The 144,179-nt window shown below is 38.4% G+C and overlaps 11 protein-coding genes and 1 long non-coding RNA gene across 12 annotated transcripts; 8 read left to right on the top strand and 4 right to left on the bottom strand.

Moving 5' to 3' along the window:
- Positions 1–46,521: 46,521 nt before the first annotated feature.
- Positions 46,522–51,877, top strand: LOC104432348 (protein DETOXIFICATION 53). The gene is given in 3 exon segments (XM_010044818.3): positions 46,522–47,056; positions 50,405–50,998; positions 51,000–51,877. Coding segments are annotated over 3 exon segments (1,659 nt in total). The 5' UTR covers positions 46,522–46,810; the 3' UTR covers positions 51,819–51,877.
- A 14,354-nt stretch (positions 51,878–66,231) lies between these two features.
- On the top strand, positions 66,232–74,056 carry LOC104432358 (MACPF domain-containing protein CAD1). The gene is made up of 7 exons (XM_010044841.3): positions 66,232–66,942; positions 68,036–68,274; positions 68,343–68,538; positions 68,636–68,713; positions 71,902–72,085; positions 72,185–72,348; positions 73,122–74,056. The coding sequence occupies exons 1-7, from the start codon at positions 66,685–66,687 to the stop codon at positions 73,758–73,760; spliced, it is 1,758 nt and encodes a 585-aa protein (XP_010043143.2). The 5' UTR covers positions 66,232–66,684; the 3' UTR covers positions 73,761–74,056.
- A 798-nt stretch (positions 74,057–74,854) lies between these two features.
- LOC104432369 (expansin-A4) lies at positions 74,855–76,126 on the bottom strand. Its single transcript, XM_010044846.3, has 3 exons — positions 75,905–76,126; positions 75,470–75,782; positions 74,855–75,371 (listed from the first exon to the last, which is right to left on the bottom strand). The coding sequence occupies exons 1-3, from the start codon at positions 76,056–76,058 to the stop codon at positions 75,068–75,070; spliced, it is 771 nt and encodes a 256-aa protein (XP_010043148.2). The 5' UTR covers positions 76,059–76,126; the 3' UTR covers positions 74,855–75,067.
- Positions 76,127–79,304: 3,178 nt separating this feature from the next.
- On the bottom strand, positions 79,305–81,603 carry LOC104432379 (pentatricopeptide repeat-containing protein At5g66520). The gene has a single exon (XM_010044856.3). It carries the CDS (start codon positions 81,375–81,377, stop codon positions 80,061–80,063), a length of 1,317 nt encoding a protein of 438 aa, XP_010043158.2. The 5' UTR covers positions 81,378–81,603; the 3' UTR covers positions 79,305–80,060.
- A 9,192-nt stretch (positions 81,604–90,795) lies between these two features.
- On the top strand, positions 90,796–91,669 carry LOC104432383 (non-specific lipid-transfer protein 1-like). Its single transcript, XM_010044869.3, has 2 exons — positions 90,796–91,305; positions 91,477–91,669. The coding sequence occupies exons 1-2, from the start codon at positions 90,965–90,967 to the stop codon at positions 91,484–91,486; spliced, it is 351 nt and encodes a 116-aa protein (XP_010043171.2). The 5' UTR covers positions 90,796–90,964; the 3' UTR covers positions 91,487–91,669.
- Positions 91,670–94,969: 3,300 nt separating this feature from the next.
- Positions 94,970–95,869, top strand: LOC104432386 (non-specific lipid-transfer protein 1). The gene is made up of 2 exons (XM_010044876.3): positions 94,970–95,486; positions 95,658–95,869. The coding sequence occupies exons 1-2, from the start codon at positions 95,145–95,147 to the stop codon at positions 95,697–95,699; spliced, it is 384 nt and encodes a 127-aa protein (XP_010043178.2). The 5' UTR covers positions 94,970–95,144; the 3' UTR covers positions 95,700–95,869.
- A 3,368-nt stretch (positions 95,870–99,237) lies between these two features.
- On the top strand, positions 99,238–100,056 carry LOC120288876 (non-specific lipid-transfer protein 1-like). Its single transcript, XM_039303081.1, has 2 exons — positions 99,238–99,695; positions 99,867–100,056. The coding sequence occupies exons 1-2, from the start codon at positions 99,355–99,357 to the stop codon at positions 99,874–99,876; spliced, it is 351 nt and encodes a 116-aa protein (XP_039159015.1). The 5' UTR covers positions 99,238–99,354; the 3' UTR covers positions 99,877–100,056.
- Positions 100,057–103,162: 3,106 nt separating this feature from the next.
- Positions 103,163–109,967, top strand: LOC104432393 (vacuolar-sorting receptor 1). The gene is made up of 12 exons (XM_010044884.3): positions 103,163–103,762; positions 104,408–105,100; positions 106,158–106,246; positions 106,450–106,519; positions 106,595–106,678; positions 107,559–107,635; positions 107,747–107,828; positions 107,988–108,070; positions 108,170–108,236; positions 108,732–108,860; positions 109,166–109,272; positions 109,380–109,967. Exons 1-12 carry the CDS (start codon positions 103,450–103,452, stop codon positions 109,482–109,484), a joined length of 1,899 nt encoding a protein of 632 aa, XP_010043186.2. The 5' UTR covers positions 103,163–103,449; the 3' UTR covers positions 109,485–109,967.
- Positions 109,968–112,365: 2,398 nt separating this feature from the next.
- Positions 112,366–117,153, top strand: LOC104432400 (leucine-rich repeat receptor-like protein kinase PXC2). The gene is given in 3 exon segments (XM_010044891.3): positions 112,366–114,027; positions 114,030–114,813; positions 115,313–117,153. Coding segments are annotated over 3 exon segments (2,886 nt in total). The 5' UTR covers positions 112,366–113,372; the 3' UTR covers positions 116,760–117,153.
- Positions 117,154–122,903: 5,750 nt separating this feature from the next.
- Positions 122,904–128,205, bottom strand: LOC104432411. The gene is made up of 3 exons (XM_039317170.1): positions 127,683–128,205; positions 124,436–124,560; positions 122,904–123,749 (listed from the first exon to the last, which is right to left on the bottom strand). Exons 1-3 carry the CDS (start codon positions 128,203–128,205, stop codon positions 123,306–123,308), a joined length of 1,092 nt encoding a protein of 363 aa, XP_039173104.1. The 3' UTR covers positions 122,904–123,305.
- A 9,141-nt stretch (positions 128,206–137,346) lies between these two features.
- LOC108958842 (receptor-like protein EIX2) lies at positions 137,347–138,657 on the top strand. Its single transcript, XM_018871648.2, has one exon. It carries the CDS (start codon positions 137,347–137,349, stop codon positions 138,655–138,657), a length of 1,311 nt encoding a protein of 436 aa, XP_018727193.2.
- Positions 138,658–139,399: 742 nt separating this feature from the next.
- Positions 139,400–140,495, bottom strand: LOC104432434. Its single transcript, XR_723273.3, has 2 exons — positions 140,019–140,495; positions 139,400–139,907 (listed from the first exon to the last, which is right to left on the bottom strand). It is a non-coding gene; the product is annotated as an uncharacterized LOC104432434 (long non-coding RNA).
- Between the last annotated feature and the right edge of the window lie 3,684 nt (positions 140,496–144,179).

Here is a 144,179-nt window from a genome sequence, read left to right as displayed (position 1 = left end):
AATTTGATGTTTGATTATAAGACAATGTTTGGCACACTGCTTTTCTCAGGAGTTTAATTTGTTAAGATTTGAATCCAATTTTATATGTTAGTGATCACAAAAGAATGACCAATCGTGAAGCGGCAAACTCTTTAAAAGTAACGATAGAGAGAGCAAGTCTATACCATCTTGATCATCAATGTAGGAGTTCTTTTTCGAGTTCTTTTGCTCCCAAAAAGGCCTGATTAGATTGATGTGAGAATTGAATTGGACAAATACAAACACATGAATTTGTTAATACTGAGTTACTTAATATAAATAAAGTTAATATATGCAAAAGATCTTATGTAATTAATCACATTTAAGTCATTTAAATATTCGTCTCATCAAAGAATAACTAATTGCATCATCAAAAGATACCACGAACTATATCTCATGTAATTATATGGTTTATGCTATGTAACTTAAAAATTTAAAGTAAATTTGTGGAAGTCCTTTCAACTTATTTTTGAGCTACAAAGTTAATTTTAAAAAAAAAAAATGCAAATTTGGAAATGGAGAAAAGCGAAACTAAGTAATAAATATAGACTCACATTAGAGGGCAAAAACGGAAACCAAACTCAATTTTTCATATCAATGTTTAAAGAGGAAATCTTTCTAACTAGATATTAGAATATAACAAATATATAGTCTCAATAACCAGGACAACTCTGGAATTTTAAAAAGTAAAGGTTTAAATAAAATCTAACAAGCTAATTTATGTTATTATAAAAAGAACTTTTAAATTTGGTGTCCAACCCCAAATTTACTAAATTACAACTGAGGATTATTTGATTCTTACAACAACAACAAAATAGAAGATGGTAATTTTATTAATTTGACTGGTTAGTTTTTCTGTTAATTGTTAGATACTTTCATTAAACCACTCTTGCATTATCTTGATCTTTAATTATGAAGAAATCAAACAAAATCACATCAAACTTTGAAAACTATTTCTAAAATCCTAAAGATAATGATATAGCATGATGTATAAATCGTTCTAATTATCTTGTCGCGGGGCAAAGAGAGCGAAGAAGAAGAAGGAGGTGCATAATAAGGTGATACCGAAAAAAACCAAGATTGCTTAGTTCTTGTATTGGATGCTCAAACTTTCTTGATGCAATCTAATCCTCTAATTACATATTTTTCTTTTCCTTTTTCTTCAATTAAAATGGTTCTTTTATTTATTTATTTAAAGATACTTTTAGTCCTCTATTGTTTTGGTCAAAGGAGATGCAGGAAGGCCGCAAATTAATTCAAGATAATTTGACACGATAGTCTGTATTTTCTAATCTGATAATAGATCGCAACATTAACAATTTGAATAACTTAGATGGCGAAAAGCAGATGAATTAAAGTATTTATATTCTCTATCTGGTTTTGAAAAATTCCACTAGAATTCCAAACTCGGAATCTCTTTTAAACCCTTGAAATTAAAGTAAGCTTCTTCATCCCAAATCTAATCGGACAAAGAAACCTAATCCTACTCTAATTTCACAATGTTTATCCCTCTATAAATAGTCCCTTCGCTAAGCCTCCAGCAATTTGTACATCAACGGTCTCAGTATCTCTCCCACCGGCGAGTGATCAAATTCACCAAGGAGTCACCATTCTTCATCGGAGAGTTCTAATGGCCGTCCTTGGAAGAAAGCTGCGTCGGCTCGTTCAGAAGTTGGAAATCGGCAAGAAGCTAGCGAGGAGAGGATGTTTCGCAGCGTACGTTGGTGAAGAGGGAGAGCGTCGCGAGATCCCGGTAAAGTATTTGCGTTCTATAATGTTGCAAGCGTTGTTTAATCAGTGCCGAGACCAATCGGACAAGCGCACGGGGCTCTACTTGTGTTGCTCGCCTGAATTGCTCAATTGCGTTCTTGAACTGGCCAAGGCCGAGGTAGAAGAGACCAATTATAATCTTGCAATCAAGAATGACATGATCGTACATGCCGATATGAGCCCGATTTGGTCGTATAGCTATTTCATTGTAGCGTTATAGGACTTGATCTTAGTTTTTTTTTCCGTTGGATTAGGTTGTAATCAACATACGAAGAACTTGTTTTGAAATTTGAATGAATGAATGAAGTTTCTCTGTGTTGTCATTGATGGGTTTATTTCTCCGTATTGTCATTGATGGGTTTATTTTTGTGATGAATTGCTTGTATATCAGTCTGGATGTTCATCCTAGGTCGAATCCATTTAAAAGCACTTATTAAAGAGATTTCTAATGTGGCTCATGTTATTTGATTTCTTTTTTCTAAGGATCGCATTCCAATAAATATCTCCGACCTAAAGGTTTCATCTTGACACGAATGGTTTTTGAACCAAAAAAGATACTGTCATGTTCAAATAGAGTCTCTACATATGTGATAAGCTGCTATTGTTAGTCCAACTATTTCGAGCATACATAAAATCCCTCAATTTTTGCCTAAATCGTTGTCGCTATTCAAGCGGTAACCATTGCCCAATTTAATCTAATAGAAGTATTCTTTGCATCACAATTAGTGTCAACGTTCAAACTTATGACTTGTATTTCGGTAAGCATGTTAGAATATTCGAGTCAGGTAGAAAGATTACATGCATATGAGTCTCAAATGAAGAGCGATAAGTTTGATGCTCCATCTCACATGCGAAACAATAGGTGAATTAGACAAAATGGGAAATAAGAAGGATGAAAATCATATCTTAGACAAAAGGTCAAATGGATCGACATGAAGAATTGATGTTTGACTAGAATGTATAGTTTGACACATTGTTTCCTTAGGGGTTTAATTTGTTAAGACTCAGATCACGATAATATATGTGATAGCGAATCATTAAAGAATGACCACTCGGTCATAACTACAAACTTTCTGAAAATAACAAGAGAGAGAGAGAGAGAGATACCATCTTCGAGATGAATGTAGGAGTCAACTTCCCTTTCAAGTTCTTTTGTATTCACTCGAATTCATTCTCTTTTATTTTAGAGAAGGGAAAATTAGATTGATACACACTAATTCATTAATACGTGTTATATACGGTACTTTATGAAAATGAAGTTAATTTATGTGCGAAATATCAAACGTATCTAATAACATATAAACTATTTAAACATTCATCTCACTAAGGAAAACTAATTGCATTGTTAAAGGTAATGCGAATTACGGTCTCATGTAATTATGTAGTTTATGCTATATAAACTCAAAAAGTTAAAGCAAATTTGTGGAAGCCTATTTAACATTTTTCGACGAAAAAATAAAAAGGCGAAATTTGTTCTACTAAGTTAATTAGAAAAACAGATATGCGAAAGTGATGAAGTGGAAATGAAGAAAAGCTAAGCTATATAACAAAAATAAAGATCTATATTAAAGCGCGAAAAAGGAAACCAAACTCAATTTTTCATATCAATGTTTAAAGAGGCAATCTTTCTAACTAGATATTAGTATATAACATATACATAGTCTCAATACCCAGTAAGACTCTGGAATTTTCAAAAATAAAGATCTAAATAAAATCTAAGAACCTAATTTATGCTATTACAAAAAGGACTTTTAAATCTGGTCTCCAACCCCAAATTTACTAATATACACCCTAGGTTTTATATGATTCTTACAGCAACAAAAAAGCGAAGCTTTCAACTGGGTAGTTTTTCTGTTAATTGTTAGATACTTTTGTAAAACCGGTTTTAAAATCCCACTAGAGTTCCGAACTTAAGATCTCCTCTAAATCCTTAAAATTAAACTAGGCTTCGTCATCCCAAATATAATCAGAAAAGGAAACCGAATCCTACTCTAATTCCACAAGGTTTATTCTCTCTCTTCCTGATCCCTTTATAAACAATTTGTACATTTGATTCCGATCTCAACATCTCTGCAACTGGTTAGAGATTGAATTCACAAAGGAGTCACCGTTCTCCATTGGGCAGTTCTGATGGCTGTCATAGGAAGAAAGTTGCGTTGCCTCGCCGGGAAGTTACAAACCGGCAAGGCCGAAGTAGAAGAGACTGACCGTAAGAATGATGGGATCATACACGCGGATATGCACCCGATTCAGTCATTTAGTAGTTTCATTGTATAGGACTTGATGTTTGTTTCTTTGTTGGATTAGGTTCGAATTTACACATGAAGAACTTGTTTTATAATACGATGCTTCACTAAGGAATGAATGAAGTATTTATTTTTTCTCTACAGGTATTGTTATTGATGGGTGTATTCTTGTGATGAATTGCTAGTAATCCTTATTCATTCTAGCTCAAAATCCATCTAAAAGCACTTGTAAAAAGAGATTCCTAACATGGCTCATGTTCTTCGATTTTTTTCCTAGAGGACCGAATGCCGAAAGTGTTACCAAAAAGGATTTCATCTTGACACGAGTGATTCATGAACAAACAAACCTCGATTTTTATATAAATCATTATTGTTGCGAAAAGGCGAGCGATCGAATAATAATATAGACATAAGAAGAAAATATATTAGACACCGGATTTATGTGGTTCCGTCATAAAAACCTACGTCCATGAGGAGAGCAGCAACGAATTTCACTATAGATCAAGCAATACAAGAAAATTACACACTCGAGTCACTCAAACATTTTCTTAGTGTTTCCCAAGCCCCAAGCCCCAATTACACCCACGAGTCACTCAAAGTGTTTCCCAAGTCCCAATTACACCCAATAATGCATGAAGTGTTTAGCCCCAAAATTCCTCAAGAAATAATCTCTTAATCTCACAAAGGAATTACACGCAAATCTTACCAAAAGATTTAATTGGCTTGAACATTAAAGGAATTACACGCAAATCTTACCACAAAATTTAATTGGCTTGAACACTAAATCTTCTTAGATGTAATTTATGGACAAGAACGACAAAGAAAATCCCTCCCAAGCACTCGACGACAAGGTGGCGCTTCAAGACTAATTCTTCATGATCAACTGTTTTCCATCCACGGCCACAAGTCTATATATATAAGTGAGATCCTTATTCTTTTGCCAACTTCTCATAGGATTATGTTTCCTAACTTGCCTATTTTAACCAAAATATATCAAAATCCAAATCTAGGTGAAAGTTGGATTTTCCTATTTTAGCGGTCAAATTCTCCAATGTAGATTTGAATTTTGGGAAGTTGATCTTCAGATCTTCTTTACTCAATTTCGAACGTTCGCAACATATCCAATTCGAAATATTCAGAATTTCACATTGAACTCAAACTCAAGATATATTTTAACAATTATAACTATAGTATTTGGTGCAAGATTTAATTGTGAAAATCTTTTTGGAGCAATAATCATTTTCACCTTTAATACAATAGAAAATATTATTGGTATTATAAATTGTGTCGACATTTGAACTTATTACCCGTGCTTCGATAGCACGGTAAAAAATTCAACTCGAAAAGTTTCGACTATCGAATGGAGAGAGATTACATCAACATGAGACTCGAACAAACCATGAAGATTAGGAATGAGAGATTGGTCTTATGCCCCATCCTGCATGTAAAAACAACACGTCTATTTGATGAACTGGAAATAAGATAGATAAAAATAATTGATGTTTGACTGTAATACAATGCTGGGCACATTATTTTTCTCAAAAGTTTACTTTGTTAAGATTCGGATGCTGTTATATATGCAGCATATCACTAAAGAACCAATCGTGGAATCTACGAACTTTCTAAAAGTGAAAAAAAAAAAACTCCTCCCCACCCCCCTTGCCGGGGTTCTTTTGAGGATCGGTGTAGGAGTCAGGTTCCCTTTCGGGTTCTTTTGCTTCCACGTGTATTCTTTTTTATTTGCTTTTTTCCTTCAACAGGCAATATTAGATAGGATTATTAAAATATATAAATAATAAACTCCACCTTCATTTAATAATTTAAGTTTTTAGAATAGTTGGCCGTGATTTAACCAAATCTTATATGATATCATAGTTAAGAAGTCATGAGTTCGAATCTTCCCAGCCTTAATTTATCTCTCCAATCAAATATTTCAACACCTTAAGTTAAGGCCAAAGTCCAGCCTATGCCCGAGAGGGAATGTTAGGTAATTTAAAAAATAAGCAATACATTCTTAAGTTTTTAGAATGGTTGGTTATGGTTTCACCAAATTTCACAAGAATCAATCACATCGGAGTCATTTAAACATTCTCTCTCACTAATGAAGACTAATTGCATCGTTTATGAATTATGAGGCTCGTGTAGTTATATGTTTTTGCTAAATTACTCGAAAAATTTTAAGCAAATATGTGGAAGTCTATAACTCATTTTCGCTAAAAGAAGCGAAAGAAACAAAACTCAAATTTTCATATTAATTTTTTTTTTTTAAAAGAGATAAGCTTTCTTGGTAACGGAATGTAACAAACCAAGTGTCTCAAAAACCTGGACAACTCTGAAGTAGTCCTAAATAAAGACTTAAGTTAAATCCAATAGGAAAATCTATAATATTACAAAGAGAAAATTGCTGTCCAAAACATATTTATTAAAACATTCCTGAGGTTTATATGATTCTTACATCTAAAAAGTACGAAAATATTAATTTTATGCATTGGGTAGCTTTTTGGTTAATGTGTAGTTATTTTCATTGAACCACTCTTGCATTATTGTACCTCTTGTAACCATCAACTTCCCCAAAATAACTACTCATTTTCTTTTCGTGCCTAACTCACCCAACTATAGTCACGTGCGTTGCAACTGCCTTGCCTCTAATTATAACTAAATCAAACAATATCACCTAAAACGATAAGAAAAAATGTTTCTAGGAATTAGGATAATGTAGCAATCTTGCTGATTATCTTGCCCACGTCATAAAGAGATGACAAAAAGATGGAAATATAAGATTCTACCGAGAAAAGATAAGATTGCTAAGTTTTTGCATATGATTTTCAAACTTTTTTAGTACAATTTCAATCCATTGACCTTTTCTCAATTTCGCAATCTAAATCAATCGCTCTGTCAATATGAGAGATCAAGTTATCAACCCCTATCACCGTCACAGAATGACTCTCTCTCTCTCTCTATCTCTTTCTCTCTCTCTTTCATGGGGACCTCCACCTAAGCCTGTGGCGGGTCTGGGTGGATAAGGATTCCACCACTTGCAAGAATTTGCACTTTACAAGTTTGAAATCGAAATAGTTAAGGACATGGATTCTCTATCTGCAGGAATTTTTCATTCTTTTTTTTTTGGATGGTGGAGAAAGGATTCTTCGCCCTTTCCCTAGGGGTTCTCTTCTCTCCATCAAAATCTTCACCTTGAAAAAGCTCTATTCGATTGTTAGTAACAAAGACATATCGCTCGAAATTAGCATAATAATCAAAGATCAACAATTATTTTTATTCTCCATTTTTCCCTCTTTTTTTCCTTCTTTTTCTACTATTACAATTGCTCTTCTTTACTTCAAGATACTTTATTCCTTTTATTTTGTCAAAGGAGAGGCCAAACGGCCGTACATCAATTCAAGATAATTGTACAAAAAAAAAAACTCAAGATATTGTACGTGATTTTCTCTATTTTTTAATTTGATAATAGATAGCAACATCAACAAATTGAAAAATCTTAATGTCAGATAGACTTAGATTTCGAAAATTAGTTTTTTGGACATCTCTATCCGGATTTAAAATCCCACTAGAGTTCCAAACCTAAAATCTATTTTAAACGCTTCAAAATTAAATCAAGCTTGTTCTTTCCTATTAGAATAAAAAAATAAACCGACTCCTACTCTAATTCCACGATAATTATACTCTCTTCCGATCCCTCCATAAATAATCCATTCAATAAGCTCCAACAATCGTACAGTAATTCCGGTCTCAAGATCACAAATTCACTCAGGAGCCCCCATCCTCCGTGAAAGTTTTGATGGCCGTTCTTGGAAGAAAAACGCGTCGGCTCGTTGAGAAGTTAGGAACGTCAAGAAGCTGGCGAGAAAAGGATGCTTTTGTAGTGTTTGTCGGCGAAGAAAGAGAACGTTGTGAGATCCCAGTGAAGTACTCTTTGTATTTATTTATTAGTCTTATTCTATGTTTACTCTACACTCACCCTCAGACTTTTACCATGCCTCTTGCAGGGCGTGGGAGTCGAAACCCAATCTTGAAATTTACTCGTCCCCACCCCATCCCCCTGAGAATGTAGGGATTTGAACCCCTCACCCCCCTTCCATATTGGAAGGGTGGCCACTGAGGCGAATCCCAATGATTCCCAGGTGAAGTACATGAATTCCAGAATATTGTAAGTGTTGTTTGATCAATTCCAAGACCGATCGGATGAGTGCAAGAGGCTCTACTTGTGTTGCTCGCCTTGGTTGCTCTATTGGGTTCTCGAACTGGCTAAGGCCGAAGTAGAAGAGACATACCCCAATCTTGCTATCAAGGGGGACGGGATCATACACGCCTACAAGCGCCCAATGCAGTCATTCCATTATTACATTGTTGTGGTAAAGGACTTGCTCTTATTTTCACCGTCGGATTAGGAATGTACATGTGAAAACCTCTTGTAATTAAATGTTTTGCCAGGGAATGAATGGAAGAAGTACGCATCTTTTTCTCTGCGGGCATTGTTATTGATGCCATGGGTATGTTTTTATGATGAATTGCTAATAAAAACTAGTCTAAGCCAGCACTTTCACAATTTTTTGCAATGTCCTAGGTTAAATCCATCTAAAAGCACTTACACAAAGAGATTCCTAATGCCTCGTGTCATTGGATAATATTCTTAAGGATCGAATGACCAAAGCATTACCAAATAGGTTTCATCTTGACATGTTTGATCTCAAAACAAAAATGCACTCCTTTTTTTTTTTTTTGAAAAATTGTCGAAAAAATCTTAAATTTATTAGAATTTTATTAATTAATTCCATCTAATAAATTTTAATTGAAATCGACAACATGGACATCGGTAGTGCCATGTATGATAGATGGTACTTTGTGGGCAATTTTTATACTTTTATTTTTAAAATGAAATTTTTAATAATTTTTATTCTTTTTCTTTTTCTTTCTTTCTTTTCCTTTTTTTTTTTCTACCAATTTCAGTAATGGTTGGCAGTCCTTTCATCATCCGGTGAGAACCGTGACCCTGTCTCATGGCCCTTACGCATTGGCCAGAAAGGGTTTGTTAAAAAAAAAAAAAGAGAGAGTAAAAATATAAAAATTGTTCACATTAGTGTTGATTGTGCCATATAGGACGATCGACATTTACGTTAACAATTTTCAACCAAAATTGATTGGATTGACTTAATTGGCAAAACATAAATAAGTTACTTAGTTAATAAAATCAAAAAATTTAGAGCTGAATTGAAAAAAATGTAATAGATTTACGATTTTTCGGACAAACTTCCCATTTTGTTCGAAAAGAATATTGGCGTATCTTTGACAAGCAATTATTTTTAGCCCAACTATATCAAGCGTAAACATTATATCCCAATCATCACATAAATAGTTGTTATTTATATAGGACTCGGTACATGATTTTATTATGGAGATTGTTAGATAGCAAGGCTACAGCTCAGCAAAGATTTTCTCCATGATTATTTTCTTGATTAGTCTCTATATATTTTCTATTTCATAATTGAATTTGTTGCTCCTCTTCCTTGTATTTATTCCCATTCGTTCTCTTACAAAGGGATGTACAAAATATTATTAAACACTACATACAGGAGCAATTACGACTGCATTTAGCCGCCACACTTGTTGCCTTAAAATATTAATTTCTTGAGGTTTACATGGTATCGCAGCTATCAATTGCGAAAGCATCATAGCCATGGGTTCCGATCTAAGTTCCTCAACAAAATCGAGTCCTAGGACTGCCGCTGCTGTTGGTATCTCAATGCCGTCCAATTCAACAATCTTGTCTCTCACTAGCCCCATTCTTTTGCCATCTGGAAATCTCATGGGGTCATCCGGTTGTCCAAATCTTGGGGTGAAATTCACCAAGGACAACTACATGGTGTGGAAAGCTTCAATCCTCCCCTTCCTTTGAGTAAATAAACCAATTTCAATGGTTGATGGAATGCTGCCATGTCCTTCACAACAAATTACTCAAACCAATACAGATGGTTCTTCCAATATTGTGCCCAATCTTAAATACAATAACTGGTATACACTAGACCAAATTGCTCTTGGATGGATCTTAAGCACGACAACTGATTCAATTGCGAGTCAATTATGTAATATGAACACCTCTCATGTTGCGTGGAATTTCTTCTCTGCATCTTTCGCTGCCCAAAACAGTGCGCAAGCTACCCAATTGCGGCTGCAACTTCAGATGATGTGGAAAGATAATCAAATCGTGACCGAATTTCTTCAACAGGCTACTTTTATATCTGATCAATTGGCCTCCATTAGTGAGCCCATCTCATCACAAGAGTACCGAACGCATATCTTCAGAGGCTTAGGAGCTGAGTTTCAAAGCTTGGTTGTTGCAATTTCGATTCACACTCAGCATCAACAAATGACCGGGGAGTCTTTTTCATGGCTTTTTCTTGGCTCATGAAGCACTGTTGGAGCTCCGGGAATCCCAAACCACCCAATCAGCTGCCTTCGTCGCGCACAACATCAGCTTGGGCCCAAATTCCCATTCACAGCGTGGCCCTGCTTCCAATTTCAATAGCCCCAACTCAAATATGGGGCAGAGGAATTTTAATCCTCATGGACAGCAGCCCAACTTCAATAACTCGGGATGGCAACAAAAAATCAAAGACGCAACAATGTGAGGTGTCAGATTTGTAATCGCCCAGGACACAAGGCCATTGCTCGTCACGATCGGTTCAACCAACAATTTGGGTTCTTTGGAGGCAACACACATCGGCAACATTCACTTCCACCACAAGTTTAATTGACTCAAATACCATGTAAAACCTCAGGAACTTAATATCTTAAGGCAACAAGTGTGGCCGCTAAAGGCAGCCATAATTGCTCATGTATTTAGTGTTTATTTATATTTTGTATCCTCTAATGGGAATAAATATAGGGAAGAGGAGCAGTGCTAGGGCCCCAATTATGGTAACAAATTCAATTATGGAATAGAAAATATACATAGACTAATCAGGAAGTAAATCTTTGCTGAGCTGTAGTCTTGCTGTCTTCGCTAAAGGCCTCTCCACTCCTCGTTTTTGTCTTCTCAGACCAAGCTTACCGTGATTTCTGCTACATCAGCTTGCGGGGGATGTTAGAAAGCAAGGCTAAGCTTAGCAGAGATTTTCTCCATGATTATTTTCCTGATTAGTTTATGTGTATTTTCTATTCCAAAATTGAATTTGTTATCATAATTAGAGCCCTACTACTGCTTCTCTTCCCTATATTTATTCACATTCGTTCTCTTATAAAGAATTGCACAATATATTATTAAACACTATATACAGGAGCAATTTATGGCTGTCTTTAGCCGCCACACTTGTTGCCTTAAGATATTAATTTCTTAAGGTTTTCCATAGATTTTTTCAAGCAGTAATTATTGCCTTATTTAACATAATAGAAAATCATTGTCGGTATTACACATGGTGTCAAATTCGAACTTATAACTGGTGTTTTGGTAGCATGACAGAATGTTCAACTCGAGAAGCATTGACTATTGGGTGAAGAGAGTTACGTGAATATAAGATTCGAGTTCTTTTGCTCCGCCCAAATTTATGTTTTTTCTTTTCCAAAGAAACGGCAAAATTAGATAGACTACTATGGGAAAAGGTGGTATTTTAGAAAGGGTTTTGATGTGAGAGGGTTGAATTGGACAAATATAGATAAAATAAAAGAAATATATAGACATACTAATAAGCATACATGTTATAATCTATGCATTTGTTCAATTTGTTTATCTCGTCCAAGTTCATGATATGCCTTATGCGTCTCATGCAATTACATGGCGTATGATTTATATAACTTGAAAATGAAACAAATATGTGGAAGTCTGTTTAACTTATGCTTGACAAAGAAATATAAGCACCAAATTTGAAATGAAAAATAAAAAAACAGCAAAGAGATGTCAAAGCGATGCGGTCAAAAAACAGAAAGGAAACTAAATAATAAACACAGTTTCACACACCATACACCAAGCATGCGTTTTTTTTTTTTATCAGCAAACCATCATCATTTTATTTACTATTTCATATGATGAAACAAAACACTCAGAGCATCAGTGCATAATAGATCAAATAAGACCGGGGGATTATAAATCCAGTCGGGGGCTAAAGAGTTATTTCGGCATGCCTTCGCAATCCAGTCCGCAGGGCGGTTTAAGTTTCTGTTGCAGTGGGCCAACGTCAGGCCCGGAAGGTGAAGCAATTTTGCATGCGTTTGTTTCATGAAAAATTACTCATTTGAAAGATATTTTTCTTAAAATGATCGTTTATACTACCTACAAAAATGAATAAATGAAAAATACTTTTATCTTCCACAAAGGTATTTAGACATAAATTGTCAATAATTAAAATATTTTTTCATTAACTAACTATTTCTAGCTATACAAGTGATTATTTAAAAACATAATATTTTGCAAATCATTTATTTCCCACAAAAAAAAAAAATGAAACCTTGTATACATATTAAAAGGCAAAAACAAAAACATAACTCAAATTTTCACATAAATATTTAAAGAGGTAGACTTTCCTATTTGATAATAGGATACAATAAGTCTTGCACTATTTCCACCCTCTTATTAGCTCCTAATACCTATTTTTATATTGAATTGACTATATTATCCTTTATAGATCTCAAAACCCAAGACAACTTTGAAATTAAAAAAACCTAAATAAAAATCTAATGAGAATTTGCAAATATAGTGTCCAACTCCAAACATACTAAAAATACCTTTGGGTTGCATTTGATAGTCAAGATACAATTTAGGATAGGACAAGATTGCGTTAAATGCTTACTTAAGATAAGATAAAGTCGGATATAAAAATGATATAGCTCGAATAAAATTGTCCCATAGGGGAAGTGGGATAAATGTGAAAAGGATTTCTAGTATCTATAGTAGGAAAGTTATATTTCTTGAGTGACAAACTTCTTTAATTTACAAAATTTAAATTACATTTCCATATAAATTATATTTCAATTTTAATATAAGAATTTCATAATAACAAAAAAAATTACTTTTTAAATTTAATCTTATTTTTATGTATGTACTCAATTTGATATAAAAATATAAATTTATTATATATAGAGTATTTTAGGTATATTAGTAGTTTATTATTTAATAAGATTATTTTATAGAATGATAGAAGGGGAAAAAGAAACAAAAAGAAAAAAATTCAAAAAGAGGGGACAAAAAGCAAATAAAAATGAAGTAGGCAAGAGTGTCAAGAAATTTTTTTACTATATCTGTTTATGCAAATTTTAGGTTCACTTACACTAATATGTATTTATATTAAATAATGTATATGATATGATGTGAATATATCCAAACTTATTATTATGTTTCACCAAACAGTGGATTGGATATAGCAAAATCCCTAGATTTTATATCTTATCTTATCAAGTCTTATTCTTACTAGAATTCTAGATGACCAAACATGATCATAAAGTTTATAGCTTTTTTAGAATAAGAAAATAAAAAATGGTAATTTTACACATTTTGACTAGGTCACTTTTCTATTAATGGATAGTTAGTTTCTTGCATTATGAGATCTCTCATCGCCGGGAAAAGTGCCAAAAAAGTCATAAACCTATTGCATTTATATAAATTTAGTCTTAAAATATTTTAATTAAATCAATTTAGTCATAAACCTTTTCACAATGATACTAATTTAGTTCATCAACCCAAATTACATCAATTGCTGACATGAATGCCGGTTATTCTACGTAGTACCTCTAACACTAACATGGACATTTTTATATAATATTTAATTATTTTTTGAATTTTTATTAATTTTTCCTTTCCCTTTTTCTTTTTTTCCTTTTTTCCATCCTTATTTTCCTCCGCTAGCCTCCGTGATACCCGACTTTCAACGGGCGACAGCCAGCAAGTGTTGGGAAGCCCTCGCTGGCCTCACCAATGCTAGAGGCCGATGAGGCCACCCCTCACCAAATCTAGCGTGGGGACCCTATGGCAAAAGTGGCCTTGCTCAAATAGCGAGGGGCCTCATCCAGGCGAGGCCAGCCCTTGCCAACACTTGCTGACCTCTGGCGTTGGCAAGGGGCCTCATCCAAGCGAGAGCTTCCCCGCACTCATCGACGACCTCCGTTGGTCATCATGAAGGCTAGCGGGGGAAATAAGGAAGAAAGAAAATGGGGAAAAAGGAAAAGATAGAGGCAAAAAAGAAAAAAAAAGAGAAAATTAATAAAAATTCGAAAAAATAATTAAACATTATATAAAAATGTCTACATTAGCGTTGTATAGGCCATGTAGGCAACCGGCATCTACGTAAGCAATTTCTGACATAAATTAGTCAGATGGATTCAATTAGTACCAACATGAAAATGTTCAAGACTAAATTAGTCAAATTCAAATATTTATGACTAAATTAGTATCGAGATAATACATTGAAGACTTTTTGGCACTTTCCTCCCCCATTGCCATCCACTTCTTCAAAGTAACAAGCTACTTTTCTTTCCACAAACAATAACAAAACTACCCTCTTTCTCTTTTTACATAACCACGAAACTATAGTTATGAGTATAGCAAGTGTGTTGCCTCTAGTTATAACTACATCAATAAAATCACCTAAAACATTAAGTAAAATTTCTACAATCCTCAAGACAAGGAAATAGGATGATGTAACAATCTTGCTAATCATTTTGTCCATGTTGTAGAGAGGGAGGAGGTGAAAAATAAGATGCTTCTCAAATAATGCTTAATTTTGCATGGGATCCTCAAACTATTATGGTGCAATCTTAATCATCTAATCTTATTTCACTTTATCGCCTCTCAAAACCTCTCGAAATGCAGAGTTCTCTCCTACCGCCATGGTGGTTTCTTCTCACTTTAAACCCTAATCAGTTGGTTTCGACACTTCGCTATCCTACATACACTTCCTATCTTCTTCCCCTGTTCTATTTCTCATCCGATTTTGGAATGACTCTCGACTAATCCCCATAAATTTCTTCTTTGCCATCAACAAAGAACATATTCCCCAAATTTCCTCTGTTCTAGGGCATGCTGTGTGGATGATGTCGTAACTCATGGATTCCACTGAGCAATCCGTCCGCACCAAATCCTCCTCAATTGTGTTGAGCTTCCTCCCCATTCCTTAATTTGCATGGCGAAGCTGGTGATTGCTCCACCTTATACCAACCTTTCAATTGAGCGCCAATTTCCTCGAAGGATGACTTTCCTTCACGCGTAACTTAGTAAGCTTGAGTGCCCTGGCATTGTTATCTCATGAAAACCCACCAACAAGAAGACAATTCAAGACTTGCGGCTCTTTGTAACAGAACGGGGCATCTCTGGTCTGCACAACAAATTGACGATTGGAATGAAGCTCCGCCCTTGGAAAAAGTTGAAGAATGCAAACTAATTTTAGTCGGTAAAATCCTATCGAACCCCTCTATAAACTTTTCGGCTTTTCAAAATACCTTGAAGCGCGCATGGCAAACTGACAAAGTTGATATTTCCCAATGTGAAGCGGGCATATATGTAGCGAACAAAGGGTATTAGAGGGGGGTCCTTGGCTGTTATCTAGTAATTTAGTTATTTTTAAGCCTTGGATAACTAACACGACTTTACATTGCTATGATTACTCTACTTGTGTTTTTTGGATGCAAGTATTTGGCTTACCACTAAAATGGTGTTCATAGGACATGATTGCAAAGGCTGTGTGACATGTGGGTCGTGTCATTGAGGTTAAGCTGGAAAACAAAGATGGGACGACTCTTAGAGCAGGTCGTGCTCGAGTTGAGCTAAATCTAAAGGATCCCTTGAAAATAGGACATCTAATACGAATATCAAAGAAAGCCATATGGCTTGACTTCTGTTATGAGCGTCTACCACATTTCTATTACTCTTATGGTATCATAGGACACTATGCTATGTACTGCCAGGATATTCCTTTTACTGAGGCAAAGATGGAAGGTAAAGAGAAAATGGCTTTTGGCCAATGGTTTCGAGTTGAGGTAAAAGAATACAGTTCATATTGGCTAACTTTTTATGCAAAGCCAGACATAGCTGAGGATGAAGTCATACCAAAGACCCCATCTACCTCCACCCATCTCCAGCTACCAACTCTTCCACCAATCCCGTCCACTAACACCCCAAACAAGTAAAACCTTCAGCCAGTACTTATACAAGGGGAATCATCTGCTGGTGCTTCAGTCATACCACCTACAAAGATGAAAGAGACTCAACAAGGACCACATTCCAGCTATGACATTTATACAGGACATCTCAAATGAACAGATTTGGGTAGTGCGATACAACTGCCTGATCAGCAACTTAACAAAGCACTTCCCCAACCCACTCATTTTCCTGATGTGGTGATCCCTGCTCCTGTACAGAAAAATGAACTTCCCCTACTGCAAGAAGCTGATAACCACCAGAATTTCTGCAAAAGCAAGAATAGCAAAGAAAGTCAGACGATATAATCCTTATGAGTCAAAGATGAACATATTAGAATCTATTGATGAATCGCAGCTAATGGACACACCCATTTTACCGACTACAGAGGACGAGACATGGGCTTTGGTGGCTGGCCCTCAATAGCCACCACAGGACAAACGAAGCTACTATGTTGGAACTGTCAGGGGTTGGGCTCCCCCCTGACAGTTCACGCTCTAAAGGCCTTAGTGGCCAAAGAAAAACCCGATTTACTCTTTTTGATGGAGACCAAGAATCAATAGGAGGTTATCATTAAGCTTAAACAACATTTGAAATTCTGAAATTCCCATGTGCTCGATCTTGTTGGACTTGCTGGCGGACTAGCTATGATGTGGCATGACGACATTGCACTCCACATAGAGCGAGCCTCTCAGCACTTTTTTGACACAACTTGCGCGGATATTCTATTGGGGACTCCTATGCATCCCACTTGTGTCCACGCTCCAGCAACTTATCAGTTTCGCCAATAGCTATGGATGGATCTTCGACAAATAGCTTATTCAAATAATCTACGCTGGGTGTGTACCGGTAATTTTAATGAAGTTATTTTTCATTGGGAAGAGGTGGGAAGACGGGTGGCTGAACCTCATTGAATGCATTCCTTCAGAGAAGTATTACACGATTGTTCTCTAATAGACATGGACGGCAAGGGTTGCGCCTTCACCAGATGAATAATCGTGTTGGTTATGACCTAGTCAAATAACGTTTAGACAGAGTTTTGTGTGCTATGGAGTGGTGGCTCACTTACCCTGAGGCTGAGGTGTATGCACTTCCACCCGTGGGCTCTGATCATAGCCCTCTTTTATTGACTACTGACGCCTTACTAAGCAGACAATATAAAAGATTTATATTTGAGGCCTACTGGCTTTAGAAAAAGGAGTGTAGCAAGGTGGTTGAAAGATCCCGGAGTTCCTCACATGCTATAACTTATAATCTACCACAAAGACTGCAAGAAGTAGTTACAGCCCTAACCAAGTGGAGTTGTTCAAAATTCTCAAAGGCACCAAATCAAATATTGTACCTGCAACAACAACTTCAAACACATATCAATTCTCCCAACAACTACAATGACAAGCAGCTGATTACTAATTTGAAGTTGGACATTCAACGTTTATGGCAACAAGAGGAACAACATTGAGCAATGTGATTCAGGATAAACTGGCTCAACTGGGGAGATAAAAATACCAAATTTTTCCATGTGACAACTCTCCAAAGGCAAATTCGAAATAGAATACAAATGTTGAGAGATGTCAATCTCAGATGGATTAGGGAAGATGGCCTTTTGAAAAACATGACAAGGCATTTCTTTTCAGATCTCTACAAATCTGTTGGAACTCGGAATTATGCTCCTATTCTTGCAAAATGCTCAGCTACTGTTACCATGGAAATGAACACTATGTTAATGGCCCAGCTTACTAGAGAAGAGGTTTGCTAAGCCACTTTCCAAATGGGGGCTACTAAAGCACTAGGACCTGACGGTATGAATGGTTTGTTTTATCAGACGCATTGGAAGATATTTTTACGGCAGTTCAGGATTTATTTAGAACTGGAATTCTACCTGCTCCTCTAAACAAAACCAACATTACTCTGATTCCAAAAGTTGCTCAACCGAAGAGTCTTGATCAATATCACCTAATAAGCATTTGCAACTATATATATAAAATCGTCTCCAAGGTGTTAGCTAATCCTCTTAAGCCCTTATTTGTGACATCTCAATTTTCCAATTCTATTTTCAATAAATTGATACGAGCATTTTGTTGGCACGCATATAGTTCTTTTCCCTGAACTGATCACTCATGGGATAACTAGTCTATTAAGTGAAGCCATTAAGAAATTTTAACGCATCGGACTCGAGAATTTGACTAGGAAACGACATTTCGACCGAGTTAATCTATAAGGGTCATTACGGCACAGTTAAAAATCGATTAGAGATCGGAGATAGGTCGACTCGACATAGGCATGTGATCAAGTGTGGGTGATTCCACCAGATCGCACAATTCTTGTCGATTGGCACTGGACCGGCTTTTCTATCGTTTGGGTACCTTGTGTCCGTGTTTGAAATCTTGAGATTATCTCGACAACCGAAAGTCGCCAATGTGTCAAAGATGTACATTGTGGCTTGAATTGATCAACCACATGTCAAATGTATGAAAATTTCTAAAAGCTACCCGGTAGATTAGGACGCGCTAGTATCGTGCCAAAGCGAAATTAACCGTGAGATTGAGATCAAATTCTGAAATTGGAAGTCATGGTGTGTCACAAGTCTTATTAGGAACATTGGATTAATTTAAGGACTTTAATTGTACTCATTTGGAAGATAATTGATTAGAATTGAAGAAGTTGATGTACAAGATTTTATGCCCCGGCGGAAAATGAAATTGAACTTGTTGAAGATTGTTGTGGGAGGTTTGGAGATAGTGGAGTATGACATCATCAAGTGATGTCATGGTGGGCCATTTTGTTGGATTAAAGAAAGAGAAAAAGAAAAGAAATGGTCCCCCTTCCTTCTCTCTCCTCCCTCTCTCTCTCTCTCTCTCTCTCTCTCTCTCCCTCCCATCGGCACCCCCTCTCCATCTTCTTCTTTGGAGGAGGCCAGCAACAGAAGAGATCCGGTTGCAGCAGCCCTTTGCCCGACCGGTTGCCCATTCGCTCGTCGCCGCCGCCCCGCGCCGCCCGCACGTCGCTCGCCAATCAGCTCGCTTCTCTGCTCCGCCTCAGCCCACGTCTCCAACCTTCGTCCGCTGTCCAGCAACCGTTGTCCTGAGTTGTCGCCATCACAAGGGTCACTGGAGACTCGCCGGAGTCGCCGCTCGCCGTCCAAGCCTCGCACCAAGGCCGTCGCTGCTTGCTGTCGCTTCGCACGTCTCCGCCTCCCTCTCGCCTGCCCTCTCGTTGTAGCTACTGCATTAGCTACTGCATCAGCTCTTGCCGGAGCCGTTCGACCACCTCCGGCCACCGTTCGGGCCTCGCCTAGGTCCGGTTCGACCCCTCAACTTTCCCCGATCCTTCTCCATCTCATCCAAGCACCGGATCTACCCTTCCTCGGCCTCAAACCACAATGGACAGCAGCTGGAAAAATGGGTATGGCAGCCTGATTTTGGCCCGTTTTGGCCAGCTTCCTGACTCCAAATGCTTGGCTCGCTTTGAAAAAGTTGTTCCCCTCGGCGTCCCCGTCGTTTTGGTTCACTCAATTCGTTAATCGGGTGAATTTAACTCACTAAGTCTCACTTAGAGGGTTAATTATGCTTAGGGGGGTTTAGTTTATGTTAAGTATTATTTGGTTGTTAGTGTAGGTTATTTAAGAGTGGATTAGATTAAGGTGATGTTTTAATTTAAAGTGTGTTTAATTAAGGGTAAGTAGGTTTATTTAGAATAAGCCTTGATTTGACATAAATGAATTTACTTTTGATTTATTTAAATATCTCGAAATTATTAAATAATTTATTAATATATTACTATTCGAAATTATTAAAATATTATTATTTAATTATTTTCGGAATAAATTTAATTATTTATTAAATTCCGAAAATTTTGTTAGGACCTTAAATTCTCAGAATTTTGTGCCGCCGCTACTGTATATTCGGATTTTGAAATTGATGGTTGGATATTATAAATTGAGTGTGGATTGTGAAAATACGGATATTATTATTTAATTAATTTTCGGAATAAATTTATTATTTAATAAATTCCAAAAATTATTTCGGGACCCTAAATTCTCATAATTTCGTGCTGATTGCTGCTGTGTATTTAGATTATGAATTTGATGATTAGATATTGCAAATTGAATGATGATTTGTGCAATTGATTATTGAATTGCCGTGTGCTGGTTGAAAGACTCGGTCACAATAGTGGTTACGCCAACTGGACCTTTATTCCTTTAGAAATGCCGAGTGACGTGGCTCGAGTCGCAATAGAGGCTAGGCCAACTGGACCCATGCTCCTTTGGGAATGCCGTCAACGTAGTGACGAAGCCGCGCTCCAAGGGGGGGAGGCGATGCCTGGCATTGATGTTAGTAGATAGCCGAACTGCGAGTAGGCTATGCCATTGTGTGGCAGTGAATAATAATTGGAATGCGTACTAAGTGCGATTGTGATTTATATGAAAGTGATGGCATTCCAATTGTTTGAATTATTATTACTACCTGAGATTGTGTGATACAAATTGTGCTAATCTGCAGGAATGAATTAGAATGAGGTAAGTCTTCTGTGTGATGTGGCTAGGCTACCCGGGGCGTATTTTCTTTCTAATAGGGATTTAGAGGGTTGAACTTGCTGAGACAATATCTCATCCCAGTTGTGGGATTAAAATTTCAGGTCCGCGGTGGACGGAGTGGGCAGATAACTTTGGTTGGCCTTAAGGAATTGTAGAGGTGAAGTCATAAGAATTGAAGAACGTGTTCGACTTGTAGGCCGTAGGATAATTCATTTTTAAGAGCTAGTCTTTTGTAGACTTTTGGCCGTAAACCTCTGTTTCTAATTCTGTTGAATTATGAAAGTGTTATGTTGTGGTTTTGCTTCCTACTTTTCTATCCCGTATTTCATTCTCAGGAGTTTTATAATACGTTTCGCTTGCACAATAATAAATGAATGGAGTCGGCGACATTACCTGGGAATGTCGCTTTTGCATGATCATGGTGGAATGTTGGCTGCTCGAGATTCGGGGCGTGACATTATTACCTGATCTAATATATGTTGAACAAACTGCATTTGTTAGCGATCGGCAAATCTATGACAATATTCTCATTGTCCAAGAAGTACTTCATCAGTTGCGGATTAGGAAACGCAAAAGAAATTTTCAAGCAATTTTAAAGGTGGACATGTAGAAGGCATATGATAGGATGGAATGAGACTTTCTTCAGGATTATCTACTCAAATTGGGTTTCCATGCCACTTGGGTTCAATGGGTAATGCAGTGTGTCACAACAGCGTCTTTCAGTATCAATTTTAATGGTGAACAACTAGAGTACTTCCATCCATCTCGGGGACTATGACAGGGAGACCTACTCTTGTCTTACTTGTTCATTTTGTTAGCAAATGTTTTATCTGTTCTTATCCATGAAACTATTGAAATGGGACATCTCAAAGGTCTAAAGCTAAACAGGTGATGCCCAACTCTTTCCTATCTATTTTTTGCTGATGATACCATATTTTTCATAAATGCTACAGTCTAGGAATATTATAACCTAGCCAATATTCTGAATTAATATTGTTTGGCTATGGGTTAGATGATAAATAGAAACAAATCGGCATTTTCTTTGGTCAGGATTCCCCTGATAGCTTAAGGGCCAACTTGGCTGCTAAATTTAAGGTCCCGGTGTTACACAAAACAAGTAAATATTTAGGGATCCCTTCTGACTGGGGTCGATCAAGACGAGACATGTTCACTTGGATTATGGCGAGAATGAATGCCAAATTAGAATGATGGAAAGCTAATTTTCTATCGAAGGGTGGTAAAGAGGTTCTAATTAAAGCGGTTGTACAGATAATACCCTAATATGCCATGTCCATTTTTAAACTTCCGGTATCAATTTGCAAATCCATTGAAAAGAAGATTGCCCACTTTTGGTGGCAAAATGACAGCAGCAGATCTGGTATTCATTAGAAACTTTGGGAAGTTTTAAAGAGTAGCAAGAATGAGGGTGGACTGGGATTCCGTGATCTTTTAGCTTTCAATAAGGCACTGCTCGGTAAACAAGCCTAGCGCTTAATCCAGAACCCATCATCGCTGTGCAGCACATTACTGAAAGGTATTTATTTTCACCAACGAGATTTCAAATATATGGAGAAAGGAGCGCGTCCATCTTGGGGCTAGCGGAGTTTATTATTAGGAAGGGATTCGATTTAACCAAACTTCAATGGTCCGTCGGAAATGGGCGAAATATTAGAATACATGAAGACAAATGGCTTCCTAAAGGAATCCTAGGTGGTCCTGCAAATCTAACGGAACCTCACCTGGTTGCTGAATTACTAGATACGCTACAACAAAACTGGAATGTTAGCCTATTACACCAACACTATGATGCCCACACAATCCAAGAAATCACAAGCATTTTGGTAAGACCCAACCATACAAAGGACAAACAAATATAGATAGACACTCCTAACGGCCAATACACAGTGCAGAGCTAATATAGAGCAATCAAGACAGCAGAACCAAGCATTCATACAGACAAACCATCATCCTCATATCAAGCACCCACAAACCTATGGAAAAGTATTTGGTGTGTCAAGCTTGCACCAAAAATTCGGACCTTTCTTTGGCCCCTCTGCCATAATGCGTTGGCTACCAAAGAAAACCTCTTTCGCCATCACATAAACACAAATTTGGTATGTACTCTATGCAACAACAATAGTCCCGAAACCATTGAACACCTCTTCCTTTTCTATCCATGGACAAAACTAATATGGTCTCACCCCAACATTGGTATTTATCTAACACCTCAAGCTGTTCCTCACATAGATCAATGGCTAGCATAAAGGGTAGCTCAGAAGAAGCTCTTACCTAATTTCGACACTATAGTTGAGATTCTCTGGCAGATTTGGAAGGCGAGGAACAACTTTTTCTTCCACCGTCATCGTCCTGATCTCATAAATCTTATGAATGCCGTCTCAACACAGGTTCGTACAGCTAGGATTTTCAATCGTTGATCTGCACCAACAAGACAACCCCCAACCCTAACTTCCGATGTGTGGCGACCTCCCAATCCAAGTGTCCTAAAGTGTAATATCAATGGGGCTTTTCATCTTGCAAGCACGGAAGGATCAATGGCTTGTTTATGCCGAGATCATAATGGAAAATTGATCGAAGGATTTACCCGAGGATTTGCTGCATCTTCGGCTTTGCAGGCTTAAACTCAGGCTTTCTCGATCACCCTAAAGCACTTGATCCAGCAAGGGAGGACGCAGGATCCACTTGTGATTGAATTAGATTGCTTGGTGCTAGTTGACGCCGTGCTCGACGATCGATTGATGCCATGGGAGGTGCGACCCCTGCTCGTTGAAGCCACCATCCTTTTACGCTGCTTCTCTTGTCTACGAGTGCAGCATTGCAAGCGTGAAGGCAACTTTGTAGCCAACTAGGCCGCAAAGGCCCACAGGAATGGAACCCTAGCTACCAATTGGGCCGATGCGCCCCCCCTCTTACTTGCTTGATCTTCTTGTTTCAGATGCTATGGTTGCAAGATGTAATGCTTCCATTTTTTGAATGAAAGTTTCCCTTTTACGACAAAAAAAAAAAAAAAACTTATTTCACTTTAACAACCTAAATCATACCATCAATATGAAAGAGAGACCAAGCGCCATTGCCACCATAGATTGACTATCGATCTTTGGGTCAAGGTGAGTGAGGGTTTCACCATCCAGGAAAGTTTGCACTTCACAATTTTAAAATAGAAATTGTCAAGGACGTGGATACTCTGCTCGCATGATATATGTATATTTTCTTTTTTATCGTTTTTTGGTAAGGTGAAGGAAAGAGTCTTCACCCTTTCTTTGCAGGGAGTCCTCTCCATCAAAACCTTCACCACAAAAATACTCTATTCAATTGTCGTTAATAAAGAGACAGTTGTTGGAAATTAGTAAAATTACCAAAATCAAAAATCAACAATTTTTTAGATTTTTTTTTTTTTCCTTTTACTTCAATTGAATTGGTCCTTTTTAACTATAAGATGCTTTTATTCCTCTATTTTTTGGTCAAAGGGGAGGCCAAAAGGCCGTATATGAATTCAAGATAACTCTACGTGATTTTCTCTAATTTTTTAATTTAATAATTGATTGCAACATCAGAAATTTGAAAAATTATTAATGTAAGCGAAAATCAGATGAATAGGAGGACTTATATCCGGTTATATTCTGCGCAGAATTAGTTCTAGACATCTCTATCCAGTTCTAAAGTTCCACTAGAGCTCCAAATTTTAAATCTTTTTTAAACCCTTCAAACTAAATTAAGCTTCTTCGACCCAATTCTAATGAGAATAACAAACCTAATCCTAATCTAATTGAAAAATGATTGCGTAATAGTTTTTAATATACTGTGAAAATAACCACAGTCTATGAAAATGGCAGTCTATTCTAGATCACAAAAAATCAAATTGCAAATAATTATAAATTATTTTGGGATCCACTTCTTCAAGAATTTGTGATCCACAATAAACGGTTATTCTCACAGTATCCCAAAAATTCTTACACTAGCAAAGCCCAATTTAATTCCACAATTTTTTTTTCTCTATCTTCCTTATCTTTCTATAGATAATCCATTCACTAAGCCTCCAACAATTTATATGGTAATTCATATCTCAGCATCCTTCCTTTTATTGAGAGATGAAATCCACTATTGAGTTGGTGTCTTGGTTGGAAAGTTCCAATGGCCCTTCTCGAAAGAAAATTGCGTTGGCTAGTCAAAAGGTTAGGAGATGGCAAGAAGCTGGCAAGAAGAGGATGCTTCATAGCTTATGTTAGTGAAAAAAGAGAGTGTTACAAGATTGCAATGAAGCACTTGAATTCTATAATATTGCAAGCATTGTTTAATTAGTGTCGAGACCAATCAGATAAGGCTCCACTTGTTTTGCTTGCCTAAGTTGCACAATTGGACTCTTGAATTGGCCAAGTATGAAGTAGAAGAGACGTACCAGATTTTGTGACCAAAGTGATGGGATCATACATGTCGAAATGTGCCCGATGCAGTTATATAGTAATTTCATTGTTGTGGCATAGGACTTGATCTTAGTTTCTACGTTGGATTAGGTTCTAGTGAACATGTGGAGACCTTATTTTAAAATTTAAGGTTTGACTAAGGAACAAATGGATGAAGTATATATATTTTTCTCTGCATGTATTGTTATCGATGGGTTTTATTTTTGTGATGAATTGCTATTAAAAACTAGTATAAGCCGGCATTTTCATCCTAGATCAAATCCATTCAAATATTGAAGTTATGAATCCTTATTGCATATATCATGATAAATGTCAATATATTGGAAATTAAAAAACATTTCAAATTATTTAATTAATAAGTGTCATAAATACATTTTAAAATAAATTGAGTCTTATTAACAAGTGTCACTAAAGCACTAATTATTTTAATCGATAACAACTATTAGGACAATAATTACATACTTCAATAAAACAATTAACACATTGTAAATTATGATATTTTCTTAATTGGTTACTTAGAAAGGATTTCAAAGCTTCGCTAACAAAATGATAAGATTCACGTATTAAATCTCGTAAATTGCGAGGATACCACTTATGTTATGTTCAAGAAAGTGGGCCATTCCCTTTTTAAATTGGAGACGTTCAATCTATTAGATTACTGTCTTACGACTCAAAAAAAAAAAAAACAAATAAGGCAGGACCTAATTAGATGGAATACTCATAGGTTAGATGTTTTTCTATGGTTAGAATTATATATGTAAGACGTTAAATATTTTTCCTTTTCTTTCTTACAAAGAAAATGTACCAACGACCCACGATTCCATGGTAAATGATGCTAGAAAATTACCCAAAAGCGTTTCTTCTAGAAACACAACTACTCATAACTATGGAAAAATTGTCCAATTTTTTTTAAACTTATTACATATTCACCAAATCGGTAGTAAACTTTTTAATTATACTAGTTAAGTCATAAGCCTTTTCACGTATGCCAATTGAGTCTATTTGACTAGAGTTAACCGAAAATTGCTGATATAAATGCCGACTATCCTATGCAGCACAATTGACATTAATGTGAACAATTTGTTTTGTCATTTTTTCAATATTTTGTTTTCTCTTTCTTATCTTTTCCTTCTTTACTTTCTTTTTTCTTTTCTTTTTTCATTTTCTCTTCTTTTCTTTTTTCTTTCTCCTTCTACGCGTCATCACTAGGCCCCATCAATGGCCAGTGGAGGTTGTTAGCCTCGAGCAAGGGACACCTAGGCTTGGGCTAGCAAGGGCAACCCTCATTAGGGCCTGATGATGCTTGGTAGAGCGAAAAAGGGAAAAAGAAAAAAAAAGAGAATAAGGAAAAAATATAAAAAATATTATTAAAAATATCTACATCAATGTCAACCATGCCACATGGGGCAACTGGCATTTATATTAGTGATTTATGCTAATAGTGAATGGATGGACTCAATTGGTAAAATTTGGGAAGGTTTAGGGCTCTGTTAACACAATTAAAAGATTTAAAACTGAGTTGATAAAAATATAATAAGTTTAATACTTTTTGGGCAATTTTCCCCTATACTATGTCAAGCATAGAAACAATACCTCATTTTTCACACAAATTGTTATCATCGGATACATGTCGCATTAGATTTAGATGTTGACCATATATACATGTTAGGGGTGTGAAAAAAAAAAAACCAGGAATTGCCTGGACCACCTAGAACCAATAGTTTCAATGGGAGTTGGTCCGATTCTCAATTCCAATTTAGTGGAACCGATGAGTACCAGTCTGGTTCTCAGCTCTAAGTGTAGAACCACTCACCCGCCCACTCGGATTAGACTTGTATATTTATATATTTAAAAAAAAGAAATTTCATCTCAATTACTTAATTATTTTGTAGTTTTTTTGACCAAATATATATGTACATTTATGTATATTTATAGTTATTAAACATTATTAACTGTGTGTAATAAGATTAACCCCCTACTCTCTTTTTTTTCATTTTAATAATCTATAACTTATTTTTTTTCAACCAAAACAAAATAAACAAACAAAGAGAAATGAGAGGATAAATTGAATATGTCCATAAATGTTGTGGTGTTTTGTTGTTATGATATGAAATTAAGAGCTAATGGCTTGTTTTAAGAGCTTACTTAGTTCTTTCCTTGGTCACCCGCATGATTTAATTAAGTGGACGTTGAAAATGGATCAAGCAATTAATGTTTTCATTTCTATGGAGGTTAGGACTTTTAATGTAGAGTCTAAATCTCTGTATATTCCCAATGTTGGGGAACTCTAAGAGGACCATACCATAACCTTCGAAGAAATCATGTTCTAATTAACGAGTATTGTTTATTTGTTCTGCCCTATAGTTTTCAATCCTTAGTAAAAGTCAATGGTTTGCAATTCAACTTGAATATAAGGTCGAACAAGCTTTGGTGCTCTAAAATAGAAACTAGGTTCACTTTGATATTAATTGATGAATGCAATAGAGATTGGGGATTGGTTTCATGGACCCATCTAAGAATCAGATCGGACCAGCGGTCTAATTTCTGAGTGGATCCATGAAACCAATGGCAGTTCCCAATTCTAATTTTTTGGAACCGGTCCTTAATGGGTGGTTCTCGATTCCAACCGCATATCTGGATTATGCTCACCCCTAATATATGTTAAATTAGATTTAGAGGCTCTCATCCCATTTATTTACATATTTCTTCAAGCCCCCGAAAAGAAACGGGGGAAAGAAGTGTCGGATTTCACAAATCGTAAAATCAAGAACCACTTACAAAGGCCCAATTATCTAGGTGGGGCAAGAACCCACTTGTGGAAAAACCAAGGCCTTCTGAATTTTTATTGAAAAATTGCTAGGTTTCTTTAGAACAACTTGCCCAGGCCCAACTATCCAAGTTGGGCAAGTACCCACTTGGAGAAAAACTTAGGCCTTGTATAATTTTATCGGCAAAAGTAACCTTTTCTTTTTCTTTTTGGAAAACACAAGGGCATGGAACGCAGAGATGCAACTATCTTGAGACCTATGGAACATCGTGCGAGTTTAATGAATTTGTTAAATCCAGACTTTTAACCTGTATTGGCAACCTGACTCAAAGTAGTTTGTATACAATTGGCGTGATTCGAATTGTTGACTTTTTGAACCTAAATAGAAAATTCTCCTATGCCTCAACCAACTACCACGAGGGGTTAAAGACTTTGTAAATGTCAATGAAGCTCGCAGGGTCAATCAGTTGTGGCTATAGTCCCTTTGAGTTGCTCAAGTGATGAGTGTGTTCGACCTTTGCGGCTCAAGGCTTGCATTCGGATCATTATATTTGCATATTCTCTTAAAGCTATGTCGAGGAGCGTAGATTTGTCTATAGATTTGTCTATCTCCAGGAATTACTTAATCTGTATGAGGTGAGGGGACTGTCACGTCTGGTGAAGATCATTCGTGCGTTCAAAAAGTATTGGAAACCCCATTGTGTAGAAAAAAATAGGTGAATCATTGCTATTTCGAGGGGAAAAGGTTGATTACGATTAACAAATCAGCAAAAAGGACTTTAATAACATTGCTTTCCCATCTTATTTCCTGATGATCAATGGAATTAGCTAGCTATGCCCTTTTGAGTCGGATTAAATGAACTTGGAGGACCACAGCACCCACCAAATGCACCACATATAGTGCCCACCAAATGGTCCTTATACGGTGCCCACCAAATGGTCCAGCGAAGGGAAGACTCTAGACCCTAGATCGCGGAATAGCTTTTTCAGAAATTATAAATTCTCTTTTCACTTTCGACTTTTTAGTCTTTGATTTCGAATCTAAAACTTCGTTTTTCGGAAAGCTCGGAATGATCCTGTAGTTTGATGGGGGCGAGCAGAGGCCCGCCACTACATTGCACCAAGGCATCTACTATGTCATATTTAAAGACCAAAATCAACGATCCGAAACACAAATCCCACCATTGTCTTAAAAAGATACAAGAAACAAAGTCAACATATAGTACTCTACAAAAAAAAATCTAGAAATACTAGAAGGCACATCTCGGTGTAAACTGAGCAACATATGGTATGTACGACGTAACTTCATTTAGAAGTCTCCAAATTATAAGAAACTTGTGGCATTTGAAATTATTATACATAGAGGGTTCCAACAACGATATACTATTTGATCATGCTGAGCCATGAAAACCCTCTCAAATATTAGAACAAAGTGACTTTTAAATATTCTTCCAGCAGTATGACCAATATATATTCTTCCAGCAGATATGAACAGCCTCCATGCAATTTGGATACATGTGAAAGAACATGTGAAGGAAATCTTGATATTAGTGAAATGGTAATTCGTCACAAATGAAGTATATATATTTATATATATATTTATTTATTTATTTATTTATTTATTTATACATAGACAGGCGGTAAAGCAAATTATTTGTGAATTCTTGGCCAGGATTGACAGAAGTTTTGGACTATAAGTTGATATTACGTGCCATTCATCTAGTACAAGCCAAAAGGAAAAAAAAATCGAATATATGTGTTTGTTGCAATGATACTTTTCACTACCAAAGTGTAGAATATAATACATTGGAAACTAATTATTTGCCCCCCAAAAAAGCTTAGTACGTGCAACAAGACCCCATCTTCCTATCAAATACTTAACTCAGCTGCTTTCTCCTTTCTTTGGAAACCAAAAAATCCTAAGCCTATTACATTTACGCCAATTTAGTTATAAATCTTTTGACAATTTATCAATGCCGTCCATCTAGTTAATTATGGCAAGAAATCACTAACGTAAATGCCGACCATCCTCGATGCTCCGCCAGCATTGACATGAACAATTTTCACGACTTTTTAATATTTTTGAATTATTTATTTATTCTTTATTGTGGCTAGTGATGGCTCGATGACCCTTCTTGGCCACTCCACAAGGGCTTGCAAGCCTTCGTTGGCCACTGTGAGGATTGTGTGGCCTTCACCCGAGGTTGGCCACCTGTGAAAAGGAAAGAAAAAAAAATAGATAAAGGAGAAAAAAAAACAAATTGTCCATGTCAGCACTTACTAAACCACCACATCAACAATTTCCTATCAAAATTGAGCGGATGGACTATATTGACAAATCATTGGAACTGAATTAGCATAAATACAATAGATTTAGGACTTTTGGCTAATGACCAATAAACTCTTTAATTTGTGCCTGGTTCTCAATTTAAAAAATTAAAATTGACATCGACAGATGATGTTGTGAACTAAGAAGCAGCTTGAAAAGCACCGTTTGTCATGGCGTGAGCAGGTGACGGAAGTGCCCCATTCATCAGGAACAAATCAAATTAAAATCTGAAGCATGAGTAGATGATAACCTTACTTAGTGATAAGATTTAATTTATCAATTATTAGCATAAAAGTCGGTGGCTAAAATCATAATTGTGTGGGAGTATTAGTGGGAGGGACAACAGGTCGGGCTCCACTATCAAAGATTCCTGGTATAGTTACAAAAAGTATTTAGCTCATATATCGTACCTTCTTCTACCTAATCTTTTCCATAGGCTTTAGCATTACACTTATTAATTATCATAAGGTGAGCCCATAATTTGGGTGACGTTAATAAGAAAAAGAAAAAGAAAAAGAAGAAGGCAGCACAATCCACAGAAAGTCGAGGCATTTAATATTATCTTCTACTCTCAACAGTTACTTTCACTAAAAGTACAATTATAGAATAGTTCTTTTGGAAAAGAAACCTAATTTGCAAAAGTGATCAGGACCAAAAGCTTTTGATTTGGGGGATTTTGTATGATATCAAGATAAGAAATTTATTTATTTTGTGTGTGGAAAGAACTTGATTATAGTTTGTGGAATTGATTAAAAAATCCCACCTCAAAACGTGTGTTTGGCCTTTGTCAGGAAAAAGCGAGTTGCTACATCTTTTGTCCAATGTCCTAGAAAATCGATGGGTCGGAACCAAGCGAAGATGATGAATGATAGCAACTTGGATAACATATAATAAAAGGACAAATCATGCCATAGGCCGACAAAAGCAAAGAACCACTGCTTTAGCGAATATCAGTTCAGAATAAGGGATCTTCCATCACTTTATCATGTCCCAAATGCATATAACTAGGATCTTAACATCTATCGAGCCCGATGTTTATGAAGTCATTGACACGTACGATCTTTTGACATTTTACGGGCATAGACGTGGAAATCCAATTTTATGGGGTATCATGAAAAGTCCTGCAAATCCCATGAATCAGTTAAACTCAAACTTTCGCCTTATGCAGGTAATCCTAATCTAGAATAGTCTACATACAATCTACTGTGATACGAACGAGTGGCATCTAGTTCCTAAACTGGAAAACACCTAATGCCCCAACCAATTGTCCCAGTTCCGGGGGTTATAGACATGTACCATCATCTTGTACATATTAATGTACGGTATAGAATGAGACACTATCATGAAATGATATAGAACATTCATCCTCGATTATGTTTTTACGAAGATAAACTCCACATGTTAGTAAAAATCCAATGTTATTTTGAGGATAACAAAACATTTTAAGTATAAATTGAGTGTGTAGAATACACTGTCTTTACGTAGATAGATTCATATACTGATGATGTTAGCAAAAACCATGTCTAAGAGTGTGGAAGGACCTTTGCTCTGCAAAAGGTGAACGGGATATCGAATGTGAAATATGTTGATGAGTGGACAGACATTGCAAGTGATGAACAAGTTACTCCACGTAAGAGAGATTAATGCTTGGGAAAATCTCGTGGATTGTGAACAAATTAGAGGATGTATGATTGTCGAAAAGTTTGCATGGAGCAATAGAATGTAAACAGACGAAAGGACATGAAGACGTCAACTAGTTTGGATGGACCTTGTGGACATATAAGGACATGTGATCGTCGAGGAGTTTAAATGGACCAAGTAAATGATGAACAATCTACTCAACATAAGGACAGTCAACGTGTTTGGAGGTACCTAACTGTAGAAGGAAAACAAGTTTTGGATATATCTGACTGCAAAATGCGTTCTTGCTGCAGAAGGGGTATTGGCTCTACTATGAGTCTCTGCATCCCAATTGCGAACCCTCAGCGACCCTTGACACGCCGGTGAGGACCGCAGAAACCTCCTCAAGTCAGCGGCGAGGTTGCAGCCCTCGCCCCAGCGAAGGTCTCACCCAACAAAACTCACTGACCAGATCCGCGTGCACAATCACATTCCCTCATGCATTTCCTTCTCCTTTTGAACCTTGCCTCAACACCTTGTGTTTTGGTTTTTGCACAAGCATTCTGCAGATGATTGGTGGTGATTAGCAACAAGGGGAATAGTAGATTGGTTGAAGATGAGGGCCTGGCCAAGCTGTTATTTACTCACGGGTTTAGATTGCCTAGGGGTTTTACCATTGCAATCAGCAAGAAGAGTCAAGATGCAGAGCTTGATCTTCCTTCTCTCTGCTTCCCCTTCCGATATAGCACAAACCCCATCACTCTCTCTCTATCTCGAACTTGCAAATTTTTTTTTTTTTATCTTTCTTTCCACGTCAGAAACCCAATAGAGCAGCTTGATGACGTGGTGCCGATTTGGATGTTCACGCGACCCGTTTTGTCTAAATATACTATGGAGGGACCAACTTGAACAAGCAAATATATAATTCGAGGATTTCATCGCAGGGGTTGAGAAAAAAAATTAGGGATCCATGGCAACTTTATCTCGAAAAGTTCAAGCTCGAAATCTCAACGGATTAGTTATGTGATCGACGCGTAGAATATATTCTTTCTAACCCCCCCGAAAGCTGCTCATCCTCAGTTCCATACGCTGCATCTTACAAAAAAGGTCACGGACACTTTAACGGCCAACACATTCGGAACTGAATCGCATATGCCTTCGCTTTCATTGGGCGAACGTCGTACGGACAGAGAGTTTTGCTTTGTCCCGTGGCCACGGATTCAAGACAGCACGCACGCGCGCTCTCCCTCTCCCTCCCTCCCTCCCTCCCTCCCTCTCTCTCCCCATGAAGCAGTAGTAGACACAAAGCAAAAGACAAGCAGACATTTAGGGTTTCGGATAATGATGCACAGTTTCAAATGGGAAGTATAATATACAAAAACGCGAAAGCCAAAGCTGCCAACTTCTCCACTTTGCTCGACTCGACGTTGGAGACCCGATACTGTTTTCATATGTCGCAGGGACCAATCGAGAATAAGTATGTTTGGGCGGCCGACATTCTTCAAACATTTTGCCCAAAATGCAATCTAAATCCTGAACGTTGGAAGATGTACGGTAAGTATATGAAAAGAATCGATAGTTTGAGACTTGATTACACTTGGACAAGATTTTTAGGCATTTTGGTGTAATTTTCCCTTTTTATAAGTTGGGTTAATACCTTAAAAAAACCCCGAACTAGTATATGTATGACCAATTTACCCTAGAACTAATTTTTTTTATTATGAAAAACCTCAAACTAGTATATCCATGATAAATTTACCATAATCGACCATAAACAATCTCAAACTGATACGCTTATGACAAATTTACCCCAAGCTAATTTATTTGATTGCCGAAAATCTTAAATTGGTACATCCATGATAAATATACCCCCCGTTAAATTGGTTTAATACCACAAAAATTATAAAAATTGTATAACTGTGACAAACGAAGAGTAAAATCTCAATCAGTACACCAATCAATTGTCATGTATCATTCAACTTAGTAATTTGACAATAAAATTTAACAGAAACTAATAGAGAGTAAATTTGTCACAAGTATACCAGTTTTGGGTAAATTTGTCAAATGTGTACATGTTTGAGGTTTTTGGTGGTCAAAAAGTTAGTTTTTGATAAATTTATCACATGTGTACCAATTTGGAATTTTTCAGAGCATTAACCCGTATAAGTTTGTGCTTCAACTTTTCTTCTTTTGTGAAGAGGGCTTTTAACTCATTTGATTATATGCAATGTGATCCTTCCGTTAATAACTGTAACTAACCCATCTATTCCAACGATTACCATAAATGGAAACTATATTTCTAAAAATTGTACTCGGCAAGTTTCAACTTTCCTTCTTGTTATATGCGCTTGTGATGTCGGTTTTTGCTATGGAGTGAGGCCCTTATCACCTTATATTTCCCAAGCGCACTAGGGGTGAAAACAAAAGGAAAGAGATAATGCTTAACCTTTAGGCTGCGTTTGGCGGTCGGGATAAAATTCGGGATAGGATATGATTTATCCTATCCTACGTTTGGCGCTTGCTTAGGACAGGATAAAGTCGGATATAAGGGGGATATAGACAGGATAAAATTATCCCATGGGGGAGGTGGGATAAAGGTGGATAGGATTTCTAATGTCCATATTAGGAAAGTTATTTTTCTCAAATAACAAATTTATTAAATTAATAAAATTGAAATTATATTTCAATATAAATAATATTTGAATTATAATTTAAAAACTTAAAAATGATTATTTGAATTATAATTTAAGATATTAAAAATAAAAAAAATAAAAATCATTTTTAATTAATCCTATTTTAATGTATATATTCAACTATAATTCTATCTTATAATAAACATTCAATCTATAAATTAAATGTTTATATTATATATATTTATAGGTATTTTTGTATTTTAGGTATGTTAGTACAATTTACTATTTGATAAAATTTTATTAAAGAATGATGAAAAGGGGAAAAAGAAATAATAAAGAAAATAATATAAAAAATAAGAAAAATAAAATAAAAATAAATTAAGGAATAATGTTACGAGAGATTTTCACCATCTCTGTTTATGAACATTTAGGTTCATTTATAATAATATGCTATTTATATAAAAAAAAAATGTATATGATATGATGTCATATCCGACTTTAATATTGTGATTCACCAAACAATTAATAGGATATAAAAAAATCCCAGGATTTCATATCCTATCCTATCCAGTCTTATCCCGATTAGAAATCCGAACGACCAAACGTAGCCTTATGGTTTGCATTTGGTTGTGATATCCAAGATTTTCCGCTCATTAACTAAAAGTTGCATATTCAAATCTTACCATCTACTAACAAATTGTTTTAGGTAAGGGCCACTTGCATAAGTCAAAGAGCTCAATTTAACTGGTTCTTAGGTTTGTAAGGTATTCCTTGAGCCTTTTGTAGCCGGGTCTTCACATCATACCCCTGGTTTATTAAAAAAAAAACGGAATGCTTAGACAAGTATATGTTTTTTTTTCTTATTCAGATTTTGCAAATTTATTACTAAAAATGTGAGTATTTAGGAACTTGTTTGCAGGTGCGCCTCATGGGGGTTGCTTCATGCAGGAATAACTCAGTATTACTCACAAGATCCAAGGTTATCCTGGTGTTATTGAGATGCTAAATTGTAGGAAGCATTAATTTGGTGGTCTTGAAATGGTATTCATTAAAAAAGATTCAATCCATTTCCTACTATTTTCTAATGGGCTTGATGATGACCCATGCTTAACCCTCTAGTGTCATTGTCCTCACAATCTATTACAACCAATTATAGGCTGCCATACTTACGACATGCCACGATACATCAACCATTTATTTGAATAAACTTAGATTTTCACATCGCAAGATTCTGTTTGCTGGAATGGTGACCCGCACGCAATATATACCCCTTAGATTTGAGGATTCTTTTAGGAAGATTTTGCTGATACGAGATCTGAAAGTTTGCATTCGATCTACGCATATTCTCCATCCTCCAATGACTTCGAGCAACCTAAGACGCTTCATCTGTCAACAGGCATTTGAGTATATGCTAGAACTGCTCGCTTCCTCTCTACTATATCATGCTCAACGTATGCTGTGCCCGCAACAATAAGCACCCTCTCGCAGCAAGGGATCACGTCCAAACTCCGGACGGGGTCCACTTCAATATCTTTTTCTTTCATGTAATTTTGTCAAGGTAAAACCAAAAAAATTATTAGATTATGCATTACATTTATAGATGCCTTGGCCAAGTAATACTTTCAGACTTCCAAAATTTTCCCTTTCTTGATAAGTTAATTAGCACTCTACAAGTCCGGAGCGTCTCTCGAGGGATTTGATCTCAGGTCCCATTCCAAACCCGTCCCGGAATTGGAGCTTACTTGCTTGATCTTGATCAAATGCCCCTATATCACCTTTCAAGATTGATAACCATAAAGTGAATTGTTGGGTATCTACAGAACGAACGAGTCTAAATTTTTTTCCATTTCGTTTGAGACGTTGGAGTTAATTACTTTCATTACAGGACCACTCATCTCTCATAAGAACACTGTGAATATGTTTCTGAATCCTCAGGTCGACATTGAGACCTAACAGTATAGTCTGTGTAAGGAAAGGGAGACACCAACATGAACATTCATCATTCCTGCCTACGCAAGCGTGTATGATTGAACTTCAACAGCCAAAGAGCATCGAAAAAGCATAACAATGCTTATAGTATTTTCTCACTGAGATTTATTTATCTATATTCTACTTTCAAAGGATGGCTCCAAGATATGGGAACATGACTGAAAGCATTTGATGACATTCCAAGCATCATCATTTTGGCCAAAACATATAAAAGGCGTGCAATTATGATAATGGCCTCCTAGTCAGATTCCTGCTTGAAAAAACAAAAGGCAATATAAAAAAATTGCTAACAATAATTATAATCGAGGATTAGTGATAGATTATAGGCTTCGGGGCCAATGGCTTGAGGTGCTAGCCTTTGAACTTTTGTCAAAAGAAAAGCAAACAAAATTCTCTGTCAAATATTAAAATCTTCATTACAGATGATAATGTTCGAAAAGAAGTTCCACCCATTTAATCTCAAGCAAGGACGAATCAATGGGGGTTCAAAGTTGACTATAATTTCTATAGATGGTCCGTTCAGTCACGGACAAGTCAAGAAATGGTAGGAATGAAAAGACATTGCCGTACAAAAACACAGCTTGGATATGCAATAGCCAAGCAAGCTAATTAGGCCGATGGAGTATTGTAAGAGCCACTTTTAAGAGAGGCGTGACTGTAATGACTCAATCAAGGGAAGGATTCGGAAGAAAATGGTCCTATGTAGACTTTTTAGGTTAAAAAGTACTTTGAATGCCCGGTGGAATTGGGACTAAAAAGAATGTATTAATTTATGTCTTGAACAGCGAAAGGAGTAAGTTGCACATCGATTTCATTTGTTTATGCTTCCTTTCGGTGCGTTCCTGTTCTGTATACTCGATAGGTAATAAGTTGGTACCACTATCACCTCATGGTGTCCAACTATGAAAGTTATTGCCTCCACCAAGTACACGTGCGACTGTGATTCTCAACTGTTACTTGAGCTGAAACCCTTAGGGTTTGATGTAGTTGGTTGGAACATCAAGGGATTTTCTACCAAAAAATTGAAGGGCGCTTGTTCAAATCTCACTAATTGCATGCGAATTGCTTTAGGTTAAGACAACTATGTACTTAAGCCAAAGATTTGGACTTAACTGGTTCATGGGTTTATAGGGTGTTTCCCAGGCCATAGGTGCTCATGTCCTTGTGCTTGAGCCCTTGAATTTTAAAATCAAAGAAAAAGTATTAGTGATGTCCACCTCATTCGATGCTAGAATATAAAAGGTATTCATGTATCATCTCATAGTTTATCGTCTCATTGTCTAATAATCTTTTATTCGTGAAGCTATCTATGATAAATTCCTATCTCACAAAATTTGTTGAGCCCAGTATGTGAATGACTTAGCCCCTTCCACATGCATCAAACTCCCAAAAGTTGTACTTAAATAATCACATAAGGTGGCAATCATTAAATGTAAACCTTAATTTGAGAATCAAATCACAAAGCCGTACCCAATGAATGTGGGACTTTGGGTGTCACAAACTTCCCTCCCCTTCTCCCCTTAAAACCAATTATGTCATCCAACGTGAGTCTCCCGCTATTCAATGCAAGTTCAAATCCATTCATATCATTTCACCATCTTATAAACTTGTCAAGAGTTGCACTTTGCTTGAGCCCTCTCGCTCTAGTAATCACTCTCCATCCCTCGTTGGATTGTCTTGGGCCAAATCCTTCCTTAAATCATGCATCTACTATAGGAAGTCCTACTCCGATTCTATTTAATTGACCTTACACATTTCACATGAGATGAGTGCATAAAAAGAGAACTGTAAATAACTATACAATATTGTAATTATTTTGAGATGATTTCTTAGTTATGAATCACATTCACATCATGGATCTCACCCAACCATCAGAAGACTTTGGGCGTCACAATATGTCCAAACATTGGCGAAAAATAAGTGATAGAGTATTTTCATTCATTGCGAGTGTTTGAGATAGTTTCTACTTACAAGAATTTGCTTGTAATTTGAGCTGTCAAGATCAAACATTCTGATTATCTGACAAATGGTAAACATTAACAATTAGGGCCGCTAGATTTTTTTTTTTTTTTTTTTTTTTTCACTTTATAGAAAATTAGTAAATTTTTGTGGGAAAAAAATATGAAATAATCAAAACACACCTTCACAGGATAACAGGTCCTACTTCAAATGCTCCTGGAAATAAGTTTGTAATTCAATTTAAAAGTACCATCATTATTGTAAGGAATACCATCATTATTGTAAGGAATCTTAAAGGAAAAAACAGGGTTCATAAAGGAAGCATTTACTTCTGGATGGAATAAATGCTTGTTGAAATCTTATGTACGAAATTTAAAGTCCTAAAGTTAGATAAAATAAAAATAATAAGTACAACTTGCTTATAAAGGGGGACTGGGGGGAATTAATTGTTCAGAAATATCTTCGTCCACTACATTCATCCGTCTGTTCATTAGCAAGGAAGTCTCCCCGATATAAAATCATTTCGATTCACCTTCTGAATTTGTTATTAATTGTGGTAACATATATAAAATTGTTGAACATCTGCAACTGTTGAGTTCAATCATTCTTAACCGAAGATGGGGATAATTTTCTTAAGCAAGTGGTCCTCGGGTTCCACAATCTTCATCATGAGCTTTCCTCTTTGGAACAGAACATCAAGTTGAATATCTATTTCTTTTCGAGTTTCAGTGGGTTCGAATTTCAACTAGAGCAACTTGATACATATGGCCTCATTCCAATGGCTGTTTTAAACAACTTGTTTCGAACGTTAGGGCTTTTAGAGTTTATACCACTAAAAATGTAAAATTGGTATGCTCATTCTTAACCGAAGATGGGGGTAATTTTCTTAAGCAAGTGGTCCTCGGGTTCCACAATCCTCATCATGAGCTTTCCTCTTTGGAACAGAACATCAAGTTGAATATCTATTTCTCTTCGAGTTTCAGTGGGTTCGAATTTCTACTAGAGCAACTTGATACATATGGCCTCATTCCAATGGCTGCTATAAACAACTTGTTTTGAACATTAGGGCATTTAAAGTTTATACTACTAAAAATGTAAAATTGGTATGCTCATGCCACAATTACTCCAAACTAATATTTGTATCACAAAAAATATCAAACTAGTATACGCGTATAAATTTACCAAAATCGTAGGGTGAAATCAAGACAAATTGGAGATTCAACGTATGTTTGGAAAATGAGAGAGCTCTCATTACAAAATTAGTAGATTTTGGCAAATTTCCCAAACTTGTTTTGAAAAATTAGGGCATTTAGAATTTTACAATAAAAATTTCAAACTAGTACATCTATGCCACCTTTCAAGCTAAATTTCATGTCACAAAAAATTTGAAATTGATACATTTGTACCACATTTATTCCAAATTAATTTTTCATCTCACAAAAAATCTTACTATGGTATACCTGTAAAAAATATATTATAATTTAATGACAAAATTGGGGCAAAATTAGATATCTTAACATAACATGAAAGAACTTGTAAGGCAAAACTAGCAGATTTGAGCAAATTTTCCAATCTCAGTTCATTTTCTTCAAATCTAGCTTCCCCAAAACGACATGTTTTAATAGACTCATTAATGTTGAATTTCCACATTAGATCCACATTCACACCAATCATTTAATTTGTTTGTTACATGTATTTCCATGTCAGCAATTTAACAAGATTTTAGACATAAGCTAATGAAGAGTAGAGGAGTATCGGTTCGGAATTTTTTGTGACATAAAAATTAATTTGGGATGAATGTGGCTTGGATGTATCGATTTGAGATTTTTTGTGGTATTAATTCTAAAATTTAAGTGATAATTTAAAATATATATATGAATGCGATTCTAGAAGCATCACCTAGTGGACTTCTTGTTTAAGTGGGAAGCTCTTTTAGACTTATAAAAGCTATATATATCGAAGTTAAATCTGGTAAAGTATTTTGTTCAATTTTTTTACCTTTCACAGATAGACATACTTATTTTAGAATGTAGATTTTTTTAAAACTTTATTTTCTCGATTTATTCCTTGTCTCTTCACAAGGTAAGAGTGTGCTTCGCTGGGTTAGGAAGAGCTTGCTGATGCACTTCCCAACATCAGATGAGACCAAGCTATGAGTACAAGACATGGGACAACCCGATGCTAGAATATTTAAGTTAATTTAAACAGTTTCACAGGTTCGACAATCCAAAAGATATGCTAAATCGACACCCTACTCAACAAATATAATTTAGTAAGGAACAAAATAATTTCAGTGGTCTATAGCTTAGAGTAATCATTTCGCAATGAGGCAAGGTTCAATCATAAATTTTTGAAAGTTCACATGTCTGCCTCGAAGTGACCGACATGTGTCCTATTTAGATAGAACTTTGTCTCTTCATAGGGGAGGAGTTATGCAAATCCCACTAGAATGTACCCTTTTGCCCTATGATGTCCGGGGCATAAAGACACCGCCCTACGAAATTTATTCACGGAATGATGCTATAAAAACTATAATGAGTTGCTCGAATATAGTAGAGCCAGATCATTAATACTAGATTATAAGTGACGTGGCAAGAAAGTAAGTTATATTCAATTGTTATTAAGAGTCACACATTGCATCATTTGATAAAACTATTGTTAAGGTTTACCTATATAAGATTTGTTACGGTGTAGAGTCGCTACCAAAAGTATGATTTGTAGGCAACCAAAACCTAGGGGCAATTCTAACAACCTACATTCAATTTGTAGAAGAGAAGCTGTAGCGACCAAATGACTTAACATGTGTTCAGTCCCTAGAACTGGCATCAGGTGACCAATATTTAGGTCTCTAGCTACCAAATTAGATTGGTTGCTAGAGATGAGTTTCAAACTCCCAATATGAAGCCCTAATCTCTCTCTCTCTCCCCCTCGCCCTCCCCCTCCCTGCCCATCGCCCCTCTTTTGTTGTTGTCAATTCCAACTTCGGTCGCTAAAACTGGCATTGTATGACCAAAATTTAGGTCTCTAGCTACCCAATTAGATTGGTTGCTAGAGATGAGTTTCAAACTCCCAATACGAAGCCCTAATCTATCCCTCCCTCTCCCCCTCCCTCCCTGCCTCTCTCTCTCACACACACACACACTGCCCATCGTCCCTCTTTCGTTGTTGTCAATTCCAGCGTCCATCAGCCCAAGCCTCCATGAGTCGATTTCTTCGTCTCTCTTTTCAAACTTGTTTGTGAGGCAACACATGGCCAGATCAAGGTTGTGCGCCACCCATTGTGGCTGTGGCAACCCTCTACTGGCCCTCTTCTTGGTCATGAGGGGCTGAGCACTGGTGATCCCTATCTTGGCCACTCATTCAATTAAGCATTTTGAGTAAAAATAGGTTTAACTGGACATGTTAATGGGTTAGATTTGGGCTTCTCCCTTCATGATATAATTGGGATGAGATATCGCTATTCTACTGCGCATTTTAAAAAGTTTGCATCAAATGATGACTGACTAGTGAGCCCCAATGTGGATTTGTGTTTCAGTGAATATTAAGGAAGAATCTCATGATCAACATGTTTGTTAGGCAAAGAATTGTCATCGCGACTCAATTTGTTAAAGAGAGACCATGGATTTACATGATCACCATGCCGTCCTGAATTGGTGATTTATGGTTGTTGCCATGCATAGAAATATGTTATGTGAAGTAGTTAATATATCTAAATCAATTATTAATTCCTTTAAACTTTTGAATTAAGATGGGTACAAGCACCATTGTTAAAATTTTATATTATGTCAACTTTCATTGATAAAGCTACATCTTACATTTCATATGTAAGGTCATGTTTATAATACATGACAGAGGATGTTAATAATTGTAAATATATATTGGCAGGAACTATTTATAACTTCTATAATTTAACAATATTATTCTAATGATTTTGAAAAAAAAAACAATTTGTCCCACATGCTATAAAATCACTCCCTAACGTCCCCCTACATCATTCTAACCCACATTTGCTCCAAAACTGTGTCATTCATCTAAAAAGGTGGCAAAAATGAATGATTTGGATAAAAAAAAATTTAAAAAGAAATCGATCATAATGTTTATAAAAATGAATCAATGAAAAATATTTTTTTATCGTTTACAAAAATATTTAGATGTAAATTATTGTTAATAACAAAAAAAAAAAATCATTGACTAACTATTCCAATGACGTAAGAGATTATTTTAAAGAAAATATTTTTTAAATTATTTATTTATCATGAAATAAACGGAGTCTGTGTTATTTCCGTGTCTCGTATTTGCTTCATCGCCGTGTTCTTGGATTATTTAGGCAAGATGTGAGCTGGAGTCTTCGGCAATGAATCCAGGTAGTCAATTTCTGCACGATCTCTTAGAAATTCCAAGACAAAAACCTCGTACCCATCACAAGCAGACAAATTAAGGAGAACCAAAGTCCGAGGAAACAAGCACAATAAAGTTGGGGGGGAAGCACAGCCCCTTTTCCACTCTGGTATGAGATTTCCTCCACGCATGTGTTAGTTGGAAAGTTGTTAAGTTAATCATCTAATGGTATATGTTTGTTTTTTTAAACATAGAGTGCATTTATTTAGAAAAGAATGAGTGAACGAAAAAATATCTTCATTATTTATGAAAAATTTAAATATAAATTGATATTGATAATTAAAATATTTTCATTAACTAATTATTTTAAGCAAATCAAACAGTCATTTAAAAAATAATGTTTTTCAAATCATTTATTTTTTGTGAAATAAATGAAGTATTGTTTTAATAACAAGGCGATAAAAGAAAAATTTGTGTTCTGCGTGGTGTTACATAATTTATTGAAGAGGCGCTCATCAGTCAATATCCAAGGGCCACTCATTAAAAAAAAATAAGATTATCATTATTATTACCTGTCAAAACAAAACAAAACAAAAAGAACTCCGCATGCGGCTAATTGCTAATCATATAAACAATGGTTAGTCATTCAAAATCAAAGGAGCCATCGCAATCAAGACTCTTTTGTGACATTGGCAATCCTTATGACGGAATTTTTCTAACCGACCAAATCACTCCACATCCACATCGAGACTCGAAATTTATACCTCAAAAAACGACCGACAAATCTCCCATGTGATCCACAAAACTAAATTTTAAGCCATCCCATGATCATTGGTCGTGAAAATTTAATCCATCACCTAACATCGCCACGAAATCTGGTAGGTCACGAGAGATTTTGATGGTCGTCTGTCTTGAAGCATCCAACACTCCCTTTTTTTCGCTTCCCCCCTTTGCTCGAATCATTCGGCTCACGCGATCATTACCTAGCGCAACGAAAGTCGGCACTAAACAATTCGTTGGGGACCAGTTACATGTTTTATTAAGTGGGGGCAACCACTTTATTTCTTAGTGGAAAAGCTCCAATCAGAGATCGCATTTGCATCATCTGTTGCGCAATAAATCATAATCCGATTTTCTCTTCTCCCACTCTCGAATTAATTAGGGTTCATAGGCACGTTGAAGAAATTGTGGTTCGCCGCATTGAGACTAAGAGAGCAAATTTTTTGTTTCTCTTTCGGTAAAATCTGAGACTCTTGGGTGGGCTCCGGTAAAGAGCAAACTTTTACAATCCGATTCTGGGAATAAACCGAAAATCAAAATGAAAAGCTTCGACACATGTGGATAGACGGCACGCCTCATCCCGGATATGTCCGGTTAACTTCTAAGACTGCGTTTGGTTCGGCATTTCCAATGAGTTTTCAGGACGGCACGCCTCGTCTCGGATTAACTATTAGCCCGGTACAAGTTTTGATATAAGATCCCAAACCCGACTACCCATCTTGTAGGAATGACTTTTAATGAACAATTGTCTCAAATTAAATACATAATAAACCATCTCAAATTTCAAAGCACGATCGTTTATTTGCAACTCACAGCATTGTGGATCTCCAAATTGAAAAGCCTACATCATCGTGAAAAGATAAAATTGAGAAAACGATCAAGATAAGTTATGGCCGCACTCTAGAATCTAGCAATCCTAAAATGAGAAATCAGGCTTAAGATGGTGATTGTTACTCAAAATATTAGGCTATCACTAATCTTGTTTTGGGATCATGTATATTTACTGAATAACCTAAGGACACTAAAGGAAATAATGGGAATTCTACTTTTTAATACATCACGATTAGATATATGATGTCCTTACAAGAAAATTCTAAAGGAACCCGAAATCCCATACAGGGCTTTCGGTAGTTGATCCAAAATCGTCCTACTACTCGAAACCCTAAATCATTTCCAAGCATTGAGGTTTGGGTGGGTTGGGTACTCAATTATATTCGACCTTAGATGTGAAATAAAGTAACATGGCATTCGTATGATACAAGCAACATGGATGAAACCCTGAAGGGGCTTGTTTATTTATCTAAATGCCTAAATAGGGTATTGTTAATGAATGCCCTTGGGGCACTTATCAATTTATTTGATAAGGTTTCGATTTTCGATGCAGTGTTTTAGCACACATAACATGAGAGAAACAGTCATTTGAAATTATAATTTTTCCTTAAGTAGGGTTTTAACCATTAGCAAAATCCTTCTTAAAATTGCCATTCAAGCTCAAACTATCTAAATTTCCCAAAAACCAGAGACTGTAATTGCCGAACCCAGCAAAAGCACCACAAAGGTGCACGGAAGCTGCTCTTGGAAATACCCAGGGAAAATGTAGTTCTCGCAGCCTATATATTAGAATAGTATGTAATTATTGCAGGAAAAGAAAAAAAGAGCAGCATGTAATTTTGCTCCGTTAGTTTTGTCGAAAATAAGATTTGGATAATATTTTCCTAAATAGAATTGTTTGAAATAATTAGTCAATGAAAATGTTTTTATTACCAACAACAATTTATGTCCAAACATTTTCATTAACAATGAAAATATTTTTCGTTTATTTATTTTCATATGAGATACAATCAATCATTATTAGGAAAATAATTTTCAAATCATTTATTTCTTATGGAGCCTTAAAATGGCTTACATTGTATTAATGGACTACTGAGCTACGTTTAAGAATGGAAGTAAATGTATGATTTATTATGCATATAGGTATATACATTTTCTTTTTTTTGGTAACCAAGGACTCCACTATGGATTCTCCGTGCCCGAACGGCTCTTGAGGGCTGAGCCCCTATATCTTGGAGGAAAATAGCCCAACAATCTACCAACAGGGCCTCCCACTTAAATCATTAACAACTACGGGTTTCGAACTTTAACCTCTGCGATGAGGGAGGGACTCTCAACTAAGGCAGCTACCCATGAATGGGTTAGATATATACATTCATATACATATACATACCTAAAATCCCTGAAGATGTTGACCCGAAAAGAGTAAGAAAGAAGTCATGGCAAAAACAAAATGGGTTCACACCGTATCTTCCCACCCCTTCGTATCGTACCTGTCCCATCAAACAAGTTTTCTATATGCTTGTTCCACCGTCACTTGAAAACGAATCCCAACCAGAGGTCTCTCTTCTTGGTTCATAGTTAAAATTTTGGACCATGAGTGCATCAGAGAGCTTTCCCCATATTTAATAACTTCCATTGCAGTACTAGAAGTGGGGGTTATCTTTCTTTTTGGGTTAAGCAACAGAGTTCTGCTCTCTGTCTTCACTCATTTTTCTGTGACATATCCCCAACCCCACTTTAAGCCTTTCCAATCACACCAGAAATTACAACAGTTTGGACAATTTTGTGTAATAACCATATCGCATCGCATTAGCGCTGTAATATCAGCATCTGATCAAACAACACCAATCTTAGTATATATGGTTTGAATGAAAACATTCGGTCCGCGATAGCTAGCGTGATTGTAACTATATATAAATTAAATGTGACATGAAAGAATTCTAATTTTTTCCCACTTGCCCAAAAGTAACTATTCCATTGATTGTTGTCTATAAATCGAGGCCAACTGATGTGAAGTTCCAAGCAATTTTGTTGCAGTGGTCTCCACTTCCCAATGCAACACAACTCTCTTTTCTCTCTTCTTTTACTTCCTCCTTCGTGATTCTTCCATTTTTCCATTGCCGAGGCTCTCCCTAAGGTCACATCGTATGTGGCACTCTTAAGCTCCCTTTCCATCTCCTTGTTTTTTGCTTTCTGTTTCTTTATGCAGTCTGTGGCTTGAAGAAACAAAAATAACTTCAGTTTCATGGCTGCCGTACGTTCGGGCTTGAAGAGTTAATTCTGCAGGTTTTGTTGAGCGGTCATATAGACCTACATTCAGAATTATTCATATTCCCCTCTGGCTTCCAGTCCATTTTGCTTCTCTTAATTTGAGTGTCCCTCTCTGTCCATTTGCGTGAGCCCTAAAGGGGGAAAAGCATGTGCTCAACTAGCAAATCTGCTGAAACTATAAGCAGAGACCGTTTTGATGGCTTAAAGGAAGAAGTAGCAAAAGAAGAAGAGGAAGAAGAAGAAGAAGAAGAAGAAGAGGAAGACGACAGTGATGATGGTGAGTGTAACAGTGAAGAAGAAACAATGAGAGGATCAAGAGAAGGCAGATTCTTGCACAGGCTTTCGCAGAGATTCCCAGTCATTGCCGCTCTTGAAAAGCTCCCCTTGAACCAGGTGATCAATTAATTGTTTATCACATATTACCATCTCCTTGTTCTTCTTCTTCCTTCTTCTTCTTCTTTTTTTTTTGGAATGATGTGGAAGTTTTTGATGTTCTGCATTGGTTCCTGCATGTACGATGAATAGGTTAATTTGTTTTTTGTTTCTTGAGGTTTCTGCCGTTCATGGGGCATCAAGAATGATCTTTTTTCTTCCAAAAGAGAGAACTCTCTCTCCTGGGATCTTACCATTTTCGTTTGATGTGTGACAAATGACAATGACCTCCTGGGTTAGGACCAAATTCGTGGGAGAAAATGGGGAAACTGAAAAACGAAAAGAACAAAAAAAGAAGAATAAGAAGGAAAAGTTGAAATCTTTTGGCATTTTTGGGGGAGTCAAACGTAAGATCGGTAAGCGTAAGTATCCTCCTAGTGTTTTGATTTGTTTGGTTTCTTGAAGCTATCATTTTCATGTGGGTTTGGAGCCAATTGGAATCCACGTGGATCCCACCTCCCTATGCCCTAGGGGGAACTGCAGTTAAAAGTCTTTTTTTCTACTTCTATATTTTATTCCCTTTTCTCTTATAAATGACATCGTTTTTGCGCCCAAAAGAAAGGGGAAGACGAAGCACTGCTTCTGTTTTCTGTCTCCAATATCTGCAGATTTCAAAGAGATGGAGCTATAGGAGACAGCTCTCTTCTTTTCTTACTCTAAAGACTTCTTCAGTTCTTCCTTAATCTTTCCCCCAAAAGTTCTCCTTTTTTATCCCTTTATTGGTGATGGAACTTTGTCTTCTTTTTCCTTGTAAAAACTAAAGGTTTTGTCAAAATGAAATAGGTTTTTAATTTCAAGCGACATAAGATTCGGTTTACAGAAATCATTCAGATGTGCGCTTTGTGTTCTTTTAAGGCTATTTTTCCAATTAGAATCAATTCTTTTAATTTTTTAATATTTTTAATCAATATGAGTTTAATGTTGAAACATGCTCCGATGAGCAAAGGCATAAGATGCGGGGGCTTTCTTGTTTATGCAAAACCTTTGAAAGTGTTTCGACTTGAAAGTGTGGAATGATGACTCAAACAAAGTTAGCTCTCTTTCAAATTTGACATAAGGACATGTTTCAGCATTTCAACATCCTTGGACAATTCAACGTTTCAACATTAAACTCATATCGATCATTATTTTACTATAATATTAGTATATCACATTGTCAATTCTAAAAGTCTGGAGAGCCAAACTCCACACCTCTTGATCTCCGTTCAGTTTTACATCTCATTCTACACAAAAGTGATTGCAAGTCATCGTATCACAAGAGAAGTTAATTATCGTGATTGATTGTTCAGCATGTTTTATTCACTGATGTTTGTTAGATCTACCCTCAGACTGAAAGAGAATTAAGCAGCGTTGAATTCCCAACGCAACACGCTCAACTGTAGATTCGACATTTGTTATCATGCTTTAGACTCTTTAGATTTATGCTAGTAATGATGGGTCAAACATCATTCCTTTCGTTTTGAGTCCAGTGATTCTGTGGGCGTAGATAGCCTGCCTAAAATCCCAGGGCTTCTGAAGGCATAGATAGCCTGCCTAAAATCAATGTTTGACTAGAAGAAGACCTATGAACGACAAACATGATCCCAGGAAACAAGGTAGAATGTTTTCTAGGATGACTTTACGTCCCCTTTGCGCTTTTCTTCTCAGTCCACTACCCAGTCATCGAGAAGTTACCATCACATGCGTTGAGTGCACGAAAGTTCAATGTATGTGAATCCTAAGATGAGGTGGATCCGACACAATGTTTCAACCAAATCCAATGATGCACACGCGTGTGCTCGCACGCACCCATCAAATCGCATGTGCTTGTGATCTGCAAAACCTTTTGAGAATCCTCGTATGTGTACAGGCAGCAACATAAGTAGGAAAATGGAAGGATCATGTGGTTGTACACTTGCAGTGTCTTGTTCTTTTTTTCTTTCTTCCCACTATCTTGTTCTCCAATGAACTAAAGCTTTTCGCTTTTTCAGAGACCGGGCTTTAAAGGCCTCTTTTTCACTGTGTAGCAGCGTGATCAGGGGTGACCTTTTTCCATAAGCATTTCAGCGGGAACTTTCCAGAAAATGATACACATGCTCTGGGTTTCCCACTGGTCATCTCATTCCAAAAGTTCATTTTCGCTTTTTCAGCAGAAATATTCAACTCGACTTTACTTTTTGGCAATTTGCTGTGGGGCTACCATAAGGCGATGAGTTGTCCCCTGAGGATTAGGACGCACCAGTACAGATACTAATTTCTCTAGGACAGATTTTGTTTAGCGCGCATTGTTAGCACATGACGGCTCAGTGGTGTTGGGATAGCGACTGCCAGTTAGGTTAACGGGTTCCCTGACTCAATCTACAGTGTCGGATTCTGAGTATTTGGGACTGCATTGCAAGAACCCTATAGGATCTCTTGCAGGTTTTAGTTTTCCTCATTGGGAACCTAATCTCGACTCAATAGTTGGTATATGCTAGCTAGTTTCCATGACAACTTCCAAACTTTGATGAAATTTTGCATATACACTTAAAACTCATATGTATTTTAGTTTCACTAACGAGTCTGATATAGTTTAATAATATTCGGCAGATACAATCTACTTGTAGTGTCCTTTGTACCTTGGTGAGATCTCAACTTCTACTCTTTTGCTGGAGAGAGCCAATTTTCATTTTTTGCGTGTGACAAGAACATTAAATTGAGTTCTTGAGGGATCATTATTCATGTCAAAGACTCCACCCCCCATATCAAAGTGATCAACTCCTATGTTTCAGAGAGCCTGTATTGTCGAATATATAGAGATTAACCCCTAGGTTGATCATTTATCAAAGCATAAGGTCATATCCAAACTAAATATGACAGTTCCAGAGATTCTACCAGAATTGCAGAAAGCTTTTCCTTCTTTCTTGTTCGGCTCGTCGGTTTTAAGGACACTAGTTTTACCTTTGAACATGAGAAGGTCAATCTTTCTTGCTCAATAATAAAAGAGAAGATTGAACGTGAAGATCAGTCTACAGTATCCTATCTAGTTATTTGTCTGGGAATAATCTCTTAGCGATGTCCCTGGGCTCGAAGAGTGTAATAAATTGTTATTGAAACTTGTTGGTGCACTTGTATGTCCTCTATTTTTCACATCTCTGTCAGCCCGACTCAGCTCAGTACTGTGGACTTGTCTCGAACTTCATTGTTAGTACTGTTTCTTTGCATAGCCATTCCCGGGTGACATATATTTCTATATTGTGATTGAATTTGTTGAAGTTGTGGTATAATCCAGGACTTCTACTTTTGTCATTGTGCCTAATATTGGCAAATTTCCATGGAAAGTCTTCACAGGCTGGAGAGGAATTACAGTCGCTCATGAAGATCGCGTGCCCAATCGTGATGACCACACTGCTCATCTTCTCAAGGTCGGTGATCTCCATGCTCTTCCTTAGCCACCTCGGCAAGGATGAGCTGGCCGGCGGGTCCCTAGCCCTTGGCTTTAGCAACATTACGGGCAACTCAATCCTGAAGGGCCTTGCGATAGGCATGGACCCAATCTGTGCCCAGGCCTTCGGGGCGAAGCGGTGGTCAGTCATGAGCCAGACGTACCAGAAGACCCTGTGCCTGATGCTCCTTGTGTGTGTCCCGATCTCGGCCCTCTGGCTCAACATGGAGTCAATCTTCTCCTGGCTCGGCCAGGACCTGGAGATCACCCGCATTGCCCAGGTCTACATGGTGTTCTCAATCCCTGAGCTCTTTGCCCAGGCTTGCCTCCATCCATTGAGAATCTTTATGAGGACTCAGGGCGTGACCACACCCCTCACAATAGCCTGTGTCTGGTCGGTGATCCTGCACTTGCCCATCAACTACTTCCTGGTGGTCTACTTGGGCCTCGGTGTGAAGGGTGTGTCGCTCGCCCTCGGTTGGAACACAATTAACCTCAATCCTCGGCCTGCTCATCTACCTGGCCACATCAGACACGATCCTGAAGCCGTGGCACGGGGCCAGCCTCCCCTCAATCCTCCAGGGGTGGCGGCCGCTTCTGGCCCTGGCCTTGCCGAGCTGTGTCTCAGTGTGCCTCGAGTGGTGGTGGTACGAGATCATGCTCTTCCTCTGTGGCCTGGTCAGCAACCCCAAGGCCTCAGTCGCAGCAATGGGAATATTGATTCAAACGACCGGGTTGCTGTACACATTCCCGTTTGCACTCAGCTCGGGCCTGTCCGCACGCATTGGGCAGGCCCTGGGCGCGGGGCACCCATCCCGAGCCCAGCTCATAACTATTATCGGGATTGCCGCAGCGGTCGCCTTCGGGCTCACCGCCCTCGTCTTCATGATCGCCATCCGGTCGGTGTGGGGCCGGATCTACACAGACGATCCACAGATCCTCAAATTGGTCTCCTCTGCACTCCCGATCCTTGGCCTTTGTGAGCTCGGGAACTCCCCTCAAACCGCATCCTGTGGGGTCCTGACGGGGACAGCCCGACCCAACGTCGGGGCCCGCATAAACCTGTTCTCGTTCTACGTGGTCGGACTGCCCGTCGCGGTGCTCACCACGTTCCAATTCAAAGTCGGGTTCCGTGGTCTGTGGTTCGGACTACTGGCATCCCAGATCTCCTGTGTGTGCTTGATGACTTACACATTGATTCAGACGGATTGGAAGCATCAGGTCAAGAGGGCCGACGAGCTGACAATGGTCCCTAACACTGGAGACCCTAACGCTGGAGACCAGAATGACTTAGAGTCCGGCCTGCTCCCTGATCAGTGATTAAATTGCAACAAAAGAAAAATAAAAAAACAGAAAGACAAGATTGTTGACAAGATTTTCGGGAATTTTCTTGGCACATATTAACATTACTTCAGAGTTCTTTAGATTGTTGTCTTTAGAAGTTGGAAGATAGCTTAGATGGTGTTCATCAACCTCATTCATTTACAGATTATGTTTTCTATTGGGAAGGATTGACCTTCTCCCAGAAGTGGCCTGTCGATCAGGTTTTCAGAATATCCACACAAAGCAGACTCAACCTGATGAAGCACGAACCGTGGTTTTCATGTCAGATGTTTCATCAATCTTTGAAAAGATGAGCGACAGAATGTTCACCAAAAGGCGATATCCATAAGCGACAGACGTGGCCTTTGAGGTTATGAGAGATTCTGTGATTCAAGCACGAAATCTGCCATTTCGATGGCAGTGACACGAGTCGCAAGCAGGACCATCGAGCCCTCTACACAACACGATGAGGATGACAAGCATGGAGTAGATCCTTGCCATCCTTGCCTACGGAAGGTGACAGTTCATGGAAATCTGCAGAGTGGATGGGGCAATTTATGAAGGCTATCGACAAGTATTGAGCTTCTCAAAACGAGGGCATTTCAGAAATAGGCGGGGGAGAATGTTCACCATCCAAGCCACCGGGTGCCACGGAGCTTGGCACGGGCTGGCCGAGAGCTGAGCGCATGTAGCGTGCACGCGAGCCAGACCCGAGATGCAGGCGGGATGTGCATGCGCAAACGAGTGCAAGATACTGAGTTAGACATGAATGAGTAAAGAGCAAGTCTTCAAGTATATTTTCTCTTTGAAGTTTGTGGTTGGTTCATGTATTACTATTAGCCAAAATGTGTTCAAGGGAGTGGTATGAATCTTGCTAAATGCAATACATTGCATAAAGAAGCATCTATAAGGTGAATATCTAGTTATTTAAATTTATTATCCTGTCTAAATGGACCCAATTTTTTATTTTTTTTCCCCTAAAGGTTTTCAATGTTTCCATAATATTTTCCATTCATAATGTTCGTACTTATAATTTTTTTATTTTTTTCGCTAATTATATAAGGGAAAAAAAATTCCAGTAAAACTTCATTTTCTCGATTTGATATGCCTTGAATTATTTAAAACTACTATTACAAATGGAACGTTTTCTTTCATCTAATTGGCAGCCAAATCTCAATCTCAATTTGAAGCTTGTGAAGATTTTCCCCGTCAGAATAGGTGGGTAAAAATAGAGAAGAGCCAAAGAACCTACAATAATATTGTTCTCAAAAGCTTCACATTGGGGGAAGAAAACGCCAGACGGTGCAAAACTGATCAATGATTTCAGCTCTACTTCGGATGCGTTGGAGGGAGCGTGCGAAAATGAAGGGACATTTCCTAATTACATTGCATAAATTAGCTTAATCAATACATCATTTACCCTCAAACTCAACGAATACAATGAATTGCTAAAAATAATAAAAGAGATGAGATAAAAATAAAAATACTTTAGTACACAAAAACCCAGTCATATATATGGAAATATATAAGATCTGGCCAGGGTTGAGGTGGTTATTTGTGATTTCCAGGACAGTGTGATCATGAAGGTGAAGAAGCTTTTTGATCAATGAAATTTAGAAGCTAAGGTTGAGGCCTTAATCCAAGGGCTTCATGCTGCGGCATTGAGCTAGGTCTGAAAAGTGGCTGATAATTAGGTTGGTAAATTGTTACAGTTTTTGGCCCTCTGTTGCAAGAAAGAAAGCAAGGGCTGTAAGCAAACAAAGTGATCTTTCTGGTTTGGGAAATTGCAATTTGTAATATGTGTTGTTGGGACAACTTTCCACTGACTGAGGATCTTTGAATTGACGGTGCCCGGGAGCGAACCGGTTCATAAGAGCGAGCCCATTGCTCGTCGATTGAACAAGATGCGCTGCCCTTTAGCCTCTCAACCATCTTCATGCCTCTGTCCAGGACTTGATCCCGGAACTTGTCCACGCATGTGTTCTTTTTCATCAATGTGGCGCTCACCCACGTCCCCACATTGCTCGTGTGCCATGCTAACTTCTAACCTGCAACTCCACTTGAGTACCCGAGCTGCCCCATCGATTCAGCGACCTAGTCCATTGAGTCACCCGTTTTTCAAAGGTGACAATTTAAAGAGAAAAATTTCTAAGAATTGAAATCTTGATTGGGGAGAAAATTACCCCAAAAGAAATCATAAATCTTTTGTAACTGTACTAATTTTTTAATAATATTTTATTTTATTGAATTAATTAGTTATTTATTTTATCTTTTTTCTTCTTTTTATTCATTTCTTCTTTCTCTAACGACTAGCCAAAGACGAGGCTAGCGAGGCTCGACCTTGCCATATATGGCCGGGAGAGGTCAAGCCTCGAGGCCAAGCCAAATTTGGCTAGGCTTGAACCTCTCCCTCACTAATGGCCGGCGGGGGCAAGCCTCACCATTGGCTAGCGAGGTCGCGCCTTGCTAGCCCTCATCTCTATCTGGTCACCGAGCTCCAGTAACTAACTAGAGGAAGAAGAAATGAGAGAAAAATATAAATAATTAAGATAAATAAAAAAATTCAAAAATATATATACATATATTATTAAAAAAAAATTGGCCATGTCAACATTGGCCGGAGAGCTAGTATCCATGTCAATGTCGGCCTATCAAATTTGGCTTGATAGACTGAATTAGCACAGTTGTAAAAGATTTAGAACTTGATTGGTAAAAAAAAATTATAATTGAATTGGCAAAACTGCAAAAAATTTAGGACTTTTTTCATAATTTTTCCCTTGATTAGTTCAAGTACGAGCTAGATTTAAGTCAAGTCTGGTATGGATTGCTAAATTAATATTGTATGGAAATGAGTCAATTCGATTATGCATTTTTATCCAACCCAATGCTTGTTTTTTTTTATTACGGATGTTTGACAGTACCACAATGCTTGTTTGATGTGAAAATTACGGATGTTTGACGTGCTTATAATAATAAGTCATAATAATGTCTAATAATAATAATAATGTAAAAAATAATAAAATAACAATAATAATAATAAAATAATAATAATAATAATAATAATAATAATAATAATAATAATAATAATAATAATAATAATAATAATAATAATAATAATAGTTTAAAAAATAAGATTTTAAAAAACTTTGACCGACCAGTTAGGGGTGAGCACCTAGTTTGGTTGAATCTGGGAACTAAACCAACCGATTATAGGAAGAACCGGTTAGCCTTCTGAGTTGAATCGGTTCTAAACTAGTTTTGAAGTCTCTTTAAGAAAGAAGAATAATTTTGTATCCATTGAGAATCAAATCATGATAGTGAAACAGAAATCAATTGTGACTCAATAATATTTGACATAATGATAGAAAGATAGTCGGAAAGAATTAAAATTAAAATCACCATCAAATGCATGACGTCAAAATCTATCTACTTACCAAAAAATATTGACTAAGGTTGGTTGAAATTTGAAATTCCTTTCATATGAAGCAAAGAGTAAGCTTTTTGCAAAACACGGGGTCAGACTTATTTTGTTTTATCAAAAGTCACTACCATCATTGCAAACTTATTGACCCTTGATAGGTCGAAAATTGTTTTTTTTTTCTCTAGTTTGAAGCTACTTTATTACATGAAGAACTAGTCATTATCAATAGACGAAATGCATTTTTTTTAAAATGTGAAAATATGACTTCTTTCGTCTGATTGAATCATTATGATTTTTCTTTTTTTCTTTTTTACTTTAGTAATCTTCACGCAACAACATTTCACGTTCACTGTGAGGCAATATCCATTGGTAATAAACATAACTTTTAAAGTTGCTTTAAGTGGGAGATGTTGTGATTTAACCATGGAATCCACCATTTCAATAACGAGTTGCAAGGAGAACCATCGAGCATCCGTTGATACACAACATATGACAAGGATGTGGAGCAAATCCTTACCATTAGGTGGTGGGTAAGCCGAGCAGGCTTGAGTAACTTGTCAAGTGGAAGGGAGGTACGGAAGGTGACATTTCTTGAAAGCCTGTGGAGCGGATGTGGTAATACAAGAAGGCTTTCAATAAATATTGGGTTTTCAAAACGAGGGCACTTAAAAAATAGGCAGGGGAGAATGCTACGACCCGAGACAACCAGGTACTACGAGCTTGGCACGGGCTGATCGAGAGCGGTGCTGATGAGATGTGCATGCACAACCATGTGCAATGTGCGGGCTAGAAATGAAAGAGCAAAGAGCGACAAGTTGAAGAACATTCGCTTGATGTCCGTGGTTGGTTCATGTATTAGGATTAGACAAAATGTTTTCAAGGGAGGGGATGAACCTTGTTTGAATGTAATACATTGTATTAGGAGAGGGTGAGTGTCTAGTTCTTGCATTCATGTATTGGGAGAAGTAGGAGACACTATAGATTAAGTGTACTGGAATCATTGGAAATCATCCTTGGAATCCTTAATAAATCCTTCGATTAGCGAAGCACTCATTTCGCACTCTCTTGGGTGATGAATTTGGTTTATCTTGTAGTGAGAGTGAAACCCGAGACAAGAGCCAAACAATCCGGAAAACCTGTTATGAGCATATATGAAACATGTTATGGAATCAGTCCATTTTATGAAAGTTGTCAGAACTTGTGCTTCGTTTTGACAGGGTTGCGGTGCGGGTCAGTACTATTAGATGAATACATCCTCGAATCTGTAAAACGAGATGTTCTGAAAAAAAATATGGAAGATAAGGAATCTTGCACTTCAAATCTAATGCGGAAAGAAGAAATTACTATAGAAATCATAAATGATAAGGAAATCGAAGATTTACATGATTTAGTCCAAAGTGTCAACATAAAAATGTCATCTCGGAATCTCTCGGAAAATTCATCTATAAAGAAAACCCTAACACTACTATTGTTAGCTCTGATGAGTAATAGCATAATAAAATTCCAATCTATATTTGTATCCAAAGTAACAAGCCCGTTTAGAAAAATCACTCAAAATAATGAATCACTCAAACTGGAAAATAAAATAATAAAATAAAAAAAATAAAAAACTGGGAAACCTATTTAGATTGAGTTTTTCTTTTTTCATCGATTCAAACTCGATATATGATCTATTGCGATACAATATAAATCGGGAAGGAAATGCCGCAGACAACTATTAGTGCCGCAAAGATAATAGAAGCAACAAAGTAGCATGTGGAAGAGAAAGAAAAGGTGAAGTTTGACCTTCGTTATGAACGTTTTTTCTTTTATCGGTTTAAGAACAGTGAAAGGTCTCAGGGTGTCTCGACTCATACTTTTTAATCAGGTCATATGTGGGTTATTTAAACTTTAATGGACCAACTGAAAATGGGTTAAAAAAATTTTAAGTGATAATGACACAAATGACTCATGAACTTTGACCAAATGTACAATGTCATCCTTTAACTTTTAATTTATTTAATGTGATTCCTAAAAATTTGATAAATATTCAATATAGTTTCTAGATTATATGAAAAAATCTAAAGTTATCATTCCATTAATTCAAGTTTATGGAAAGTATCGAACATTTTCATATAATCCAAAAACTAAATTGAACATGCATTAAAAGTTAAAATCACATTGAACAAATTAAAACTTCAAGAATGACATTGCATAATTGACTAAAATTTAGAGATCACACTAAACAGACCACATTGATTTTCCAAAATTTAAAGCTCAATTAGATTGGGCCTCGATGGGTTTCTAGAGCTCCCATCTTCGACCCATTAAAGTCCAAAGAAGTCTGGCCTTTCAGGCTTATTCTTCTTTCTACCAAGGCCACCATCAAGCAAGCTGACACTGCCCTCGCCTCTCGCCTAGCATCACATGTCGCCCGCCATTATGTCTCACCCACTGTTGAGCCTGGCCCGTCGTCGTCTGTCGCCGGTGAAGCGACGAGCCTCGACCATGCCGACAATTCCGGCCGCCCCTTCTTTTAACAAAGACAAAGGGGCTCCAAGTTGTGGTGAGGCCGCAACCACAGCGATGGGCCACGTCCGATCTACGCTCGCGACATCGGATCCGACATCGTGGGAACTCGGTCGAAGGTGAGACTGCGGCAGCCGAGCTGGACATGCGACAAAATGGGTTCAAGGACTGAAGTTGAACTATTCAACAAAAAGGAGGAGCACGTGAGCTGTTCTTTTTGCCAATATATGGCCAAAATTACCCCAGAGGAAAAGAAAAAACCAATGTGGCCAAGCTAGGTTGGGAATACGTCCCGTTGCAATGGCAAGCGACGACAGAGACATTGCACGCGTGTAATCAATTTAGCGAATTTGAGCCCTCCTAACTGAAAAATCATTGTATAAAGAAAAATCTATAAGGTAAATATCTAGTTATTTAAATTTATTATCTGGACCCATTTATAATGTTTTTACGACCTTCCAGTGAAATGTCATTATCTCGGAGCAAATGGAACGTTTTCAAGGCCCCTCACGGACTTAGCCTACAATAATATCGTTCTCAAAAGCTTCACATGCAGATCTATGATTCAACTCCGGATGCGTTGGAGGGAGCGCAAGAAAATGAAGGGACATTCTTCAAATGCAACAACTAAGAAGAAAAAATATTTATAATTGAAGTCCAGATCCGATCAGGAATTAGGTTGGTAAATTGTTACAGTTTTCTGGCCCTCTGTTGCAAGAAATAAAGCGAGGGCTGTAAGCAAACAAAGTGATCTTTCTGCTTTGGGAAATTGCAATAATATGTGTTGCTGGGACAACTTTCATTGACTGAGGATCTTTGAATTGACGATGCCTAGGAGCGAACCGGTTCATTGATTGAACGAGATGCACTACCCTTTAGCCTCTCAACCATCTTCATGCCTCCGTCCAGGACTTGATGTCGGAACTTGTCCACCCCTGTGTTTTTTTTCATCAGTGTAGTGCTTACCCATGTCCCCACATTGCTCATGTGCCATGTGAACCTCTAACCTGCAACTCCACCTGAGTACTCGAGCTCCCTCATCGATTCAGCGACGACCTAGTTCATTGAGTCACGCGTTCTTCAAAGGCAACAATTTAAAGAAAAAATCCCTAAGAATTGAAATCTTGATTGGGGGAAAATTATCTAAAAAAAGTTATAAATCTTTTATAATTGTGCCAATTTAATCCATTCGACCAAATTTGACTGGTCGACTTTGACATGACTTTTTTTAATAATATTTTATTTTTTCAAATTATTATTTATTTTTTAATATTTTTTCCTCTTTTTTTCACTCCCTTCTTCTTCCTCGAGTTGGTCGCCAAAGCTTGGCGACTAGTCGGAAGGCAAGGCCGTGAGGCTCGACCTTGCCAATGTCTAAGTGAGGCCAAGCTAGATTTGGTGAGGCTTGACCTCTTTCTCACTTGTGGCCGAGGGTGAGCCTGGCCATTGGCTGGCAAGGTCACACCTTGCTAGCCCTTATCTTTGGCTGGTCGCTGAGCTTTGATGACTAACTAGAGGAAGAAGAAATGAGGGAAAAAAAATATAAATATATAAAATAAATAAAGAAATTCGAAAAAAATAAAATATTATTAAAAAAAAATTGGCCACATCAACATTGGCTTGACAACTGTGTGCACGTCAATGTGAGCCTACCAAATTTGGCCAGATAAACTAAACAAACACATTGCAAAAGATTTAGAAATTGATTGGCAAAACAAAATTATGACTGAATTGGTAAAGTTGCAAAAGGTTTAAAAATTTATGGTAATTTTCCCCTCGATTGGGTTAGGTATGAGCTAGATTTAAGTGAAGTTGGGTATGGATCGCTAAATTAATATGCATGGAACTAAGTCAAATCAGATTATGCATTTTTTATCCAACCCAACGCCTGTTTGATGTGCTTATTACTGAGTCACTAACAATGTGTTACTATATATAAAAAAGAAGGAAGCAAACAATGAGATAAGAGAAAAAGAAAGATGGTTTAAAAAACTTTGAATGACTAGTTAGGGGTGAGCATCGAGTTTGGTTCAATCTGGGAATTAACTTGACCGATTATAAAAGAATCGGCTAGGGTTTCGAGTTAAATTGGTTCTAAACTAGTTTTGAAGTCTCTTTAAGAAAGAAGAATGATTTTGTATTCATTGAGAATCAAATCGTGATAAAAGTGAAAAAAAAAAAATCAATTGTGACTCGATAATATTGACAGAAAGATAGTGGGAAAGAATTAAAATTAAAATCTTAATAAATGACGTCAAAATATATCTACTTACCCCAACGGAGAAACAATCCAAACAATATTGACTAAGGTTGGTTGAAATTTGAAATTCCTTTCGTATGCAGCAATCATTAAGCTTTTTGCGAAAAACGGGGTCAGACTTATTTTGTTTTATGAAAAGTCACTACCATCATTGCAAATTGCTGACCATTGACAGGTGCAAAATTGTTTTTTTTTTCCCGACTTTGAACTACTTTATCACGTGAAGAACTAGTAGTTATCAATAGGCGAAATACACTTAAAAAAAAAAGTGAAAATATAACTTCTTTCGTCTTATTGAATGAATATGATTTTTTTTTTTGGCTTTAGTAATCTTCACATGACAACATTTCACGTTCATTGTAAGGCAATGCCCATTGAAAACAAACATAACCTTAAAAGTTACTTTTAAGTGAGAGATGTTGTGATTTAATAACAGAATTCACTGTTTTGATAACAACGATCCAAGTTGCAAGGAGAATCATTGAGCATCCATCGATACACAACATGATGAGTATGACAAGGATGTGGAGCAAATCCTTACCAATAGGTGGTGGGTAAGCCAAGTAGGGTTGATTACCCTGTCAAGTGGAAGGGAGGTAGGGAAGGTGACATTTCATGGAAGCCAGTGGAACGGATGTGGTAATAGAAGAAGGCTTTCGACAAATATTGGGTTTTCAAAATGAGGGCATTTCAGAAATAGCCAGGGAGAATGCTATGATTCAAGTCAATCAAGTGTACGAGATTGGCACGGGCTAATCGAGAGCGGTGCTAACGAGATGCGCATGCACGACCATGTACACATGAGCTAGATGCACAATGCAGATGAGATATGCATGCATGACCATGTGCAATGTGCAGGCTAGACATGAAAGAGCAAAGAACAAGTAAAGTTGAAGAACATTCTCTTGATATCCGTGGTTGGTTCATGTATTAGGATTAGACAAAATGTTTTCAAGGGAGGGGATGAACCTTGTTTGAATGTAATACATTGTATTAGGACGCATCTAGAGGGTGAGTATCTAGTCCTTGCATTCATGTATTAGGAGAAGTAGGAGACCCTATAAATTAAGTGTACTAGAATCATTGGAAATCATCCTTGGAGTCCTCAATAAATCCTTCGACTAGTGAAGCGTTCATTTCTTACTCTCTTGGGTGATGAATTCGGTTTATCTTGTGTGAGAGTGAAACACGAGGCAAGAGTCAAACAATTCGAAAAACACGTTCTAAGTACACAAGAAACATGCCATGGAATCAGTCCACTTTATGAAAGTGGTCGGACAACTATGAAAGTGGTCGGACCTTGTGCTTCTTTTTGACAGGGTGGTGAGCCGTACTATTGGCTGAATACATCATAGAATCTATAAAAAGAGTGTTCTGAAATAACATAGAAGATGACGAATTTTGCAATTCAAATCTAACACGTGAAGAAGAAATTTTCACAGAAATTAATAGATAATAAGGATATTAGATATTTACATGGTTCATTCCAAAGTGTCAATATATAAGTGTTATCTCACAATCTCTCAAGAAGTCACTTACAAAGAAAATCCTAACACTACTCTTTTTAGCTCTAATATGTAAAAACCTAGTAAAATTCCAATGTATATTTGTATCCAAAAAAAGCCTGTTTAGAAAATCCTCTCAAAATAACAAATCACTTAAATAAAGAAACTTACTTAGATCGAGTTTTTTTTTTTTTTTCATTGATTCAAACTTGAGATATGATTTATCGTGATACCATATAAATCAGGAAGGAAATGCCGCAGACAACTATTAGTGCCACAAAGATAATAGAAGCAACAAAGTAGCATGTGGAAGAGAGAAAAGGTGAAGTTTGACTTTTACGAACGTTTGTTCTTTTATCGGCTTAAGAACGGTGAGAGGTCTCAAAACATCGCATGCGGGTAGAGGGGTCACTGACTCATGTGATACACGGGTAATATCAACCAATTGAAAATGGGATAAAAAATTTGAGAGATAATGACATAAATGGTTCATGAACTTTGACCCGATATGCAATGACATCTTAAAACTTTTAATTTATTTAATGTGATCTCTAAAAGTTTGATAAATATTCAATATAATCCCTAGATTATATGAAAATATCAAAAAATATCCTTCTATTAATTCAAGTTTATAGACAACATTAAACTTATTCGTATAGTTTAAAGATTAAATTGAACATGTACTAAAAATTTAGAGACCACATTAAACAAATTAAAAATTGAAGTACAACTAAAATTTAGGAATCACAGTAAACATATTGATACTTCACGAACATCATTGCTTATTATACCAAAGTTTAGGGATTCTATGTGTTAGGAATGATCGGTTTCCGGTTCGGTCCGATTCCATCTAGGAACTGAGAACCAAACCGGGAGAACAGGTTCTCAATTTTTGAGACTGGGAAGCAGACTGAATAGTCCTAGGATCGGGAATCGAACCAAACTAGCTCCATGGAACCGATGGCTTAGCCAAAAAAAATTAAAAAAATTAAAAAATTACTAAAGTTGTTACTATGTTTAGGGTTTATTTCTATTTTAAGAAATTAAAAAATTTATATATTTTTTTAAAAGAGTCTGTCTAGTCTGGTTCGGTTCCCCCTCGGAACCGGGAACCGAACCGACAATTGCCAGTTTCATTTTTATGGAATTGGGAATTGGACCAAACTAGCCGGTCCAATTTGATCCAAGTGGTTCCCGATTTGGGCAATCTGACATACTCACCTCTAATATGTGTCCATATCCCAAAATTTAAAGCTCATTTAGATTGGGCCTTAATGGGTTTCTAGAGCTCTCATTTTCGACCCATTTAAGTCTAGAGAAGTCTGGCCTTTCAAGCTTATTCTTCTACATCAAGCAAGCCAACACTAGTTAGGCTGCCCTCGCTTCTCGCCTAACATCGCATCTCGCCCGCCATCATGTCTCACCCACTACTAAGGGTGCGTTTGGGAACCACTTCCCAAAGCCCCTTTGAAGCTGAAGATACTTGGGCAAATGCCGGCCCGTTTGGCAAAAAATTTTGAGCCCGCATTCCCTAAATGCCGCATTGCGGCCGAAAGCCCAAGGCGGTGAGGACCTGCCTTGGGCTTTCGGCTTTTTCATGCCCACACGGGCATTGTTCATAATTTTTTTTTTCCGAAATTGTCCTCACGAATTTTTTTTTTTCCGGTTCTTGCCCTTGTGTCGCAACTGTTCATCTTCTCCGGGGGGTTGGCTGACTGCGAGTGGCTGGCGACTGCTAGAGGGACGCCGGCGATCGTCGGGGGGTGGCGCGACCGACGCCGGAGGTGGCACAATCGACGCCGGAGGTGGCGCAACTGAGGGCTGGGTCGCCGCAACCCAAATTTGGGGCGGCAAGCGGTCTTCTTCTTTCGCGAGCGGTCGCCGGCGACCGTCGCCCAGACAACCGACGCCGGGGGGTGGTGCGATCGCCACGACCCATGGTGAGGTCTGGGTCACCGCAACCCAGATCTGGGGGCGGCGGTCGCGGGAGGACCTTGCCGCCCCCTATCCGGGTCGCGCGACCTCGCGGCCCTCGGATTTGGGTCGCGGTGGCATCGCGCGACCTCCCGCGACCTCGCCGCCCCCGAGATCCGGGGCGGCGGGTCGCGCGACCCCGCCACGACCCGGATCCGGGCGGCGGGGTCCTCCCGCGACCTCGCCTTGCCCTAGATCCGGCGTCACCGGAGGTTGCGACGGCGTCGCGCGACCTCGCTGCCCCAGATCCGGTGTCACCAGAGGTCGCCGGAGGTCGCCGACGGCCACTGCCCTTTGGTCAATTATTTTTTTTACTTTTCTTTTGATAATTTTTTTTTTACCACAAAGATCCTTTGTAAATGTAATTCTCCAAACGCTATTTTGCTCAAAATACTTTACAAAGAAAACTTTCAAGACAATTTACCAAACACGGTTACATTTTGAAAACACCTTTAACTCAGGTATTTGCGATTTTCCTAAAGACTTCTCTCAAAAGTGGTTCCCAAACGCACCCTAAGTCTGGCCCGTTGTCGTCCGTCGCCTGTGAAGCGTCAAGCCTCGACCGTGTCGACAACCTCCGTCACGCCTTCTTTTAACGAGGACAGAAGGGCTCCAAGTCGTGGTGAGGCCGCCACCACAGCGACCGATCTACGCTCGCGACATCGGATCCGACATCCTGGGAGCTCGGTCGAAGGTGAGACTGCGACAGCCGAGCTGGACATGCGACAAAATGGGTTCAAGGACTGAAGTTGAACTATCGAACAAAACGGTGGAGCATGTGAGCTGTTCCATTTTGCCAATATATGGCCAAAATTACCCCACCCCCCACCAAAAAAAAAAAAAAAAAAAAACAACCAATGTGGCCAAGCTAGGTTGGGAGTACGTCTCCACGTTGCACACGTGCCACGCGAAATCTTAACCTACGACACGATATGAGCACCCGAGGCCCCTCATGGACTTAGCGAGCAGATCTACAGAGCCATCCATTCTTTAAATGCAACAGTTAAGAAGAAAAAATATTGAGAATTGAAGTCCAAATCCGATCGGGTATGAGTTAGGTCCAAGCCGAGTCTTGATCGAGTTTGCATGGCTAAAATATGTATTATATAAAAATGAATTAATACGGATTAAATGGGTCAATTTGAATTAAATCGTTTTCGACTTGACCTCATCCTTTTTGACTGGACTAGTCATGGGTCATCAAAGTTCAAAGAATAATGGTCATCAGTTCAAATTAGCTTTATCAATGCATCATCAGTGCGTGTAAACACACTTTATATAGATTTGAACTTTCTTTTTGACCTTTCAAAGCTAATAATCACTAATAGGTATGAACTTATATTCTATTATAAAAGGTTACTGGTACGGAAAACCTCATGCAATATCTTATACCTTTTCTCATCAACATGTAATTTCTCGTACTTACCTTGCAAAGTTACTGACAATGTCACTAGATTTGAATGAGGAGACATGAACAATGAGAGAAAGAAAACATAAAAGAAATTTTGACATTCACCAGAGCAAATTAATGGTTATTAAAGTCGCCCCGGTAACCACTGGGGGTTCGCCCTAGTGGCCACCTTTCCAACTTGGAAAGAAGAGGTGAAGGGTTCAAATCTCCACCTTCTCATGGAGGATTAGAGTGAGGACGATTTCATTTCAGGAGTGGGTTTCGACTCCCACGCCCTGTAATGAGGTATGACCAAAGTCTGAGAGTAAGTGTTATAGTAGGACCGACCAAAAAGAAAAAAAAGTCGCCCTGGTCTTTTGATAATGCCACTGTGACTGTTCCGTTGTTGCTAAAAGGATTTAGAGCTTGGGTGGTGAGAGCAAGCCTCGCGCTGAGTCGTCCTCACGGAGGCCGGCGTGGTAGAATAAACCGATGTTGCAATGGCAAGCGACGGTAGAGACGTGGCCGTGGCGGAGCACCAGACAGAAAAAAAGGGGAGGGAGGAGGGAGTGAATGAACTTCCGATCGACACAGGTGTGGTTTCCTCTAAAAATGCGAGGCCAATCCGATCAATATAGGGTATCCTCAACTAATAACGTGAATTCGAGCCCTCCTAACTCAAAGATCATTGAAGGAGGTCCATCCACCGTCCATCATTAACCCTAATCGAACTTAGAAGATCTCGACCCAATGAAAATTCATTTGAGAGGCCCCATCACATCACATACTTACAATACTACATTGTTCCTCTTAATAGATACAAGCATCAAAGGTGCAAAGCACGTCATAGACTTTTATAAAGAAAAAGATAAAAAAAAATTAAAAATTAATATCACAAGTAATCTCAAACTAATATATTTGTAATAATTGAGGATTTTTAGTAATCAAAAATTAATTTGAGATAAAATTATTACAAATATAGAGGTTAAACTTGTCATAATGGTATCAGTTTGAATTTTTGATGATTGAAAAAGTAATTTATAGTAAATTTATTATAAAAGGATTAATTTATAATTTTTATAATATTAATTCAAAAATCAATGGGAATCGATAACATCGACACGCCAAAAATCATCTCGCCTTGCCCCACGGCAGAAGCAATCCAGAAAGAGAGACATTGACCAAGGCATCGCCCGACACCACGAGGATTCTCATCCGGACCGTTCCAGGGAATCCAACGGCTCGGATCCTCTCGCGCGCGCGCTGACCCCAAGGATTTTCCCGGAAAAAAAAAAAAAAAAAACGAACAAACGAAAGAGAAAGAGAAAAGAAAACGGAGGAAAATTTCGGAAGCGACTGACGAGTCAATGCCCCGTGTGGACAGTATAAACGGTAGAGACGGAGGAGAGAGAAAGCTCCCCAATTGTAGAGAGAGAAAGGGAGAGATCGCGGCCAGATTCCCGGTCCTTCCGCCGTACGAGGAGCTCGCCGACGACCGGAATGCCCCCCGGCGGCGGCCGCCGTTCGAGATCTGGAGGAGCCCGCCGCGCCGCCGGCATTGCGAATCCGCTTCGGGAGCTCGCGGTAGACCGGTCAACTCGCTCCGCCTAGCCGCTCGATCCCGGCGCGCGCTCCTGCGCCGTGGAGGAACGGGGGCCGAGGAGGATCTCCTAGGGTTTCGGAATTGAACTCCACCCCCCGGGGCGGGATCGGAGAAGCTTTTCTCTTCTTCCTCGGTGCGAATCGCCGGGGGCGGTGGTGGTGGTGGAGGCGGTGGTGGTTTTTTTTTTTTTTTTGGATGAGCGATGGGAGATAATCCGGTTGCCTTGCACACCGCGGCGAACGCGGTGCAGGCGCTGGGCCGGGGCTTCGACGTGAACTTCGACACGAGGCTGCTGTACTGCAAGGGCGCCGCGGGGTCGAGGGTGGTGCAGGTCGACGAGGAGCACGCCTTGGAGCTCCGGCTGTGCGATGGCCTGGCCGTGCGCGGCGTTTCCAGGGACGTCGGCGTCTCGCACCCGCAATCCGGCCGCCAGCAATCCGGGATTTACACCTACGATGAGGTATGGAGTGGTGATTGTTCGGCGTTTCTCGGCTTGTGGCTTAGCTAAATTTCGAGCGCTTTGTTCTCTAGATATCGAATCCCGGGGGACCCTTTGATGCTTGTCGTGGTGGAGTGATTTCCCACTGAACGTGTATCCACTTAGGGATTGTGAATTGAGAAGGGGAAAGTTTGAGGGAAGACACTGTTGCAGCAATGTGCTTGTGATGGTGGAGCGAGGGATGTTTCTGCCACTAGTACTGCTGTGTTAGCTGATATTTCCAAATTCTTCAAATTTGCAAGGAAATCAATTTGAAGTGAACCTTTACTCAGTGTTCAGCGCATGTACTGACATTTGGGAAATTTAGTTTCCATCTTCTGTTTTTCGTACAATTGGCGTACTTTGTTAGATAATGAGCTACCGCTAGACAATGCTGGCTCATTTTTAGTAATTGATTAGAGTGTGGCTTCAGCACGCCTTTAACAACCACCTTATTAGGAAGGGTGCAATGGTATTCCCCAAGTGACATAATTTCTTGAAATTGAGTGTTGGATATGCTAAAATCCATTTGCTGGAACAAAGTCTGCGTTTGTGGCACTGTTTCTGTTTTTTTTTTTTTTTTTTTTTGGTAAGAACACTGTTTCTGTTTGCTTCCTTCAGTTTTGGCAATCTGGCAACTCTGTGATATGTCAATTGTCCATGTGTTGAGCTGGCAGTCTGAGGCGGTTAAAACGTCCTTAGATTGGTCAGAAACTGATAAGATCAAATAACAAGTCAATAAAATCCAAAAACTTTAGAAATATAGAAATAATTATCTTATTTCATATGGGAGAACATAAAGTAGTTAAAACAAAAAAGGAAGATTTTCGAGCACATCATCTGTAGCTAGAGGCCCATCCGATCGTCCACATTGGATTTTTGATTGGATTAATGGATTGCGCAAAGCCTTAATGAAAGAACAGCGATAGAGAGAATATTCAAATTCACTTTGCTTATGAGGTGCAGACTATATGATCGGAATTTGTTCAAATTATATGTTGAGATATATAGTGATATTTTCTAAAATTTGTGCTCATTCAATTGTTGTATCATGTGTTTGGATGAGTGGGTGCAGATGGTGGAATACTTCAATGGAAAGGTTAATCTATTAGGAAGCCCTCCTTTAGGGAGCTTCAATGCTGCATTTAGCTTTACTGGCTCAAAGCATATTGATGCAGCGGCAACGAAGACCCTCTCTACAGATGGGTTCTATATACCACTTGCTAAGGTCGAAATTAGCAAATCTCCTTTAGTGTTGCAAGAAAATGTGAAGCAAGCAGTTCCCTCTTCATGGGACCCACACTCCTTAGCAAGGTAACATTTGGAGTTTCTAACTATTATTCTGATGTCATTAGTGTTGATCATTTTTAATATTTTGGCAGCTTCATTGAGAACTTTGGGACACATGTGATTACTTCTGTGACAATTGGTGGGAAAGATGTGATTTATGTCAAACAACATCAGTCATCGCCTCTGACAACTACGGAAATAAAATGTTATGTCCAAGAAATTGGAAACCAGCGATTTTCTGATGCAGAGAGTCATTCCAGTTCAGGTCAAATGAAGATTAAGGACAAGGCTAGTGCCGACTATTTCCTCATTTTCTTATATTGTAGTCCCATTTATTTGATCATTCACAGTACTATTTTCTGTGGACCTGTCTTAAACTCGACAGGGTGCAGAACCTCACTTATTTAATAGCCAGGGAGTATACCCTCAGCCTACGGGGGCACCATTTCTATCCGGTAAAGAAGTAAGTAACCTTCTTATTATTCTTTCCGATGGAATGCTTATGTGACACGGAACCTAAGTGCCTCTTTTTTGTCTTATTCTGCTTAGTTTGTACTGAGATTTATTTGTTGAAATAAAGTCCCTCTATTTTTGCCCATTCGGCAGAAATTTTCTATGATGCCTTCCTAGGAAAGATGGTAGTGAGAGTTTGAATTAAAACAGTTGTGGAAGTAATTGATATGTTTTCTCTGTTCTTCAGTATCTAGCTTCTAGATCAAGAATGGCTATTAGGCAATGAGGGGTCACCTCTATGATCATGCAGTAAAGTTCCCTCAAGGATTTTTAGATCCTGTTGACATGATGACTAAATATGAATCTAATTTGCTTGCCGACAATTTCTGCCTCCCATAATTAGGCACTTTCTTAGATTCAGAGTGCCAGTTTGCTTGACTTTTGAAATTGATCTTCTTGGAGGACTCTTTGCTGGTTTTTGTTCCAATATCAAGTATTTTCTTAGGAAATAATCTAAACTCTTTGAGATCTTGATCTTGTTTGTGTTAGTCGTCTTACTTTTTTGACATTTGCCATAAACAAAGAATTGGAGGCAGTCCATGTGGATACCAAAACTTGCCCTAGAGCCCAATAGGGTTAGAGGTTTATGACAGTTACTTATATTATTAACCTTCTTTTTGAAGGGTCTTCACTAAAGGTCTCAGTAATCCTAGAAAACAAGGATCCCATTGGATCCAGTGCTGTTTAAATAATTCCATTAAACCTGTATCAAGACAGACTCTAGTTTGGCAGTCTATAAGCCTGTGGGTGGAACAGAATTTAAGCATGCCAATAAAACTTCAGATCACTTCTGCAAAGGACATGGAATCTAGATTCCAATTCTTTGTGCTAGTTTTAGTACACGACTTAAGTTTGAGCCAGCATCCTAAATGCATTGGAGCACAACCTACATTAGTTTTACTTTTTGTCTTGTTAATCAAATAAAGAAATTTGTATTTGCATCTTAAAATCTGAATGTCAAGTTTCTGTCAATGCGATGGCAGGTGGTCTTTTTGGAGTGATAGATTGAGGGCACGCGTGATAAAATTTCTGTTTCTTAATTTCTCTATTTCTCTGTTCACCGGAATAGGTTTGGAAAATAAATCCGTTTGGTAAGATAACTTGATTTCTTTATTTCTGAAATAGATTTTTGTTCTAGAAATAGAGAAATCGAAGAAATCAGAAGCTGAAATATTTAATTTCTCAGTTTCTGAAATAGAAATATAATTTTTTTTTTCTCAACTTTTCGATTTAGTTAATTTAGTCCAAAATATTTTAATGATTTTTAAATATAATCATTTCAATCAATATTGATTGAAAGTCTTAACCATTGGGCCAGATGGTGGGAATCAAATGAATAAGGCTTCATTTGTTGCACGTAAGAGATTTCACGCATGGTAATAGTCAACTTGCCATATTCATATCTAATGAGTCTTTCTTCACCTACTCTTCCGTAGTACGCTAGACAACGTCTCTATTTGGCTAACTATTTTTTTTAATCATAAACTTCATATTGAGGCGGTAAAAATGGGTCAAATTATTAGGGTTTCATCCGATTTTCTTTTATATAGTGTCCTCACTTATCAAGACACGGGTAAAAAGAGATCTAATAAGGAATCTGTTGTTCTTGTAACAATGTTGATGAAAATACAGATTTTGATAATAAATTTTTAAATAATCCTAGTGTTGATAATTTTGAAAAAAAATTGGTGACGGTTTTTGAACATGGTGAGGATTTTTTTTAACAAAATTTGGAAAGAAATTGGAATTAGACTTGGAGTTAGGATTTTTTTTAGGAGATTAAACTATTATAATCATGGCTATCATTAGACTTATTTGATTAATATGAAATCAATTTCGGCAAAAACATAATGACATATTCACTACAATTGAATTTCAATTGATTTTTTTTTTTTTTTGCCACATTTATTTTTCGAAATAAAATATTACGTAATAGGAAACGTAAGCACATGTAATAGGAAATTCCATGAAATTGTATTTTCAACTTTTGTAATGTATTAGTATTATTTTGACTATTATTTTGTATTTGAAGATTTCCTATGTTGTTTTAGTATTATTTTGACTATTATTTTGTATTTGAAGATTTCCTATGTTGTTATCTAATCAATTTATATTCCTAGAAATAGAAATTTTATTCTGTTATCAAACGGATTTTTGTTCCGGAAATAGAAATTTTGAGTCGTTATATTTCTTTGCTCAGAAACTTATCCGGGAATAGAAATTAAGAAATCAATTTCTGATAAAAATTAATTTTTGGAACAGAAATTTTGTCATGCGCGCCCTGAAAGTGATGTGGGTGATAATTACCTCTTGAGTTATAAATATATTAATCATAGTTATGGTGTGTATACACTAGCAAGAAACGAGAGCTACGAGGACCGACTGTTGGAAGAAAAACAACGGAAAAATGGTGTTGGAGATTAACTTTCTACATAGTACATAAGAGGATTTTTGGGGGTGATTGTTTGTGCACTCTTCAATTTCAGTATAGCAGGAAAGTTTACTATTATACATCTAGTTATTTGGAAATGTTAGAAACAGTCTTTTGTGCATAATTTTGTATATGGGTGGCTTTTATCTGAAGCTGCTCTGCACAGGGATGGTACCCCCCTGGTACCTTATTAATGAAATCTTATCTATCACTAAATAAATTAATTAATACTTTCCACTTTTTGTCATTGATTCACATACTGTGTTGGCCAATATCATAATGTACGACAACCAACTAATAGTTTTTAGTTCCAGAAGTTGGCATTCCAGGAAGAGAACGCTTTTAGCATGTTTGAAAATTAGAACCCTTGGCCCTTCCTCTTTTCCAGTTGAATTAGGCAATATTCATGGGCCACTCAATGTTGAACCGTCCAACCTTTTTTCTTCTTCAGGTCTAAGAAACATGCAACTTGTTAAATCCTCCAATTTGTATTGGTGATGGTATTTTATACAGTGACAGATAATTGCAAATTTAAAGTACAGTGCCTTTGTTTATAAATGTGACAACCACTTGGAGAATGAGTTGCCTTTTTTCCGTCATAACTGTTTGAAATTATAATATTAATTCCATATGGGTGACTACACGGGTGCTATTTTGTTATTGTCATGCCATGAACTGAAGAGTTTTTTCTTATAATACTATTGAAGGATGTTACAGTGATATTCCGGAGGAGGGGTGGAGATGATTTAGAACAAAATCATTTCCAGTGGGCAAAAACAGTGCAGTCTTCTCCTGATATCATCGAGATGACCTTTTATCCAATTACAGCTCTCATTGATGGAATAACTGGAAAGGAGCATTTGACTCGAGCTATTAATCTCTATCTTGAATGTGAGGAGATTGATTGCTTAGGAGATGATTGAAAATTCTTCTTTCTTGTTCACTAGTTTCTTCTTTGAGCACACATGAACTCTCTTTTCACTTCTGCAGACAAGCCACAGATTGAAGAGCTGAGGTATTTTTTAGAGTTCCAGATTCCACGGATATGGGCTCCTGTCCAGGACAAAATTCTGGGCCCCCAGAGAAAAGAACCTGTTTGTCCATCTTTGCAATTTAGTATAATGGGGCAGAAACTTTATGTCAGCCAAGAGCAGGTATTGGCAGGGATGCTATATTTCCTATATCTGCATAGAGAGTAATATCCATAGTGTTTGGAGCAAAACACATCACCATTCAGACAGAGTCATGCATGGATGCTTGCACTTGAGCCTTGATACTCTTGGTTGCAGTATTTGGACTTGGTAGTCACAAACGAAATGATCAAGCTGCTGAACCTTCTCTCTTCACTGTATCTAATAAATCTTCGACAGCCTGTACCATCTAAGGGCTGATTGAATTTACAACTACAATTACATTGTGTAATTATCAATCAGTAAACCCTCTTGGTTTTCTTAACGGTCAACACTCCATGCAATTACATGGGTATTAGGCACGGGGTAATTTCTAATAAAGACTAATTTGTCGCATTCTATCAATCAAGTATATGAACAACTCTCTCTGTGCTCAGAATATAGAGTTAGGAGGTCCTTTTCATGAGAATAAGAGTTATTGTGGGCAGTTGTTGTATGATATCGAGAGCCATAATTAATTAAAAAAATTGAATCAAATGACATCGTGGTGAAATTTTCAGTTGTCCCCTGATATACATTGATGAAGCAATGCAGTGCATCACTTGCCTTGGCTTGCTTTAAATAATTTATTGTCTTGTTCTGGTGGGCCAATCAAGCTTGATATTGATTTAATGGTGAAATTTAGGATATTCTTTATGGTGTGTAATCATACTGATATTGCGTTGCCCTTTCATTTTTTGGACTAACACTAAGCTTGTAAATGAAGTTCAGCTGAGATTCACTCAACAAACATGCAGGTGTCAGTAGGAAGGAAACCTGTCACAGGCCTGCGGTTATATCTGGAAGGAAGCAAGCAGAATAGGCTATGCATACAGCTTCAACATTTTGCATCTCTTCCGAAGATCCTTCAGCCATACTGGGATGCCCATTTCGCAATTGGTGCTCCCAAGTGGCAGGGGCCAGAGGAACAAGATAGTCGATGGTTCGAGCCAGTCAAATGGAAGAACTTTTCACATGTTAGTACAGCACCAATTGAAAATACAGAGAGCTTCAATGGCGATCTTTCTGGTATCTACATTGTCACCGGAGCTCAACTTGGAGTGTGGGATTTTGGGTCAAGAAATGTTCTATACATGAAGCTTTTGTATTCTCGGCTGCCCAATTGCACAATTCGAAGATCACTATGGGACCATTCACCGCAAGACATGTCGAGGAAAGCTTGTAACAATGGAAGCAGTGCCAACTCTGATGCCTCCCATTCGAGTTCAAGCGAAAACCCTTCTGGTGGCAACAAGTTGGTGAAGTTTGTCGATATGTCAGAAATGAGCAAGGGACCACAAGAACCCCCCGGTCATTGGATAGTTACTGGCGGAAAGCTAGGTGTGGAGAAGGGAAAGATTGTTTTGAGGGTGAAGTACTCCTTGTTAAATTATTGAAAATGCGAATGTGCGTCTGTATCGTTTCCGGTGCTGACTTTAGTTAGGTGGGATCGGCGATTTTAGTAGAGATGCAGTAGTGTTCGCGTGTGGGGAAACATTGCAGTTCAAAGTTGTTTAATGGGTGGTCTTGAGCATGTATTATTGTTCCAATTTTGATGGGGAATTGCGTCTTCCTAATTTTGGAACGGGGCTAATATGCCCCTTGAACAAGTGGAGATTCCCAAATTGTAGATACACGTATCTGAAGTTGTCTAATTTATTGTCACAATGCAGTTTTTTCACCACTGCAACCACGTGCTGTGTCGTCCTTCCATCCTTGTCGTCCTTTTATCGTATTCCACTTAAAGACTCTTCTTTTGTTATATCTCCTCTTAGATGATCAGTTTACTTTAGGTGCCATCAGCTTTCAGTGATGGCTGGTCATAAGAAGTACCAATAAAGGGGAAAAGGCAATGAAACGAGTCTGGAGTGGTTTTGCAAAGATGCTTAAAGCAAGAAAGGGAGCAAACTTGGAAGGTGTTATCGGAAGATTCGCGCTACACAGAGCTTATCTTGGACCTCTCTGTTATCTGTCACCCTCTCGACGAGCTGATGGTGGGTTTTCCTCGAAGTCTCCCCAATGATGGTGTCTTGTTTGATTTGCCGGGTTAGGGAGACAGGGTGACCTGTTTACTTGTTTAGCTAGTTCGAACACAGATGACCTTGTAACATTGAAACTTCTGGTTTGCAGCCATCGAGTTGTCATCCACGTCACTCAAAACCGAAGGCTGTAGAGATGTTGCAGAGAAATGTTATTGTTCAGCTCAGTGCCCATTTTGAGTTGATAGAAGACGGTAGAGAATGTTAGTTGTGCAGGGCAGGTTCACATCCATGGCTTAATTCTAACATACGTGATGCTAAAGTGGAAGATAACACTGCTGGCTCATCTTAAATGGCAAACATGTTTTCACACACGAAACAAATCAAGCATCTGCACTCCTGGAGAGAATTTCGTTCCCTCTTGTTCTGTAGCTTTTTCCAAGAATCCACCTTCAGCAGCGAAACAAACACCGACCGGAATTTATGTATTTCGTATTTCTGCACATGCCTGATCAAGGCAACTTTCTAAGCATTCAGTTTTGTAAGTACATAAAAAAGGAACACACAAGCGATAATACTTTTAATGACTGGTTTTTCCATTTCCTTTTTGAGGTAGATTCCAGGATTGTACATTTATAAGCCTCGTCTCATATATGAACTAGGGATACATGTTTATGTGTTATACATCGATCTACGCCCTCCTCGGATAGATCATTTTCATTCACCTAAAACTGGTCGCCTTCGAAAGTCTGTCCGAACTGCCAACCTGCCGGGACAACGTTGTAGGTCGTGAGGGTCCGGCCGTTGCTGGCGGTGACCGTGAAGGAGAGGCTCTGGCCGTTCAGGTACGAATTGCTCTGCCAATTCTGGCCCCAGTTCCTTGACATTGGCATCCACCCAGTCCTTGAACCCTTGATGGACACCGATCGGACATCCCCTGCACCAGCCACATTGGTGACCAGCACCAGGTTGAAGTATGAATGGCCATTGATCGTGAACCTCATGCCTCCTTTCTTCACACAGGGGACCCTGTCACAACGGCACGGCGCAATGCAGCCAACAACGGTTAGCGCATCGGAAACGGGCAAGCTCAAGCTCGATCGTTAGTTTTGAGTCATGTAATTTACCTCCTGAAGCTCACGGGAACAATCCCGGCCCGGTACTGGGCGATCTGCAAGAACGCGGGCTCAGCCAAGTCGAAGTGTGCGCGAGGAGGGTTGCACCACCCTCCGTTGTCGCTGGCCAACGCGTAGTTAGGGGGGCAGAAGTTGGTGGCGGTCACCATGATCGAGTGGGGGAGGCACCATTTCGGGTCGCCGCTGCATCGGAGCTCATAGCACGACCCGCAGCTCAAGCCGCTGTTGAACAGAGCGGTGCTCAGAGCCGCGGTTTGGGTCCCGTAGCCCTGGCTGTACAAGTTGCCGTAGCCGCACGCTCCTCCTGCAACAGAGGGAAAGACACTCATCCTCTATGCTATTTTCTCATGCCAATATGTGATGCCAAAGACAATGTCTAGCCGGTTCGACTGTATATATGAAAATTCTCGCCACGTTCTAACTTACCCATCGTGCCGGATGCATCATGGCCGCCGTAGAACGTCGCGTGGGCACTCTGCCAGGGGCCGTAGTTGCCGGCGACGCTCCGAAAGAGCGCGGCATGCATGATGAACAAGAGAGAGAGTAGTGGCAAGCTTGGAATAGCACTAGGAGTTCTCATTTTCTACTGTAGACAAAAAGAGAGGGAGGAGGAGGAGGAGGAGGAGGTAGGAGGAGCTACTAGTGAGGCTGGTATGAGGATTAAGGTTTGAGAAATTGCTGTGGGAGGATGGGCTATTTATACAAGTGAGAGGGAGAGACAGAGAGGTAGAAGTCACTTACTAAGATAGAGATAGTTTCATGCCCAATAAATTAAATAGATAAGTAGATGTAGTAGCCAAAAAAAAAATTGGTAGATATGATATGGTTGGAGAGATGGGCCCCAACATCTTTCTTTTATCTCGTGCGTGTGTTTTTTATTTTTGCCTCTTCCAATCAACTTAATTAAAAAGCTTTAGTTATGACTTTATTTATTTTATGAAAAATGATCAATTGATTTGGAAAATAGTTTCCTAAAATAATCACTTATATCATTTACAAAAACTGATTGAGTGAAATTTTTTTCTCATCGTCTACCAAGATGTTTAGATATTAATTATTATCAGATGATGAAAACGATTTTTTAGCTAACTATTTTGAATGATACTTGTGATCAATTTTAGGAAAATGTATTTTAAGTCATAAATTTTTTTGCAAGATAGACAGAGACTAAGATCAAACCAGAACTCCAAACTATTGTTTAGCATGCTTCGTGCTTGAGGTTCCACCAAATTCTGAGTGCCTAATCAATGTCCAAATTAAGAAAATTTATCTCCTTTTTTGCAAAATACAAGCAATGTAGATGCTACTTAGCACACTGGTGAACACTAGCTAAGCGGACTAAGCATGCGTGTCATTACAATCTCTCCTAGTCTTTTTTCGCAAGCCATAAAACCTGCGACCATTCATGTCTCATTGATCTTCTGCAGCTTGGTGTAGTCACTTGTTCAAGCATGCACATAATGCATGTTTCATCGATCTCTTTTGGGGTCGATTCAATTATCAAGAAGCATAAGTTCCTAATGCCCTGGTTAAGATTTTCAAACTAATGACTTTAATGTCGTGTTCATGCGGGCATGTCTTTACAATCTGATTTCATTGGTGAACGAGTCAATTATCATCAAGGAAAAGAAAATATACATCTCAAGAAATGCCGAGGAGTATCGGTCACGAGTCAATCGTGCTCATATGAAGCGCAACTCTTGTTTACTCTTATTTCGCACGCTTCTCTTGCATGTTCCAGTATTACATTGGGACTTATTGATCTTTTTGATCGAATGACTCGACTAGGGAATCTACACAAAATCTGGGTTTGGTTGGAAGGGGGTTGCAACATTTGGAGGTTTCACGTGAGAAATCTTATCGAGTAGCTGAGGCAAGTGAGATTGGAATAGTTGACTCTTGTTGCTGGAGGAATTAGAACGTTCACATGACCAGGGAACGAACCGGCAGGGAAGGAGGAGGAAAGGAGGAGAGGGGTTTTGAATGCTGACGTGTCGTTGACCAGCTTTGCTGGTGGCCATTTATTGGGTGGCCTTTGACACGTCGGCCTAACCAGAAAGGAAACCAGAAAGGCGCCTCCTTTCTGGTTGAGCAGCTCGACAGTCGACACGTATCCCCCCCTTCTCCAAAAAGTGCCACCTACCCACCCAATCAGGGCCCATTTCTTGTTCCACGTGGCTTTTTCCTTTTTTCCCATTTTTCATTTCTTTGTATCTATTAAATGTGAATTTAGCAGTACCTACAATGTATGAAATTTCACGCAAATTTAACACTTCAATCTTAGCTTAAGACACATGTTTGGGAAGCTGTAGCACCTGCCCTTGTTCCTAAGCACTAGCGTCCTTGATTACTAAAAAAATTAAGCTATTAATAATGAACCTTTTGTATGTAAGTATGATCAATTTTTCACTTGAAATTGCCACTACAAATGACTGCCAATGACTGAATAATCCACACGTCACATTTTTTTTTTCACCATTCCAACGTTCCGGATTGGAAGTCAAATTAGTAAATTCCGTTAATTTGAATTAATGTAAGGACAATATTAGATATTTTCATATACTTCATGGACTAAATTAAACACACATCAAAAGTTTAAAGATCATATCGAACAAATTAAAAGTTCAAGAATAATGTTATATATTAAATCTAAATTGTGATGACCATTTGCATCATTTTTTTTTTTTCTAAATTGTCGATAAACGGGAATCTTGATGAACGGTGGCATCAGTCAATTGACCCAAAACCAATCAAAACCAAGGGTCACTAAGTTATCATCTTAAGGATTCATCTCTAGATGCATGACACGACCATGGCGAACCGGAAAGAGTAAGACCGATTGTGCACTTCACTAGGTGTATCATATATTCATCAATTTGGACCCTATTCAACCGGAAGAAAGTCGGTCTACCGAGTTAGATTGATCCGCAAAATAACGCTAAAATCCGTTCCTTCATCTAACATTCCCATAGAACTCCTTGCATCCAGCTCGCACCGTGGCATCACTGTTTATGACTAGTCAAGCAGAAAACCAGTGCCTTTGATGAATCAATGAATCTGTGCTGAGGAGTTTACACCGAAGCCAGCTCACACAGATCAGAATCATTTTTCACGTCTGTGCCTGAGTCAAATGGTATCTGGGTGTCTTTGATAGATGAGTCGATGCGTCGGATGTCGGGGGATGGTGCATAGACGTTTTCTTCGCAGTTGGCTTCCATGGAAGGAGAGCTTCATATCCCGATTCTCAACTCGCAGTAGATATTGGTGGTAAGAATTTGAGTGCCATCGAAGTGAACTTTGCCACAACCGAAAGCTCAAAAATCCCTCCGGCATATCTACTCGTACCAGCCAGATCTCTATATTACTTTATGCTGTTACTCAGACATGATCCTACTATCTGTCCACATCACAGCCCCGCAGAAGACAATGCATCATATACATAAAGACTTCATGCTCACAGAAACAATTTGGTGCAGCAACCCCCCGAGTCGTCCTCTCTGAAGCATGCCAACCAAAACTTGAAGTGATCTTGGGTCCTTATTGAACCTGATTCGACTATCATTTGATCTTAGGTTTCTGCACTATTTACTTTATGCGTAGTAGTCGCATAATACATGACAAGGCGAGCTGCGGTGAAAAAATCAATCAAGCTTACTCTCCAGACTAGAAGGAAGCTGTCTGGCAGTTATTCCTTGAGCAAAGGTCTGTCCAAAGAAGAACAGAGACTCATAGTGGAAATTTCATAATCCTTCCCACTTGACTTATATGACGTGCAGAGGAAGCAGTAAAATCAAAGAAGATATCATAAGAAGAACCAATTTGAAAAGAGGAGGAAAAGTGGAAGCACAGTACAACTTGCAATCGGCCTCGGGAAAATTGTTTAAAGATAATGTTGTAAACATACAGTGCACAATAGAAATATGTCGGTTTTATGATAAAGAATCATATGGGCGTTACTTGCCAAGCAAGAGTAGAACTATACCCTATCCCTCATTCAAAGAATAAGGTGACCTCTGACTATCCCTATACAAAGCACAACTTGAACTTGTCAGTGAAAATTCTCAGCCCAAGAGAAAGAGAAGAAGAAAGTACAAAATACAAAAGCAAATCATGCTATCTTCACCCAAGAGCGCAATTGCACTAGCAGCCAGCTAAATTTAAGATTCAACTGTCAAAATAAGGGCACCCAGATCCAGAAATCAGTTTTTCAGCCCTTATACAGATTTAAATGTTGATTCTTGAAAACCAGTGGTGAGAGTTAGACTGTAAATCTCGCCAATTTATCCAAAAGGCAACAATAATGCACTCAGTTCAGGGATTGGTAAATTGTCAACTGCTCTTCAACTCTTGGTCCTGGATTTCATTGTATAAGGTACAACAGTCTCTTCTAAAATCTTGTATGTCTAGGAGAAGACCATGCTTCCACAAAGAATGAAATGAATTAGCTCCAAGGTTGTTACCTGAGAACCACCTCTACAATGTGTTAGCAGAAAATGCAACCCATTCTACTACCATCCTGAGGTTTCATTGTGCATCGTTCAGTCATGGGAGATACGAGGCAAGGAACAACTGGCTACAAATATTAGCTTTTGACAGAACTAGATCCAGTGACCTTTCTCACACTTTCTTTGGTCATTAAATCTCTTATCCTTTGTGCTTCATCCCACTTCCCGCTCAAGACATAGATATCGCATATGAGTGTGTAAATGCCTCCATCATTCTCCGGCTTCACCATCCTCAAAACCTGGTCAATTACTCGTTCAGCCATCCCAAATTGGTTATGTGTCTTGCAAGCTGACAAGTAGGCAGTCCAAACAATTACATTGGGTTCATATTTCATGTTCTGAATTGTCTCGTATGCCTCATCTAGCAATCCCGCCTTACCAAGTAAATCAACCATGCATCCATAATGCTGAATTCTCAACTCCAAGCCATATTCCTCGATCAAATTGAAGTATCTGCGTCCCTCCTCTACTAAGCCTGTATTGGCACAAGCGGTCAAAACCCCAGTGAAAGTCAATTCGTTTGGCTTCACACCTCTCTTTTGCATTATCTCAAACAATGATAGTGCTTCCTCACTGAAACCATGTTGCGCCGACCCACAAATTAAAGCCGTCCAAGTCATGACGTTCTTCTCCTCCATCATGTCAAATATGCGGACAGCCTGCTTGAAGAATCCACACTTGGCATACATATCGACCAAAACAGTCCCAATCGCAACATTCATCTCCCACGAATTCTTCACCGCAAAACCATGAATTGATTTCCCGGCCAACAAACCGCAGGAACCAATCCGAGCACACCCAGTCAAAGCGGAACAGACTGTAATTTGGTCGGGAAACAGTCTCTCCTTCACCATCATTTCCTGAAACAGCACTAATCCACAAACCACACTGCCGTAATTCACATACCCCGCAATCATGGCAGACCACGAAGGCACATCCCTCCTAGGAATTTCAGCGAAAACCGAACGCGCCTTCTCCACGTCACCCGCCTTCGCGAACCCAGTAATCATAGTATTCCAACTCACCGTGGTTCTGTGAGGCATTTCGTCGAACAGCACGCGAGCATCCCGGAAAGACACGACAACGTACGCATACAACAGCGACGAGGCGACGTAAACGTGGGCACCGAAGCCGAGCTTAACGGCATGGCAATGGAGCTGACGTATGACTCTTGGGTCGCGCAAGTTCGTGCAAGACTTGACCGTGTACAGAACCGAGAAGCTGTCGAAAGGGACGTTGCAGCGGTGCATCCGGGAGTAGAGTTCGAAGGCCTTGTGGGGTCTGTGCGGGTGGGAGACGGCGGCCTTCCTTATGGAACGAGCCCATGCGTTGAAGCTCCTGATGAAGCGGCGAAGTGGGTGTTTTCCGGGCACGGCGAGGATGCGAAATGGCATTGGCTTAGCCTTGCCTTGCTCTTGATTGAATTGGGTTCGGATGGGTCGGCGATTTGCTTGGGTTTACGTTCGGCCCGATGTCATCATGGTGAATTCCGAACGATGCCACGGCTTCGTCCGAGGAGAAAGGAACGACTTCCGTAGAGGTTTTAGCGTAGCAAGCGAAACGTTGTTGAACCTTTGGACATTGGGAAATGAGAAACAGAGGATGTCGACCAAACTGTAAGATCCTACTTTTGGCCTGGAGCTTGTAAATTGAAATGTGGAGCTGCATGGACTGATGATTATGTGATGTGTAGAAGTGAATTTGAGCTATCCTCATGACTAAACTTTTGGGGAAAAAAACAAATAATTGAAATGTCTAGGGGAATGAGCCTTATGCTGATTCGAAATATTAATGATGGTGGTAACCCAATCTATGTGGTAGTAGATATCATAAAAGTGTAATTATCTAGGTAAGAAGAAGTCATTCGTTGATATTATAGCACCGAAACGTATCATAGGTCCCTCTTGTAATGAATGTGATTAGTGCTAAATTATACATCGAGCAAGGATGACTTGAGCTAACTAGTGTATTTATTTGTAGTGTATACTTGATAGAATTACCTATATGAACGTGGAGTGGGGCCGCTTGTTCGTAAAACTCTAAATGCCATGAATCTATCAAACAGATAATATAATGATAAGAAAATATATCGTCTCGTATAGATTGAAGATTAATAAATCAATTAAATATTAAAAATGGACTAATTCTAAAATTTATCTAACAAATTAAAATATAATTGAGAATGAATTAAAATTGACAATCTTGAAAGCAAAATTTAGGAACTAAATGTAGTAAATCGATCAAATAAATATGTTACAGCATATGATTTCACCATAATCATTAGATATGAATTCAGATCATTACGCATATAAGAACGATATCAAAAATGCGATAGCAAAAATTCCTAATTTATTAACTAGCATATTTCTAGGTATAACAAACCTATTCAGTTTATTAATCCATCATATCTCTATCTGAATTTAAATAAGCAAAAGTGCATTAAAATCTATGAACATTTCCGATTTAGAATGAATTTTTTGGACCACCTTATCACCGAAAGCTATACAAATAATATGTTATATCTCTATCCACATTTAATTCATGGTTATATATTATAACAAACAATTGCATATTATCACTTTTCAATTTCAAACATGCACATTAGATCATTTAAATGGTAGCTAGTTACTTAAAAGCATTAAGTGCAAATTTTTTTAACTCACATGAATTAAATCACTTACAAAACATAAAAATCATGAAATTCATATCATCATAATCATGTTATATCGTAACCCTAACAAAAGAAAATTAGAACATAATAAAAGAAGAAATAAAAATATAAATTAAACTCAACATCTTGAATCAAATATTAAGAATTATGTTACCACTTTTTTTTTTCTTCAAAATACTTAAAAAACTCTTAGAACAATGAAAAACGATCTAAATTATATAAACCTAACTATCTCTCTAAGCTCTCAATGTCATCCAACTTGTGGGATACATTCAAGAATCCTAACACAATGCAATTGCTTATTTTTTTGGCATAGAATCAAGTAATAACTTGCAGAATCCCTGATTTTGCATCAATCTTCCAATGCTTCTAATTTAACTTCTTGAATAAAAAATTTCCTTCCTTCTTTTTGTCATTATTTTCCTTATTTTCTCTATATCTCATTATGTTGTATAAACAAGAAAAAATAAACGGAAGGAAATCCAAATATATTCTTACAAATATTGCATTATTTGCTGTCTAAAATAGGTAAAGTAACTCTATTTTTATAAAATCATCACCGCTCCTATGAGAGTTGCACTTGAATTTCTATAGCATTCAAGGATAAATAGTACGCACATGCCCTATTCGTGCAAACCAGCGTTGAACGACAGAAAGTGGGAGTGTAATGGTTCTAGTGAGATTTCCAATCCTACAACAAGAATTTTGGTTCATAGAAGCTGTAAGCTTCTCCATTGGTTCTTCAAGTTATGTCTCCTCCATTGGTTTATCTTTTTTCGTTAATTATAAAAATATTTTTTCACCAACTCATTCTCCTAAACATTCTGAAAACCTGAGAATGAAGAAAATATTATTCATTGTTAATTCTATGCGAAATAACATAATCTAGGGTTTGTATTTTCCACCATGTATGGCATGTGGCCTGGTTCCGAGCAGAACGTTGAGGGTTGAGGAGACATAGATTCAGTCTTTCAGGGGAAAAAAAAATCTCGGACAAATAATTCAAAATTTTTACAAGATAATGTCTAACACAAGTGGCTCTCACGGTCATAGCTGATCTAGAACTTGCCTTGGATAATTTTCATCTTCATGTAAATTCAAGTAGGGGTTTCCATCTGCACGCTTTCTGAACTAGCGTTTTGGAATATTTTCTCCCTGGTCCAAGCATTGATTAAAAAAAGGACTGAAAATGGACCCCCTTTACTTAAATTCAAGCATACAATTTGCACAGTCGACTTGTCTCCGTCCACCATTAATGACTAGATGGACAAATAGTCCATGTGAGGCTTAACATTCCATGGCCACATCCAATGTCATCGCTCGTTTGGCAGTTCAACAGAGAGAGAAACTCGAGAGATACGTCTTTAGCCTTGAATTAGCTCAAGATCGAGGCCGTGGATGATTTGCTTATATGCGATGAGTGCCAGTAAATGCACTTAATCCGCTGGGCGATAGTATCATTATTGTCACATCACGTGACTCAGATTTTTACATGGTACATATATACATTTGTCTACACAAGTGAGAATCGTTAACTGTAGAGTTTTGTTTTATCTATGATGATTTGATGCATTCTTCTTTCTCACTTTATGTCTTGCACATAGGCCTTATCTTGAAGTCTTTAATTTGATTTAACCAACCAATGTTAAATTAACAATGACCTTGAGTTTACGGTAAGAATCGAAGGAGATGTCATAAAAAATATTACACATGGCCACATTAGATTTGCTTGAATAAATAACCAAGGTTAGAGTAACGAGGACCTTAAATTAGGATTACTGTGTGTAAAGAGAGGAATTGGTTTTCCAATCTAAAATCTTCAAGTGGCCCAATGAGAGTAGTTAAAAGAAGATACTTTGATTGGTAAAGAGAGAGCTCCTTCGTCCAAATGAAATGCATAAATGAGTTATCAAGAGCATTAATTGGCTGAAGTTAAAAGAGGTGATGTGGTCAAATTCGAAGGTAACAAATGGCTTTACTATATAGTTTTCAAAGTAAATATTTGATTAAGTTGGGTATATCCGCAGTGGAATCGAGAAAAAAATAGGAAGCCAGTGTAAAAAAAGAACTCTTTCTTAGGTTAGGAGAACCATCATGCAAGGAATCTTTAATGAAAGAAAAGGAGCAAGCTTCTTTCTTTCGTGCAGTCACTCAAGCATAAGCACACTAGTATATAGAAACATTGATAAATTGGGAAAAACATTTTGAACCCACCAAAATTATTAGTGAAAGATAACAAATATTAGGAAAATCTCAAGTAAATAAGTTTTATAACTTGAAAACTTTTCAATACATATTTTGGAGCATTTCAATCCCCTTCTGCCATTAATATGGTCGTAAATCAACTATCCTCACTCTACACCATTAACATACATGTCAACATCAATCTATTTAATACTAAAGTATCACATTTCAGGTGAATGTTGTGGAAAATCATCTTTTGCACCTTCCGTACCTTACAAAATTAATGACCCACCTGAGATTCCACACGGGCCATTCAAAACTCCAAGCTACATAACTTTACACCTTATATACATTACTATCGATCATATGAAATTTCGGATGTTGCTAAGCCACTATTTTTCCACCAAAATAAGGCAATTCTTTACTTCATAGCTTTGCAAATTGAGATTGAGATCTTGAATATCGACATTACATATTGGGGCAAGACTTGCACAATTATTTTAATTAGGATCTTCTTGCATGCTTTAGATATTGGCTTCTTTTTCCAATCTTCCAGTTTCAAGTGTACCTTGCTAAATTCTATGTAGACATTTTCTTCTTTAACTGACCCCAATCTCAATGCATTCCCAAATATTTCCCAATGTTCTCAATTTCTAGTACTCTCAACTCTTAAGCCATATTCCTCCTTAGATTTTGTGGACAGCCTCTACTAAAGTACATTCCAGTTTTGTTTAGATTAATGGCTTGATCTAAAGCAAAACAATATCGATTTAGAAAAGCTGCTAGCTTCTAACATTCTTTAATCTTACCATACAAAAGAAAATAGAATTGTTTGCAAATAGCATATGAGATGAAGTGGGGCAAAATTTGTTCAGTTTAATTTCATTGAAGCTACTTTCCTTGACTGCTTTGTCCATGAGATGATAGAGGACATTGGCCATGCTTATAAATAAATATGGAAAAAACGTGTTACCCTGTCTGATGCCCCGCGTAAATTGAAAGTACAACAAAAGTTCCCCATTAAATTTGACATGAAAGTAACTCGGGAGACACTGTGCATGATCAAAGATAGCCATTTATCATAGAATTTTATCTTTAACATGCAGTCCATTAAGGGGTGCATGACAAACCTCAGTTTCTGTTCCATAAATAATTTTTCTATTACAGACTTGTTTTTGGAATAGAAATCTGTTTGATAAAATTATTTCATTTTTCTATTTTTGAAATAGATTTTTGTTCTCAAAATAGGTTTGGAATAAAAATCAGAAGTAAATTTTTTTTACTTTTCTATTTCTAAAATAGAAATGAGAAATAAAAATTATTCTCATCGTTCGTCCTTACTATGAACCGGTCGTCCATTCGTCGCCGTCGCCACCGTCAGTTGGTCGCCGGTTGCCACCGTCCATCGGTCACCGACCACCGGCCAAAGGGAAAAATTTTGTGTCGTTATCAAATGAGTATTTTTACTTAAAAACTCATATATAAATAGAAATATAAAAATCTATTTCTCTTCCAGAAAACAATTTATGGTCAGAATGGTTATATTTGCGCCCTAACTTTCTATATATTTAGTTTCAGCATTGCTCGGAGTTTCTTCTTTCTTTTTTAAATTTGAAGTTGATGCAAAACCTCTTGAACCTGGAATTTTGTTATCTTGGCTACTAGTTCAAGTAATCAAGGTTAAAGGTGATTAGCGACAACCTTGGAAACGATATTGGCTACATTTGGGAAACACTTTAGGAAGGTGCTTTGGGCGTCCATAGATCTTTGGGCCAAATATTAGGGGTTTGGAAAAATGTTTGAAACGCACCTTGAAGCAAAGTTTACCTTTAAAAGGTTGAAAGCCCAAGGCAGATCCTAGGATGCCTTGGGCTTTCAACCTTCTCCAAAGGCAGGGGAAGTAATAAAAAAAAAAAAAATTATGATTTTATCCTCACTGATTTTTTGGTTTTTCGATTTTGCCCTTGTTTGCGACTATTTATCTTCTTCTCCTTGGGGCTAGCCAACGTGATTGCCATGGTTGCTAAGGTCCACCATGAGCTAAAGAGAGGTCGACGACATCATTGACAACCCAGGCAACCGTCACCAAGGGGTTGTCTGACCTAGGCGAGTGCCGTCTAGGATGTGTGACCCTCACGAGGCCGACTGAGGTCGCCCAATCCAGACAGTAGATGGCCCTCGGTGGTTGCGCAACCACGGTGAGGGGTTGCCTGGTGTCAAGTGACCCAGTTGGCCCTCGTTGGGGTCGAGCAACCTTCGTGAGGGTCATGCTGCCGAGGGCCTGGGTTTGCTCGACCTAGCTGGCTCTTGCCGAGGTTGAGTGACCCTGGTGAGGGGTTGCGTGACCTAGTTGGGCCCAACTCTCGTGACCTAATTGGCCTTCGTCGAAGTTGAGTGACCCTTGCGAGGGTCACGCCAACAAGGGCTACCTGCATTTGCACAACACAGGTGGCACATGGTCTGTTAGGGCTATTTTTTTTTATAATAACTAAAGTGCTTTGTATGAGTATAATATTTCCAAACACAATTTTACTCAAAGGTACTTCGCAATAGATTTTTAAATTACGATTTAAAAAACACAATTTGCATTTTGAAAAATTACTTTAACTTAACTTAAAGTCTCTTGCATTTTCCGAAAAGCTTTTTCCAAAAGTCCAACCAAACACACCATTTATGAGCGAAGTTGGATAAACCGATTGGTTCAAAATGATTTAGACTCTTTGGATTAAGCATTTTGGGGATAAGTGATATATCGGTCTTATTTAGATTGGGATCAAGATTAAATGCCTCGAAGAAGCTTTTCACCTGTTTGAGCGCATCAAGTTGAATGCCTTTCCTGTGGTGTTAATAAAATTGGCCACCGCTCCTGGGGATTTCATTGCACCTGGTCACTTTCTCTATAGTCACTTAAGCCATTAGAGATTCGTTTATAACATCCAAAACTAGACAAGGGCGTTCGTCCAGTATTGGTTGAAAGTCAGTTGCTTCTAATGTGACATATAGTGATTGAAAAAAGTCAATAGTGCATCGTTTTAGCTGATTAAGCTCATGTCACCAATCCTGCTCATCACTTTTTAGCATAGGAATCTTGTTCCTTTGTCTTCTTTGTACATTAGTGGTTCGTGTTCTCATTCTCAAATACATTTCTTCGTGCCTTTATAGCTTCTCAATTTGCCCCCATCATCATCGGATCTCTCTTTTGATTATGATCTTCAAATCTACTGTTAGTGAGGTCGATGAGTTGCTTCTTTTGTCATTCAGTTTACCCAACATGTCTTCATCTCTCAATTTCGGGTCAAGCCACACTGTTTTCACAATAGAAAATTAAGAACATATTATTCACATAATTAAATTTTATGCGAAAAAATGGAATTTAGAATCATTATTTTCCACCATGTGTGGCATATGGCCTAGTTATGAGCAGACCGTTGAGGGTTGAGAAGAGACATAGATTTGGTCTTTCGGGGAAAAAAAATTCTCAAACATGTGATTGAAAAATTATTAGCAAGATAATGTTTAACCCAAATGGCTCTCACGGTCATAGCTAATTTAGAACTCACCTTTGATCATTTTCGTCTCCAAGTAAATTCAAATTAGGGTTTCCACTTGCACTCTCTCTGAACTAACGTTGTGGCTCCGGTTACTCGTGGTCCTAGAAGAGACTGAAAATGGACCCCATTTACTTAAATTCAAGCATATAATTTGCACAGTCATCTTGGCTCTATCTACCATTAATGTCCAGACGGGCAAACAGTCCATGTGAGGCTCAATATTCTGTGGCTACATTTAGGGTCATCGCTCATTGTAGTTCAATAGTTAGAAAGACTCGAGAGATGCCTCTTTAGTCTTGAATTAGCCTGAGAGCGAGGCCGTGGACTATCTACTTAATTACCCGATGAATGCCAATAAATGCACTCAATGTGTTTGGTGGTGGTATCATTATCGGCACATCACGCGATGTTAGTCCTTCACGTAGTACAGAAATACATCCGTCTACACATGCGAGGATTGTTAACCCTAGAGCTTTTTGGGTACATTTGATTCAGCATTTTGAAAGCCCATTAAGAAAATGCAAAGTAGTTTAGTGTAAAGGACTTTAAACAAATACAAAGACCGTTTGATAAACTATGTTTTGAGAAGTAACTTTAAGAGAAATGCCGTTTAGTAGAAAACACATTTGAAAAGCCCTTTGAGTGATTAATATTAGTTTTTTTTTTTTAATTTCATTTGTTCAAATTTGAAAAAAAAATAATGTATGCAACTTTTGAAATATAAAATTTGAAAATAATACTAAAAAAAAATCAAATACATATATAGTTTTTTTTTAAAAAGACCAAACCCTTCATCGGAATTTTTTATTTTTTATTTGCTTAAAATTGAAAAAAAAAAAAAAAAAAGGTATGCAACTTTTTAAATGTAAACTTTTACAATAATGCTAAAAAAATCAAATACATACATATATATATTTATATAATTTTTTTAAAAGATCAAATCCTTCGTCGAACTTTTTTAATTTTTATTTGTTTAAAATTGAAAAAATAATGTATGCAACTTTTTAAATATAAATTTGATAAAAATGCTAAATAATCAAGTACACACACACACACACACACACACACACACACACACACACACATATATATATATATATATATATATATATTAAAAAGACCAAACCCTTCAATGGAATTTTTGACAATAATGCTAAAAAAACAAATACATATATATAATTTTTTTTAAAAGACCAAATCCTTTGTCAATTTTTTATTTGTTTAAAATTGAAAAAAAAAAAAATATATGTAACTTTTTAAATATAAATTTGAAAATAATGCTAAAAATAAAATACATAAATACATATAATATATATATATATATATATATATATATATATATATATTAAAAAGACCAAACCCTTCAATGGAATTTTTGACAATAATGCTAAAAAAACAAATACATACATATAATTTTTTTTTTAAAAGACCAAATCCTTTGTCAATTTTTTATTTGTTTAAAATTGAAAAAAAAATATATGTAACTTTTTAAATATAAATTTGAAAATAATGCTAAAAATAAAATACATAAATACATAAATACATATATATATATTAAAATATATATATATTAAAATACCAAACCCTTTGTAGAAATTTTTTAATTTTTATTTGTTTAAAATTGAAAAAAAATAATGTATGCAACTTTTTAAATTTAAATTTTGACAATAATGCTAAAAAAAAAAATCAAATATATAAATATTTTTTAAATACCAAAATATATCTTCTTTTTTTTAGCATTTATGTAAATTTGATTTTTTTAGCATTATTTTGGCATTTAAAAATAATAACGAGGGCAAAATAAGAAATTTGAAAAATGAATGATGATAGTTTTGAGAAAAAAAAAAAAGTTTCAAAGACTATTAGCATTGGGCTTTCAGCCTTCTCAATACTGACTTTCACTTGAAAGCTACTTCATAGTTGCCAAACGGTTCAATATTTCACCAAGGGGCTTTGGAGGTTGAAAGCCCATTGGAAATGCCGAACCAAACGCACCTTTTGTCTATGATGGTTTGATACATTCTTCTTTCTCGCTTTCTGTCTTGCACGCAGGGCCTTATCTTCAAACTTTCAATTTGAATTTGCAGTGGTGGGGGCAGTCACTTCCGAATCTAATGGTCTCGATCGGCGGCATTCAAGGCTAGCAGTTACTTGTGGCTCTCCACAGACGCATGGGAACCTGCATTATAAACTACATATAATTTCATCATCGATTTTATATGGCAAGCTCTTGTTAGTCACTTCTATAATGACGACACCCAACTCCTTCAGAAACCCTAGGTGAAGCAGGATGATATACAGAGTGCATGTGAAAGCATGGGTCTTACGCGACCTGATCCGAAAATGACAACAGTATTCAATTCAGGCCCCAACCACCAACCAACCCCCATACCTCCTCCCCATGCAGCGCAGCCCCTCGTTTCTTCATTTCACACCCTCAAGGCATCACGGCATTCGCCTATAAGAGCCGACCCTCAAGCACAGCCAGCCCTCGTGTACTCATCTCTCTCGCTCTCATCACTTCTCAAGCACACTGCACTGCATCACCACTCGTGCCATCTGCCCCCGCCCCGACATGGCAAGCCTCAAGCTGGTGTGCTTGGCCCTGGTGGTCGGCCTCATGGTGGCCGTGCCCCTCACCGAGTCAGCCGTCACCTGTGGCCAGGTGGCGAGCTGCGTGGCCCCATGCCTCGGGTACCTGAGGGCCGGCGGAACGATCCCCTCAGCTTGCTGCAGCGGCATCAGGTCGCTCAACAATGCTGCCAGGACCACTCCTGACCGCCAGACCGCCTGCCGGTGCCTGCAGTCCGCCGCCGGCAACATCCGGGGCCTCAACCTCGGCCTCGTGTCTGCGCTCCCAGGCAAATGCGGGGTCGGCGTCCCTTACAAGATCAGCCCCTCCACCGACTGCAGCAGGTACTCCGTTACCACCATCTTTCATCCGAGTTTGGCTCCTCTTTAACACTTCAAACGCAACCATCCACGAAACGCACGTACTGGTTTCCCTAATGACGAGCATTGAGCCATACACGACTTCCTTTCTCCTGCACTGTCCAAAGCACACGAATGATTTTTCTTCTGTTGCAGGGTGAGATGAATGTGATTTCGTGGCCGAGGATGAGGAAATAAAAGGGTTCTTCTGGAACCCGCAAAGGAGCTCCACCTGCGCGAGTCTCTCCGAATCGATGCTGTTTCTCATGTCCTTTTTCTTGTATTTGTCTTGGTGAAATAACATTGTCAACAACCATTGCAATGCGATAATGCGTATGTTTTTCATACCTCGAGTTCTCTCTTCATCTATTCTTCAGTGTTATTTTGCGTATGCTGGTGAACATCAATGATCACATGCATTAAATTGCCCAATAGAACCAAGATCCAGACGAGGGAGAGAGAGAAAGAGATACCGATTCATATCGACCAACTCGACCTAACCCTACTACTTTCACGGATTTATACGGCGTATGCCGACAGCATAACAATCTTTTCGCACAAGCAATATCGGAATGGAAATGTTGATCCGTTCATGGAATGAACCTACGTGCTAAAATTAAGAATTGTTCATCTGTCATTGTTTAAAACCTACTTGCGTTAAGTCAATTTATACGCTTGACGCGGACACCTCATAGAAAAAACAACTCTAGGATACGGAGTTAAATTAAGATTAGCATATCAAATCATGGATTGTTTGATATGATGCAGTATGTGTAAATATGGGGATAAAATCAATTAAAAGTGAATTACCCCCCAAAAAAATTATTAATCTCTTATAATGAAAGTGATCCCATCTTTATTTTCAAACTAGAACTTTGTTTTTCAAAGTTCCATCGAGATCCATGTCGATTTACTTGAGCGAATTCCACTAATGTACTCATTTAGCATTGTATTTTCTTAAATCTTACTTTAAACGTATTGACAATTCCATTTTATTATCTCTTTCTTCGTATTACTTTTTTCCATAAGAGATTGTCTTTTTTTCTGACGTTATTACTTTTTTTTTCGCCATTCTTCAAAAATATTATCTAGATACGGTTGAAGCCAACATTAATTGAGTATTTTTGTGGAAAAGTACTTTGCTTAGCATTACAAAATTATATAATTATAATGAAGAGCCACCAAGAAAAAGTATTTCTCTATCCCAAATAATTATCTAGGCTCATATAAAAAATTCAAGAATAATATTTACAAAATTTCGAACTGAACTTTGTAATTTTTTGTTAATACTTATTAAGAGTAATATACCCTTTATAGTGTGAATGCACACCGACTGTCGTGGCGAGTAGTGAAGACTATTGCAGAATTAAAAAATTTATAATTAATGTAATATTATTACACTTGACAAGATGTTAAAATTTGGAATTTTGTTGGTTTTGTTTATCTAAAACAACCGCATTTTCCTTATTTTAAAATTGTTTACTAAATTTTGTCAATTTGTGGGGGTCACATTGCAATGAAAATAGTTACTACAGACTTTAGTTATATATTTGCCAAATAAAAAGTTATTTTTAGTAATTTAAGTATCATTAACTATTCTAAATTTTAAGAAATCCCGACACCACAAAGTTGGACCTTGCACCCTCGTCTAGGACCTCGGCTCTTGAACCCAAACCTTTGGGTTGGAAAGGACCATACCTAATTCTGAGCACTTAAGTTCAAGTGTCCGCACCGGACCGTACTTTGTTTAGCCCCCAAGATCCCTTATCCAACCCCCAATTCTTGGATGCAACCTCTATTGTACCTAATATAAATGTCGAGGTTGTTAAATTGCTTAAGGGATGAGAGATGAGGCTGAAACTTCATCTTTTGTACAGAACCACCAAGTCTTTTATAAAACACAAAATACATAATGTAAAAACACCACTAAAATAGGACCCATAACTACCCATGTTATGCATATAACACTTACTCTACCAACACCTAAAAACTAGGACAACTAACACACATGACTCCACTAACTCTAATAACTGAAAAACCAAATCAGCAAAACGTGCAAAACGAAATAACTATTATTTCAATAATCCCTCCCTTAAACTGATGTTTACTAACATTCAGTTTAAAGCCTTGACCGTTTTCAATGTGCAAACACTTAATAACCTTCTCGGCTTCACAAATGACTCCATCTTGAGGGGCCTTAGTGAATATATTAGCAACTTGATCTTCACTCCTACAATAGATTAGATCAATTATTCCATCATTGCTAAGATCTTTCAAGAAATAAAACTTCACATTAATGTGCTTGCTTCTTCCATGTAGCACAAGATTCTTGGAGAGTTGTTGTCACAAAAAAATTTAGTAGCTCCTAGTTGTTTAAATTGCAGCTTCTCAAGAATTCTTCTTAGCCAAATAACTTGACAAGCACTAACTATTGCAGTAACAAATTCAACTTTTGTATTTGACAATGTGACAATTGGTTTTTTCTTGGATGACCACGAAATAGCACCTGTCCCAAACATAAAAGTACAACCCGAAGTGCTCCTCCTATCATCTTGATCTCCTACATAGTCACTGTTAGTAGATCCCAACAAATTGGATTTTTCACCCTTCTTGTAAAATAGCTCAAAGCCTCTAGTTTCTTGCAAGTAACGAAGGATTCTCTTGGCAGCTAACAAATGCATTTTTGTAGGATTCTCCATATGTCTACTGATTAAACTCACATAATACATTATGTCTGGTCTTGTTGCAGTTAGATACATCAAACTGCCCACAATTTGTTTATAAAGTGTGCTGTCAACTTTCCTCTCTTCATCTTTACCAAAAAAAAAGCCTTCCCCTCTTCATGATATTTATATAACTTTAAGCCAAACTCAACTGGAGTGTTTATAGGATTATAATTTTTCATCTAAAACCTATCCAAAATTTCTCTCACATATTTCTTTTGAGAAATAAAGATCCCATCATCCGATTGTACCACTTCTATGCCAATAAAGTAATGCATCATACCAAGATCAGACATTTTAAACTCATTCATCATAAATCTATTGAATTCTTCAAATATGCCATCACAACTTCTAGTAAATATAAGATCATCAACATACAAGCGGACAATAAGCATTTTCGCTTTATCTCCAATCTTGAAAGCGTATGTTCATAAGGACATTTTGAAAAACCAATTTTAAGAAAATAAGTTTCAATACAACCATACCAAGCCTGAGGAGCTTGTTACCCATAAAGAGCTTTCTTCAATCTATAAACTTTATGCTTATTTCCAATCTTGACATAACCAGGAGGTTGCTCAACAAATACATGTTCCTCCAAGTATCCATGCAAGAATGCCGATTTAACATCTAGTTGGAAAATGGGCCAAGAATTCCGTGCCGCCAATGCAACCACCAATCTAATCGTGTCATGTCTCGCAACTGGAGAAAAAACTTATGTATAGTTAATCCCATATTGCTACATGTATCCCTTGACTACCAAACGTGCTTTGTATTTGTCAACTTCACCATTTTCTTTCGGTTTTGTTTTAAAGACCCACTTTACACCAATGGTTTTGTGTCCATCCGGAAGATCGAATAGCTCCCAAATGTCATTTCTTTCGATGGTATTAATTCGGGCCCCAACCACCAACCAATCCCCATACCTCCTCCCCATGTAGCGCAGCCCCTCGTTTCTTCATTTCACACCCTCATCACGGCATTCGCCTATAAGAGCCGACCCTCAAGCACAGCCAGCCCTCGTGTACTCATCTATCTTGCTCTCGTCACTTCTCAAGCACACTGCACTGCATCACCACTTGCGCCATCTGCCCCCGCCCCAACATGGTGAGCCTCAAGCTGGTGTGCTTGGCTCTGGTGGTCGGTCTCGTGGTGGCCATGCCCCTCACCGAGTCAGCCATCACCTGTGGCCAGGTGACGAGCTGGGCGGCCCCATGCCTCGGGTACCTGAGGGCCAGCGGAAAGATCCCCTCAGCTTGCTGCAGCGGCATCAGGTCGCTCAATAATGCTGCCAGGACCACTCATGACCGCCGGACCGCCTGCCGGTGCGTACAGTCCGCCGCCGGCAACATCCGGGGCCTCAACCTTGGCCTCGTGTCCGCGCTCCCAGGCAAATGCGGGGTCCGGCGTCCCTTACAAGATCAGCCCCTCCACCGACTGCAGCAGGTACTCCGTTACCACCATCTTTCATCCGAGTTTGGCTCCTCTTTAAATCTTCGAACGCAACCATCCACGAAACGCACGTACTGGTTTCCCTAATGACGAGCATTGAGCCATACACGACTTCCTTTCTCCTGCACTGTCCAAAGCACACGAATGATTTTTCTTCTGTTGCAGGGTGAAATGAATGTGATTTCGTGGCCGAGGATGAGGAAATAAAAGGGTTCTTCTGGAACCCGCAAAGGAGCTCCACCTGCGCGAGTCTCTCCGAATCGATGCTGTTTCTCATGTCCTTTTTCTTGTATTTGTCTTGGTGAAATAACATTGTCAATGTCAACCATTGCAATGCGATAATGCGTATGTTTTTCATACCTCGAGTTCTCTCTTCATCTATTCTTCAGTGTTATTTTGCGTATGCTGGTGAACATCAATGATCACATGCGTTAAATTGCCCAATAGAACCAAGATCCAGACGAGGGAGAGAGAGAAAGAGATACCGATTCATATCGACCAACTCGACCTAACCCTACTACTTTCACGGATTTATACGGCATATGCCGCCAGCGTAACAATCTTTTCGCGCAGGCAATCTCGGAATGGAAATGTTGATCCGTTCATGGAATGAACCTACGTGCTAAAGTTAAGAATTGTACATCTGTCGTTGTTTAAAACCTACTTGCGTTAAGTCATTTTATACGCTTGACGCGGACACCTCATAGAAAAAACAACTCTAGGATACGGAGTTAAATTAAGATTAGCATATCAAATCATGGATTGTTTGATATGATGCAGTATGTGTAAATATGGGGATAAAATCAATTAAAAGTGAATTACCCCCAAAAAATTATTAATCTCTTATAATGAAAGTGATCCCATCTTTATTTTCAAACTAGAACTTTGTTTTTCAAAGTTCCATCGAGATCCATGTCGATTTACTTGAGCGAATTCCACTAATGTACTCATTTAGCATTGTATTTTCTTAAATCTTACTTTAAACGTATTGACAATTCCATTTTATTATCTCTTTCTTCGTATTACTTTTTCCATAAGAGATTGTCTTTTTTCTGACGTTATAACTTTTTTTCGCCATTCTTCAAAAATATTATCTAGATACGGTTGAAGCCAACATTAATTGAGTATTTTTGTGGAAAAGTACTTTGCTTAGCATTACAAAATTATATAATTATAATGAAGAGCCACCAAGAAAAGTATTTCTCTATCCCAAACAATTATCTAGGCTCATATAAAAATTCAAGAACAATATTTACAAAATTTCGAACTGAACTTTGTAATTTTTTTTAATACTTATTAAGAGTAATATACCCTTTATAGTGTGAATGCACACCGACTGTCGTGGCGAGTAGTGAAGACTATTGCAGAATTAAAAATTTTTATAATTAATGTAATATTATTACACTTGACAAGATGTTAAAATTTGGAATTTTGTTGGTTTTGTTTATCTAAAACAACCGCATTTTCCCGATTTTAAAATTGTTTACTAAATTTTGTCAATTTGTGGGGGTCACATTGCAATGAAAACAGTTACTACAGACTTTAGTTATATATTTGCCAAATAAAAAGTTATTTTTAGTAATTTAAGTATCATTAACTATTCTAAATTTTAAGAAATCCCGACACCACAAAGTTGGACCTTGCACCCTCGTCTAGGACCTCAGCTCTTGAACCCAAACCTTTGGGTTGGAAAGGACCATACCTAATTCTGAGCACTTAAGTTCAAGTGTCCGCTCCGGACCGTACTTTGTTTAGCCCCCAAGATCCCTTATCCAGCCCCCGATTCTTGGATGCAACCTCTATTGTACCTAATATAAATGTCGAGGTTGTTAAATTGCTTAAGGGATGAGAGATGAGGCTGAAACTTCATCTTTTGTACAGAACACCAAGTCTTTTATAAAACACAAAATACATAATGTAAAGACACCACTAAAATAGGACCCATAACTACCCATGTTCTGCATAAAACACTTACTCTACCAACACCTAAAAACTAGGACAACTAACACACATGACTCCACTAACTCTAATAACTGAAAAACCAAATCAGCAAAACGTGCAAAACGAAATAACTATTATTTCAATAATCCCTCCCTTAAACTGATGTTTACTAACATTCAGTTTAAAGCCTTGACCGTTTTCAATGTGCAAACACTTAATAACCTTCTCAGCTTCACAAATGACTCCATCTTGAGAGCCTTAGTGAATATATCAGCAACTTGATCTTCACTCCTACAATAGATTAGATCAATTGTTCCATCATTGCTAAGATTTTTCAAGAAATAAAACTTCACATTAATGTGCTTGCTTCTTCCATGTAGCACAGGATTCTTGGAGAGTTTGATTGCTGAGTTGTTGTCACAAAAAATTTTAGTAGCTCCTGGTTGTTTAAATTGCAGCTTCTCAAGAATTCTTCTTAGCCAAATAACTTGACAAGCACTAACTGTTGCAGCAACAAATTCAACTTCTGTATTTGACAATGTGACAATTGATTTTTTCTTGGATGACCACGAAATAGCACCTGTCCCAAACATAAAAGTATAACCTGAAGTGCTCCTCCTATCATCTTGATCTCCTACATAGTCACTGTTAGTAGATCCCAACAAATTAGACTTTTCACCTTTCTTGTAAAATAGCTTAAAGCCTCTAGTTTCTTGCAAGTAACGAAGGATTCTCTTGATAGCTAACAAATGCATTTTTGTAGGATTCTCCATATGTCTACTGATTAAACTCACATAATACATTATGTCTAGTCTTGTTGCAGTTAGATACATCAAACAGATACATCAAACTGCCCACAATTTATTTAGAAAGTGTGCTGTCAACCTTCCTCTCTTCATCTTTACCAAAAAAAAAAGCATTCCTCTCTTCATGATCTTTATATAACTTTAAGCCAAACTCAACTGGAGTGTTTATAGGATTATAATCCTTCATCTAAAACCTATCCAAAATTTCTCTCACATATTTCTTTTGAGAAATAAAGATCCCATCATCCGATTGTACCACTTCTATGCCAATAAAGTAATGCATCATACCAAGATCAGACATTTTAAACTCATTCATCATAAATCTATTGAATTCTTCAAATATGCCATCACAACTTCTAGTAAATATAAGATCATCAACATACAAGTAGACAATAAGCATTTTCGCTTTATCTCCAATCTTGAAAGCGTATGTTCATAAGGACATTTTGAAAAACCAACTTTAAGAAAATAAGTTTCAATACGACTATACCAAGCCCGAGGAGCTTGTTTTAACCCATAAAGAGCTTTCTTCAATCTATAAAATTTATGCTTATTTCCAATCTTGACATAACCAGGAGGTTGCTCAACAAATACATGTTCCTCCAAGTATCCATGCAAGAATGCCAATTTAACATCTAGTTGGAAAATAGGCCAAGAATTCCGTACCGCCAATGCAACCACCAATCTAATCGTGTCATGTCTCGCAACTGGAGAAAAAACTTCTGTATAGTCAAATTCCATATTGCTGCTTGTATCCCTTGACTACCAAACGTGCTTTGTATTTGTCAACTTCACCATTTTCTTTCAATTTTGTTTTAAAGACCCACTTTACACAAATGGTTTTGTGTCCATCTGGAAGATCAAATAGCTCCCAAATGTCATTTCTTTCGATGGCATTAATTTGGGCCCCAACCACCAACCAACCCCCATACCTCCTCCCCATGCAGCGCAGCCCCTCGTTTCTTCATTTCACACCCTCAAGGCATCACGGCATTTGCCTATAAGAGCCGACCCTCAAGCACAGCCAGCGCTCGTGTACTCATCTCTCTCGCTCTCGTCACTTCTCAAGCACACTGCACTGCATCACCACTTGCGCCATCTACCCCCGCCCCGACATGGTGAGCCTCAAGCTGGTGTGCTTGGCTCTGGTGGTCGGTCTCGTGGTGGCCATGCCCCTCACCGAGTCAGCCATCACCTGTGGCCAGGTGAAGAGCTGGGTGGCCCCATGCCTCGGGTACCTGAGGGACGGCGGAAAGATCCCCTCAGCTTGCTGCAGCGGCATCAGGTCGCTCAATAATGCTGCCAGGACCACTCATGACCGCCGGACCACCTGCCGGTGCGTACAGTCCGCCGCCGGCAACATCCGGGGCCTCAACCGTGGCCTCGTGTCTGCGCTCCCAGGCAAATGCGGGGTCCGCGTCCCTTACAAGATCAGCCCCTCCACCGACTGCAGCAGGTACTCCGTTACCACCATCTTTCATCCGAGTTTGGCTCCTCTTTAAATCTTCGAACGCAACCATCCACGAAACGCACGTACTGGTTTCCCTAATGACGAGCATTGAGCCATACACGACTTCCTTTCTCCTGCACTGTCCAAAGCACACGAATGATTTTTCTTCTGTTGCAGGGTGAAATGAATGTGATTTCGTGGCCGAGGATGGGGAAATAAAAGAAGGGTTCTTCTGGACCCGCAAAGGAGCTCCACCTGCGCGAGTCTCTCCGAATCGATGCTGTTTCTCATGTCCTTTTTCTTGTATTTGTCTTGGTGAAATAACATTGTCAACCATTGCAATGCGATAATGCGTATGTTTTTCATACCTCGAGTTCTCTCTTCATCTATTCTTCAGTGTTATTTTGCGTATGCTGGTCAACCTCAGTGATCACATGCATTAAATTGCCCAATAGGACCAAGATCCAGACGAGGGAGAGAGAGAGAAAAGAGATACCGATTCATATCGACCAACTCGACCTATACCCTACTACTTTCACGGATTTATACGCTTGACGCGGACACCTCATAGAAAAAACAACTCTAGGATACGGAGTTAAATTAAGATTAGCATATCAAATCATGAATTGTTTGATATGATGTAGTATGTGTAAATATGGGGATAAAACCAATTAAAAGTGAATTATCCCCCAAAAGAAATTGTTGATCTCTTATAATGAAAGTGATCCCGTCTTTATTTTCAAACTAGAACTTTGTTTTTCAAAGTTCCATCGAGATTTAATCTCTTATAATGAAAGTGATCCCATCTTTATTTTCAAATTAGAACTTTGTTTCTCAAAGTTCCATCGAGATCCATGTCAATTTACTTGAGTGAATTCCACTAATGTACTCATTTAGTATTGTATTTTCTTAAATCTTACTTTAAATGTATTGACAATTCCATTCTATTATCTCTTTCTTCGTATTACTTTTTTTTTGTAAGAGATTGTCTTTTTTTTTTTCCTGACGTTATTACTTTTTTTTCGCCATTCTTCAAAAATATTATGTAGATACGGTTGAAGCCAACATTAATGGAGTATTTTTATGGAAAATTTCTTTGCTTAGCATTACAAAATTATATAATTATAATGAAGAGCCTCCAAGAAAAAGTATTTCTCTAGCCCAAATAATTATCTAGGCTCATATAAAAAATTCAAGAACAATATTTACAAAATTCCGAACTGAACTTTGTAATTTTTTTTTTTTTTTATACTTATTAAGAGTAATATACCCTTTATAGTGTGAATGCACACCGATTGTCATGGCGAGAAGTGAAGACTATTGTAGAATTAAAATTTCTATAATTAATGTAATACTTTTACACTTGACAAGATGTTAAAATTTGGAATTATGTAGGTTTTGTTCATCTAAAACAACCACATTTTCCCGATTTTAAAATTGTTTACTAAATTTTGTCAATTTGTGGGGGTCACATTGCAATGAAAACAGTCACTACATACTTTAGTTATATATATTTGCCAAAGAAAAAGTTATTTTCAGTAATTTAAGTATCATTAAGTATTCTAAATTCTAAGAAATCCTAACACCACAAAGTTGGACCTTGCACCCTCATCTAGGACCTCGGCTCTTGGACCCAAACCTTTGGGTTGGACAAGACCATACCCAATTTTGAGTACTTAAGTTCAAGTGTCCGCTCCGGACCGTACTTTGTCTAGCCCCCAAAATCCCTTATCCAACCCCTAGTTCTTGGATCCAACCTCTAGTGTACCTCATATAAATGTCAAGGTCTCGGGTCCAGCCCTCAATGCCTTTATGTTCAAGCACCTAGTTGTTGAGTCTAAAGTGCCATGGCCTTAGAAGTAAGTCATTGGAGATCCGAGTCCGATGGCAAGGTCCCCATTTAAGGTCCGTGATCCTGAATTCAGGCTTCGAGGTCTCAAGTCCAAACGCCAGGTCCGACTCATGGGGCTTGAGTTCCTAGGTTGGAGGGCGGGGTCTTAGGTCCTATGGACTGGTTTCCATAACCAAAATTTCTCCATCAAAATGGGTGGTCCATGCGATTCTTTACGTTGCAATGAAACATCACATTCGAGGCCATTTTCGTCCACAAGAAAAGAACATATTACATTGAAGTTGACAGCTTATAAATCACATACAATCCTCTTTCCGGCGGAAAATATATGTTGAGAGCGACCGTTGAAAATAACAGTTTTTGGTAAACTTGCACCGCAAGTTGCAATGACGCATCGCATTTGAGGGCATTTTCGTCCATAAAAAAAGAATTTATTAGCGGGCAACTTATTAAGAATCACATACCCACCGCTCTTTCCAGCGGAAAAATATATGTCGAGAGCGACCGTTAAAAATAATTTGCAACTTTTATTTTTTGATCGGTAAATAATTTGGAGCTTTCGAGATGACAAATTGTAACGATTTATAAAGTACGAGGCTTAACGTGTAAGAGAGCTTTCGGAAAATAAATAACGATTTCGTGTCCTAACGTGTAAGAGAGTGACATGACTGCGACCGACCTGTTTGGCCACTTCCCATTGCTTCCCGGGGAATAAAGCGAAAACATCATTGGAGAGTTAATTTAGTATTTTCATTATTTTATTTTAGAGTTAATGTTGCGAAAAAATCCAAAATAATATAGTATCACAAATACATCATAAAGTAATTTTTGAAGTAACAAAATCTTTAATTAATAAATTTATGACAAATTTATCTCCAAATTAATTTTAAGTCTTCAAAAAACGCCACATTAGTAAATTCATGACATATTCTTCCTCTATTATTTTTTGTCAAAATTTTATTGTGAAACTATTGGACTAGATGATATATGACAACAACTCGATTAACATAATAAATTTACATGAATATCCCTATTAGTTTCAAGTAGATTTAACATTAGTATTGGTCCAAAAAATAATTTGAGATAAATTTATCACAAATGTATAAATTTTGAGTTTTTTATGATATTAATTTTTTAATTCATAACCTCAATGTTCCGTCAATCATTAAAAAAAAAAATTAATGGATGAAAAGATCTTCCCATCAATCTCGATGATAAGAGAAGGGAAACACGAGACTCGATTCAATACTTCGGAGAGAAGGCATACCATACTTAATTGCTAAGTCATCAAAGTCATCAAATTAAATACAAGGATCGATTCAATTCCGTAACAAAACCAGTTTCCTTTAAATTCCCCCATAATTTGAACAAAAATATTTTTAAAAAAATTTAAAAAAATCCCATTTTTTTTTTAATGTTTTTTGGGAAGCGGGCACGCGACCCGACCCGCAGACGCAGACGCCTGCGGAGGCGCGTGATGGCGAAACCAAACACGTGGATCTCATGCAAAGCCCACATGAAAGATCCTCCCCGCCCCCGTCTCGTATCATCTCGCGAGATAAAAAGTGCTTCCGAATATCTCGCGCACCGACCCGCCCTCTCCTCCTCGTTGAATAACGGCTTCGGCGTACTTTTCTTCTAGCCCCGCTACGGCAAGTCGTTGCAGCACGTCTCTTCCAATTTTCCATCTCCTCCTCCTCCACCTACATCTCACGCTCTCCCACGAGCTTTTCCCCATCGCTCTCCTCCGCGGCTCCCCCTCCGATCTCCGCCGTCCGCCGCCGTCCGCCCGCCGTCCGCCGCCGTGAGGATCCGGGGGAAGTCCGTTTCCCGGCCCGTCCCGTCCCGCCTCCCCTCCGTCCGATCTCGAGAGACGCGCTCTCCCTCCCTCCCGCCGTCGCCGCCAGGATGAGAGTGGAGGAGCGGCTAGGGCTGGTGCGGCTGGCCGTCGCCGTGTGGCTGCTGCTGCTGTGGGGCGGCTGCGAGGGGCGGTTCGTGGTGCAGAAGAACAGCCTGAAGGTGACGAGCCCGAACTCGATGAAGGGCGCGCACGAGTGCGCCATCGGGAACTTCGGCGTCCCGCAGTACGGGGGCACGCTCGTCGGCACCGTGGTGTACCCGTCGGCGAACCAGCACGCGTGCAAGGAGTTCCGCGAGTTCGACCTCAGCTTCAAGACGAAGCCCGGCGGGTTGCCGGTCTTCGTCCTCGCCGATCGGGGAGGTGAGTTCCGCGCGGGGTCTCGAGTGTCGCTGGTTATGTTTTGTCGCTGGGCCTGAAGCTTGTTGTTGCGTTTGTCGTATTTGCTTGGCATCGATTTAGGACTTTTTGGGCTTCAATTTGAGGTTTTTGAGCTTCGTTAGTGTGCAATTTGAGTTTCGATGGCAATACAATACTCTTTTGTTGCTTGGAATTCGTAATTTGCAATCGATTGGTCGGTTGGTTCTTTTCGTGCGATTGATAGATCGATTGCATCTCTTGTTTGGGGCTGGTTGAAGTGACCGATTGTTCCGTGTCTCGTTGCGGGATATCCCGAAAATTTAGACATGCATGCTTCGATCATTAGGGAATTTAATCGTTTTAGTATAAAATTCTCTACTGTTGAAGCCGGTCATTTATTAGAGACTAAAACGTAATCCTGGAAAGTTTTGGCATTTAATTACTCCGAAGTCTTCCGGGAGTATTTTCCCTCTAATGTCCTTACTGGGGTTTTATTAAATGGATTCTAGGAGTGTATTTTGTCATTCCTGAGATTGATGCTACGGCAGTACTTAATGTGCGCTCCCGCAGATAGGAATGTGAAGATTGTTTTCCAATTTCCCCTGCTTCCGAAATACCAATTGACATGTGAATTTGCTAATTTGGCAGATTGCTACTTCACGTTGAAGGCGTGGAATGCCCAGAATGGTGGAGCAGCTGCCATTCTTGTTGCAGATGATAGAGAAGAACCGTTGATCACCATGGACGTTCCTGAAGAACAGAAAGCTGATGCTGATTATCTTGAGAAAATCACTATTCCATCGGCCCTTATCCGCAAAAACTTGGGTGATAGCATAAAGAAAGCTTTGTCTGGTGGTAATATGGTTAACCTCAATCTCGATTGGACTGAGGCTCTTCCTCATCCTGATGAGCGGGTTGAGTATGAATTCTGGACAAATAGCAATGATGAGTGCGGGCCAAAATGCGACGGTCAGATTGACTTTGTTAAGAACTTTAAAGGAGCAGCGCAAATTCTTGAGCAGAAAGGGTATACTCAGTTCACCCCTCACTATATAACTTGGTTCTGCCCAGAAGCCTTTCTTTTGAGCAAACAGTGCAAGTCACAGTGCATCAATCATGGGAGATACTGTGCTCCTGATCCTGAGCAAGATTTTAGCCGAGGATATGATGGAAAGGATGTTGTAGTACAGAATTTACGCCAAGCTTGTTTCTTCAAAGTGGCAAACGAAAGTGGAAAGCCATGGCTTTGGTGGGACTATGTGGCTGACTTTTCGATCCGTTGCCCAATGAAAGAGAAAAAGTACACAAAGGAATGTGCAGAGCAAGTTATAAAGTCTCTTGGTAAGATTTACTTATTCTTAGATGTCATTTGGTACTGATGCATGCACTTGTTAGGATTTCCTTTGACTTTACAGTTATGTAAAGCATTGAAAAGATATTCTTGATTTCGATATTCTTGATTTCTGAGTTAATTCAGAATTAAATGTGATATTGTTGCATGTTTTTTGTTGTAGAGATATTAAACTGGTTCCTTAGGGTGAACCATGTACTACCTGCTGAATCTCTTTCATGATAGACAGGGCCAATCTGACTAGCTACTGTATCTTCTAAAAATATATTGCCTTTTTAATTGGTGATCTTGATTTTGGTGAAGTATAGTATCTCTTAACAAGCTTCTATGAGAATTTCCTGGAAGAATACAGGAAATAGAACATAAATAGCTTAATTGAACTTCCTACCTCCCACATATCCAAAGGCGTTTGTAACGAATAGACTGTGAGCCTAATGGCTTAAAAGGTGCTTTATTCAGTTTAGTATATTTTGTTAATTATTAATTGATCTAAGAGTGGGAAATTAGGAAAAGTGTGATGATTGTGGTTGCACTCTTGGACAATGCAGCTAAGACATTGTTGTGTATGTCCAACATCTGTTTCGTTATTTTCTATATTTTCTTGTTTAAATAAAGTTTCATGACTGTAATACCATTAAGCTTCATGTTCGTGGTAATGGAGGTCTGACTCACTTCTCATCCGTCTGAATCCTCCTCTCTATCTGTCTGGTTCATTTTTTGCATCTTTAGATGATGCTTTTTGGCTACCATACTGGCAAGTCTCATTTTATTGTCCTTTTCTCGTCCAATTTTCATTACCCTTCTTTCAATCTTCTTTTTTCTTGAAGGACACTTTATTAGTTTCCTTTTTGGTAAGCCATACTATTTGCTTTTCTTTGTATACTCTATTGGGACTATGTAACGTATTTGAGCCAAAAAGGTTACTCAGCGCTCAAGGTTCCGACTTCTACCTTATAAAGAAGTTCTGTTCTCAAGTTGGTTGTATCTTTCCTTCCCTATTGAAAAGAAATTTTTAGTTATGATATTTTTATCTTCTATTATGTTAAGGTGTCGATCTCAAGAAGATAGATGAATGCATAGGCAACCCTGATGCTGACGAGAACAATCCAGTTCTTAAAGCTGAACAAGAAGCACAGGTAATTATTACCTTTTCTCTAAGTTGACTGTGTGTTACTTCGATTCTTTATTGTATTCATATGTGATTATGCCAAATAGGCCAAGGTGCTCGTGGAGATGTAATAATTTTGCCAACTTCTATCATGAACAATAGACAGCTCCTTCCTCAGTAGTCTCTTCATATTGTTGTATCTAATTTTTGTATTTGTTCCAATTATGCCAGATTGGCAAGGGTGCTCGTGGAGATGTAACTATTTTGCCGACTCTTGTCATAAATAATGGACAGTATCGAGGTAATAAGCCACTGATTGACAATGTAGTAGGACTTCTGGATCTTGAGTTATTAATGGTCTGTTTTCATGTTTCAGGTAAGTTAGACAGAATAGCGGTCTTGAAGGCCATCTGCTCTGGTTTCCAGGAGACCACTGAACCAGCCATCTGTCTTAGTCAAGGTGCTCTTCAACTGCCTTCTTAAATGAGGCTTTTGAATATACTTTACTGTTTAAAACATGCCAAAGGCCACGCCCTATTCCTATAGTGACTAATCTTTTGTTTCTGAAATTCATCTACGTAGACATCATTTTATTCTTTGGCAGCTTTATTTCATGAGTAGAGAGCATTATAGCATTTTTAGAGAGGTCACTAGGTGGAAACTTTAATTTTCTAGACATTGACTACGCTGAGGAAGTGTCTTTTACCTCATTCTCTCTTTCAGTTTTGTGTCTTCTTCCATTTCTTCTCCATCCTTTAAGCTGAATATTTCTTCTTTGGAAAAATTCCTTTTTTTTTCCCTCCTGATTTTGAATGGCTTATTGCAACGTTTTTTAAAGCTTTGGATGATACAAAGAAGGTTTCAAACTCTTTTAATACATACATGTTTAGCATTGGTCCCTTGTTTTTTGGAAAATAACATTATTAAGTTCATGTTCTTACATGTCTCAAAATAATTTCTGCATAATAAATTATTGATGTGGCTTAGGAAACAAAAACTTGAATCATGTTGTAATAACAAGTAACAACTTATGCCATTGGAAAAGAACTTTTACAAATAGAAAAGTTGTTATATTAACTATCTTTTCTTCCTTCCTTTCCCAAGACATTGTAAGAACTACCATTTTGCTTGAAAGAAGTTAATGTCACTCTCTGCAAAATTTTTAGTATTAAAACAAATTAAGTGCATATTTGTTCCTTTAGAATTGTCTATTCCTAATTCGTTTAAGCAATAAGTTTCATAGCAGTTTATTGCTTTAGTTAATTATGTTCAAGTGATTGTAGAGAATTGAGTCTTGCAGAGATAATATGAAATATCTTTTCATGCATTAATTTTTACAGAAATTGAGACAAATGAGTGTTTGGAGAACTATGGTGGCTGCTGGCAGGACGAGACTGCTAATATTTCTGCATGCAGGGTATCTTTTCTAGCTTTTGTTGGTGTATTCTATAAAAAAATCTTCTTAATTTGGTTAGATTGTTTCTGAATCATGTGGTTCACATGTCTCTGATACGTGCCACTTATGCAGGATACATTCCGGGGAAGAGTATGTGAATGCCCTACAGTGCAAAATGTGAAGTTTGTTGGTGATGGTTATACTCACTGTGAAGGTAAACGTGCTTTGGTTGTGGATCTGTTTTAAGCACTCATAACTGTAAATACATTTATTCAACGTCATCATTTCTTTATGGAAGTATAAGATTGTGGAATTTAATTTTTGATGCTATGTTCCGTTTGCATAATTTCCTTTCTGATACTTTGCTTGTCAGCTTCTGGAGCATTGCGCTGTGAAATCAACAACGGGGGATGCTGGAAGGAGTCGCGAAATGGCAAGACATACTCTGCTTGCATTGTGAGTTCAAATTTTGTCTTCTTTTTCCTAATGCTGTTAAGATTTGTTGTGCTGTTGCTAGGGTTGGTTTAATGATGATTTCCACTACTTATTTGATAGGATGATCACACAAAAGGCTGCAAATGTCCTCATGGATTTCGGGGAGATGGAGTCAACTCTTGCGATGGTACTGAATCTTGTTGCCTTGCACTCATCTGAACAATAGGAGTTTATTTATTCTAAGTTAAGAAAGGATCTTTCTGAGTTTTGCATGGCATGAAATATATCTAATCTTTCTGCCTGTCAGTGATTTCTTTCATATTTTCGTGGACTTTTGGTTTAAGCTTCAATGATAGTCAATTGGGAATGGTGTCTTCGCCGTGACCATTGAGATTCTGACTTTTAAGTGGATACCTCCTATCATGTCTTGAATATGCGAAGAGGATCTAAGGTTCCCTCTTCGGTTCACTGTGGAGGTCTTTTAGTGGGAAGTAAAAAGTGCAGAATTCTTTCATTACCAAGAAAAGAAAAGAAAAGAAAAGAAAAATATTGCAATTATTTTGAAGTTAGGATTTTCTGCTTATGTCTAGCTCCTGTTTTGTCAAATGTCATTTATTTGGTCACAGCACCTCATTCTCCGGAGATCATCTGTACATTTTCTTATTTGTCACAATCATTTTAGATGTGGACGAGTGCAAAGAGAAACTGGCATGCCAGTGCCCGGAATGTAAATGCAAGAACGTCTGGGGTAGTTATGAGTGCAGCTGCAGCGGCGGTTTATTATACATGCAGGAACATGACATGTGTATCAGTGAGTACCCTTGGACCCCTGTTCGTTTGCAGTTCAAGCTTGAACCTTGTGATGAATGGGAACAATATTTTAGACCATCAACTAGTAGATATACCTGCAACTGAGAATTTTTTTATTACTACTTTCTGTTTATTTACGAGTTACCTGTTAGTTGCACTTAAGGAAATAAAACAGGCCAGTGCTTCTCAGGTTGTGTTGAAATATAGGAGCATGTAATCTCCAGAACAGGAAAAATTTAATGTCGATTTGCTCTGTGGCTCTGCATTTTCTGTGTCCTCTTCTAATTTTACGATGCTCAAATGCAGATAAGAATACTCGTACTGAGTATAGCTGGGGCTTCATCTGGACTATCATTTTGGGTTTGGCTGCTGCCGGAGTGGCGGGCTATGCAGTTTACAAGTACAGAATCAGGGTATGATTTTATTCAAAAACCGGTGGATGATTACCTTTCTGCTATGTACCTATTACTGTCCATTAACAACATTGTGACGTTCCGATATTCGTCGAACTTCTGTGCAGAGGTACATGGATTCTGAGATAAGGGCGATCATGGCTCAGTACATGCCGCTGGATAATCAGGGCGAGATACCTAGTCATACTCATGCCTCCCGTGGGAGCGTCTGAAAGCGGCAGACATCTGTGTAGCGTGAGAGGAAGAAAACTATGAAGTCACTCATCATCGCCTAATTCCAGACCCTCTTCGCGTGAAATCAAGCGCTAGTGGTCTTGCCGTCTGATCGACCCTGTGCTATGCGCCGAGGCTGCTTTTCGGTCATCATGTGACCGTTTAATTAGAAGAGAGTTACTGTTTTGTAAATGTCTTAACCTTTATCTGGCTTTACACAGATTCAAGCGATACCACAAATCATCCTTAGTCTAATTAGCAAAATAATGGTCTCGCTTGTGATACGTCGATCCTGTCCCTTCTCTCATTGGGTTTCCTGGGGAGCATGATTCGTTTGACTTATGTCCGTGCTTGTTGTGGTAGGCTTAATTATGTCGCGTTCTCTAGATAGGTTTCATGTATTAGGGACGAGAAGTAGACATTCGTTACCTGTAATGTTCTTCACCCAACGAGAAATGGATTCCTATGTGCCAATTTTCGCATGCTCTTTCGATGGCTTCAATTGTCGGAGCAGTCTTGGTCGTCCGTTGTCGTGTGGCTGATAAGCATCGTCTCAAATGAAGATACTAGGTCGTCTCCTTTCCTCTCATCTTCTTCTTGGAGAAGCCAAATTCCAGATCGGACTTCCAGTTTGCTCTCGGTCCGGCATTTCCCGATGTCAGCTTGGAACTTAAGGTTTCTCTGATCACGTTTGGAAGTGAAGACACAATGTCTGTATTCATCTGTTTTTTTGTTTTTTTGACAGAAATGACCTGACCATAATACGGTCTCTTAGGACGCACATACCTCACTTAAACTAACCCGGTCGTTAGGCGCCCGTGCTCTTTAGGCCGAGTTTGCAACAATATTGCAAAATGATCCACATTTAGACACTTCCACTTGAAAAAGTACGTGCTCTCAAGTTCAATTCTCACACGATACAACTTCAGTGAACGTGCATAACATCGATCTAACGGGCTAATCAATGAGCTCTCCCAATAATCAATCTTGATCCTCGAAGTACTAATTGAAATAATCTATTAAAATGCGCATTTATGTTCTATAGCCAGAACCGAGGATATACCCCCGCCCCCGCCCGTCGTGCCAGATCCACACCGTAGCCACAGCAACCCCCAAGAAAACTGCATAAAAAAATGCATGTCAAGGTCCCGTACGTCGATGGCAATGGTGGGTAAATGTGCTAATCTTGTTTCTTCCAGTCGTCCATTCATTAGATTATTCTCTTAAAAAAGAGGTCAATTGGAGGAGACAACGAGCCCACGAGTAAAACGTCAAAAAAGGCAAAGCTTTTCCACGGCTACGGGCCAAAACGGGCCTTTGAAAAAGAAGGCCAGGAAAATGGGAACAAAATCGGAGGGACTGCAGGACTCGGATTCTCTTCCCCCTTTTGACTGTCGTTTCGCTTGGCATTTTAAAAAAGCCCCGTGTCATTACGCTGCAGTAGTGTCCTGTCGTCTTTTCCGCCTTGGGGAGGGAACTCCGCCGCGGCTCGGCCCTCCTTCGGTCGTCGCGTTCCGCAGTGCCGTCGCCGCTGGGGGATCGTTTGCTTCAAGCCGGGGAAGACTGGAAGTCGTCGTGGTTTGGCCGAAACAGACGTGCGGGTGAAGTTAGGAGATGGAATTAATGGCGTTTGGACGGAATGATTCTGTCTGTCGTCAATGATGAGGGTTCTGGGACAGACTTATTGTACAAGGTATTGGATGGACACGACCGTTGGAAAAAATAATGATAAACGACGTTGAGGAAATTTGTGGGATACGGGCATGATGAGATGGATTTCTAATGTATATATTTTTCCAAATTTTGCCCACTCAAACTTTTTACAACATAACAAGTGATGGAAGTCCGACCAAAAAAAGAAAAAAGAAAAACAAGTGATGGAAGAATGCGAATTTTTTTTACCCTTTTAGATTGAGATGTGTTTTTATAATAGAATTTATATAAGATTCGCCGCCAATATAAAATGCCTATTACACAAAGTGAAGTGAAAATTCAACGCTAATAAAATTTAAAAGGAGATGAGCACATCAGAAGTATTATAATTTATTAAGAAAGTACAATTAAGTTCTAAAATTTTCAAAAATATAATTAAATCTTAAAATTTGTCAAATTATTTCAATCAATTCCTAAAATTTATCAAATTAGTTCAATCAAATTCTTCAATTAATTGAATATTTTGAAAGTTTTATGACTCGATTTGACATTATTAATGAGTTTTATTTTTGAATGTTTTAGGAGTCGATTACATTTTTGTGACCAATTTTAAGATTTTTAGTACACTTATCTTATATAGAAACAATATAAATGCCAGTGTATAGACTCCGCTTGTCTCATGATTTTTAATAAATTTGATCAAAAGTATGAGCAAACCACAACTCCCGATTTCTCCCTCTCTTTTTGCCCTATGTTTCGGCTGCACCATGCTGAAATTGTCGTCACTCCCATATGCGAGTTTAATTTTGTCTAGAATTACTAAATGCAAATGGGTCTTGTTAACGAGTGCTCTTAAAATACTTAGTAACCATACTCAAAATGTCTAGATTCCCAACACATTGATTATACAATAATACGAACGAAGCTGTATATTGAAAATACGAATGTTTCTCCTTTCTTCCTCTTTTGGGTATTTAGCAAGTAAAGCAGGAGTAAGTTTGACGATTCCATGTTAGGGTTAAACACGGCGAAGCAATCCCTTGCTGATTGCCACGTCGGGTGAGACCGGGACAAGCAAAAAAACAGAACCAGATGGAGAAGAAATTAGAGAAATCCTAATCATTAATAGCAGCACAGTACAGAAGAAAACTCATGGAAAAAGCCGGGAGTGCTCTCTGTCTCGCCGTTCGAACGCTTTAAATGCACTGCTTTTCCTTCCACTTCTTTTCTGAGCTTGACTCCTCTCTCTCTCTCTCTCTTCTGTGGTTTTTTTTTGCCAGCACCACTCTCCAGACTCTCTCTCTCTCTCTTCATTTAATGGCGCCCGGAATTTGACAGGCCCTTCCAAAGAAAATTCGACCACCCCGGAGCCTCACGCCCGCCCTTCCCGGCGATCTCCGCTCCGAAACTCTCCCGGTTTCTGCCCATTTCCTCCATACCCATCAATTTAAAACGAGGAAAAAAGAAGAAAGCTTGCTCCTTTTTAAACTTCTCTCCTGTTCAGGAGCCACCGATATCACCAAGAAGCCAAAAACCCAGTTGTTTCTTCGTCCCTTTTCTGCTTCGGAATCTTTGCTTATGTTCTTTGACAATGCTGGAAGCATTCTTGAAGGGCTGTGAAGCTTGAGAGCAAGCTTTTCTCGGACCTGGGGTCCCTGCTTGCTTGCTGATGGGTTGTTTTTGCTGATGATTAGCCTTGTATGGTGGTTGGTGGGGGTCTTCCTTCTGTTGAAGTAGTAGCTGCTGGTGCTTCTTTTTTTGTTGGGTCTCCTCCTGTGAGTATTGCTGTCAACTTTTCCTCATGTTAGACAGCAGTACATGAAGGAAAGTTGCTTTTTTTGAGGGGAAAGGAGTGGGAATATTTCGTGCTGAGCCTTCCAACGCATCATGTTGGTATCTTCTTAGCTTGCCATTCTTGCTTTGAGATTGTGAAGGTACTGCACTTCCTCCTCATTGGTGGTGAGTTGGTCGTTAATCCTCGGTTGCTCTGTTCTCCGGGGTTTTGTTGCTTCTGCCCTGTCACCTTTAAAAGTATACAATACTGCTTCTTCAGTCATCTGTTTTCTTTGATTGTTGCTCGAGTGCATTTTGAGCTTCCTTTGATTTCATTGATCTTTTTCGCTACCCTCATGAACCATAGTCCTAGTGCTTCCCTTCCTTGAAGAAACTGTTATCAAAATCCTTTCTTTCAAGACCTACAAATCATATTCTCATCTCTATGCACTGAGCTAAGAATGGTGTTCAGAGTGTTTCTTCTACTTCTCTTTGCTCCGGTTTTCACGCAATCTCTAGACGCAATTTTCAATGACGACGTTTTGGGGTTGATTGTGTTCAAAGCCGGGCTTCACGATCCTAAAGATAAGCTTTCTACATGGAATGAAGATGCCGAATATCCTTGTGACTGGGTTGGGATCAAATGCGATCCGAGGTCTAAACGAGTCACCGAGGTGGCTCTTGATGGATTTTCTCTTTCCGGGCACATAGGCCGTGGCCTTTTAAGATTGCAATTCCTCCAGGTTCTCTCACTTTCCAAGAACAACTTCAGTGGCCCTATCAACACTAGTCTCACGCACATTGGGACCTTGCAGGTCCTAGACTTGAGCGAGAACAACTTCACGGGATCAATCCCAGATGAGATGTTTCAGCAATGTGGCTCGCTAAGAGTAGTTTCATTTGCTAAAAATAGTCTCATGGGGCGGATCCCTGATTCCTTAAGCTATTGCTCGACACTGGTTGCTGTTAACTTCTCCTCCAATCAGCTATCTGGGAAGTTGCCTCCAGGAATGTGGTTTTCAAGGGGGCTTCAATCGCTTGATCTTTCTGAAAATTTACTGGAGGCAGAGATCCCTGAAGGAATTCAGAACTTATATGATGTTAGGGTGGTGAACCTACGAGAAACCGGTTCACCGGGCAAATTCCCAGGGATATTGGAGGAAATTTGCTTTTACGCTCTCTTGATCTGAGCGACAATTTGTTCTCTGGGAGCCTTCCAGAATCAATGCAACGACTGGGTCTATGCAGTTCTCTTGATGTACATGGAAATTTACTTACAGGGGAGATTCCAGATTGGATTGGGGAATTAAGAAACCTCAAGAATTTAGATCTCTCGAGAAACGAACTTTCTGGTTCAATCCCACCATCAATTGGAAATATCCAGTCACTTAAGAAACTAAATCTGTCCACAAACCTTCTCACTGGAAGCTTACCGGACTCGATATCTAACTGCAAGAACCTTTCGGTTCTAGATGTTAGCCAGAATTTGTTAACGGGCGGTTTTCCTTTTAAGCTGGACACTAGAGGCGTCTCACTTTCAGGAAATGGAGTAGATGAAAGCGTGGAATATACTTCACTTCCAGCTACAACGTTGTATAACAATCTGCAGGTCATGGACATATCTTCAAATTCTCTTTCTGGTGAAATTCCAGCCAACCTCGGTGTTCTTGGTAGTGTGGAGTCACTGAATATGTCGAGGAACTTGTTCTTCGGTTCCATCCCAGCCAGCATAGGTGTATTAAAGTACACTCAGTTTCTTGATTTGAGCAACAATCGGCTGAATGGAAGCATTCCTCCTGAAATTGGAGTAGCAATCTCGCTCAAGGATTTAAAGCTGGACAAAAACTTCCTAAGTGGAAATATTCCAACTCAAATTGGGGCATGCTCGAATTTGACATCACTGTGAGTCCTGTATCTGCTGCTTTAATCTCTGTTGCTTGCTTCACATACGATGCAATAGTATTGTGGTCTAAAGTTCAGCTCGGATGACCTAAGTTAATTTGGGTCTCTGTATATTTTATCGAGGTTTATATGGTACAAACTACAAATGGAAATCCTATGTACTTTCATGTCACATCTTCAAACTTTAAAGGCAGTTTTTCTACCTGGAGACTGGCCAAATTGCTCTGTCAATAAAAGCATAACTTATATGTCTTGGCAGTATGAATAGAGTGAGAAGCACATTGATGGTCTAAATTTGGAATATGAGGCTTGTTTGTTCTTTTCAGATGATGGATGACGATCATATCTTGCTTTCCATAAATTAATTTATGACATGACATGTCTATTATCAATAATTCTTATTTCTTACTTTTGTGTTGCACCTTCTGTCAACCAAGAATGCAAAAGATTGTATGATCTTGGAAAATCTCTCATTATGTCACATTTTCATATTGTGCAGGATCCTGTCACAGAATAACCTGACTGGCCCAGTCCCTCCTGCCATGGCAAACCTCACTAATCTCGAGCACGTGGACCTTTCCTTGAACAATCTCTCTGGAAGCTTACCCAAGGAGCTGGCAAATCTTTCGCACCTGGTCTATTTCAATATCTCACACAACCATCTGGAAGGCGAGCTCCCTGTCGGCGGGTTCTTCAACACCATTCCTCTGGCATCCGTCTCTGGCAACCCATCTCTTTGCGGCTCTGTTGTCAATGATTCCTGTCCCTCGGTCCATCCAAAACCCATTGTCCTAAACCCTAATTCTTCCAATCCAGCAGGTGCTGCATCCTCTTCAGATCACCAGCACAAGCGTATTATACTCAGCATATCTTCCCTTATTGCCATCGGGGCTGCAGCTTTTATTGCCATCGGAGTGATGACCATAACTCTTCTGAATATTCATGTCCGGTCTTCCATGGCTCATTCTGCTCCAGCACTCACACTATCTGGAGGTGAAGATTTCAGCTGTTCGCCAACTGCCGACCCAAATTATGGGAAACTAGTCATGTTTTCTGGAGACGCTAATTTTTTCACTGGGGCCCATGCGTTGCTCAACAAAGACTCAGAGCTGGGTCGTGGTGGTTTCGGAGTTGTTTATCGCACAGTCCTACGTGATGGGCGATCAGTGGCAATCAAGAAGCTAACAGCCTCTGGTTTGATGAAGTCCCAAGATGACTTTGAGAGGGAGGTCAAGACACTTGGAAAGATCTGGCACCCTAATCTCGTAAAGCTAGAAGGATACTATTGGACATCATCATTGCAGCTTCTAATTTATGAATTCGTTCCCAGCGGGAGCTTGTATAAGCATCTTCATGATGCAGATGAGAGAAACAGCCTAACTTGGAGGCAGAGATTTAACATAATACTCGGAATGGCTAAAGGATTATCGTATTTGCATCAAATGGGTGTGGTTCATTACAATCTGAAGTCAACAAATGTTCTATTGGACGGCTCAGGAGAGGCGAAGGTAGGCGATTTTGGCCTGGCGAGATTGTTGCCAATGCTAGACCGTTGTATCTTAAGCAGCAAAATCCAGAGTGCACTTGGCTACATGGCTCCGGAATTTGCATGCCGAACGGTAAAAATAACAGAGAAATGCGATGTCTACGGGTTTGGAATTTTGGTTCTGGAGGTAATAACTGGGAGGAGGCCAGTGGAGTACATGGAGGATGATGTGGTGGTGCTATGTGACATGGTGAGGGGCGCGTTAGAGGAAAACAAGGTGGAGAAATGCATCGATGGGAGTCTCGGAGGTAGTTTTCCACCTGAGGAGGCGATCCCGGTCATAAAGCTTGGTCTAATATGTGCATCTCAGGTGCCCTCTAACCGGCCAGAAATGAGTGAAGTCGTCAACATTTTGGAGTTGATCCAGTGCCCCTCGGAAGGTCAAGAGGAAATACAGTGACCTTATAGTTTTGTTTAAATTCAAGAGCGATACGGGTCTAGAGTTTGCCATTGCAGAGGAACCCAGGTTGCTTGATCTGAAAAGATCTTGACAACTCTATTTTGTGGAGTCCTTTTTCACTGGCGTGATATTACAAGAGTCCAAATGTTATGTCCTCCATATCAACTTTACTTTTCACATAAAGACAGCCTGAATCTCTTCCATTTGGTGCTTTTTCTTGGTTTTGGATTATACTGTTGTCCACATATGAGCATCAAGTTATATGGTACAGGATATTGATTGTCCATGTTGAATAGTATCTGCAGAGTGCGGACTAGTCTATTTAGAGTAATTTTCAGCTTTCTTTGCGACACTCTGCTTACTATTGTCCAATAAATTTGCCATTAAAACTCAAGATTGATTTCGATGTGCATTTTTTCCAAGATATAGAACAAAAATGAAAGAATCGCAATGGGAGAGGAGGATTTGGATTGGTTAAATTGCTCGACCTGTGTATTCACTGAACAGTGCTCGATATCAAACTTTCCAGACAACAAGTGAACTCAGTGCAGGTTTTGAAATGAAGGAGCTTCCTTGTTAGTTTTGATGCCGCTCTGATGAAGATGGAGTCACCATAATTATCTCTGAAGTTCTACTGTATAAACATGTTACATAATATTTCATTTGCAAAATCAGAAGTGTATTTCACTTATACATTTGAAATTAAGTAGGAAACGAATTTTACTTGTTTTGAGAAAACACACGACATTTGCGACGTGCAAAATATATGTAATTGAGGCAATTCGCTAACATTTTGAGCTTTCTAAAGAAGGTAGCATCACACTCCATTTGGTCATGATTTATAAGTCATATCACTATTACAAAAGTTGGAAATCTTCCGAGATCTCTTCATGAAATTTCTTCTTTCTCCCCTCTTTGCTCTTTTATGCGCTTTTCTGATGGTGTCATCATGAAAGAAACTGTGTCAGCTCACCCACAGGACTCCATTGACGCCAAAGTCAAACTCCCATCAGTGTAGTTTATATCTATGGTCAACTTTCTCAGGAAAAGAATCATGGACTTTCATTTTGGCTAGTGAGTGCAATTATGCAGAACCAAAGCACTCCAAACGCTTACATGGCATGAAGCATTGACTGCATCGCAAGCAAACACCCCCACTCCAATTTTTAAAAAAAAAATAATAATAACTTGATGGAGTATAATAATGAATACTTGGAATTTGAAGATTTTTGTTTTTAAATTTATTGTGGAGAAAACATGGTGTTGGACACAAGGGGGACCTAAGAATCAAGTGCTTTGCTTTACCTTTTCCCCTTCTTTTTTAAAATTTACACTTTTGCAGGAGCAATTTGAAGTGCTTTGGACACCATGAGAGAGCATCACATGAGGTGCTCAAAAGCAGTGAGTGGCATTAATTAGTGCCTAACAATCACATCATGTCTTGCAGTGGGAACTTTTCATGTCTCCATCTTTCTTTTCAATGATCAATCCCATTTTCTACTCAGCTCTAGCGAATGAGGCCAATTGTAGTTTATATAGTTAATCTTGTGCCTTTGTGGCCACGCTAAGCAAGTTACTGAGACACCAAAAGAAGTACAACAAACATGAATCGGCCTGAATAAAATAATGACCCCCATGACACACCGGTAGGATTGTCGATGAATCACAATCCGACAAGCAAAACACAATGAACCTGGGATTGATGAGATGATGCGCATGTCGAATTTGTCCCCAGTTGATTCAGGCATGCATTCCCCATGTTTGCACAGGCTATGAAGTACCATCGAAACTACCTAGAACAAGAGTTTTGCGAATTGAATTTTCCCCCTTTTTGACGAAATCGAAAAAGAAAAGAAAAGATCAACAGGAGAATAGAAAAAGAGAGTGAGAATGGGGAAAAGGTCAGTGAAGTCGTGGTCAATCATGATATGAGGGAGGGGAGTGCTAGCCTTTAGTGGAAGGATAATGATAGGAGAGTGTGGCTAAAGCGATGCATGCAATGGAAAAAGGGCATCTTGGAATGAGGGGAATTTGATAAAGCAAGCACCAGATTGTTGGCTTTTCTCTTACACTTTTTTAACATTGGGAGGACAGAATGATGGGGTCGGACAACCCCAAATCATGCGACTGTTGGGGATTCATGACGCTCATTCTGTCTGCCCATAAAGCTCAGTGCACAGGAGGGAACATGGTTTCTCATTTTCTCCCCTTTTTTTTTAATCTATTGATTTTTGTATTTATTTATTAATTTTTTTTATGCAAAGGAGGAACATCGAAGCAGCCTCGTCGACGGCAATTCCTGTTTCGTGGGAACATCGAAGCAGCTCGACACGATGGTAGTCGGCCCTTATTGATCAGCCGTGCAGAAAAAAGGCATGATTTAATATTTATATAAAGGAAAAAAGGCCATAATAGATCTTAAATTATATTTAGTGTGACAAATTTATTCGAATTTTTTTGTAATACCGTATACATCTACGACACATTTATTCAAAACCCTTTTCAGTGACAAAAAAAATCTCAAATTTATAAATGTGTAATACATTGACTTCTGTCAAAATTTCGTGAACGAATGCCACTAAAAATCTTTTGTGGCTATCTACATAGATAACGGAAAGAAAATGGTTTTGACATGAACTCATAATATATTTTCTTTTTCTCTTTTTCTTTTTCCTTTTTATTTTCCTTTGTTTCATTCCTTGATTTGACTATGGTGAGAATGGTGGCAATGGCAATGGTAAGGATGGCGGCGACAATGAAGACGAAAGAGGAAGGAAAAAAAAAATCTTAATAGAAGATAAATGTGTGGCGTAGGTCTAAGTTTCTATTTTTTGTGTTACACTTTTTTTTTGGTAAATGTCACAAGAGCACGACAAGTTTGGAGTAAATATGTTCAAGATTTTGGTGTAAAAAAAAAAAGTTTTGGTTAAACTTGTTATAGTAGGCATAGTTTGGTTTAACTTGTTTTTTTGTTTGTTTTTTTGGTGGCTATTATCCTTAGAAAATGGGAAAATTATCAAAAAAAAAAAATTATAAACCTATTGCAATTGTTCTAATCCAATCTTAAAATTTTCTTTTAATCAATTATGTTTATCTAATTAATTTTGGCCGACTGATGTTAACGTGGATGCTAGGCAGCGCCAGCTATCTAGAAAACGCTAACGTGGAAATTTTTTTGATAATAACTTATTTTTTTCTTCTCTTTTTTGAGGCCTCACCCGGCGATGGTGGGCTCAAGCTCACTAATGGTTGGCAAGGTTGGGCCTTGCCATGGCTAGCGAGAACTCACCTCTAGCTAGTCCAACCAAAGTAACAAGGAAGAAGGAGGAATGAGGAAAATAAATTAAAATAAATTTGAAAAAATATTATTAAAAACGGTTATCGCCAATCAGACGGTTGGCGTCCATGTCAGCACCAATCGGTCAAAATTGGCCAAATAAACTAAATTGAAACAAATGCAAAAATTTTAGGACTAAATTAGCAATAAAAAAATTATGATTATATTGACACAATTATAAAAGGTTTGTGACATTTTGGGTAATTTTCCCCTTAAAAAATGATAGTATTTTCCTCCATTCAAGATAGCTTTTATAAGCAAAGAAATCGCCAGATTACGGCCTATTTAGTGACGCTAAAAATTGAATGCTGAATCTTAAGTGCTGAAATGAAAATATAGCGTTGTTTGATGATAGCTAATTATTAAGTATCAGTTCTGTTAAATGTCTATTCTATTGAATGAATTAAGTAGCCCTGACTTAGATAAATCAAGTGATTTTTGACTCAATTGAATGCTTCAAGTTAAAAATAATTATTGTCATCAAACATATTCAATTTTATCGTTATAATACTCAAATATTTATTGACATTATCAACAACTGGGCCGAAGTCTTGTTATAATGATATGAAAGATTTGAGAGTTCTCGGTCTTTCTCCACTCAGCTTTTGCAAAGCGCATGTCTTTAGTCAATCGAAAAATAATGTTTAATCTTCATCAATTGAATTATAGTTTTTGGCAAAAAGAAAAACCCTAAATCTTACGAATTTTTTTGGGCAAGGCCCAATCTTACCAGCAGCATTTCTTCACGGTAAAATTATACCCATTGGATTTTTCATAAAGCTATGCATAATATACACCATATCAAGGGATAAAGCACATGAATTTTGTCAATCATTCTAGGTAAAGACTTTATGACCAAAAAAAAAAAAAATCTAGGTAAAGACTTCAAAAAAGGAAAACTAAAAATTAAAGGGCTGGCTTAATGATCTTGGACTAAACTGAATTTTCCCTTCAATTTACATGAATATTCGAGTCTTGATTGTCCTTCAAGTTCCATAATCACAAAATCTGTGTTTATTTCTTACTTGTGGTAAACCAATGCGGTTTGCTTCGTATAAAGCCAAATAAATCTCATTCTTTGGCACTAAATATGGTCACGGAGAGTGAGAACTTGACCCTATACTTTCAAAAGATTTCAAACTCAGTAGGCCCAAATTGAATATTTAAGCCTCGACTAATGGGTTTATTGGAGAATCGTTGAGTTCGAACTTCAATTTTAGATGAAGACAACAGAGTCTTTTGAAGCTATAACACCTTGTCTCATGAACATGTGGAGAAGTGACTCAATCAAGGATGAATTTAATTTTTCTAAAATTGAATTTCTCATATAAGAAAATCATTGCGTTTTTTTTAAAACATTATTCATTTCTTATCCTAATATGTGATGTAACTACATTTTGGAAAATGTGATTTATTATACTAATATGTTATTGATTTAAAGATCAATTGTCAAGAATATTTTGGAAAATTTTGGCCATAATTAACTTTTGAATACTGACAAGTTTTTTATGAACTTTCGTTGTCGGTATGCACATCCCCGTCAACGGTATGCACATCCCCGTCAAGCTCTTTCTTATCCGTTGGCTTTCATATATACTCTTGATAGGATGATCTAATACAACCCCAAAACCCTTTCATAAATCTGCTGGAATTAAATCATAATTTAAGGTTGAAAATTAATAAGAACGAAGCTTTTCATAGAATAAAAAATTAAAATGACTTATAAATTGCATTCATTTTGGGTTGGTGTGACCAAGGATTCTTGTCTTGATTATTGATTCATCTTTCATTTATATGAAGAAATACTCTTTATTTCGTGTTAAATAATGAAAAGTATGAATAACCAGCGACCCATTTCTCCTATGGTAGATCAAATCATTCGAAAACTTCCACTTGACCCCTCAGCATAAAGAAGGTTCGATAACATACCCAAAAAAACAAATTCAAAAATCACATCAAACAATAGATAGAAGTCGAAGGACAGCTATTGCCATTCTGAGTAATGTTATTTTCGTGCTTGACCTAATTCACTGCCAGACGAGGTGAATTTATTTAACTTTTCTTATGGGATGCGGGAGCAATTTCAAACCCATGTCAAAAGTAGTCAAATGTGGATCGAGCTCACCCTCCATGGATCAAATGGCAAGTTCACGATCAGAACCCACACTTTAAGTTCACCAAATTGCCGGATCTAAACACAAGACCTACTCATATTAGCTCTTGTCTTATGGCGTTATCGATGGAATAGTTGGAAAAATTATTTAAAAAATCTTAAACCTATTGCAATTGTGCCAATCTAGTTCTAAACTTTTTTTTTGGCCAATTCACCACTAAACTTTTTCCAAAATTGGATGGATGAACTATATTGACATAATTGCAAAGGTTTATGACCAAATTGATCAAAAAAAGAATTAAAACTAAGTTGGTATAATTGCAATAGGTTTAGATCTTTTTTGGTAATTCTCCCTAGAACCACTTCCCTTCTATTTCTCCATGGCAATTTGACAGCTCAAACAAATAAAGGAAGTGAACTCAACCGTAGCTTGCAATAAAACTAAAAGCTCGGAAAAAACACCTAACGTAAAGAAAACCGGAATGGAAGAGGATCCTTGGTTCCATTTTATATGTCATTATTCATAGAAGTTTAGGAGGCGTTTTAAACTGGAAAAGCAAACAACCACTTGTATCGGATGCCAAATTCTTGCGATGTGAAATCTCTACTCCAATAACTGCACCGGAAAACTCGATTCAGAGAGCACGCGGTGAAAAAAATGGATACTTGAGCATATGAATTCGCAACAGAAACATGAAAAAGGAAAATGTGAATTATTCACTTTTCATGTGAAAAAGAAAAGTTGCCACCAAAGACACTTTTCTTTGCCAAACTCAAAATCACGTTCTAATAAAAGTTACCAAATTGACATCAGTGGAAAATGGAAGGGAATTGCTCAATGTTTCGAAAAACTCCTTAGTTGTAAAGCTAACTGTACAGGCTACCTGAGTCGAGCAATATTAGAAGGCAACAGAATCCACCTCCTCAACTTCAAAATTTCAACGAACCAAATTGTATACCTTTTACTGGCAAAGCCAAACTGAAGCCACCTTTCATAAGATAAGTGTACAGGTGGTATGAAATCGAAGCAAGTACCTGGTTTTGGTATTGTCATGTCTCCTGGATTCCTTTTCCTCCTCCTTTTCGTTGTCAATTCCTAGCCGTCCCAGTCCCGTTCCCAACCATCCCTATTTGCAGGCCTAGAAGTGAGGCCATTTGCGGATATATTTCCTATGCGATGTTGACCTGGAGATTTCACAGCATTCTCCTCGTCCCAATCATCGTCCCATCCTTGATCCCAACCTTCTGCAGTTTCTATATTGGTCCCTTCTCCTGACCCCATTTCGAGCTCTTGATACCTGAACTCGCTCTTTCTTCGCTGCTTCCTAAGCGCACAGCAAGCAAACACCCCACCACAGACCACCACTGATAGAATCAAGAAATACGCACCATTGATTGGGGTAATTAGCTTGTCAAACGAAGGGAGATAGAGGAAAACACTGGTGTCAGATACAAGAGGCCCCATGTCAAGCACGCAATCTTCTCTCCCAGCATTTAATACAACTTTGTTGCCTTCCGCCGCAGAGAGAGAAATATTAATCTGACGAAGAAACAAGAAATTAATAGGAAAACCTTTTAAAAAGGAAAACAAAATGAGAATTAAGCAGCAGATGAAAGATATGCTCTCTAAGTGACTCTCCATGATAGAGGTTCTTTCTCCAGCTATTGATGTCTCAGTCAAAATACTGCAGAAAAGAGCCTCCAGAAGCAAGAGTGGATACAAGCAAATCTTATTTAATTGTACAATAATTTGCACAGCTTGCTATACTAAGCAAACAAGCCCGAAGATTTCTCACAGAAGCTTGTCAATCTTACACTTAATTTGCAAGAAGAATTAGGAATTGAAGGAAATGGAGGTGAGCAAAGGGAAGAAGGGGGACGAAGAAAATGATTATCCTACTTGTTTTGAATGGTAGAAAGTGGAGGTGGAAAAAGAGTAGAAGAACTGGCCGCTGCTAAAGGAATAATATTCATGAGTCCAATGGTGTGGAAAGAGCTCAAGCGCAATTTCTGAATTGGAGGCTCCAGTTCTATTCCCTTGTTGATTGATTGAATTAATCATAAGCACACTAGACTCAATTAAACAAAAATCACCTACCATACTAGGGCCTTCCCAAGTAACTGTTGGAGAATTATTATTAAACTAACCAACTAATTGTATACCTTGGTTGTACCAAAACTTAGCAACAGCCAATTTTATCTGAGCACCAGATGGATGATGTATACCTTTTTGTTTTGGTGTTTTGGTATTATTTCAGGCTTCTCTGTCGTAGACTTTGGCAGGCGCCTATTTACTATCAAGGCGCTATCCCCTTTATTTTCAACTAAAACCACCAATTTGCTCAACCCTGCTGCAACCAAATGGTAAAATGAAATGAAGTATTTGTCAGTCTTCATGAGATTCCCAATTTAAAAAATTAAAGAAAAGTATTTCCTTGATCTACCTCTTTCCTAAAAAAAGAGATAATGACCATAAAATGACAAAGACATCAAAGAATTACAGAACCCTCATTTTGTTGCAGTATTATAGAACATCTGGAATAGCTGCAACTCCTTCAAAGCTTAGCAGTGAATATCACAAGCTCAGTTGATACCAAATTACAGCTCAGAAACAAGAAATGCAAAATTAACTGAGAACTAGAGAGTTAATTCCTATTAATCTCACCTTGTATAAGACGCAATAAAGAAAGTGTTCCTAAAAGGAATTCAACCATCTACAAAAAGTCCTCTAAACTACCTAACATTATTATTATAAGAAGCATAATTGAATGGCATATGCATGTAACTGGATTCAGGCATAAATAATACAAGCTATAAACAGATTTTATACCGAAGAGTCGAACAGTACTATGATACTTCATATTCTGGCCAGTAAATATCGCTCTAATACTTAGTTTCAGGTAAGTGACACCACATGTTATCGAAACAAGGGAATATCTTTCTTTACTGAATAAAAGAGTAACTTGTCAGGGCTCGTGCAGTGTACTGGTCACCTGCCCCTTCATGTGTGAATGGCCACAGCTTAAACAAATTTAACATGTCAAATTTAGCATCAGTTATAACTCAGGTCCTCCAAATATCATGCAACATGTCAAATTTTTTTTTTCCATCTAACCATAGAATTGAACATGCACAAAGGGAAAACCCAAGGGACGATTAAATTTCTAAACAATGCATTAACTTCTCAATCTACATTGACATGAACAATTGAAGAAGATGTGCAATATCGTAACATTATGACAAGTACAGAGCCAATACATCAACTCTTATGGATTGACATCAACTTGTTCTGGAAAGCTTCGGAAGGAAAGCATTTCTCAAAGGCTTGAGATGAGTCATATATACAAAATATACTGTTAGCCAGACTAAGTACATTCCATCTGATAGGGTAGCACCAATCACACATATCAGTTTACTGAATCTATTAGTTCAATAGTTTTAACAAGGTTGGCCCCCCATTCACAATTTTACATATATGGTCAAGAGATTTCAATCATTTCAGAAGTTGGACGAATTAATTAAGTAGCACTGAATTGAATACTTATGGACAATAATCACATATTTTGGAATATATAATTTCCTTTTTTGGGTTTGTTATGTAAAGGGACCTTTGGAACCGCTAATAATTGACAATCCATGAACTACAATAAGCAATTGGTATTCTTAGAATGTCCCTCCAGCTAAATCCAATAAATTCCATGTTGATAGGTGGGGAAAAAAAACTAAAACACCTCATATTCCATCTTCTTATCTAAGAGATTTGAACTTATGCTGAAGGAACTTATCCTTATGACGTCCAAGTACCAAGGTGAAGTTAACCCAAATACAAACACCACTTAAGCATGATTTCCGGGTGTAAGAATGTTTATCCAAATGAGATTAATAGAATACATAATTTTAACCCATGCAAATGACTGACTTTTGCACCCAAACCATTTAATCACTTAAAAAAGCAAGTGATTATTCCCCATAATTTTTGTTGTTTGCTGTTACAGTACCACAATTTAGACTGTACTACAAAAGAAAATACATCAATCAGAAGTACTTATTCTACTAATCTTTAATGAACATACTGATATAATATACTTTCAAGAGACCTGGCATAGAGCTATAATTCTCAAGATTTTCTCTTCATGGTACTATCTGTGATCATCCAGGAGTCAGGTCTCCCATTCACTGGGTTTAGACTTCAAATTGACTAAAGATACAAAGAGAAAAGTCAAAGGAACACACAGTTCTCTTGCCCTCAAGAGATTAAGCCCCTGCAACTACCACATTGGAATTTCCTTAAAACTCATGCCACTAATAAAAATGAATTTTAATTGTACATCACAGAATCATTGAAATATTGCAAATTTAAGGTAATCAACATAACTGCCATGCAATCCTTTAAACCACACGCCTGTTTTAAAATTAAAAGTAAAATCTCCATCATCCTCTGACTGTTTAAATCTGTTTTCCTAAAACAGTTCAAAACTTCAATCATCATCTCCTTCCTTACCCGTTGGAAACTTCCTTTCACTTTTTTTCCATATGCATATGATTTTCCTCCTCTATTAATCTACTAGTAAGATAAGAAGCCAGTGATCCACCATAGTCCATGCTGGGCTAGTTTCCACAGGGGAAAATAGCACCCAAATTCCTAAGTATCTTGCCCAATAAGTAGTCAAGTCCTAACCTTCCTTTTATTTTTCTTTTTATTTGGCCTATTTTCTGATGTGGTGCCACATCAGCGCCATGTCTGCCATAAGCACAAGATTGAAAAAAAAAAAAAAATGCCATGTTGGATTTCTGGTGTGCAAGTTGGCAAACTTAGTTGATACCTCACCAGAAGAATTTGACAACATCAGATCCAAAAAGTTTAGTACTTGATTGCACATTTAGCCAAATGTTTAGGACTTTCGGTGCAAATTTTCCTCTCTACCAATTCAGATGTAACCTCTGTCAACCATTGAAGTATTGAGTCATAAGTCAATCATGATTACCTACTCTGCCATCCGGACTATGCCAACAATTCTTGATAGAGAAGATTCCCATAAGCTTTGAGATACTAATTTCTCAATGAGGATTTTCTTAAGATAAAAGCCAAGAGTGTTATATGTTTTCAAATGGAAGGATATCATTTCAATGGTAAGACTTCTTGACTGCTTCATTCAGGCAGCAGAAGCTACGGGTTGTAAAGATCCAAATCGACCCTACACTTTACGATGATATACCGGTTGTGTCCTGTGTCGCAAACTGTCTCCAAAGTAAATATCAAAATAATAGGCAACACATTTGCAACATTTTTTATGAATCACAAGAAGAACTCTTGTTGCGAAACTTCCAACTCCTGTATTTCCCCCGAAATAGATCATCAAAACGAAATGCCAAATAGACAGCGCGGGTTCCGATGACAAATCAAACTTAGAAACTGGAAGATGACCATTTCCAATCGAAATGAAATGGAATGAAAGAAAGTCGAGATCATCACCTTCAACGCTCAGAATGCAGGCGGTTAGAGCTCCCTGATCGCGGCACACTTTGCCTTCGTCTTTTCCGTCACAAGTCTCGTGGCTTCCTGGCGGCTCACGCGGCTCCTTGTCCTCCTCCTTCTCATCATTCTTTTTCTCTTCCTTCCGTTCAACCGAAGGCGGACTCACGGAAGCACCGCCAGTTTGGCCTTCAAGCGTCGAATTGGACGGAGGCGCGGGCACCTCGCTAGATTTTCCGGCATCGTCCGTTCCCCATCCGGTTTCTTGGAACCCGAAACGGGACCCGGCGGCGGAGACGCCTGAACAGAACACCATCATCGAAGCCGTCGCTTTCGCTACCACGAAACCGAAAAACTTGCAGACGCGACAGCTCGCATAACCAGAAGAGAGAGAACGGACCTGCTGGGGCGGCGGAGAGGAGTTGCCGGATTTCTCCGAATCAGGAAGAGACGCACCGAAACCGAGAGCATCCGCCGCGATCAAGCACACCAGAACCGCCGCCAGAAACCCATTCTTCGCCATCAGAGCATCAAAAAGTCCGCCTCAAGCTCGAGCTTCCGAACGGCGAATCGCCAGAAACCGGCTCGGCGCCGGGCCTTCCGACTTCATCTCCCGTGAGGCCCCGGCGGCGGCGGCGGCGACGGCGGCGGCGGCGGCGGGGACCTTCCGGCGGAATCGAGAGCCGAAGGAGCTGCGGGGGGGACCGAGCTGGATACGGAGCGAGCTCGGCTCTCGCGCGGCGGCGGAGGAAGCGGCCGCCGGGATCGAGCGGGCGGAGGCCGGAGAGGGTTTTCGACGGAGGCGCGAGGCGGAAGACGACGGTGTGACGGGGTTTTCTTCGATTCTTCGCGTCTAGCTACGGAAGGAGTTGGAAATAATTAGCATTAATTAAGGTTCGAAAAGAGGGAAGCCGTCATTAATTCGTTAATTTAATCGAGGATCAGGGATTTTTATTTGATAAATAAAAAACGACGTTGAAAATGAAAAGTAAGTGAGATTCTTCGCGACGGTACCGGTTTAGTAAGGGCCGGTCCGGCCGGACCTGATGAACCCGAGAGGTTGGACCGAAAAGGAAAGTCCTCGGGCCCGGGCCCGGGCCCAACAAGCGGCCCGGACGAACGGAGAAATGCGGGCCGCGACGGAATCGATCCGGTTCGGTCCATGCAGGTTGGTGCCTAGCCCGGTTCTGAAGAAGAAGAAGGAGAAGAAGCTTTTGATTTATGGAATTTTGCTCGTTGATCAAACTTCATTGCAAATGTGATTCCGAGAATCATAAGTATGCTCACGATCCGAGGCGATCGAGGGAAGGGAGGTCGGTCGTTTCTGATCCTTTATAGAGAACATCAATCGAAAAGATACTTTGACAAAATGCATCACCAAACATGTATTCAGCAACCAAATAAGGGAGTATTGCAATTTTCAAAATATGCTAACTATTCTTGTGTCTTGCACAAATCAAAGTTTTCGAAAATCATTTAGTTTTTTGTTACATTTCTATTACCAAAGCTCCTTTGTCTATTTGTTTGGATTGAAGATTTGCACTCTTGTCCACTGTGGAAGTGTGCAGAATTCCCACTCTTTCGAGCTTTATTCATATGATGGCAAACCGCAATGAAATGGTCAGTACAAAACATAGGATTAATATGAGAAAATATTGAGTAGACCTATCTTACCATCACCTCCAAGTCGTCCACCATGATGTGAAGCCCGACAACGTCTTGCTCAATTGGTGCAACAACTGAAAGCTCGCCCGATTTTGGGTCCACAATTTGGGTTGGCAGCAAGGGTAAGGGAACGACGGAAGGCATGAATGGGACGTATTACTACGTCACGTTGGAGGTACTGCTGGGGAGGGAATCGGCATCCAACAAAGAAAGAAATCAAAATGCCCGTCCAAATCTCCCTTAAAAAATTCAGAACCATCTAAAACTCCAAAAAGATCATAATTTTCTCACCAATTCAAAACCAAAACGAGCAAAACTAGGGATAAACAGTTCTAGATTCCTTACAAATTTTACTTAAAACCTAAAACCTATCCTCAGGTATAGGTTCTTCATTTTTTAGAATGTAGAATATATTCATTGAAATCTAGAACCTAGAGCTTACTTGTCAAAACTTGGACTTGGAACCTTACTATGTCATAGATTCTAGGTTCTAATAGGTTCATTTTTTTATTTGTTTTGGGTTCATTTTTAATTAAACAAAATGAAAATGATCGCAACAATACCAAACAAGTTTTTTTTTTTGATAAGTTAAGTAATATACTGACTTTTAACCAATAATAATACAGCAGGAGAATCTCAGCACCAAAAAACTTACACTCATAGTGACAAACATGTCATAACGAGTGAAAAATACCAAACAAATTTGTCATTCAACAATACCGAAAACATTTTAAATGAAGACATTCGTACCAAAAGAGCTAAGTTTCAATCACTAGACTTCACTGTTGTTCCCCAAGGAGCAAATGCTTGGGCCCACTGGAGTTGCCATTTTCCTAGCATTATAGTTTCAAATAAGTACAATTAAAATGAGAAGTCATTATGTGAATTGATATGCAACAGAATTCACGAGGGACTAGCATGTCAATGAATACAATATTCAGGACCATAAAGAAAATGAGAAGCAAGAAAAAGAAAAAGGAAAAAAAGAGAGCTTTTGGTCCTCAAACATCCATGAAAATTTGTTCCAACTTTTGATCACCTAAAATCAAAAGAAACAACAATCATAGTTAATAACTTAACAATAGCTTTGAATCTAAAATTGAAGTGTCGCGTATCAGTTATAAGCAACTGCAACTTATTGTGACTTGATCTCCACCCTTTCCTTCTTTCTTCGGCCCAGTTGTTGGGCCTGGCCACCGGCAGAACAAGGACATGGGCCTCAAGACTTAGGGTTGCTGCTTGAGGGTCTTGCGGGTCTTCCACAGTGATTTGACTAAGGGAAGTTAATGTAATCAACTTATAGCGAACAAAACATCTGTTTCAACTTCCAGCTATAAAAGTGAGGCATGACTTCTTTACTGGGATTGCTGCGTCACCGAAAAAACAAAAGAAACAAGAATACAGGAGCAGCTCTAAGGATGAAGTAGGAGATTAACCAAAATGTGATTAACGGTGACTCGATTTGGAGTCATTCGGGGACTTTCAATTTCACGAATTTTGATCGAAAGATACATGTTAACTTTGAATTGCAATCGAAAACGAAAGCAATGATTAACTTGTTCTGGAATTATTGCATGGACCCATCTCTCATACGGCACATAGATAAAAAAATGTTCTGGATATTCCATCAGATGGGAACGGACCCATAAGTCTCTTTGTCAAATCTGTTTGTGTGCTCTAAGAATGCCAAAACACTGCATGCAGTAACTCCCACCATTCATGGAAAGATATTGTTTTCAAATAACAATCCTAGTAACTCTGTTGATGCCAGCAAAGCATGTTGTATAGGTGCAAACTTCAACTTCGTGGATCAAGCAGTAGACAAGGCATATGTGGCTATAACAATGAAGGTAATTAAGTTAAAGAGATTGCTAGTCAAGAAGCGATTAAGTAATGAGCAATCTGCTCTCCCTTGCTTTTGGTTCTTTATTTTGGGTGTATGAAACTTCTTTTGCTCGTGTGATCTCTTCCTTTTAATAATCTCTTTCCTTTCAAATAGTATGTTTGTTAATATATATTAACTCACATAGAATAGACTGAGTGATTAAATTAATCCTCCGTCAACCGAAAATGGCTAATGACTGCATAGGTACACTTGTCATGAATGTAAGTTTCTACAAATGAATGCAATAAGATCGGCAATTCAATAATGTGGAAGATACTCACCAGAATGGAATGTTGCATGATTTTCTACTGCCCTTCTTTGTTTTTTTTTTTTTCTTTTGCGAACTTCATCATTTCCAAATCTCTTTTTATTTAAGAACATCAATCCATAATTAATTAGAAAGGGGCCTAAATTCTTCTCTGCGCTTGGTAAAATATAACGAACCTAGTTAATAATTTCTCCATCTATACATCCCATGGACGTACTACTATGTGGAAGGCTAGTAATATGAAAATAATCAGTTGAATAAAATATGTAAGGTCAAAACTCAGCCTATTCCTCCTGTTCATTTACAGGGACTGATCCTACAGCAGCAACGCATTGCCTTTTTTTTTTTTTCTTTTTTTTTTTTTTCATTTTGCAGAAAAGAAAAGGTATTGTACAATTGACTCAATAAACTATGTCATCTGTGACCTCTCTAGAATATTCCCGGAATCCATAACATCAATATGTATTATCCTTAAAGTTACTTGGTTTAAGCACAAATAGAAAATGTCCATTTGACTTGGACTTATGTGTGGATTGTCACTTCATGATATCTTATTAAAAGAAAGAACGCGTTTTTCTTTAGTATAGAATAACCGACTCTCAAAATACTTGACTTGGTTAATGACATGAACAGAGAGATTGACTTGTGTGATTAATGATCTTGATCCAAAAGACTTGACTTGGTTCGTGTCCAACACTGCAAAAACTGGACGGAGTCTTCCACGATCTCCTTATGTGAGGATCAATTTTCCCTTCTAGACGGGGTCCAATCGCAATAATGGATGTGCCTGTCCTTCCTAATTATATTTATGACATGTGGACCTCACATCTGCTGAAAATACATCCTCTGAGATGGTGCACATGCATTCACCTAAGTAATGCAACGTGTTCCAATCAAAAGCAGTATGTATTTTCCTTTGTTATATTTGACAATCAAATTGTAGTAGTTACATTTTAAATACTAGAATGCATATGCATAACAAAGTCTCAAAGAATATACATTTTAGCCCTACGAATTTTTAGAAACTCTTCATGTGTGAAGTTGGTACAATTTCAACTCTCATCAACTGCAGAGAATTTTTTGTAACTTGCTTTCATGTTTTAGAGGGAATAATTCAGTTATGTTTCTTTGTTCATCTGATTCTCTTCAATTTACTTTTTTTTGGTGGTAAAGAGACGGTTTATAACTTAAACCATCAAATAGAAAGTTTGGTAGTCTCTTCTACATATGGCAATGTTACATTTTGTTGAAGTTGTGACTATTTTAACGCCTACAAAATTGTTATCTAGCTCTTAATTCTTTGACTACATCATCCTTTGATGGCGAGAAAATTTAAGAGTGGTAATTGATTGGTTATTTTTTATTATTTTATTATTATTATTATTATTATTATTATTATTATTATTTTGGTAACCGAGAATCCGCCGGGGCCTCCTTTCACTTATGCTATTTGTGGTCTCACGGTTTCTTACAATTTTCTTCATCTATATAAAATCCCTTAGATGCAATGTAGAATTTTCTTCAATATAATTTTTGATACTAAATATGAAAAAAAAAAAGAACCATGATGAATATTCTGGGTAATGGCAGAATTAGGTGTACATCCTATTAAAATATGGTTTCTTGCTTTGGTCTTGTTTGGTCTGTTTGGAACTTTGGAAAATTTCAGGACAATTGGGATCTTGTTCTAGTTCAAGTGTGAATGAAAGTCGAGGACTAGAATTTTGTTAGTCTTGCAAAATGGGGACACGAGTGATGAGTTTGACATACGAGAAAAAAAAAAACAAAAGGACCAGGTAGGATGAGGACAAACACCTCAAGACTTAGACTTGGCGCTTGCGGGTCTTGCGGGTTTGTGGGTTTTCCGGAGTGATGTGACTAAGGGAAGTTGATGTCATTGGTTAATAGCAGTGGGCAAAGGCGAACACCTCTCTATTTAAAGTTCAACTTCAAGCTATGAAAATGAGGCATGACTACTCTGCTGGGATAGCTGCTCACCAAAAGGAAAATAAAATAATCTCTAAGGATGAAGAAAGAGATTGATTGAAAAGTGGTAAACGTTCATTTGAATTGGAGTTATTCGTGGATTTTCAATTTCACTAACTTTAATTGAAAGAAACATTTAAACTTTCAATTGCAATTGAAAGTCAAAGCGATCATTAGATTCCCCTACTAATTAGATATGTTGGATGCATGTGTCCATTTACATGTACATCAGATGTCATATGAAATGGAAACACAACACATCTATACACCCATATATATATTAACGGGGTTTTGCATGCAATAACTCTTGGCATCTTCAAGTAACAATCCTAGTGATTCTTTTGATGCCAACATGTTGTATTGTGGTGTGATTTGATGCTCACTATCAACCCATGTATTGAGACATGATATGACTATCAACCCATGTATTGAGACATGACATGACGTACTTATGCACAAACTGGTTTTGTGGCTTCCATGACCAACACATATCCATGATTTAAACACAGAAAATGTGGGGTGAAGCGTGACTATAGAATTTTCTTGACATGAGCGATCAAATGAGTTTGTCATATGCTGGCAATACTATATTGATGATGCATACCTTATGACTTGTAGGAATATATGCATTACCATGATACATGGGAAATGCAATGAATGAGATTTTCTTGATACATATGGATGCACACTCAGTTTCTAAAACTGCATTATATTTTGCTTGATCCCATAGGAGTGGTGATTGCAATTGATGTACTGTGATTTTGTTCACCCTACTTTTATTACCACTTTAGGTTCCAAGAATAAGGAATTTACTCAAGTCACATTGAAAATGATCTAGAGTGGAATGAGACTCAATTTTAGACTATTTGAGTAAAAGCTAGTAAAATGAAATTATGAAGCTCTCATTTTGATTAATTCATAATGCTTTTAACTTTGTTGTTATATATGAAAGGTTTTATTGTATTGATGTTTTCGTAAAATATCTAAATTTGGTTGAAGGTTTCTTCTTTGATTTTGTAAAGGATGATTGGTCATTCCCTCAATTCTTATTATGGATTTGGGTTGTGACAACTCAAACACCTACCAATATGTATTTCGGCGCTATAATATTACCAACTTTTGTAACAATTTATCAACATTTATTTGCGTAGTTTGCCATCCTATTAAAGTTACGAAATGTTTGTATGAATTTACTATTGAGTTTACCAGCAATAGACTACGGAAGAAAGAAGTCTTGTATTAGATGTATACAGCTTAAAGAAGTAATTGATAATACTTAGTTGGCCGTTAATCCATGTTTTAAAATTTTAAATGAATGTCGATCCAAGTAGGTTCAATAGTTATAAGCTCCCACTTGGATCTCTACTTTATGAAACTATTGGACATTGTGGTGTTTCCTGAAATTTGAGTGATTTTGCCAATTTTTCTTCGATTGACTTAACAAGTAATTTTAGTTTTATCTGTTGTAGTGAATGGAACACTATAATTAAGGTTGTTATTTAAAAATTGGTAACTTAGTTAAGATCGTAATTTGAAATAGATGATATATTTATAGACACACATTTTGACGAAAAGTTAACCTTGTATGACTATTACCTAGACCCAAAATACTTTGACTTGGTCCGTGTCCAACACTGCAAAAACTGGAGAATTTCTCCACAATCTCCTCAATGGTGAGTTGATTTGCCCTAATTTGTAGATGATTCATTTTCTCTTCTAGATGGGGTCCGGTCATCATTTTACGCATTCTAATTGCAAGAGGGGACGTGCCTTTTCTTCCTGATTATGATTATGACATGTGGACCTCACATGTGTTGAATATACATCCTTTGATATTATAAACATGTGTACGCGTAAGTAAATCTCCCGTTGCCCTTCTATTTAAGTGATTTGGGTTTCCTAAGAGAACCCTCAAACACTCTCAAAAGCTTGCATCTATTCTCTCCTTTGTTCCTTATGGGGAGATACTATTCCAAAGTGCTTGCACTAGTAATCCTATTACTTATTTTAGATAATTCACGTGTATGCTTTTGCAAAGATTCAACATCCATTTGCATAAAACAAGAAAGAGAAGCTTTGCTCCAGCTTAGACGAAGCCTCTCAGACCCATCTCGCTTACTTTCTTCTTGGAAAGGTGAAGATTGCTGCAAATGGAAAGAAGTCGCTTGTGATGGAGTGTATGGTCATGTTGTCAAGCTCCAATTCTTACCCCAGATTGCAAGGGACTATGATGGTACTATTGTTAGTCCCATAAAACAGACGCTCTCCATGACTGGTAAGTTGAACTCTTCTTTACTCAACTTGACCTACTTGAACTACTTGGACTTGAGTGGCATCAATTTCAATCATGGAACAATACCTAAATTCCTCGGTTTGATGAAAAGACTGAGGTACCTCAATTTGTCATTTGGCAACTTTCGTGGAATAGTCCCTCGGCAATTGGGAAACCTCACCGAGTTGGAAGTCCTTGACCTCCATGATGATCTTGGATTTTTGGCTATTGATGATATCCAATGGGTTTCTTGTCTTCGGTCGCTAAATTATCTCGACATGAGCGGCTTAAACATTGCCATGCGAACAAACCTCTTGCAAGTGATCGGCATGCTCCCGTCTTTATCACATTTGAGCTTATCAACTTGTGCACTTTTCAAATTCCATCTTTCTTCAACTTGCTTTGCAAACTCCAGTTCTCTTGTTCATCTTCAGTACCTTGATCTTTCAAACAATATCCTCGGAGGTCCTATCCCCAAAGGTATACTCCAAAATATGACTTTTCTCCAGCATATGGATCTTTCAAAAACTCTTTCAACTCTCCGATTCCTAAGTGGTTTGACAAGTTTACAAGCCTTGTTCATCTCAATCTTGAGGGAAATCTTTTTACCAGCGTCGAAGGAGGCTTATTCTCATTCTTGAAGAGTAAGAAGTACCTAAAATCATTGTGTCTGTCTCGTAACCAAATCAAAGAAGAGATTTCGACATCCCCAGGAAATTCATCAAGATTATTCAATTATAACTTAGAGAGTCTAACGATATATCATAATGATCTTAGCGGTGCTTTGCCAAATTGGTTGGTGAACTTTATACACTTAAGGTACTTAGAGCTTGGTCACAATTCCTTCTCAGGTCCAATTCCTAGAGTCATTGGAGCATTGCCAAACTTGGTTACAATAGATCTTTCAAATAATCAATTGAATGGGACCATTCCTTCATCATTGGGTTTGTTGTCATCATTGAGATTGTTAGATCTTTCAAATAATCAATTGAATGGGACCATTCCTTCATCATTAGGTTTGCTGTCATCATTGAGATGGTTAAATCTTTCAAATAATCGATTGACTGGGACTATTCCATTGCCATTGGGTCAATTGTCATCATTGAGATTGTTAAATCTTTCTCATAATCAATTCTATGGGCAAATTCCTGAGTCATTAGGGCAATTGCGGTTCTTACAAGACTTGCGTCTTAACAATAATCGTTTGAGCGGCACTATACCCGATAAGTTTGGAGAACTTTCCCATCTTTCAGTTCTATATCTTTTTAACAATTCTTTGGAAGGGCAGATTTCGGAAATCCCTTTTTCCAATTTAGGGAGGCTTAAGGATTTGGATATCAGTGACAACAAGCACTTGACTTTTAAGGCAAAACATAGCTGGATACCACCTTTTCAACTGATATCTATTCAGATGAATTCCTGTAAATTCAGCACTGTGTTTCCCCAGTGGATGCAAACACAAGTGAAAGTTAAGGATATATCTCTCTCAAATGCTTCAATTTTTGGGCCTTTGCCTAAATGGTTAGCCAACATGACATTTAGCCAATTCAATCTCTCGTACAATCAAATTACGGGACCCTTGCCAAACATGTCTTTTGACTGTTCCATTTTAGATCTCTCCCACAACTTGATCTCCGGACCTCTTCCAACCAATATTGGTGAGATGCACCTAGAGACTCTGTATCTCAATAATAACAGTATCAATGGCACGATACCATCATTTTTATGTCAAGAGGGTTTGTTTGATCTAAATCTTGGCAATAATAAGCTATTCGGCAGTATTCCCGATTGTTGGACGGGTTTGACTTTGTCTCACTTGACTTTGTCATTCAACGAGTTGTCTGGAGTATTTCCAAGCTCGATCGGATCCTTACAAGGACTTTCAACCCTACACTTGAATGGAAACAATCTCAATGGGGAGCTCCCTCTGGCTATGGGTAGTTGCACAAGTTTGATAATTTTAGATCTTGGAGAGAATAACTTTTCCGGAAATATTCCGACATGGTTCAACGATAGCTTTTTCTACTTGCAGATCTTGAGGCTACGAAATAATAGTTTTAGTGGCAGCATTCCTCCGCAGCTTTGCTCACTCTCATTATTACAAATATTGGATATGGCAATGAACAATTTGACCGGAACGATCCCATCTTGTCTTGGCGATATATATGGCATGAAAAGTCCATATCAAAACTTTCGACCTGATATAGAGTGGAGTAAAGAACATGTGGTTGAGATCATGAAGGGAAGATATAATGAATACACAAAAATTGATCTGCAACTTGTGGTCAATTTAGATTTGTCAGTCAACAACTTGACTGGGTCGATTCCCGAAGAACTTACTTTCCTCTCGAACATGCATGGTTTGAACTTGTCACACAACTTGCTCTCTGGAGACATTCCCATTAGCATCGGGGACATGATGTCACTGGAGTCTCTTGATCTTTCCAACAATCACCTCTCAGGAGCAATTCCTCAGAGCATTTCATCATTGACATATCTAAGCCACCTCAACCTATCACACAACAACTTTAAGGGGCAGATTCCAAAAGGCAATCAAATCCAAACCCTCGACAATCCTTCCATTTATGCGGGCAATCCTTTACTATGTGGTGATCTTTTGAGAAGAGAATGCCCTGGTTCTAAGGCACCTCAAGTACCGAAAATCTCTCATCCTAAAGATACACATGGAGAAGAAAAGCTTGAAGAGGCCTTGTTCTACGTGGTCATAATGTTTGGAGCTGCGACTGGGTTTTGGGGCTTTTTTGGAGTTCTGCGGTTCAAGAAGGACTGGAGGCGTGCATATTTCAGCTTTGTGGATCAAGCAATAAATAAGGTACATGTGGCTATAGCGGTGAAGGTCGCAAATTGGAAGAGACTGAGACAATCAAGAAGTGCTTAAGTATTGAGCAATCTCATGCCCGCTCCCTCGCTTTTGGTTCTTCATTTTGGGGGTACGAAACTCATTTTCCCCGTATGATCTCTTCCCACTATTAGTTTTTTCACTTTCAGTAATTTGCTCATTGGTGTATTTGAATGAGTGTGTTATGAGGTGTTCAACTTTGTCCTGATCGAGAACTCTTAATAATCTTTTCCCTAAAAAACACCCACACTCACTTCATAAAGCATATACTAATTGCCCAAAAGAGGAAAAAGAAAAGGAAAAAGAAAAGAATAAAAGGTAGTTGCGTTGTTGTGTATAAGATAGCACTATGCCATAAAAAGTATAAGGCACAAGCACAAGATAGAGTGCGTAACGAAGATTTTGTAAATTTATATTGACTTATAGCCAAAAACAGTGGTATTAATTTGAAGCAAGACTTCATATGAAAGATAACAAAATGAATCTTTTCATTTTTGGGGAACAGGTTCGACACCAATATTCAAACAGCACAGTGGATACCGAAAATATTGTCTATATCCGACCACAAGGAATTGTAACCTTGAAAAGGAAAAAAGACATTATCTTCTGATATTAGATTCACAGCCCACACTAACAATTGGCATCATGTGTATTATGTTCAAACAACTTCAGATCTAGACATTAACATAGACTTGCTCATAGCCATATCTCGGAGAAATATGAACAAACAGGTTGCATGCATTCGACTGGGAAATGAGATTAAGCATATGCAACTCGAATATAAGACCAGGTTTCGTACACAGTCAATTCAGGACATATGCAATCAACGAAGTGAACTCAATCGGAGCCAATTTGATCTTAACAGAGAAGATGAGATCTCTGTTTTTCTCCTTCACAGAACAGAACTACATAATAGAAGCTAATTATCATAACATAGATATGACAAATGCTGCATAACATTTGCAATCTAGACATACCCATGAAATCATCTACTTCCTACGACACAAAAATTCAGTCAGCGTAATAGACTCTTTCCATCTTCATCAGATCTCTCTCATAAGAGTGAACCCAACAATTAGCAGCTCTCACATAAATCAATTTCCACAAACCCCTCATAGGCACTTTTACCGATCAAACGGAAGCAAATGCCTAACAAGATCACGACCCAAATCTTTCCAGGGCAATCCCCGTTCAACACCGATTCGACCACATCCCCAAAACCATCGACTGCCCATCATTTCTAAAGCCCAAACAAAGGCCGACCCCGGCTCAAGCTCCGACCTTTCCGCCTGTGAACACGAAAGCAAGACAAATCAAAGAAAACCCAGATAGAGATACCCACAAACACAGAGAGAGAGAGAGAGAGAGAGAGAGAGAGAGAGAGAGAAAAGAGAGCTTACGAAGAAGAGATCGAGGAGGACGTGATCGGGGAGCCGGGAGAGATCGGAGAAGTGGGCGAGGTTGAGGACTGCCGACGGTGGAACAATAGCAGCGTCGCGGTGGCAGCCCGGTAGCAGCTTGTCGTTGGGAGGCAGCACCCGCGACGGCGAGAGTCGGCAGCGTCGTCAAAAGGAGCGGCGGCGGTGTCGGCGGCGACGTCGTGGGTCGTGACGGCCGCGTCGAGGGCGGCGAGCAGCATGGGGTCGTCGGGGGCGGAGCGTTGCAGAGAGGAAAAGAAAAAAAGGGAAAGTGAAGAACACAGAAGATTGAAGCAAAATTAGAGTTTTTACGTGTAGGAATTCCGATTCCGGTTCCGAGAACCAGAACCTCCTTTCTAGAGCTGAAAACCGAACTGGACCTCCGGTTCTCGATTCTGTCTAAGAACCGTGCTCATCCGGCATCCCTAAGCAAAATCTCAGTAGGAAGAAACTAAAGATGACCCCTTCCCTAACTCCACTAAAAAAAGAAAAAAGAAAAAAAAAATCCAATTTACAATCAAGCAAGGAACCGTGATTCTGGTGTGTTTGATCGGGCCCAACAAGCGGCCCGGGTGAACAGAGAAATGTGGGCCGTGACTGAATCGATCCAGTTCGGTCCATAAAGGTTGTTGCCTGGCCCGATTCTTCTAAGAAGAAGGAGAAGTTTTCGATATATGGAATTTTGCTCGTTGATCGAATTTCATCAGAAATGTGATTCCGAGAAGTGTAAGTTTGCTAACTACTCGAGGCGATCGAGGGAAGGAAGTTGGGTGTTTCTGATCATTTATAGAGAATATGAATCGACAAGATATTTGATAAAATTAGTCATGAAACGCAAATTAAACAATCAAATAAGGGATTATTGCAATTTTCAATGCTCTAACTATTTTTGTGGCATGCACAAATCATAGTTTTAGAAAATCGAATAGTTTACTGTCAAAATTATATTACCAAAGCCCCTTTTCTTTTTGTATGGATGGAAGATTTGCACTCCTGTCAACTGTAGAAGTGTGAAAAATCCCTACTCTTTTGGGCTTCATTCATATGGTGAAGAACCCTAGTGAAATGTAAGGACAAAATTTAAAGTTTTTTTTTTTTCAAAAATAGGATTTCATTCATTTCTCAGAATTATACTGTAGAAGTTGTTAAAAAGTTTTCAACCCTAGCGAATTCCAAATCATTTCGGAAGGAAGTATATGCTAGAATACAAATAACAAAGCATAGTTTATAGCCAGAAGCACACTTTCATCATTCAAGAATAGATTTACCAACGTAAACGTTCGGCGGCTAATCACCAGACTAAGTGATAAGCATACACTAAAATCTCCAGTGTGTCTAAGTTTAACATCTTCATTATCATCATAGTGCAAAACCAACAACAATATGTCGAAAAGAACACATATCAAATACCTATAAGGAACTCTCAGATCTATATCTAGATTTAGATTGGGAGAGTAAAATTTCTAGATATAGACCTAAATCGAAATCGAGAGAGGAGAGTAGCTTAATCTTGGAGAGGTTATGGAGCCACATCATGCATATCCTCCTTGGTGGCTATTGACCGGACAAATAGTTGAGTTAGTCTGCATGGTCACTCAAGAATAGTTGTAGAAGTTTATTCACATACACAAACTCCCAAAACAGATTAGAAGAGAAGAAAAGACAATTAAAGTCAAAAAAGAAGAAAATAAAAGCAAACACTAAGCAGCTCTGAGCTTCAAAAGCTAAACTTGAGAGCCTATAGAAGAGCTTCGGACAAAACCTAAGGTTTTTTTTTTGGTCAAAAAGGTAGTGCTTGATATTAACGATTATATAGAGTATTCACAAGAAAAGCTGTCAAGAAGGTCGGAACATAAAATATGCCATAAAGGGGGCGGGGGGTAAATCCTCCAGTTAAGAGGGAGCTTGTGTTGTCGATGGGGCCTCGCGATCCAGTCTGCAGCAGCGTTAGTCTCCCGTGGACAATGTTGGATCAATATGTTGGTATGTTGGGCCAATAGCTCTTTACATTTTTGCACAGGGATTGTTAGATTCCATGAAGCTTCGGCCTGACCCAGAACCATATCAACAACCGGTGAACAATCGCTGTCAATAAGCCAATGAAGTCCACGGCTTTGGAAGTCACTCACGTGGGAGAGTTCGAGTTCTCGAACATATAAAATACCGTGAAGAATCGCCGCCGCTTCTGCTTCTTGTGGGGAGGAAACCCTAGCCGTGGAAGCAAAACCTAAGGTTGATGTGAGAAAATATTGTTGCGACCTCTTAGAGCCCTTCATGGGACGTTGAGTTTAAGCTTAGTCCGAGCTTTTTTAAGCCTATCAATTCGTGACTTAAGTCTGAGTTTTTAATTTGCAATTTATTTCATTTAGGAATCGCCATTAGTCGATTTGCGGTAAGTTAATTAGAAATCTAAGTAAAATAGTGGAAAAAATTTTACTCCTATGCAACTAAAGAAATTAAATCCCTAGTTAATCAACTAATGCCCATTTAACATCAAGTAAAGCATTTATACAACATTTTATACCAATCATGAGTCCTATGACTCAATTCCTAACTAGGTTGAGGAAATAGCAATCCACGCATCATAAGAGCACAATTAAAATAAAAGAAAGGAGGAGGAAGGAGATGGGATAGCCGAGCCGAGGCGAGTTGGGGAAGTTGGGGCGAGTGGGCCTCGGGCTTGCACAGAGAAAAGGAAAGATAAGTGGGCTGGGGCGAAAGCCCAACCCCAAGCCTGCGCCGACTCTTTCCCTTTTTTTTTTTTACTAAAAATATTATTTTTTACTTATCCGAAAATGTAAAATTAGGGGAAAATAAAAAACCTGATTGATGCAAATAATATTAATGCCTACATGATGTGAACATCCTTCTTGGTTAAGACCGAATTGGTTCCTAATTTTCTATGTATTCTAATCCTAAATATTTAGTTGAAATTTAGGTGGATAGGCTTGTCTTGCCACATCAGCCTTAAGTCACACTTTTCAGAAGTTGAGAGCCCGCAAAAGAGCTTCGGACAAAACCTAGGGTTAATGTAAGAAAATATTGAGTAGGCATGTTTTGTCATATCAGCCTAAAGTCAAAATAATCAATAATTGCCACTCGCACGGGTGAGGTACCCTGGTCAATCTCGTCTCTCTCTTTTGCACCTTGCACTAAACATGGCCAAGACACTCACAATAGGCCCCATGACTTCTATCCCAGCATTCTCTCTCCCAACCATGCATCTTCAACGCCTTCGACCTCTCGGACGGCCTCTTCCTCGTCCTCAAGCTCTACTACCGCCACACCCTCTTCGACCTCATGGCCCATCGCCCCCTCTTTGTGCTCGAGACCTCCCATTTCATTAAACAGGCGCACTACCACCGCCTCCGAATCGTCCACCGTTCTGCTCGACTGGTGCAACAATCTGAAAGCTCGCTAATTTGGGGTCGATGATCTACCTTGGCAATGGGGGTAAGGTGACGACGGTGCATGTGATGGGGACGTTGTACTACGTCACATTGGAGGTGCACCTAGGAGGAAACCAACATCCAACGAAGAAAGAAACCCATCCAAATCTCCCTTTCAATTCCAGAACTGTCTGAAGCCCTAAAAAAGAAAAAAATCAAAATTTTCTCACGAATTTAGAACCAGAACAAGCAAAACCCCAATAGGAAGAAACTCTAGATGACCCATCCCTAACTCCACAAGAAAAAATAAAATCCAGCTCACAGTCGGGCAAGGCTAGCGAGAGGATGCCGCCATTGGTGGCGGGGGCTTCATTGGCATGGCTATTGACGGTGGCGGTCACTAAAAGAAAGAATGGAAGGAAAAGGGAAATGCAAGGTGCAGAGGGAGACAAGAGACTGAAAAGTGAGCCCTATCTGGACACGTGGTGATTAGTGAATGAAGTGACTTATCTTTAATGTGACAAGATAGACCTACCTAATATTTTCTCGACGTGACATGCGTCATGAGACCCTAATTTCGGCAGAAGTACAGTCCAAGTGCCATAACTTGGCACCGATGGACACTTAAGTGCCATAATTTTAAAATGGTACACTTGAGTGTCGGTTTTGAAGTTAAATGGGACACTTAAGTGCCACTTCGGCGAAGATCCGACCAAATGGCTTATGTGGCGACTTTTCGGCGATCTTGGTCCAA

The sequence above is a fragment of the Eucalyptus grandis genome, chromosome 1 (genome assembly GCF_016545825.1).
Source record: "Eucalyptus grandis isolate ANBG69807.140 chromosome 1, ASM1654582v1, whole genome shotgun sequence".
Classification (NCBI taxonomy): domain Eukaryota; kingdom Viridiplantae; phylum Streptophyta; class Magnoliopsida; order Myrtales; family Myrtaceae; genus Eucalyptus; species Eucalyptus grandis.
Note: the sequence above shows the minus strand (reverse complement) of the source record. Positions and strands in the feature narration are given on the sequence as shown.

Bases quoted from the DNA above. Each gene is read 5' to 3' on its own strand.
- LOC104432411 (XM_039317170.1), bottom strand. From the start codon at position 128,205: ATGGCGAAGAATGGGTTTCTGGCGGCGGTTCTGGTGTGCTTGATCGCG. The intron at 124,561-127,682 runs GTGATGATCTCG...ATTTGGTTGCAG, and splicing joins CTGCATTCTGAGCGTTGAAG to CAGGGTTGAGCAAATTGGTG. The intron at 123,750-124,435 runs GTATACATCATC...TTTCTTCGTCAG, and splicing joins CAAAACACCAAAACAAAAAG to ATTAATATTTCTCTCTCTGC.
- LOC104432393 (XM_010044884.3), top strand. From the start codon at position 103,450: ATGAGAGTGGAGGAGCGGCTAGGGCTGGTGCGGCTGGCCGTCGCCGTG. The intron at 108,071-108,169 runs GTGAGTTCAAAT...CTTATTTGATAG, and splicing joins AGACATACTCTGCTTGCATT to GATGATCACACAAAAGGCTG. The intron at 108,861-109,165 runs GTGAGTACCCTT...GCTCAAATGCAG, and splicing joins GGAACATGACATGTGTATCA to ATAAGAATACTCGTACTGAG.
- LOC104432369 (XM_010044846.3), bottom strand. From the start codon at position 76,058: ATGAGAACTCCTAGTGCTATTCCAAGCTTGCCACTACTCTCTCTCTTG. The intron at 75,783-75,904 runs GTAAGTTAGAAC...CCTCTGTTGCAG, and splicing joins TGATGCATCCGGCACGATGG to GAGGAGCGTGCGGCTACGGC. The intron at 75,372-75,469 runs GTAAATTACATG...CCGTTGTGACAG, and splicing joins GTTCCCGTGAGCTTCAGGAG to GGTCCCCTGTGTGAAGAAAG.
- LOC108958842 (XM_018871648.2), top strand. From the start codon at position 137,347: ATGTCTTTTGACTGTTCCATTTTAGATCTCTCCCACAACTTGATCTCC.
- LOC104432383 (XM_010044869.3), top strand. From the start codon at position 90,965: ATGGCAAGCCTCAAGCTGGTGTGCTTGGCCCTGGTGGTCGGCCTCATG.
- LOC104432379 (XM_010044856.3), bottom strand. From the start codon at position 81,377: ATGCCATTTCGCATCCTCGCCGTGCCCGGAAAACACCCACTTCGCCGC.
- LOC104432358 (XM_010044841.3), top strand. From the start codon at position 66,685: ATGGGAGATAATCCGGTTGCCTTGCACACCGCGGCGAACGCGGTGCAG. The intron at 66,943-68,035 runs GTATGGAGTGGT...GAGTGGGTGCAG, and splicing joins GGATTTACACCTACGATGAG to ATGGTGGAATACTTCAATGG. The intron at 68,539-68,635 runs GCTAGTGCCGAC...TAAACTCGACAG, and splicing joins AAATGAAGATTAAGGACAAG to GGTGCAGAACCTCACTTATT.
- LOC120288876 (XM_039303081.1), top strand. From the start codon at position 99,355: ATGGTGAGCCTCAAGCTGGTGTGCTTGGCTCTGGTGGTCGGTCTCGTG.
- LOC104432386 (XM_010044876.3), top strand. From the start codon at position 95,145: ATGGTGAGCCTCAAGCTGGTGTGCTTGGCTCTGGTGGTCGGTCTCGTG. The intron at 95,487-95,657 runs GTACTCCGTTAC...CTTCTGTTGCAG, and splicing joins CCCTCCACCGACTGCAGCAG to GGTGAAATGAATGTGATTTC.